General features: G+C 42.7%; 1 protein-coding gene across 7 annotated transcripts; it reads right to left on the bottom strand.

Annotated features, from left to right (window-relative positions):
* Nucleotides 1-38,052: 38,052 nt before the first annotated feature.
* Nucleotides 38,053-128,828, bottom strand: kat7b (K(lysine) acetyltransferase 7b). Of its 7 annotated transcripts, none has more exons than XM_072487134.1 (16): nucleotides 128,648-128,828; nucleotides 112,880-112,942; nucleotides 101,625-101,772; nucleotides 97,830-98,006; nucleotides 92,948-93,187; nucleotides 89,572-89,654; nucleotides 87,652-87,741; nucleotides 82,279-82,377; nucleotides 79,160-79,270; nucleotides 77,216-77,407; nucleotides 69,177-69,266; nucleotides 60,939-61,079; nucleotides 46,753-46,846; nucleotides 41,661-41,807; nucleotides 40,354-40,460; nucleotides 38,053-39,773 (listed from the first exon to the last, which is right to left on the bottom strand). In XM_072487134.1, exons 2-16 carry the CDS (start codon nucleotides 112,901-112,903, stop codon nucleotides 39,672-39,674), a joined length of 1,845 nt encoding a protein of 614 aa, XP_072343235.1. In that variant the 5' UTR covers nucleotides 112,904-112,942; nucleotides 128,648-128,828; the 3' UTR covers nucleotides 38,053-39,671. The 7 variants fall into 7 exon arrangements, with proteins under 7 accessions (XP_072343235.1, XP_072343233.1, XP_072343236.1 ...); XM_072487132.1 differs by lacking the exon at nucleotides 128,648-128,828 and adding an exon at nucleotides 128,208-128,359; XM_072487135.1 differs by lacking the exons at nucleotides 112,880-112,942; nucleotides 128,648-128,828 and adding an exon at nucleotides 128,208-128,363.
* Between the last annotated feature and the right edge of the window lie 15,351 nt (nucleotides 128,829-144,179).

The following is a 144,179-nucleotide window of genomic DNA, read 5'->3' as shown; positions in this document are numbered from 1 at the left end:
GCATACTTATATTCTAATCAATTTATAAATAGCAAATAAAGTTTTGTTTAAAAGAAGATGGAAAATAATGCTTTCATTTTGGGAGGGGTGTTAAATTCTGAACTACTGGCAAACAAATCTTTCATATATCTGTAAGTGTACAGGCATAGCAGCTCCTGCACTCTGCAACAATCACAAGATAACGAGACGGAAAGGAATGACATCTTAATGTGAATTGAATACATCGGTGATGTTTGGCTCTAGCTCAGAAGTAAAACAGTCTGGTAATGATGTTGATAACAGTTGCTAATGATTTCAGGCCTGTACCCTTACGGTGTATGAATTATGATAACATTCTGGTTTTGCAGATAGATAACAAACGGATGAACATCATGATGATTCTGGCAAGTAAAGTCCAGATACTAGCAAACATCTAGTAACAACCGTTCCTGTGACCCACATCTTTGCTCATTGCAAAGAGGTTACAGTACATAAACCTCAATGACGACTATTTCCAAAGCAATGTTACATTTTAAGGCCCGGATTTTGCGGTTAGCGACAAAAGGGCAGCATTTGTGGCTTATAGAGCTCCAGTAATGGTACTTGAATTGAATTTAGAGATTACAGATCTAATTAATAGATAGGGGTATAGATACTTGCGCCTGTTACTTAATGCAGTACTGGAAAGTCTCCTGGAGGTATCATTGGCAGAAAAAATCTTTAAATAATTTATCATTTTGTTGACAGGATTCACCCTTTCAATGTGAATGAGTGACTGGAGCTGGAGTATTGTGCAGGAGTGACTGGAGCTGGAGTATTGTGCAGGAGTGACTGGAGCTGGAGTATTGTGCAGGAGTGACTGGAGCTGGAGTATTATGCAGAAGTGACTGGAGCTGGAGTATTGTGCAGAAGTGACTGGAGCTGGAGTATTGTGCAGAAGTGACTGGAGCTGGAGTATTGTGCAGGAGTGACTGGAGCTGGAGTATTGTGCAGGAGTGACTGGAGCTGGAGTATTGTGCAGGAGTGACTGGAGCTGGAGAACTATCCAGGGACAAGCAAGAAGCATTTTCTATAGATATGTTCAGCACATTTAAGAATGTTTTATCAGGTGGTCCTTTAGTCTTCCATGAAATCATGTTGTTAAACCTGTAACATGCCAAGCTACTTCTACACTTGACTGAAATTCTGTTCATCAGTTCCTGATCTTCAATTGATGTTTTGTTTCCTGTATGTCAAGTAAATCTCAATTCAAGAATTATAGATAGGAATTAGGAGCAGAAGTAGGCAATTCCGCCCTTCGAGCCGGCAAACTCCTGCACTTATTTGGTTTAAAGTCAGATCTGTTAACTCTAAATTTTAGTCAAACAATCCGAATCTGGATTCGCGTTCCTTCAACTCAACCCAATATCCAAATTTGGACTAGAGTTCCTTCAATGCTCCCAATTCCAAATCTAGACAGGAGTTAATTCAACATACCTCAGATCAAAATCTGGACTAGAGTTCCTTCAGCTCACTACAGATTCAAATCCAGACTAGAATTCATTCAACTCACACTATGTTGAATTCTGGACTGGAGTTCCTACAACTAATCCCAAATCCAAATCTGCACTCGAGTTTGTTCTATGATTCTACTTCATTCAACTCACTCCTATTTCAAAATCTGAACTAGAGTTCCTACAACTCACTCCTATTGCGAAATCTGGACTAGAGTCCCTTCAAATCACCCCAAGTCCAAATGTGGATGAGAGTTCATTCAACTCATCCCTATATCAAAATTGTTGGGCGGGTTTCTCCGTCCCGCCAGCCCTGTTTTCAAGCGCAGTTCACTCCCGCCGGCAGCGGGATCCTCCATTCTGGCAGCCGGCCAATGGAGTTTCCCATTGTGGCCATCCCATGCCGTCGGGAAAACCGCGGGCATGTGTGCGCTGCCGGTGAAGCGGAGGATCCTGCCAAGGAGAATCCCACAGGTTATATTTCTTTGCTGCCACAAAGTGAAACGGTATGGACGAGCCCACACGGTGGATTCTTGTAAAACATAATGGGAGGTTTATTAAGGATGTTGCTCATGCAATCAAAGATTGTGTCCTGCCCAAAGCCTGTGCAAACACTCTGCTGACATCACTACACATCACATGATGCAATGTAATCCCCCGCTTTACTTCATTAGCGTAAAATGATTAACATTTACACAACAGATCCACTTATGAATTATTTCTATACATAGATACAATTCAATAAGACAGTCTCTGTGGTGGACATCTATTCCATTTTGGTCGAATTTGGCATTCAGTCACTTGTGTACTTGAGACCTCAAAATTATCCTCATTCATGTCTGTAGAAGGAACTTCTTGAATAGTTATTCCAGTGTCTGTCACTGTAGGCATTGAAAAGTCCTCAGAAACACAATCTGACCTCAAGTCTTCATGTGTTTTAAGATTTAAGGTCTGGATTTCTCCTATGAATGTCTGACAGCTTTCCTTTCTGGACCAAATGCATCACCTTCCTCATAACTGGATCGGTTCTTGTATATCTTTGAACTTGAGATGAAGTCAGAGGTACATTATCCATGAGAGAGAAATACAAATATATTGACGAAATGTCCTTCAGGGTCATGCTTGGCTTGTAACAGCAATCGTGACAAAGCGTCAACATTTGCATGCTGCCTTGACCTGCGACATTGGATATCGTAAGTGTGTGCCAACAATATCAATGATCCTTTTTGCAATGTACTGGCTGCCAAAGAAAGTATACCTTTTTACAGCCCAAAGATTGTCGTCGAGGGTTGATGATCTGTCAAAAGAGTAAAATTGCACTCATAAAGGTAACGGTGGAACCTTCTTTCACTGAAATGATGCTCAAAACTGCTTTTTCTAGCAGAGTGTAATTCATTTCTGTGCCAGTAAGAGTGAAGCAAATGCTATCTGCCGTTCCTCTCCTGAAGGCATAATACGTGAGATAACTGCACCAACTCTGAGGCAGAGCAAGCAAGTTACTTTGGGTTAAAATGAACCAACAGCTCAGACTTCTATAAAGCTTCTTTCTCTTCATTGTACTCATTTTCTCATTCTTCTGACAGTGCCATGACTGTTTGACACATTGCAAAACATGCAAAGACTTCATTTGTGTTCTTAAATTCAGCACAAATTAACCATAATAAGTGATCAATCCTAAAAACAACCTTAAATGTGTCACATTTTGAGGGCGTGGTGCTTTTAAGATTGCTGATACCTTCATTGGCTCCTTGTGTAAACCATCTTTGTCGATGATATGACCAAGGTAATGTACAGATGACTTTAAAAAGTTGCACTTTTCCTTTTTAACTCTTTAAACACTTTGGGGTAAGTTCCAAATTCTCCAAGTGTTCCTGTTCACTTGAACCGGTGATGAGAATGTCATCTAAATAACATTGCACTCCATTCAACCCACTGAGAATTTGACCCATGGATCTTTGAAAAAGAGCAAGTGCAGATGTTATTCTAAAAGCAAATCTTCCATAATGAAAAACAGCTTTGTGGCACAGTGGCTAGCACTACTGTCTCACAGCGCCAGAAACAAGGGTTCGCTTCTGGCCTTGGGTAACTGTCTGTGTGGAGTTTGTACATTCTCCTGGTGTCTACGTGGGTTTCCTTCGGGTGTTCCGGTTTCCTCCCACAGTCCAAAGATGTGCAGGTTAGGTGGATTGGCCATGCTAAATTGCCCCTTAGTTTCCAAAGGTTAGGTGGAGTTACAAGGATGGGGGCGGGTGAGTGGGCCTAGGTTAGGGTGCTCTTTCAGATGGTCGGTGCAGATTCGATGGGCTGAATGGCCTTCTTCTGCACTGTAGGTAATCTATTCTATGATCTGTGCATCACAATGGTAAGTAGTGACTGTGATTTGGCAGCCTTATTCAACTACAGATATGCCTGTGAAAGATCAATTTTACTGAATTTCTGCCCTCTAGAAAGTCCAACAAACAAGTTTTCAATCATCAGCAGTGGATAATGATCTGCGCACAATACTGTGTTAATAGTGGTTTTATAATCTCCGCAAATTCAAACTGAGCCATTGCATTTTAATACAGAAACTATTGGTGTTGCCCAATCACTTGTGGCAACAGGTTCAATAACTCCCGTTTGTACTAGTCTGTCTAGTTCTTCTTCAACTTTTGGCCTGATGGCGTATGGTACAGTTCTAGCTTTGAGACATTGATTGTGCTGTCTGGCTTTATTTTTAGGTATATCTCAACTCCAGCCATAGAGCCTAGTGAATCTTCGAATACCTTCTCATCCTTGTTCAGAAGGCGTTGCAAGTTGCTCTTTGAATCCACCAGTTGATTAACTGCTTCCCAGTTAAGCCTAATTTTAGTCAACCATGCTTTGCCAAATAGAGCAGAGAAATTTCCACAGACAACATGAAAATGCAACTTTGCTGCCTATCCATTTGCTTCTACTTTCACCACAATGCATTCTTTTATGGGTAGAACCGTTTTAATGTACACCCTTAGGTTCGCATTTGATGGTTTCAAAGGCAGATACTGCAGCTTTTGATGAATTGTCTCAGATATCAATGATACTGCTGCACCCGTATCCAGTCCCATTTTAATTTCATGACTGTCACGTTTAGGAAATGCCCAAATATGTCGTTAATTACCTGGCATTCACAAAACCCCTAGCTTTAACTCCTGCAGTAACTTAGTTATGTTGGGCGGGATTCTCCATTGGTGGGATCCTCCGCTTTGCCGCCAGTGCACTCACGCCCGCGGATTTCCCGACAGCAATGGGGTGGCCACAATGCAAAACCCCATTGGCCGGCTGCCAGGACAGAGGATCTCGCTGCCGGCGGGGGGGGGGGGGGGGGGGGGGAGTGCTGCGCCAGTAAACAAAGTCTCGCGGGATGGAGAATCCCGCCAATTGTCTTTTGAGTGATCTTGAGCTACAGCCACTAATTGATAGACACAAATACATTGTTTCACTGTATTTTTCTTTTTTGCACCTTCTTGGTGTAGAGGTTTTCTGAGACCAACATGCCATGGTAATGTGGCCCTCTTCCCACAGTTCTTGCATGTATTCATTTCACTCCAGCATTCCCGCATTGAGTGTCCAACCTGTGTACAACGGTGACATGGTTGCACCTTCATAACCTTGTTCCTTGAGATATCCATTTTGTGGACCTTTGCTCAAGTCCCTATCTGTGAATCTTCTCTTGTTGCTAGCTCCATCGATGTGGTAACTTCCACAGCAGCTTTTAGAGTTAAATCTCTTACAGTAAGCAGCTTCAACAGAATAGATTCACTGCAGACCCAGAAACCAACTCTCTCAAAGAGTATCATCAAGTGTTGCACCAAATCAGGCTGTTTAAGCACACTGGGCTAAATCGCTGGCTTTTAAAGCAGACCAAGGCAGGCCAGCAGCACGGTTTGATTCCCATACCAGCCTCCCCGAACAGGCGCCGGAATGTGGCGACTAGGGGCTTTTCACAGTAACTTCATTGAAGCCGACTCGTGACAATAAGCAAATTTCAAATGTACAATATTTAGCTAATCTTCTGTAGCCACCTGGGTTGGCCACTTCCCGACTTAAAATGGAGGTCCGCAAAGACTACAGGGAAATTCAGCCAACACAGGCAAAAACCTAGCAAGTGCAAAGTCTCCTGTGTATTAGAACTTGCAGAAGCCCAGACAGCACAGAAACTCACAGCCATCTGCATACTAATGAGCGATCCCCGGGAACAATTGAAACATTTAAGGTGAATAAGGCAAAGCCAGACTCCTCGGCGCCAGCAGGAGCCAAGACAAAGGACGGCCAACGGACACTCAGGGACCGCCCAGCGATAAGGGAACAGCTCCAGTACTGGAGAAATCAATCCAATCCGATCGGAACGTAGTCCAATCACTTGGAACCAGATACGGGGTCCGCCCCAAACGGCGTGAAGCCCCTGGGGACTATAAAGTAGAGCCCTCAAGTTCAAATCGGTCTTCTTGGCAGGGTCACTCAGCAATTCAAATCAACCCTTGACAGTGAACTGCCTAGCAGCCGCAACAACCAAGTAAGTCTCCAGTCAACGCTCGCTACGAGACAGGCGCTCCTAGCTACCAGTCCATACCAGCTTTTGAATCCTGCAGACTCAGAATCGAATGAAAGGCCATTTATTCCCCTGACCTGGTGGGCCAGTTCCGAAGCTAAGTATAGGCCTATAGTTTTAGAGATAGTCTAGTAAGTAGAGTTTATGCATGAGTAGTGATTGACTGTGTATAATAAATGTGTTTTGATTTGAATCTTACTAATTGGTGTGTTGAGTTATTAATCAGTACTTGAACTTGAACCTTGTGGCGGTATCATAAAGATACCTGGCGATTCTAGAACAAAGGTTATAGAAACAGAGCAAATTTAGTAAAGACCCAACGGGCAACGAATTAAGAGCCAACCAAAGTTAGCAACACTTCTTAAAGTTGCTATTCCTGACTATGCCAGTGAAACAGAAATCTTTTTGCAATCAATAACAGTCTAGGAAAGAAATAGCCCTCTAAGATTTTCATTAATTCAATGCAGGACATACTTCTTGGTTTTTCTCAGTGAACTAAATCCTGTAGCAACATAAACGTTTTACACCCTACTGAGATGAGAAATGTTGTGACCTTTAGGTACATCAGCATCTGATTTTCTCGAAGAAATAATTAAAATCTTTCCTTACATGAGTTTCAAGCATAACAATCCACATCAAATCCATCTATGGTGCCTGTTTTTCCCACCATTTTTGGATTCCAGCTCCTAGGGCTTACACTACAACTAATTTCTTCCGATCCAATTTTTATGGAAAGTATCACACAAACAATACTCTTTTGCAAGCAACTTGAAATTATTCTCCGTTTTGCATGCCCGTAATTTGACATCCCCCCCCCCCCATTGAATAGTGGCCAATGTAGAGTCATCAGACTTAAAAATCCCCGCCTCCTGTGCAGCCCATTCAGTTTTCAACGCAAGAAGATTTTCCCTGACTGTCAGTCTTGTTCCATACAGTTGCAGTCATTTTTTAAAAAAACCTTCAGCAATGGCAGTGCTTCACCCGCCATCTGTGTGTTTGTGTGAGTCCGGAGCCAAGAATCTTCCAATGCATCCGGTGCCATCTCCACGGTTTAGTCCACTAATTTATTCCAGTGATTTTTCTGCCTCAGTCCTCATCGCCAGTTTTCTCCTCTGTTATATTTCTTTGTTGCTGCAAAGAAAAAGGGAATGGTGGTGCCTGCACTCTGGGTTCTTGTAAAACACGATGGGACGTCTATTAAGAGGTGTTGCTCATACATTCAGGATGGTGATCTGCACACACAAACACTCTGCTGATGTCACTACACATCATATGAAACCAGCAAGAATGTATTCTCTGATACATAACAGAAATCTAGACTAGAACCTCACCAACTCACTCCTATATTGAAATCAGGACTACAGTTCCTTCAACTCACTCCAAGTGCAAATCTGGACTAGACGTCCTTCAACTCACCCCGTATCTAAACCTGGAGTTCATTCAAAGCACCCCACATCTGGACTAGAGTTCATCCAACTCACCCCAAGTCCAAATCTGGACTAAAGCTCCTTGAACTAATCCCGATATCCAAATCTGGACTGGAGTTCCTTAAACTCGCTCCTCCTATAACGAAATCTGGATTAGAGCTCCTTAAACTCACTCCTATATCCAAATCGGGACTCGGATTCCTTCAACATGCCCGACACACTACTGTCTCCGACACATCGGTAAACTTTACTGCCACCTGTAATATTCGTGATGTATATTTTGATCAGGAGATATCCAGATCCTGACACAGTACTATTCCAGTGAGTTTATGCAAGTGTCTATTCGGATTTGATCCACTCCACTCCGAATAATTGGGAGTAAACTCGGTCCGAAATCCCGAAGTCCTGTTTCCACCAGTCGGTGAATTCCACATTCGATTTTAACAAAGCAGTTGTTCAGGAAAAAAATAACAACGATATGTGTGCGTGCTATGAAGATGAGGAGGAAATTGGAACACGTTGCTCCCTCCAGCCCCCCCCCCCCCCCCCCCCCAATAATAAAGCAACAATATCGTTGGCTTTGTAGTTTTTGAAATTGATTAAATGAATCAGTGCATCTGAGGCAAATATCCAGATATTGGAATCTCTGAAGAAAAACACTTGCCCCCTAATCTAATTGTATTGACTCCCAGCAGCCAATACTTTACAATCTCGATAGGGAGCGGGGGTATTTTACAAAGAGAAGTTAGATACTTTCACCCTTTAAATAGGGGGACTTGAAACATCCAAGTGGCTGTCTCAAAAGGCTTACAGCTTGTCCTGAAATGGGATGATGAGCGGGGCTATCGAAAGAGGGAAGGGGCGAGTCTTTCATGGTCTGTGTTGTGACCCGGGGGGCCGGGGGGGGGGGGGGGGGGTCTGTGATTTCTGTCTTTCTTTTCCTCTATTCTCTTATCCTTTTCCTTTGTGCCCCTCTTGACGTCAGGGCTCCATCCATCCCATTGAGCCTGTTCGGAGGGAGGGTGTGCACAGGGTCCGCTCCTCATTAAATAACACGCGCCCGGAGACATCTCCCACACCGAATCAGTGTGATTTGCAAAGGACAGGCGGGTGATTCATTCGCTTCCGATGGAAGCAGAAGGAGGGCTTTAGCCCCGCAGATCACGTTGGGATTGGGTATAAATGAGTCCCGGGCGTTCAGAGACGTCAGAAGGAATCCAAAGAGCCGAGTGAAACTGACTAAAAGGTTGTGAGAGTAACTTTTTGAGTCTGTTCTGTAGGATAAGAGATCTGCTCTGTTTCTCTCTCTGTCTCCCCCTCTCTCCCTCTCTCTGTCGTTTCCGTTGAGTTAAGCCTTTCTTTTAATTTTACAAGACGAATTAATACCATAGATTCCGCGATTGCTCCTGTGTCACACTTCTTCCCCTCCACTGCCAATAGGAAATCGGAACTCCGAAGTTGTCCGTTCACCTCTCCAGAATGGAAAGCCTTAAAGTGGTCCTCCTGCTCAGCCTCGTGCTTGTACATGTTTGCTGTGAGGACGAGCCGTCGCCAGCTTTAGAGGGAGGCTCCTGGAACATGGACAGCGAGAACTGGCAGGTAAAAAATACCTTTTAACTCGGTCCAATATTCTCAACAGCTTTGTTTTTTAAAAAATCTTTCAGCCTGTGTCTGGGACTTGCCAAACCCCCATCAAGGTAAAGAGGGAGAGAGAGGAAGAGGGGAAAAATAGTTGGAAAAAGGAGGATGTCAGGAAAGCCTGTGCATGTTGCAGTGGTGAAGGGGAAGGTGAGGCAGGCAGGGGGACACGGATGGAGTGAGATCAAGTGAGAGAAGGAGTTGAAGCTGGGCAAGGGATTACAATAATATTAGGAATACACGAAAAAAGTGTGGATTGGGGGAGGGAATCGACGTCCCCATTTCAAACCAGCCGAATTCCGACTTCAGCAACTCCCATCCCCACCCATCCCGGACATTTTTCTGGAGTGTTAACAAGCCTCGTGTGAAGACATCGTAGTTAATATCTGCCTGTGGATGCTGCCAGGTCGCCCTGTGTGTGATACTTTCCCCCCTTTGATCCACTTCCACCTCTCACTCGCTCCAAAACATTTCACAGTGAACCGAGGTGACAAGTTGGTAAGTAAAATCCGGCGTCGCTTAATTTCCAGTTTCCTCGAATAGTGTTTGAAAAGAAAATAGAATGACCCTTGAGGCGACTGATATCACCCGTTTCAGTGAGTTAAACGCCAAACCCAACAGTTTGGGTAGGAAGGCGCCAGTCGTGATTTACTTTGGAAGAGGGAAGAAAAATTAGACCAAAACACAAAGTCTATCTATCAGCTTAATAAACGCTGTCCCCTTTAGTCTCACCTCTGATGCCAATGACAGTGGCGTTCAGTCTGAGCCCAGGCTGAAGCCACTCAGCTTTGACAAAGAGTCATTGGACTCGAAACGTTAGCTCTTTTCTCTCCCTACAGATGCTGCCAGACCTGCTGAGATTTTCCAGCATTTCCTCTTTGGTTTCTGACGCCACTTAGCTTGTGTTTCCTCCCGCTCAAGCCCATGTTACTCCCAGTTTTGTCAGGAATCTAAACATGACTTCAATGGGCTCCCTTTTACTACTCTAGGGTTAGGTGACAGTCTATTTAATATATAAAGCTACAATATGTAGCAGTGATTTACTAAACTGTATTTTAATCAACTATTTTCTATTAAAATCATGTAAAACTATTAAACTGCTATATATATATAATCTCATCTATTTGTTTCTCTCACATTTCTGATTCACCAGATGTCAATCCATCAAGTTTTTTTTTTGCTTCCATCGTACACTTCGAACCACTTACTCCTCCACTGCACTCAAACGTTCATCCAAATGAGATCTGTCAAGAAAGCTCTTCTTTATTTAAAATATTGAGAAAAGAAATAGCATTTACTTTTCTTTCTCTATCTTTAGGATGATTTGCCTGAAGACAACAAAATCATGCAGCAGTTTGCCCGCCTTGTAAAAAGAGCAAAATTTGATAAGTTCTATGGTTTAATGGGTAAACGTGCATCTGGTAAGAGATTGTACCGATCATAATGTGTGTCCTTGCCCATTTGTAAGGGGTTTCATTTACCATCCATACTGTGTGTCCTGTTTGATTAGTGACTGCACCTTCTGTCATGTGTCTACCTGTTCTTGCAGTCACCCATTGATGTGATAATGTCCCTTGAACGTTGTCTCCATCATTTTGTCAGAGATTTGTTGAACCTTGCATAGTTTTGTCCTCTACGAAGCGGCAATACAATCTGTTTTTCAAAATGAATGCAATCTTCATAATACCTATTCAATTTACCCCACTTTTTAGAATGTAAGATTGTGAAAAGTCTGTGTTTATAACTTACACCACTGTCTAAAACCAAACATTTTTGTTAATGCTTGCTTAACTGCTCTTCATAGAATCCCTATAGTGCAGAAGGAGGCCATTCGGCCCATCGAGTCTGCACCGCCCCTTGGAAACAGCACCCTACCTAGGCTCATGCACCCACCCTATCTCCATAACCGAGTAACCCCACTTAACCTTTTGGATACTGAGGAACAATTTAGCATGGCCAATTCACCTAATCTGCACATCTTTGGACTGTGGGAGGAAACTGGAGCACCCGGAGGAAACTCAAGCAGGCAGGAGGAGAAAGTGCAAATTCCATGCAGTCAGTCACCTGAAGCTGGAATTGAAGCCGGGTCCCTGGCATTGTGTGGCAGCAGTGCTAACCACTGTGCCACCCCTTGTACGCAGATTTTCCCTCCCACTTTAATTCTTTTAATGCAACTTATTTTGACTGATAAATTATTCCATATATCTGTTCCACTTCGTAGTTAAGCTTGCTCATGATTTTTTTCACTGATTAAAAAACGGGTTAACAGGATAGGGGGAACAGGTGGGAGATGGATTTGAGACCACGATGAGATCAGCCATGATCTGATTAAATGGCAGAGCAGGCTAGTAGGGCTAAATTGCCTTCTTCTACTCGTAATTCCTATGTTCCTAATCACAGCATCAATATATTCATTCCTTGGTGAAATGTGATTGATTTTTCTCAGGGGTTCAACATTTAGATTAAGAACATAATTGCCATTTGGCCAATACGTCCAATACGGATTCTGATTTGGGCTCTGCATAATCACTGCAGTCAATGATTATGTCTGAACATTTATTATTCCTATCTTTTGTTTACACTATAATATATGCCCCACCAGACCTAAATTGATTTCAAACCTACCTTCACATTTGGACATGAATCTCCCTGAGCCTGTTCATTTATAATATCATGTACTGCCAGCAATTAATTTACTGTCTTTCTCAATTGTTTTTCATTCGTTGTTAGTGCAGATATAGGGCGGCACGGTGGAGCAGTGGTTGGCACTGCTGCCTACGGCGCTGAGGACCCAGGTTCAACCCCGGGTCACTGTCTGTGTGGAATTTGCACATTCTCCCTGAGTCTGTGTGGGTTTTACCCCCACAATCCAAAGATGTGCAGGTTAGGTGGATTGGCCATGCTAAATTGCCCCTTAATTGGAAACAAATAATTGGGTTCTCTAAATTTATTTTTAAAAAGTTATTGAAGATTTAATCTCTATCTGAAGTGTTATTTTTAATATTTCTCTTTTCCCTTCTAGCCTAATTGGATATACGGATGATAGATTTCAATATATGTGTTTTAGATTTATTTCACTCTGAACCAAATTTTCTACAATGCTGCTATGTAGTGCAAAGTCTGAAAATGTATTATAGTTAGTAAATGGAGAATTTGGCATAAGGTTCTGATGAACAATATGCCAAGTGGTAATTGTTCAGTATGATGTGTTGTCAACAACATCTAACGATACATTAATCTAATATATAATATCTATAATATTAATGCATTGCTTATACATTATATATTTTGTCTACAGAAAATTGTAAAACTAGTTTTAATTCATTAGCATGCAGTGCTCATTTTTTCTATCGTCAAATTGTTTTTTTTTTCCAAAGATGCATTAACTCGACACTGTTTTGAACTTCTTGCTATTTTTATAAATGTTTTTCAAAGAAATTTGAACATTAATTTTAAGAAACTATCATGTTGGAGACTTGGTCCAGTTAAATGCATTAACAATGATAATACGTAAACTCAACTCAATACTGATTCTCTGATACAATATTAGGAATTTTTAAAATTGGAATAAAAGGATTTCATTTTTAAAAATTGAACTAAAAGCTTAACAGTGCTCTTTCCACTCAAAAAAAATAACATTTTAAGTAAAATAAAAAATATATAATTATTTTTATTTGCACTGATTAAGAGATTAATAAGAAAGTGAATGGAAACAAATAGAGTAACATGGACAGCACGGCAGCACAAGTGGCTAGCATTGTGGCTTCACAGCGCCAAGGTCCCAGGTTCGATTCCCCACTGGGACACTGTGCGGAGTCTGCGCGTTTTCCCCCTGTCTGCGTGGGTTTCCTCCAGGTGCTCCGGTTTCCTCCCTCAGTCCAAAGACGTGCAGGTTAGGTGGATTGGCCATGCTAAATTGCCCTTAGTGTCCAAAAAGGTTAGGAGGCGTTATTAGGTTACGGGGATAGGGTGGAAGTGAGGGCTTAAGTGGGTCGGTGCAGACTCGATGGGCCGAATGGCCTCCTTCTGCACTGTATGTTCTATGTTATTTCTAATGATTGCTGTGAGAGTACCTGATACATTTGATCCAGAAAGGCCTTAGATTCCGTTCCTCATCCGTGATTGTAAACTGTTCAGACACGTCAATGTAAACTCTTCTTGTGGATGAATGGCTAGAATTAGATGAGTCTTACCTTTGATTATCATCATTGCTGAACATCCCACTGCCTCTTACTGTCCAAGCTCATACCTGAGGAATGAACAGTTGGATGAGTTACCAGGAAGCGATCTGCACCCATGAATCTATCATGTAGACGTTATTACCCTTAAGAGAGGACAAGCAAGGAATGAAAAAACACAGAACATAAACAATTAAGACTGGTATTCATTTGGACTTTCTTGTTATCATTTTCCAGGTCCAACACAAGCAGGTATCGTTGGTCGTAAAAGTAAGTCTATCTGAATGATCACATTCATGTGTCAGTGTTTGCTCTTTCATTTGAGGTCTGTTAGTAGGAATTAGAAAATGCCACATTGGAATTTCAAATCGCTAGACAGCCAATTCAGATCATTAATTAAATATCAAACATTTCCAGTTTGGAGCAGCTCTGCATAACTTAGGAATTGATCTGGTTAACTTTGGAAATTCAATGCAAATTTAATACCAATCATTTCAGATTGGATACAGGAATAAGTGCCCGGCATGTGTTGTATAGATGCTGTCTACTATTTGTACTTGTGCTACCATACTTGTTTGAGATCCACGAGTACCAATATATTCCTCAACAAAATACTTGTAATTTCTTAATACCAGCTTCCATTCCTATGATCATTAGGTTTACTCTACAGCATTTTAGAAATGCATTTTTCAATAGTGGTTTGGAGATTTGGAGGAGATTGCAAGGGGGAAGGGCAAAAAACACAAAGGGAAGTAAACATGATCATGAGAAGTTTAGATTTGAGGCATTGGGGCTTTGGAGTCAATGTACATCTGTGAAGTCAGGGCTGATGGACAAGTGGCACATGGTGCAAAATTGGATAAGGGGAGCAGGATTTTGGCTGATTTATAGTTTAAGAATGTTAAGGATTTGAAACGATTAGAAGTGTTCATTTGGGAGTGAACATAAGCATGAATGTAGGTTTAAATGGCAGGTGGGAAATGTGTGTGATGGTAATAATAATAATTGCTTATTGTCACATGTAAGCTTCAATGAAGTTACCGTGAAAAGCCCCTAGTCGCCACATTCCGGCGCCTGTTCGGGGAGGCCGGTACAGGAATTGAACCCGCGCTGCTGGCCTAGTTCTACATTACAAATATGGATATGGAAGCTAAACTCCAGATCAAATAGGAAATTGTGCGTTGTGGAAGACTAGATGTCAGACAAGCATTCTAACAACAGAGATCAGGAGAGGATCAAAAGAGGTATAGCTGGGTGTCAATGGCATAGGAAAAGGAGCAGATCCCACATCTTGCAGGTGATTTGTTAAGGGTAAATCTTAAATAAATTTCTTAAGTAAGAAAGACAAAGGAGCTTGAGAAACTTCGGAAGTAATTCTTGCGATAACAGGAAGATAAACCATGGTTAGAAATGTTCTGGCTGCAATCAGATAAGTTAGAGATATCAAACAAAGGCAGTCCCACTAAGATGAACAACGAGGAATGGTGTTAAAAGAGAAGAACGTGCTTGATCATGTCAAATGTCTCAGTGAAGTTCAAGTGCACAAGGTGGAGTAATGGACCACATTTATAGTAAGAATGAACTTTAATAAGAGCCATTGCCAAGCTGTGGATAGGGTGTATACTTAATTGAATGGAATAAAATAGGGAGTTGCAGAAAGATAGGTATGAATTTGATGCGTGGCTTTCGAGGTGGAAGGGAGTTTTGAGATTGAGTGGTAGTTTGAAAAATTAATATTTATTTTGAATCGGGTGGGGTTGATCATGGCAGTTTGGAAAGAACAGGAGATACATAGAAACATGTATAGAAAATAGAAGAAAGAGGAGGACATTCGGCCCATCAAACCTTCACCATCATCAAGGGGCTGGTTTAGCACATTGGGCTAAATCGCTGACTTTTCAAGCAGACCAAGGCAGGCCAGCAGCATGTTTCAATTCCCGTACCAGCTGCCCCGAATAGGTGCCGGAATATGGCGACGAGGGAATTTTCACAGTAACTTCATTTGAATCCAATTTGTGACAATAAGCGATTTTCATTTTTTCATTTCAAGTTCAATACCCTGATCCCACCTTCCTCCCATATCCCTTTATCCTCAAGAGCTATATCTAATTCCTTCTTGAAATTACACAATGTTTTGGCCTCAACTACTTTCTGTGGTAATGAATTCGACAGATTCACCACTCTCTGGGTGAAGAAATTTCACCTCACCTCAGTTCTAAAAGGTTTATCGTTTATCCTCAAACTATGACTCCTAGTTCTGGACTCCCCCACCATCAGGAACATTCTTTCTGAATCTACCCTGTCTAATCCTGATAGAATTTTATATGTTTCTATGAGATCCCCTCTCACTCTTCTAAACTCCAATGAATGTAATCCTAACTGACTTAGTCTCTCTTCATAGACAGTCCCACCATCCCAGGAATCAGTCTGGTAAACATTCACTGCACCCTCTCCATAGCAAGAACATCCTTCCTCAGATAAGAACACCAAAACTGCACACAATTGAACCTGAGAAGGAACCATTCAATAATCCAATATAAAGGAAACTTAAGTATGGTTGTGTGATTTTACACAACATGTGGACTTCCTCCGGGTGCTCCAGTTTTCTCCCACAGTCCAAAGATGTGCAGATTAGGTGGATTGTCCACGATAAATACACAGGGTTACGGGGATAAGACAGAGGAGTGAAGTGTTCTTTCGGAGGGTCGGTGCAGACTCGATGATTGAATGGTCTCCTCCTGCACTATCGGGATTCTATGTACAATGCTATCATTCCTTCTGAATCAAATCTTCTGAATTTGAATAGATAGCATTCAGTGCACAATATTGCAAAATTGACTAATTTCCCCATTTGTGCCCAGTATTTGGGGTTGCATGGTGACAGAGTGGTTAGCATTGCTGCCTCACAGCGCCATGGACCCGCGTACAATTCCAACCTCGGGTGGACTGTCTGTGTGGAGTTTGCACATTCTCCCCCTTTCTGCGTGGGTTTCCTTCGGCTGCTTCAGTTTCCTCCCACAGTCCAAAGGTCTGCAGGTTAGGTGAATTAGCCATGATAAAAAAAAATTGCCCCTTAGTGTCAAGGGATGTACAGGTGAGGTGGGAGTTATGGGGGTAGAGTGGGGGAATGGGCCTGAATGGTGTGCTCTTTCAGGGGGTTGCTGAAGACTCGATGGGTCGATTGGCCTCCTTCTGCACAGTATAGATTCTGTAAGTAAGAACTTACTAGCTCTTACTAAAGCTAATTAAAGGCTTCAATGGGGTGTCAGTGCCAGTGACTCCCAAACAGAAAGTGCTATTAGAGATCCCATGGTAAAGGTGGCAGACTCGCTCAGGTTAGCCATTGGGAAAAACCTGCATATAAGTAACTTAAAGGTAAATTAATTGTCTAGGAATTAGAAATGAAAGGCACAAATAGGTTGTTCATTTTTCCTACAGAAATGATTAATAATGTTAAAGTGTGCATTTGACATAGAAGCAAACCATTTAACATACACTGCAAGAGAAAAAGCACATTTGATAAGGTCCATGCATGAGTGAGTTGCAACTGCCTGTGGGAGAAATGGGAGTGTTAGACTGAACGGTTCCTCATTTTGCGACAACTTAAGCAACGTGTGGGTATTTATTTGAAGAAAATGTTGTATTGGAGCATGGCACTGTGCCACAGCACATTGAAGTTGTAATGTGATGTGCTGTATAGCAATAGCAAGACAAGGGTACACAGCTATAGTTTCCCACTCGGTGAGTTCTTAATATTTAATGGAAGAAATACCAGTGATTCAAATTTGATCTCAAATCTTTTAATATTTGAATAAAGAACATTGGGAGAAGGATGTTGGGCGGGATTCTCCGGTCCCCCCGTGTGTTTCTCGCCCGCACGCCGTTCGCTGGCAGCGGGATTCTATCCTCTCGTCGCTCGTCAATGGAATCCCCATTGAAACCACCCCATGCCAGTGATGCCCGCGGCCGGGGGTGCACTGCCAGTGGGAAAAGAGAATCCGGATGGCTGGATAATTCCAGCTGTTGTTATTTTGTCCTTTCACCTGTGAGACTAGGGTTTGAACCCAGTCCCCAATTCAATTGAATAAAGGTTACTTATTGCTGTGAACTTTCAGGATTCCAAATGATTTGTGCTCAAGAAGTTTACTTGTATGTCACATCTTTAGCCCACAGCACATAAGTTAGCATTAATTGCCAATTGCATTTGAAGAAGGTTTTTGGAAATAAAGTAAAATTGTTAGGAAAGAGCAATACGACCTATTCTTCTCATCTACATATGCTTGCCCTGGAAGAACTTGATGCTGGCACAGTGTGCTTGAAATGGGAATGTGCGCCTCCATCTGACATTGACATATTATGAATCTGTCATTGAATAAGTGGTGTTCTTGTCAGTCCTATTGTATGCGCCATTTGTGTGTGCAACAGACTTATTCGCTACAAAAAATCCAAAGGCCATGAGATTTTGATAAAAATATAAATTTATACATGACTGTTTTTAGGATTATAATAGAAAGTGTGTTAACCAGATATTAGCATTTACCAAAACACTTCTTAAAAAGATCTCCTTGAAACTGATGGGTGGAAATGTAGCACTGGGAACAGGTTTTTAGGTAACTCATGTGGAGTTCTAACCAGTGCATATATAAATGTAATATACAGCTATGAATAAACATGTGAACCTCCTTTATGGAGCATTTGTCTTGCAATACTTCTACTGTCAACAATCGTGACTTGGAGAGTACCTTATAATGTGGCACTGCTGTCCCGGAGATGCTGAAATACATGTGAATAATTTTTATTTCTCATGTACCTCTGGAGTAACTGCAGCAGGGCAACATTATAAATGTTGGATGCCTAGCCCCCCCATGCTTACCAACTGTGCAATTCTCCAGCAACCTAAGCAACTGTAACTCAGGTATCAGGAAATAGCCAAGGCTGCATCCTAATATGAATCACATCTGGAGTTGGTTCTCTATTACTACAGGTATCCTGTATGGTAAATCAAGTGACTCATACCACTCAAGGGTGGTAGAGGCAGGTTGCCTCACACCCTTTAAAAAGTACCTGGATGAGCACTTGGCACGTCATAACATTCAAGGCTATGGGCCAAGTGTGGGAAAATGGTAGGTGGGTCAGGTGTTTTTCATGCGCTGGTGCTGACTCGATGGGCTGAAGGGCCTCTTCTGCACTATTATTCTGTGATCTGCGATACAGCAACTGGAGCTACCCACATTACAGAACATCTTCTGCTGGAGCAGTCTAGTAATATAAATGCAATATTAATTGTCCCCCTTTTTAATCTTCACATAGAGTTTATTTATGTCACAAAGTGCTTGAGGGTTTAATTGTATACAGGCATAGTCTTCATAATTAAAAATGAGTCAAAAGCAATACAGTTCCAAAAGGCAGAAGTAGTTACCAACTACATGTTACTAACAATGCATGACTTGCTTAATTTGATTGTAGTTCCTTCACTTTCCCCAAAGGTCTTACTCTGCATTTGCTCCTGCATTCAAATATTTATTAGTTCTAACAGGCTCACAGTAACAACAAAAGCACCCCTATTAGAAAGGAGTTCAGTCAATACTAAATTCCTGTAAATTACAAATTTATCATTTAAAATCAAGTGTTAATGCAATGCAAATGCATATTGGGAAACCTTTAAAGAGAGTGAATTCCATCATAGATATCTGGGGCTCTTTTCTAATTAGTTCACTAAGGCATGTAAACTGGAACTTATGGGGTTGGTGATTGTCTGGAGGGAGTTCTGGCAACAACAAAAATGAAATGAGTAAATTTTAATGAATGTTGTGAAGCAGACTTTCTTGTCATGTTATGTAACAGGACCGAACATTATATTTCACAGGATAAAAAAAGTGCAAATTCATAAAAGGTAAAGTGGATGGTGGGAGGGCGGGGGCGGGGACTGCATTTCTGAAATTGGATGAAGAAACATTGTTGACACAGAAACATTCCCCACCATCAACATCCCTAAATTTGATCAACACGAAAAGAAAGTGATATATAATAGTTAGCTCTTTCACAAAATGTACTCAACTACTGGAAGAGCAGCAACGTAGATATGTAGACATGGCTTCAATTCACACTCTTGATTTTCTTTTTCGTTTTTCGCAAAGGACAAAAGGGAGAAATGTTCGTTGGCCTTATGGGACGACGGTCTTCAAGTGCTGGTATGTTACACCATTTCTGATCTTGGTCTGTTCCTCCTTTCTGCACTCTTAATATTGTGGGTACATAGCAGGCCACAGTCAATCAAATCAACTTTGGATTTATCATTTTCCGACATGAATTATTTGTGCAGCTTTTCAGCTCTAATCATTTTTCAATAAATTAGTTTGAGGAAAAGGCAATAAATGTTGATCCAGTCAGAGAAGTCCACATTCCTTGAATTAATTTTTTAAAATCTGCATCATCATTCTTTGAAGCATTTTAATAATTTTTGGCTCATTTTAATTGTTCATTCAGGGAGAAAGCTTCCACTTAGTAGATTAGGGACGACAGGGTGGCACAGTGGTTAACACTGCTGCCTCACAGTCAGGTGCCAGTGTTCAGTTCCGGCCCTGGGTGACTGTCTGGGTGGAGTTGGCACGTTTGCCCTGTGTCTGCGTGGGTTCCCTCCGGGTGCTCTGGTTTCCTCCCACAGTCCAAAGATGTGCAGGTTAGGTGGATTGGCCATTCTAAATTGCCCCTTAGTGTCCAAAAAGGTTAGGTGGGGTTATGGAAAAGGGCTGGGGCATGGGCCAGGGGGGGGAGCTCCTTCCGAGTGTTGGTGCAGACTCGATGGGCCTCTTTCTTCACTGTTGGGGTTCTATGATTGATTGCCAGGCCACACTCACCAGATCCAGGTAAAGAACGGAGGGGCGGCACGTTGGTACATTGGTTAGCACTGCTGCCTCACAGTGCCAGGGACCCAGGTTCAATTCTGACCTCTGTCTGTGGAGAGTTTGTACGTTCTTCCCATGTCTGCGTGGGTTTCCTCTGGGTGCTCCGGTTTCCTCCCACCATCCAAAGATGTGCAAGTTAGATGGATTGGCCATGTTAAATTGCCCCTTAATGTCCAGGGTTGTGTAGTTAGGTTCTGGATTACGGCGATAGGGCAGGGTGGACAGTGAAGTGCAAATGGTTAGAGTGCTCATTCAAAGGTGGAGACTCGATTGGCCAAATGGCCTCTTTCGGCACTGAAAAAATGAAAATCGCTTATTGTCACAAGTAGGCTTCAAATGAAGTTACTGTGAAAAGCCCCTAGTTGCCACATTCTGGCGCCTGTTCGGGGAGGATGGTACAGGAATTGAACCCGCGCTGCTGGCCTTGGTCTGCTTTACAAGCCAGCTATTTAGCCCACTGTGCTAAATCAACTCGCCTTAAGCTGTAGGGAGTCAATGAGATGGACAGTATAACCCTTTTTAGTCCATTTCCCACATCTGCCTTAAACTGAAAAGAACACAGCTTTCCTTCGCCACAATCAGTTGTTTCTTTCCATTTTGTTCACCACTATGAATATTATCAATGCCACAATGTGACTGTGTTAGCGTGGTCTCGCCAACAATGAACTGGATCGAGACATTCCAAATTAATTTTACTTGCAGCATTTAGAGCTGTCAAACACAAGATAATTGTCAAAAGGATGCCGGTGCTCTACTGCATTCGGATTTGAATCCTACCGTTACGTCAGGAGCTCCACCTCTGGATGGAGTGGAGAAACACTAGGCTGCTCCTTTTAATGTTTTCCTGCTGCTCTTCTCAGCTGCCCCTCACCAGATTCACTCTTTCTCCGACCTCTGGTTCTGTACTGGAAGAGTTACTGAAAGTGCTCTAAATTCCCTAAAATTTTACTTTTATTTTATAGAGCAGAGGTACTCACAAATCCCACTCACCAATCAGGGAAAAGAGACGGATCACCTCCTTCCTTTTTCACCTAACTCTGTGTTTCACCAAGCTCCAGCTACACTCTAATGCAACATGGCAGCACAAAGGAGCCCTTTTATGGTACTGGTTTAGCACAGGGCTAAATCGTTGGCTTTGAAAGCAGACCAGGGCAGGCCAGCCTCCCGTACCAGATGAAAGAAAATGAATGTGTCAATGAAGAAGCTTCCTTTTATTAGATAAATAGGAAAGAACTGATTTCAGTAATTTCATACTCAAAGGCTTGGTTACATAGAAGAGAAATATTTCACAAAGATCAAGTATAGCACAGCCAGTTGTGACGGTTACAGGCAGGGATGAGAGAGCTGAAAACCTTATCTCCTTTCGCTTATAGTCCCTAATCCGTGCGCTTTTGAAAATAAAGATTGGCACTAGGTGCTGCTATGTTGCATTAGAGTGCAGCTGGAGTTTGGTGAAACAGGGAGTCTCAAGAGGTAAGCTAGTTAATTAAACAACTGGCTTCATCCAGTTTCAGAAGCTTTGGATTTGTGGCCATAAAAGAAGGGCTCCTTCAATGCTGCCTTGCCTACACTGAGTGCTGCCTTGTTGCATGGGAGTGTAGCTGGAGTTTGGTGAAACAGGGAGTCTCAAGGGGTTTTCAGGAATAATTTAGTATAATTTAAGGGCTAATTTCAATTTAATTTTCAATCTAAAGCCTAGTTTGTTCTTTAATTTAGCAATTAAATAAAAGTTTAGCTTTTGACTCGGTGAAATTTAATTGCAGCGTTAAAACAGGAGTTTACAGGCTCTCAACTGAAGCTATTTAATGAGACAACTGGTTTAATCCAGTTTCAGAAGCTTTGAATTAAGGGCCAGAAAATGAAATGAAAATGAAAATCGCTTATTGTCACAAGTAGGCTTCAAATGAAGTTAGTGAAAAGCCCCTAGTCGCCATATTCCAGCACCTGTTCAGGGAGGCTGGCCTGCCCTGGTCTGCTTTCAAAGCCAGCGATTTAGCCCTGTGCTAAACCAGCCCCATAAAAGAAGGGCTCCTTTGTGCTGCCATGTTGCATTAGAGTGTAGCTGGAGCTTGGTGAAACACAGAGTTAGGTGAAAAAGGAAGGAGGTGATCCGTCTCTTTTCCCTGATTGGTGAGTGGGATTTGTGAGTACCTCTGCTCTATAAAATAAAAGTAAAATTTTAGGGAATTTAGAGCACTTTCAGTAACTCTTCCAGTACAGAACCAGAGGTCAGAGAAAGAGTGAATCTGGTGAGAGGCAGCTGTGAGGGGCAGCTGAGAAGAGCAGCAGGAAAACATTAAAAGGAGCAGCCTAGTGTTTCTCCACTCCATCCAGAGGTGGAGCTCCTGACGTAACGCTAGGATTCAAAGGTGAACGCAGTGCAAGTGGAAACTATTGAATGGGTGAGTACAGACGGTGAGTATTTATACTACTATCATTGCTTATATTTTGTAATGTCTTTATTCTGTGGTTTCTACTTTGGAAGGGCTATATTGTGTTTTAACAGGGTGAAGGGATGAAGGGCCCAAAAGTAATTGATATTATTCAACTTTAAGAGTCCTTTAAAGAATTAATCCAAAGGGGCAAGTCATGGTAAGAGAGCTCAAAGCTGTGGTTTACTACCCCTATTCTTTGTGAGAAGCTGGGCATTTTTCCAGTCCCCTGAGCCAGCATGTGTGCAGGAAGTGTCACCTGCTGCAGCTCCTGGAAGCCATGGTCTTGGAGCTGGAGCAGTAGCTGGGACACTGGGGAGAATCAGTGAAGCAGAGAGTATTGTAGAACACAGCACGTATAGGGAGGTGGTCACACCCAGGCTACGTGTCCCCAGGCAGGAAGGGAATGGGTGGCCACCAGGAAGGCAGTGCAGAAATCTCCTATGGCTATTTCCCTGCAAAACAGATGTAATGCTTTGGATACTGTTGAGGGGAATGTCCTCTCAGTAAAATGCAAGGACAGACAATTTCATTGCACCATGGTTGGGGTGGCACAGGGGAGGAGAAAAAGTGCACAAATGCAAAAGTTGTAGGGGAGTCAATTGTAAGGGAAATAGATAGGCATTTCTGTGGCTGCAAATGAGACTCCAGGATGGTATGTTGCCGGGTCAAGAATGTCTTTGAGCGGCAACAGGATATTCTTGAGGGGAAGGGTGAACAGCCAGTGGTCACGATACACATGGGTACCAATGGCATAGGTTTTAAAAAAAAAAAAGAGATGAGGCCCTAAAAGCTGAATATAGGGAGTGACGAAAAAGTTGAAAAGTAGGACCTCAAAGGTAGTGACTCAGGATTACTACCATTGCCACGTACTAGTCAGAGTAGAAATAACAGGATATATTGGATGAACATGTGGCTGGAAAGATAGTTGGGGGTGAGGGTGGAGGGGACTCTCAGTAAGGAAGAAAGATTCTAACAGAGGGATAAACCAAGCATAGCTAAGTAAGGAAGTTAAGGAGAGTGTCCAGTTGAAAGAAAAAACACATAATTGAGGGCAAGGAATATAAAAACTGACAATAAGAATTTTAAAAAATATATAAAAAGAGGTCAAAGTGAACATAGGCCTCTTAGAAAATGAATCTGGGGAGATAGTTATGGGGAATGCAGCGGCGTTAAAAGGATATTTTGCATCAGTCTTACAGTGGAAGATAATTCGAACCTGACATTAATACTAAAAAAATACGGGGGAGGAATTAAATACAATCACCATTACTAAATAAATAGTATTAGACAAACTAACGGGGCTAAAGCAGATAATTCCTGATGGCTTGCATCCTAGGATCCAGGAGTTTTTTTAAGGAAGTCTCAACCAGAATGGACAGAGGGGAACCAGTAGATGTGTTGTATTTGAACTTCAGAAGGCGTTCGCCAAGATACCTCACAAAAGATTAAATCATAAGATAAGAACCCCTGGTGTTGGGGGTGGTATATTGGCATGGATAGAGAATTGGTTGACGGACAGGAAATTGCTAGTGGGAATAAGGGATTCTTATTCAGGTTGGCAATCAGTGGAGTTACACAGGGATCAGTGCTGGGACTGTAACTGTTTACAATATATATTAATGACTTGGAGGAAGGAAGCAAATGTACTGTAGCCAAATTTGCAGACGACACAAAAATAGGTGAAAAGGCAAGTTACGAGGGGGATACAAACCGTTTGGCAAAGTTATATTGATAGGTTAAGTAAGTGGGCAAAAAGTTGGCAAATGGAATATAATGTGGGAAAATGTGAAGTAGTTTGCTTTGGAAGGGAGTGAAAAACTGCAGGAAGTTGCAACACAAAGGGACTTTGTGCTAGCATATAGGTGCAACAGGTAGTCAGGAAGCCTAATGGAATGTTGGCCCTCATTTCAACGGGGTTGGAGTTTAAGTGTTGGGAAGTCTTGCTACAACTGTACAAGGTGCTGGTCCTGGTGAAATCACATCTGGAGTACTGTGAGCAGCTTTGGTCCTCTTATTTAAGGAAAGATTGGAGGTGGGTCAGAGAAGGTTTAATAGGATGATTCCCGGTATGGAAGGATTATCTTATGAGCAAAGGTTAAACAGGTTGGGATTATATTAATTGGAATTTAGATGAATGAGTAATGATCTCATTGAATTCTTAAGGGGCTTGACAGAGTAAATGCTGAATGAATATTCCCCTCATGGGTGAATCTAGGACCAGAGGGCACTGTCTCAGACAGAAGGGTGCCAATTTAAGATTGAGATGAGGATGATTTTTTTTCTCTAAGAGGGGTGCGAGTCTTTGGAACTCCTTGCCACAGAGTGCTGTGGGGGCAGAGTTCTTGTACACATTTACGTTGGATATAGACAGATTCTCGATCAAGGGTATGGGGAAATGGCAGCAATGTGGACATGAGAAATGTCAGGATCAGCCATGATCCTGTTGAATGGTGGAGCAGGCCCGAGGGGCTTAATAGCCTACTGCTGTTCCTATTTCTTATTATCTTATGTTTCTCAACCGCTGAGTATGGGTTAAAGTTTAAATAATCAGAAGCAAGCTTTGGTGGGTTTAAATAAAGAGGATTATATATATCGGAGTGGGGTGGGGAGGTGGGCCTGGGTCAGTGCAGACTCGATAGACCAAATGTCCTCCTTCTGCACTGTAGGGATTCGATGAACAAACCCAGTTTCTCAAATTTTTCCTTGTGTCCATAATTCCTCATTCTTGATATCATTCTAGTAAATCTCCTCTGCACTCTCTCTAGGACTTCTAACATCCTTCCTTAAATAAGGTGCCCAGAACTGAACACAACATTCCAAATGAGGTCTGACCAATGATTTGTAGAGGTGTATCATTGCTTCCTTACTTTGATACTCTAGGCCTCTATTTATAAACCCAAGGGTCCTATAAGTCTTCTTTACACTGTCTCAACTTGCCTGACCACCTTCAGAGAATTAAGCAGTTGAACTCCAAGGTCCCTCTGCTCCTGTACTCCCCTCAAGGTTGTATCATTGAGCCTGTATTGTCCCCCATGTTTCTTCTCCTAAAATGCATTACCTCACATTTCTCTACATGGAATGTGAAATTTCTCTGCCTGAATCATGAATTGATTCCTTTGGTATTCTTACCAGGAAGTCAAGTTTCTGTTCTGGTGCACTTTTGGAAAAGAATGAATAGATTTGGGGGGGGGGGGGGGGGGGGGGGACTTTTGGGTAAACCATAAACAATAGTAGGTATAAATTGCACAACTAGGTTCCATCTAGGTATTCCCATTCAAGGGGGAAGTCCCCACCCATGTTTATTCAATAATGAACTTCCATTTTAACCACCGTGCTAGTCACCACTTTAAATAAGAGAGAAGTTACAGAAGAGAGAAGTTACAGAAAATTATATGTTGCATATCATCCATGTTTAAGGTTATGAATAGGATATGCCTTCACTGGGCATGACATAAGGTAAGTATCCTGTACCCCAACACAAGCTGAGGAGCTCTTGCTTCTGCACTAATACCACATTAAATATTCTGCCTCCAGGTTATTCATGGTTACTTAGGCTGTTGCCAATTAGAAATAGATTGTCCAAACTTATTTCAGATATTGGAAGTATCTGTGGTCCAGATTTGAGGCCAAGTTACACTGATGTAAGGCCAATGGCTGATCAATTATGCTGTCCAGTTCTCCAGCAGCGATTATATTGCAGAGAAAACCAATGAAGTGTCCATCTCATTTGATGGCACCTCCATTTTGCCAATGCTTACGAGCAAAGTTCACTTCAGAATCTTTAAGGGTCCTTGACCCAGTGTTTGCTGAAGGAAAAGAGTGGCATGGTGGCACTGTGGTTAGCACTGCTGCCTCACAACACCAGGGACCCGGGTTGAATTCTGAAACCTTGTGTGGAGTTTGCAAGTTCACCCCGTGTCTGCATGTGGTTCCTCCAGGTGCTCAGGTTTCTTCCCAGTCTAAAGATGTGCAGGTTAGGTGAGTTTGCCATTCTACATTGCCCTTAGCATCCAAATATGTGCAGGTTAGGTGGGGTTACGGGGATAGGTGGGGGAGTGAGCCTAGATAGGGTGCTCTTTCAGAGGGTCGGTGAAGACCCGTTGGGCCAAATGACCTCCTTCTGCACTGTAGGGTTTCTATGGATTCTATGGAAAATGGCATGGGCGTAAGCTGCTACAATGTGCTAGAGAGGAAAAAGAATCATTTTGGGAAAAAAGTACTAACCTTAATTGTTTATTTGTGAGCAAAGTCTTCCAATTTCACCTGATTAAGGATGAGATGCAGCAAAGTCTGGAGATGTATTGAATTTTTTACCCTTTTTTTCCAGAGGCACCACCTGAATGGGAAAGGATCCAATACTACGGTCGAAGGCGCAAATAAAATAGTGCAAAACCATCTGAATGTCCCCTACACCCTTCCATCAGGAAGGAGATTTTTTTTTTTTGCTAATAACCAGTAAATCAAAATTCCTTGGAATTGACCAACCATAAACACTGATGCGAAACACCCACTTTAAAAAATATCTTGTATAATTTGTCAAAGCTGTTCAGTATTTTAATCTCTTCATGCAGAATCTTTTCAGTTAAGGTTCACAATGACATGGGAATCCAAATCAGAAAATGATTATAAATGCAAGTAATCTATAATGCCTCAGATGACGCATAGGTACCATGTCCATGTAATCAAGAATAGCATTGGATGATAAACGTACATTGGAAATTTGCTTGCATCGAAAAAAAACTGGAAAGTCACATTGCTGGCAATGAATTGGGGATCTGTGGTATGAAGTGTACTATTAATTTTATTCATTTGGTTCGTATTGATTTCATTTTAAAACTTAAGTGCTAAAATAGGACCTCATTTAAATTCGACATGTGCTTTGACAATATTTATGCAGCTATCTATAGCCAGCTGCAAATACCACTGCAGTCTGAGGGGGTTAAAAACTCAATGCACAAATGTAAATTCAATTTTAAAATAATATCACTTTTAAAATCCACACATCAAATGAAAGCGGATGGTGCATCAATCATATCACAAGATCCAAGCACTTAACGTTTGCTATTTCATTCAGTTGGCTGTTATACAAGAGAAAATAATGCATTGGTTCATTTTTCTTGTCCAGTTTTATGGTGTGTGACCTACAATTTTTTTAAACTGCAAGGGCAGCAACTATCCAGATTATTAACAGAACATTTATTTTCTGTGTCTGATTTAAATTGATGATTTAGTTATGTGTCTGTTCTAATGGATCAATAAACAACTACGCATCTGTAAAGTGTTAACCTGGGTCTGTACTGTTCTCTTTTTAACGTCGCACCAGTGGGATTTTGTGAAGAGAACAAGCAATAGACATGGAACATCTTACAATTGAAAATCTACACTATTATTCAAAAAATAGGGCTTGACATTCCTCCCACTGCTATTCTCTAAAAGATGTGGCAGTACTGTGCTTCTCCAACAGTCGCATGAACAAATCTGAACGAGTGGTTGAGCATACCTAACTGGAAAATTTATTGAAACAAATCATGTGCTGATTCAGCTGATCACAGCCGTAGGGATGGTAAAATTGCCCTCAGCACCGCTGCATTAGGGAGAGAACAATTGACTGTGTAGCTAGCCATGGGCTGCAGTGGGTGTATGGCGATATTGGGGTGAGAATAGGCTTGTGCTCGAGTGTGGTCAAATAGCCTGTTGAGAATCAATTGTCAAGGCTGAAAAATGTGTAATTGCCATGGGGTTCCAGTTACCAGCAGGTAACCAATGTCCGTAGAGCAAGAAGTCAATTACTTCAGAAGGCGTGAGGAGTAAATGGGCAAGAAAAAAAAAAGTGTCTTTTAGGCATAACCTGAATGGAGGCTTTCCACTTAAATAAACTCCCTTGCGCTCAAATAAACTTTCTTTTAATAGAAACTGCAAATGAAGCATTCAAGATATACAATGCATTTTGGGAATAAAATGTCCTGTTCAGTTTCTTTTGATGATTGCTATTAGTCTTGAACAACCAGGCCTTTAACAAACCCAATTCTGATAAATCTTACCCAATTTTCCAGGGAAAACAGTGTCAGTCAATATACATATTGACCATTGAATCCGGGGCACGGCAAACCACAGAGCTCAATTCTCACTGTCTCAGCATAAGGAATAAAAGCTATAATGAACCCATCAAAAGAGGAAAATTGAAGACGACAAATAATTGTTCAGTTTTGCAAGACGTTATTCAATTGTGGTGCTTGACTGAAGCTAATTTGAGAATTTGAAATGATAAGACTTGTTATCTGGGTATAAATAGGATATCTCTGTGAAAATACTTGAAAAGAGATTGATTATTGCAGATGAGCATCAGAGAGAGCCCGGACTGAAATCTGGGTCAATGCTGCAAGACACATTGTAGTGCAGCTGTCTGCATTGTCCAGAACTTTATTACTGGCTCATAAGTGCAGCTTTACCGAGGCATCTTTCAGTTGGTTAGAATTAACTACAGAATACAGTTGTACATGAAAATATCAGCACAGTTTAATTGTGTAATGGTTAATTACCCATCATCAGCGTTCAATATACAAATTGAAAATGAACTGTCCACATCAGCTGCCACATCACAGAGCACAAAGACTTGTAAATTTGTCCTGAAAGTGAAAATATAGAAAGCGCACGTTTTAAGTTTATCTTGTTGATCATACTCCAGGTGCTCTTTTTATTCACATTTTTAGCACTCCTCAGTAGTGTCTCTATTTAGCTTGGCTTTCTACAGAATTATGAACCTTACGTTTGAATCATATTAGTTTAGCTCAGTTGGATGGACGATTGTTTGTGATTCAAAGCAAGGCCAGCGGCATAGGTTCAATCCCCATACCGACTGAGGTTATTCATGAAGGCCCCGCCTTCTCAACCTTGCCCCTTGCCTGAGGTGTGGTGACCCTCAGGTTAAATCATCACCAGTCAGCGCTCCCTGTCAAAGGGGAAAGCATCATGTTGCCAGGTTAGGCAAGTACACTAGCTTATTAGATAAGATTAGGTGGTGTTATGGGGATAAGGTGGGGGATTGAGCCTTATAAGGTGGGTGTTCTTTTGGAGGGTCGGTGCAGACTCAATGGGCCGAATGGCCTCCTTTTGCCCTGTAGCGATTCCATGATTCTAGGAATCGCTAAGTATTAGTTTACCATCAGATGATCTCCCAGTTATAGAGGTTTACAGCATGGAAACAGGCCCGTCAGCCCAAATTGTCCATGCCGCCAAGTTTTTAACCACTAAGCTAGTCCCAATTACCCGCATTTGGTCCATATCCCTCTATACCCATCTTACATATAACCATCTAAATGCTTGTTAAAAGACAAAATTGTACCTGCCTCTATTACTGCCTCTGGCAGCTCATTCCAGACACACACCACCGTGTGTGAAAATATTGCCCCTCTAGACCCTTTTGTATCCCTCCCCTCACCTTAAAACTATGCCCTCAAGTTTTAGCTTTGGGAAAAGATGTTGACTATCTGCTTTATCTATGCCCCTCAATATTTTGTAGACCTCTATAAAGGTGGCACGGTAACACAGTGGTTAGCACTGTTACTTCACAGCGCCAGGGTCCCAGGTTTGATTCCCGCTTGGGTCACTGTCTGTGCAGAGTCTGCACGTTCTTCCCATTTTTGCATGGGTTTCCTCCGGGTGCTCTGGATTCCTCCCACAAATCCTAAAAGACATACTTGTTAGGTAAATTGGACATTCTGATTTCTCCCTCTGTGCACCCGAACAGGCGCCGGAGTGTGGTGACTAGGGGATTTTTATAGTAACTTCATTGCAGTGTTAATGTAAGCTTACTTGCGACAATAATAAAGATTTAAAAATATCACCTCTAAGCCTCCTACACTCCAGGGAAAAAAGTCCCAGTCTATCCAGCCTCTCCTTATAACTCAAACCATCAAGTCCCGGTATCATCCTAGTAAATCTTTTCTGCATTCCTTTCTAGTTTAACAATATCCTTTCCATAATAAGGTGACGAGACCTGTACACAGTATTCCAAATGTGGCCGTACTAATGTCTTATACAACTTCTGCAAGACGTCCCATCTCCTGTATTCAATGTTCTGACTATGAAACCAAGCATGCCGAATGCCTTCTTCACCATCTTGTCCACCTGTGACTCTACTTTCTTTTAAAAAAATTTAGAGTACCCAATTCATTTTTCCAATTAAGGGCCAATTTAGTGTAGCCAATCCACCTATCCTGCATTTTGGGTTGTAGGGGCGTAACCCACTCAAACACAGGGAGAATGTGCAAACTTCACACAGACAATGACCCAGAGCCGGGAGTGACTCCACTTTCAAGAAGCCAGGAGCCTGTACTCCTGGATCTCTTTTTTCTATAGCTCTCCCCAACACCCTACTATTAACAGAGTAGGTCCTGTCCCGATTCGATCTACCAAAATGCATCACCTCACATTTAACTAAATTAAACTCCATCTGCCATTCATAGGCCCACTGGCCCAATTGATCAAGATCCTATTGCAATCCAAGATAACCTTCTTCACTGTCCACTATGCCACCAATCTTCGTGTCATCTGCAAACTTACTAATCATGTCTCAATTCTCATCCAAATCATTAATATAAATAACAAGTAACAGTGGACCCAGCATTGATCCCCGAGGCACAGCGCTGGTCACAAGCCTCAAGTTTGAAACTTTTATCTTCTGTCGTCAAGTCAATTTTGTATCCAATTGGCTACCTAACCCTGGATCCTATGAGATTTAACCTTGCACAATAATCTGCCATCCAGTACCTTGTCACAGGCCTTGCTAAAATCCATGTAGACGTCAACTGCACTGCCCTCATCTACCTTCTTGGTTACCCCTTCAAAAAACTCAATCAAATTTGTGAGATATGATTATCCACTCACATGATCTGCTTGATTCTCTTACTAAATAGTTTTATACAAAGAAGTACCCAACAATTCTGTTGACATGACGCACTTGTAAAACTATGAAATACAAATCAGTTTGATTTAATGCATTTTGTTTGTCAAAGCAGAACTACCACTCAGAATCGCAAAACAACTATTTAGCAGCGCAATTGTCTCAGCGTGAAAATGTCTTGCCTATAATTTAAAGAACTGTGTCCATCATTCTATCAATTTCATCACCATTGAATCATTTTGCTTAAACTGTCAGCAGCAGTTACCATGAGTAAAGGAATAATATATTTCATAGATTGTTGAAAGCCACCTTGAAATACCAAATTGTCCTGAATTGTTTTAACTTCCCATTATTTAACACCGAGAAAAACCCAGCACGTGAAACAAACTTGGATTTTCAGCGCATTAATTTCTGAATTTAGTAAAATGTAGAAAGCTGAAAGAGTAATTTCCTGCAGTTTTATACCGATTATGGTGAGTCATCTGACTTAACATTTTTAAGGCAAGGGTTAAGATCATAAAGACTTTTGATTTCATCTTTAAATTATTTTATGGGGGAAAGGCAATTCGAACATCACAGGAGTAGCATGGCTGCACAACTTCCCAGGCACAAAGACTAATCAAGCTCTCGAATGTCTGGAAAGGTGGGGAGAGAGTGGGTGAACAGGTAGAAGCCTGAAAATCCTAGAGGGACCGTCGGTAGCGGTGTTCCCGGTGAGGAGGGAAATCCAGCGTCGGGGAGAAGAAAGGATCAGTGCCAGGCACCAATTCATTTCTGATGCTCCAACCCCCCCACTCCCAGTTGGTGACAGGATAAAGGTTTGTGTCCCAAGCCAGCGTAGCAGGCCGGGCACCATATTTTCCGGGCCCGCGTAATTCGCCTTTCCCCTTTGCCGAATCACATGGGCGAGAATTACTACAGGCATGGACAAGCATGGCCCTGATGTGGTGGACCTTGAGGTCTCCCAAGGGGGTAACGCCTTAAGCACGTTTCCCCCAAAGATTCATCCGAGGGCCCTCAGTTCAAGGGCAATCAGGGATGGGCAAGAAATGTTGGCTCAGCTAGCTACGCCCATATCCCGTGAATGAATTTTTTTTTAAAATGCATCCTGAGAAGGGCAGCCACAGAGTAATTTCCATCTTCTGCAGTCTTGTTTTGATCTTTCATCATAAGACTACTGCACCTGACAGTAACGTGCTCTATTTAAGGTGAGTGATGCCTGTTACTGGCCAAATGAAAAACAGGTCTGTCACTTCAATCTCATTTCAGAGCCCTAACAAATGTGATTGCAGCTTATGAGCTCTTTTGACTGGTAGATTACACAAATGAAAAGACAACGTAAAGATAAAGTATCATTCAACTGACTTCCAGATATCAGTCCTGAATTTATCTTTTCTTAGTTTCAACCTGTGACCATGTTGCATTTTGAATTTAATTTCCTGGTTTAATGTTTTCCATACCATTTACAATTTTGTACACTTCAACAGATTAATCTTTCAGATGTCCCTTTTCAAGCGTAATGAGTCTTAATTTTTTCTCATAATCCTCTTGGTTAGTTGCAATAAGGTTAAAAGGGATCCCTTCCCCCACATATATCTTTTCCGAGTTCAATTGCATTTCTTTGTTTAGTGGGTGCCAATTTAATCAGGTTTTCTTGGGTTAAAGAGTATATTAGTTACTAAAAACCTGAGAAAAAATAACATTAGATACACACTGATCATAAATGAGAAGTTGAGTCCAAATAAAAGTTTAAAAGTGTATACACAATCAGTCCTTGCCTTGTCCATGATGGTGCTAAGTTGCGGCCGTTAAACTGGGTGACTCTGGTAGAGCTCAGTTGGGCAGTTTAGCAGGTAGTTTGGAGACATTGGATTATGCACGGTGTCTGAAAAGCTGCCCTATTTCCATTAGATTATGGCGGTTGCTGAGCCTTACCCCCTTTCAGGTGCAACATCCCACGTTCTCTCAGAACTAGTCAACAAAATTCACATAAGAAATTCCAGAAAATGGTCACTGCACATCATCAGCCATTTTTTGTTCAGTGTCTTTGCTTGTATCGCTTTTAAAAACACGTCTTCTTAAAAAGTTCAATATGGCTGTAAGTAATTCAGGGCTGTAATCCACTATTGTGCTAATATCTAATTATAATAGTCACTTATGACAAAGCATTCCATTTTCCAATCACCCCTTTCATGGAAAACATTCTTCCAACTTTAAATTTTTTCTATATTTCTGCTTAAACAGTAATCCCCAGTAAAGAGATTAAAAAGTCAAGGGGAAATATTTAATCGATTATCCTCGTTTTTAAAAATTTTATTTTGGTCTTCGTTTAACCTTAGTTGCTCAGCAAGAAAAGCCACAATATTTTGATCACCTTTTTTATAACTAGAAGCACTTTTCAATCATTTGTTGGTTTTCCAGCTGCTGTCTTTCCAAATTGAGTTTGGGTGGTTTTTAAATCTGTCGGCAGTGCAGCAATATTATTGTGGACAAATTAAAGAAAAAATAATTTAGAGTACCCAATTCTTTTTTCCCCCCAATTATGGGACAATTTAGCATGGCTAATTGACCTACCCTGCACATCTTTTTGGGTTGTGGGGGTGAGACCCATGCAGACATGGGGAGAATGTGTAAACTCCACACGGACAGTGACCCAGGGCAAGGATCAAACCCGGTTCTTCTGCACCGTGAGGCAGCAGTGCTAACCACCCTATTGGTGGGCAAATCTACTATTGTCCTAATATTTAATTGATAAATTATTGCAACACAAGTTCTAATGTAGTATGGATATTGTTAACCTGTTTATGAAAAATATAACCTAACTTGATGTTATGAATTTGGTAATGTTCAGTGCAAACTACTACTTAGCTCCTAAAATATGTACCCATTAGCCAATTTATCATCCTTACCCAAGATGTACCCTAATCCTAATAGCATCCAGCTGAGTGTCAGCGTGGCTCTGTTGGTAGCACTTTTGCTCAAGTCACAAGGTCCTGGATTAAAGTTCCACTCCAGGGTATGATCACAAAAATCAAGTCTGCCACTCCACTGCGGGAGTGCTGCAGAGCTGGAGATGCCATCTTTCAGATGAGATGTTAAACCAAAGCCCATCTGTCTGCTCAGTGAATGTAAAAGATTCCACGGCAGTATCAAAGAACTGGGAAATTATCCCCGGTGTCCTGGTTAATATTTATCCTTCAATAGCATTACAGGATAACAAATTATCCAGTCATTATCACTTCTCTGTTTGAGGGAGGACTTCATTGGCTGTAAAGCACTTTGGGATGTACTGTGGCAGTGAAAACTGCCATATGAATGCAAGTTCTTCTTTCTTAATCAATAGACTTTCATGTGATTAACACTTCTTACCACAGTCCACCTTGGATATGACTTATTCAAAGTCACGAATCATAGAATTTACAGTGCAAAAGTTGGTGAAGCCGTCTGAAATCAGTGACTACTGTAAATTTATTACAGACAATAAAATTTATATCTGATAAAAAATTCCTTTATTTTACACAAGATTTTTAGCAAACAAATAAACTTCCAATGCCCAAGTATGGTTTGTCACACTTCCTAATATTGGTACCACATTGGCTAATTTCAAATTTTCTGGTAACTCTTTATTCAGTGCTCCCGAAATGGTAATCTATGCTTCATAATTCGCTTCACTGGTCCCCTTGGGCACTCTGGGAAAATTAGGATTTAACACTTTATATATGGGATAATTAGGTCTAACATTGAAATTTACTGTTCTTTTGAACTCTAGCCAATCTAGGATTTCTATTTCAGTTACATCCATCATTTTTTTCCTGGGATAACACTGAACGTTGTTCAGGTTTTACATGAGAATACTTGGTAGAAATAGTTCTTCAATATTTTTTGAAGATCACTTTGAGTTTGTCACCCGTTTTAAGTCAATTAGTAACATATGGTTCGGACCTCACAGTGCTCGTGTTTAAAATACTGAACGCTTTTTTAAAAAAAAAACTGATGTATTTTGTATATCCAGCCTTGTTTTTCTCATTTTCTCTGCTTTTTTTCTGGGGTCTGTCACCTGATCACCATTTTGGTGTTTTGCATGTTTTCATATTAATCCAAATAAACCTCATTCTGTTGCTTACTTTGGTTGGCTCTTCAATTCGTTGCCCGTTGGGTCTTTACTGAATTTGCTCTGTTTCTATAACCTGTGCTCTAGCGTGGCCAGGTATCTTTATACCGCCACGAGGTTCAAGTTCAAGTACTGATCAATAACTCAACACACCAATTAGTAAGATTCAAATCAAAACACATTTATTATACACAGTAAATCAGTACTCATACATAAACTCTACTTTCCAGACTATTCTCTATCACTAAAAGGCCTATACTTGGCTTCGGAACTGGCCCACCAGGTCAGGGGAACAAATGGCCTTTCGTTCGATCTCGAGTCTGCAGGATTCAAAAGCTGGTATGGGCTGGTAGCTAGGAGCGCCTATCTCGTTGCGTGCGTTGACTGGAGACTTACTTGGTTGATGCGGCAGCTTAGGCAGTTCACTCTCAAGGGTTGATTAGAGTTGCTGAGTGACCCTGCCAAGAAGAACGATTTGAACTTAGGGACTCTATTTTATAGTCCCCAGGGGCTTCCCGCCCCTTTGGGCGGACCCCATACCTGATTCCAAGTGATTGGACTACGTCCCGATCACTTGGATCGATTTCTCCAATACTGGAGTCGTTCCCTGATCGCTGGGCGGTCCCTAGGTGTCCGTTGGCCTTCCTTTGTCTTGGCTCCTGCTGGCGCCGAGGAGTCTAGCTTGGCCTTACTCACCTTAAATGTTTTGATTGTTCCTGGGGGTCTCTCATTAGTATGCAGATGGCTGTGAGTTTCAGTGCTGTCTGGGCTTTTGCAAGTTCTAATACACAGGATTTCTGCACTTGCTAGTTTTTGCCTGTGTTGGCCGAATTTCCCTGCAGCCTTTGCGGACCTCCATTTTAAGTCGGGAAGTGGCCAACCCAGGTGGCTACAATTCGCTTTACTCCCTGCAGGATTTAGAGGGTTTAAACATTTTTTTTTAAAGATGTTACTATATTTAGGGACATGCCACTTCACCCACTGGCAGAAAATCATATACTGGAATAAACAACATTTTGGTTCTAAACCACCGTCTCAACAATATCATTATCTTAGATGAACTTTGGAAAAATAGAAGCACAGATAAGGCTTCTTGGCTCCATCATAAGAATTCCATTTTTATACAGAAACACCACAACCAGCAATTCAGATTGGAAGTATAAAGTAACAGTATGCTAATTCAGAATTGAATATAATGATAATCTTTATTGTCACAAGTAGGCTTACATTAACACTGCAATTAAGTTACTGTGAAAAGCCACTAGTCACCACATTCCGGTGCCTGTTCGGGTACACAGGGGGAGAATTCAGAATGTCCAAATTACCTAACAGCATGTCTTTCAGGACTTGTGAGAGGAAACCGGAGGACCCAAAGGAAACCCACTCAGACACAGGGAGACTCCACACACAGTGACCCAAGCCGGGAATCGAACCTGGGACCCTCACGCTGTGAAGCAACAGTACTAACGACTGTGATACTGTGCCGCCCTATTCGGTTCACACCATCTGATCCAGTTCCACCTCATCAACTTATCTAAAAGAACAATAAATACAATAGTCAAACGAGTGTGGCCCTTCAGTAATTTACTAAAGTGATCAACCATGGCACTTGTATTTTAATCAAATTTTCACAATGCCAAGCTAAGTTTACTAGAAGAAAAACCAGTGGACATACCAGCCACTGTACACATCACTGGATAACTTTTTTCTTAAATGACAAGGTATTCCACTCGGCCAAGTAATCTTGTGCCAAATATCCCCATTCAAAAACCTTTGTTCCTCTAGCATCAAGTTACCATTTATGCTCTGCTCAATCTATTCCATATCAAAAAAGTGATACCTTCAATTTCTTTAAGCACCTGCGTCCTTTGGTAGAATGTTACTTTACTCCCTTCCAAAACACCGGAAACATTCACAGGTTGGATTGTGCCTTTAAAAAAAATTTCTCCGCATTTTTAAAAATCCTGGTTAGTGTTAATTAGGGGCTGGTTTAGCACAGGGCTAAATCGCTGGCTTTGAAAGCAGACCAAGGCAGGCCAGCAGCAGGGTTCAATTCCTGTACCAGCCTCCCTGAACAGGCGCCAGAATGTGGCGACTAGGGGCTTTTCACAGTAACTTCATTTGAAGCCTACTTGTGACAATAAGCGATTTTCATTTCATTTCATTTTTTTCTGTCTTATCAAGTAATTACAACATTTCCTGCAAGTGAGGAACAGAATAGAAATGCAAACTGTAAAACTTACAAAGAATAACCTAAGGGAGAAATAAGCCACTCTTTCATGTATTAGATATATGACTCGATCTGATGAAAGCTGACAAAATAGCAAATCTCTTTTAGAATAACAAGTCCTTTAAATTTGGAGGGTCTCTTCAAAGTACATCACCTGGGATACTAAAAAAATCATTCATGACAACTATTGAAAACACACTGTACAACATGCTTTATTCATAAGCAAGTACAGAAGGCATTACATCACATTTGGTACAACAAGTAATTAAGCAATGTTCATCAATTCTAACATTGGCACAGCAATGTCAGGCTGACAAAGTGTGTACCCGGTTCAATTCTGAAGGGTAAAACATGTACCCTTTTACTCAGACCAAACAGTTTACACAGCCAACCTTTTGTTTAGTGCTATGTTTAGCTGCCAGTGACATAAAAAGGTGTTACGACACCATGTGACAACTGTACGTACTACAATACCAAATACAGCTCAACTCTCCAGCTGATGTCTTTAGAAGAGTAAATGGGCCTATTTTATAGAAATCTTGAGAACCATTCAACAACTTCACCAACACAACCTGTTTTGTCTGTATCATAAATTTTCCAATATAAAGCTCCCGGTATATAACATGCATCTTCTCCCATTTAGACCAAGATTCATTTTTACTACTTAGGACCGTCTAGATCTGTGTAAAATATGCATCTTGAATTTGGGGTGGGGGTTGTAGGGTGCGTACCAAACACAATATGTTTGTTCGAATAAATCAGGACAATAGTATATGTATATCGCACAGATTTTTTATTTACAATGGTCAAGTTTTCATATTTCATTACCTCCCATGAAGTATCACTTACATTATCACATCAGTTGCCTAATGACTTCACAAAACAGTCGAATTATCTTGTGGTTCAAGAGCTTCAAAGACAAAGTTAAGCCTTGTTAAGCTGTGATTTTAATATTATGTGATATAGCAAGATAATTTTCAGGGAAGTCAGGAAATACTCCTTATATTTACCATCATCGATAAGACTTCCATTGTACGAACCATCTCATGAAAAATAAATGGTATTTAACAATTCTTTAATGAGTAGCCTTTATATAAACTTGAATGGAATTTACAATATATTAGCTCAAGAAGTCTATCATATTGATGTAACTAGCAGGAGCTTATAGACTGCCACGAGTTGAACGCTGTGGCTTCAGCTTCCCTTGTGGTTTTCCAGCCATTTGTAAAGGGTACACATTTATAAAAGCCATGATGCTTGAAAACTGCTTAAGGACTGCAACAGCTGCAAAGCATACAACGTTTAGCACAGGAGATGAGTTGGGAACATTCCTACCTAAATAAGTCTTTTAAAAACTTAACACGACTTAACAAGCAAATTCTCTCTTAAAAATCCAAATTGGGCTTCTGCCTCTATACCTGTTCATCTTTGATGTAGAAAATCTACTTGCCCTTTTGCATTTGCTAAGAACAAAGTTGAACATTAAAGAAAAAATATATACCAGCCATTAAACAAACAAAATAGAAAATGTAACTGGCAACTTGTGAAAGTTTATATTCCAGGTTGTGCAACTATAATTTTCAAGCCCAATTGTCTCTCCCAAGAGCATGTATCAAGCTGCTTTGTTGGAAATGCTACCACAAACAACAAATGGAATAAAAGCACAACATTATATTTGCTGGGGTAGTACACTTTACTATGTCCTCTGCAGGACATATAGTGGTAAGGACTATAACGTAAGGCTAAAGATTCACTATGGGATCTTCTGTTTTGTGTACATGAGCTGTAGATGGAAACATTGGGCAACTAAGTTCCTTTTGGCGGTGTCCATTTCAAACAGCTGGAGTCTATGGTTTTGTTCCCATTCGTTCGTTTTGCTTCTTTGGCCAGCCATTCATCTATTAGATCCTGAAGAGAAACAGAAAAAGGAGTTGTTTAAAAGTTTAGAGTAAATGTAGCAATAAATATACCCAGCATGCCAAATAACTGACAAAATTGCCAAAGAAACATTACAATTTAAGAATGCAGATTAGCCATTTATAATTTAACAAACCTATATTTATGTAATACAGTTACCTGACTCAAACTTAATCTCACACGTGTGCCAGGCAGGTTTCTGAGTCAGAAAGTTATGAGTTGAAACCCGACTCCAGAGACTTGATCATATTAATATAGGTTAATATGTTAATGCAGTACTGTGGTGCAATGTCATGAGGCACCATTTTTTAGATGAGGCATTAAACTTGGGTCCCATTAGTTTCATCAAGTTGGTGTAAAACTTCTCATGGCACTACCTGCAGAAGACCAGGAACATTCACTTGGCTCCCTGGTCAACATGTGTCACTCAAGAAATACCAGCTAAACGTACGTCTCCCAGCTGTCTTTTGGACCTTGTGTGCAAATTGTCTGTCTACGCTAGGATACTTTCTAGTGTAAGAGAGATATGAAAAGGGTATAAACATACCCTACCCTATCAAACTTAAATTACCTGTCGTTTTAAAACCAAGTGTTTTCCCTTCCAGTATTTCAGCATCTGTAATGCCTGAAGAGTGCTGACAATGTCCACAGGATTAACTGCAGTTTCTTGACTTATTTCTGCAGAAACAAAAATGCCTGTTTGATACTTTGTGTAATACTGGTACAATGTTACAAAAAAGGTTACTCTGATTAACAAATGTCCACGTACAAAGCTTCTGAATCACAAAGTAGTGTAGATGGTAATTTCAGTGTCAGCTCCTGAAAGAAAATGCTACCCTAATGATATCTGACACCACCTGAAAGAGTTTCACACTGCTTCGAGTCAGAATTAGACTGGGATTCGACTCACTACTTTGCACTGCCAGTTCTGCCGAACTTGCAATGTGAATTTACCTCGAATATAGTGGAGTAGAATAAATCTGTGAAACGAATTAAAACCTGGTACCTGTATTCACATACTTCTATTATAGTTATAGTTCAGCGGTATTGTTTTAACACCGTGAAAGGTCCCCGGGTGAGTCCCTCACCGGGTTTTTGTCGAGTTTACAGAAATTTGTGAAATTCTGCGGTGTGGCATTGCCCTATCTGAAAGGATACGCGACGGCTTGGTTTACGGCATTAACAATGCGGCCTCTCAGAAGAAACTGCTAGCCAAACCTTCCCTGACACGGTAGCATGCCATTAAGACTGTGTTGACCCAGGAAAGTGCAGAGCAAGAGGTGCAGGAGACAGGGGATGGAGGTGAATGCCCGAGGACATGCCCCCTTGTGCCAAGGGGCCCCTTGAGAATGCACTACTATTTTACACATGCACTATTTTACACATGCACTGAAATATCTAATCTCACTGTACCCAAAAAATGCTTGAAAAATGGTGCATTCATATTTTAGACTTTCCAACAGAGACATATACTTCTGTATGCTAAAGGAAATTTATAGTATAAGTATCTGGCCTTATAAAACTTGCAGCTAGAGAACTACAATTGATTGCATCGCTGCTGGGCTGGGCTGGGATGGTGCAGGTGGTGGGGGAAGGCAATGCATTAGATAGCTAGCAAACCATTTTATTTAATAGCTTTGGCAAGAGCAGACCACAACACAGCCAGGAGACACCTTACGCAGTATGTTACAAATAATTAATGGCAAATTTTAAAGTGTTCGGAGTGAAACTGGTCTGTTTCCATTAGCATTAAGCAATCAAAGGAATCAGGAGAAAAATAATTTAAATGGCTGCAAAATATTTCCAAACAAAAACAAAAGGACCGAGACCAAAGATATTATATGAATTATTAAACTCCATGTGTCAATCCCTTTTCACCTTTGATCGAAATTTCCTTGCCCTGAAAGTTGTGCAAATACCGTAGCAGCACTTCTTTCCAATAGCTGCGGTAGCTGATAAGCCCCAGGTCAGACAGGGGACGTTCCGGCGACCCAACCTTTTCTTCTACTTTGGAGAGTAAATAGCCTTTTACAAGAAAACAAAAAGTTTTACAAAAATTAATTAATTGAGTGAACTTTTCAAGTTCATAGCAATGATTGTTAGGATCCTGTTAGGGATCGGTAAAGTTTAAAGAGATTTGATTACCCAACAGAATTAACCAGAAGACCACAAGGTTTCATATTTTTCAACAAAATAAATGTTGTGTATCCAAAAGTATTAAACAAATGGGTTACTTTAAAAATAAAGGGTCACCCATTTAAACCAGAGATGAGACAATTTTTTTTCACTCAAAGGGTCATGAGACTTTTGTACTCTCTTCCTGAAAAGCTGGTGGAATCAGAGACTTTGAATATTTTTATGGCTGAGGTTGAAATGAAAATCGCTTGTCACGAGTACGCTTCAATGAAGTTACTGTTAAAAGCCCCTAGTCGCCACATTCCGGCGCCTGTTCGGGGAGACTGGTACGGGAATTGAACCGTGCTGCTGGCCTGCCTTGGTCTGCTTTAAAAGCCAGCGATTTAGCCCAGTGAGCTAAACCAGCCCCTGGTTGTTGAATGCTTGATAAGCAAGGGGATGATAGGTCACCGGGGGTAGGTGGGTTCCTATCAGATCAGCAATGATTTTATTAAATGCGAAGCAGGCTTGAGGGGCTGAAAGGCCTATATTTCCTCCTTGCCCATATGTCAGCATGAATGTAAGCACTCCATTCTATTGTTTATGAAGACGTATGCTATATACTCAGTTCTACTTTCTAATTCTCCCCAAGAGTTCCTTTATCTTACAAAATCTGTAAGATTCAGTCATTTTTCCTTGCACCAACTCTCCAGTGTTTCAGCTATTCACGAAGAAGGTACAATATTTCATGGGGGTCCTTCTATTAGCTTTTAGCTAAGCAATCGGCAGTTTCTTTACAGACTGCACGACTCTGAATTCTACAGCTCCAGCACAGCCTCGCTGCATCTCCCATATATTGGCTTAAAACATCCATGGTTTCAGATTGAAACCATACAAGCGGGTTTTGGAAACCAAACTGATTACTTCCAGAACGCCAAAGCAACAAGGTTGTTAAGTGCCTTTTATTGAGGCAAGTACAAAGGATGTCGGAATGGACGCGGCTCTATAAATGGAACTTAAAGAGGTGGTTTAGGAAGCCAGGGAGGATCTTAAGAGGTGGGGTACAATGCAGTTGATGCTGGCGGGGGGGTTCCAAGTGGTGAAAATTATTGTGCTGAGGTTCTGGTTTATTTTTCAGGATCTCCCAATCTTTATACTAAATGCCCTTTTTTAAAAAATATACATTTGACACAATTATTTTGGACTTTGTATGGGCGGGGGAGGTGCTGAGGGTTGGGAGGGCCCTGCGACAGAGGCAGAAGGGGGTTTGGCGTTCCGAACCTGTTTCATTACTATTGGGCGGCGAATGTGGATAAGGTGCAGCGATGGTGGAAGGAGAAAGGGTAGAGTTAGGATGGAGCAGGAATCTTGTAAGAGGTCTAGTTTGAGGGCAATGGTGACGGCAGCTTAGCCAATGGATCCCGAGTAGGTATTCAGGGAGCCCAGTGTTGCAGTCCACGGTGAAGAAATAGAATCAGTTGAGGAGGCATTTTAGGGTGGAATGCCGGGGGGGGGGGGGGGGGGGGGGGGAGGAGGATGATAGTGTATACAGGAGGTGGAGGAAAGTGGGCCTGGCCAAGGTGAGGGATCTGTATTTGGAGGAAGGGTTCGCCAGTCTGGAGGAGCTAAGGGAGAGGGTAGAGTTGCCAAGGGGGAGTGAGTTCAGTTATCTCCAGGTTAGGGACTTTGCACAAAAAGTCTGGAGGGAGTTCCCTAGGTTGCTGGGATCCACCCTGCGGGAGCAACTGCTGCTTCCGGATGTGGAAGGGGAGGGACAAATTGGGGATATACACAAGTGGCTGGGGGGGGCAGGGAGGTGAGCTGGTGGTGAAGTTCAAGGAGAAATGGGAAGTGGAGATCAATTGGAGAGTATGGAGTGAGGCACTGCGTAGGGTAAACGGGACCTCCTCCTGTGCAAGGATGAGCCTCATACAGTTTAAGGTGGTGCACAGGGTACATATGACTCGGGCGAGAGTAAGTTGGTTCTTTCAAGGGGTAGCAGATGAGTGTCAGTGGTGTGGGTGGGAGCCAGCAAATCACACGTACATGTTTTGGGGTTGTGAAAAATTGGGAAGATTCTGGGTGGGAGTGTTCGCAGTCTTAGCCAGGATAGTGGAGGAGGACCCGGGCCCCTTGATGGCGATATTTGGGGTTTCAAAGAAGCCGGTGCTCATGGAGAGGAGGAAGGCCAATGTCATGGCCTTCGCCTCTCTGATTGCACAGCGGTGAATTTTACTGGAGTGGCAGGCAGCATTGCCACTGGGGGTAGTGGCTTGGTTGGGTGACCTGTACGACTTCCTGAGGCTAGAGACGATAAAATATGTGTTATGGGGCTCTGCAGAGGGATTTGAGAAAAAGTGGGGGATGTTTGTGACCATCTTTGAGGAGTTGTTCATCGTAGGGGAGGGGAGGTGGGGGGGGGGGGGGGGGGAGAAAGAGAGTGAAAAAGGGGAAACAGTTTGTAGACTGTATAATTGATTGCTGGGAAGTGTGTTCCCCAGGGTGTTTGTGCTGATACCTGTTCTTCTGTTAGCTTCCCTGAACAAAGCTTCCAGGTATTTTCCCCTTTCCAACTTTGTCTTGTACTCAATACCATCTCCCAATTGCAGGCTGCTTCATGGATGATTGATCTAGCATGTACTCTGTGCTTTTGTTCTCAACTTCCAAGAAGTTACACAAGACTGAAAGCTGACAGCTGCTATTCCAAACATCAGACATATTTTCCTGTTGGCTTTGCCCTGAATTCACAGAAATAAACTCAAACATATGTTCCAGCCATCTCTATGAAAATGTGACACACAGCCTATTCCCAGGTAGAAATGTAAATTAACTACCTTTTAATTCCGAAGATTTTCTTAATTCTGGAAAATCACATTAATAACAAATCCTTTATGTAAATACCTGCACACATGTCTCACGCTATTTAGCAAAGTAAGAACACCTACTGTTTATGACTGTCACCCTTTACTCTAACCTTATCCAGTAAACACAAGTTATCTTTCAAATTGCAATTATCTTCAGTCGGTGTGATTTGCCAGCCTCAAGTTGTCTACCAATGAGTATTTCCCCACTGAACTTACATTTTAAAATTCAATTTCTAAAACTAAAAAGCTATACCTCCGAAACATACGAACCACCACATTAGGCATCCGTAAGATACAGTAATTATTTGTCAATTCACATTTCAAAGATCAGTAAGGTTTGAAGGCCCACATTAGCAGCAAGATGTGCAAGCTTATTAGAAGCAAACCTTCCCCAATAACATGGATAATGCACATTTATGGGGTTTCTGACGATTCAAAGGCTGATGCACAGTTTCTCTTAAGAAAGAATGAAGTATCAGACGGTCAGTTTCTGAGGAACGTAACTGACCTGATCATCCCACAAATCCTCAAAATCACAATCAAGAAAGGGTCAGGTAGCTCAAGTGACCCCAAAATCCTGCATTAGTTGTAAGGAATAATCAAGTCCAGAATGTGCAAACCTTTTCCCCTTCTACAAAGCTTCAACTAACAATCCTCTGCAATATGCATGTGTGTCAAGTGGCATTTACCACCTAACCAGTAGTCACTATAATTATGCAAACAGAAATGTATGAAATATCCCATATGACCAGTGCAAACTGACTTGTAAACTTAACCTGTAAACATGTTCAGACTTCTCTTTGTGCTAAATACAGTTTGAATTAAACATTAGAAGGCGCTCGATTTTACCATGTATGGTGACGTTTCTCATTCTTAATACACAAATACATCTTAACCACTTCAATATGTTGTTAATGGTAGGTAACCAGGTATTCCTGATGATCTTCCACTCACACCAATTCTGAGCAAAGACATTCTTTGGTAAATTGTGAGAAATTGAGAAAAAAGATTGGACAAAAAGTTATTGGCACAAACTAGTAAAACAAATATTCAAGGAAAGAATACCTCTAGCTTTATACAGAAATTTCTAAAGTAAAATAAAGGGTCCTGAGAATTCCAGTGATCATGCTTCGTGCTATGGAACAGGGATGAAGCAGTTTAAAAATATCAGCACAGATGAAGGAGGCTACTTGGTCCATGTAGCTCTTGCTTACATAGAATTTATCACAGTACTCAGCTGCTTATTGAAGAGTCCAGAACCTTTGTTTCAGTAACTGGACCTGAATGCTGCATTCAAGGTACAGTCTTGCCAGAGTGTTACCCAGTTTCAGCAAGGTGGCCTCTTATCAGTCTCAAATTTCTTTCATTCTCTTCTGAGACCAATTTCATAATGTTCATGATGTCGTGCACAATGTTAATCCAGTGTTACATTTTGCACTAATCTGCCAGAAATCCTCCTACATGTAAATTCTATATTCTTCTGTGGCTCCTTGGCCACTTCACAGAATCAAGCTCTTCCTTCATTACTTATCTATGCATTTGACCAACTTGTAATACATTTCTACATCTAATTTATTATACAAACGTTCAGGCTTAGCACAATACTTTAACTCAAAATGACACAAGTTATTATTGAACGGTAACCCATAGAATCCATGGTAATCCACAGTGCAGAAAGAGGCCATTCGGCCCATCAAAGAGTTAAAACTCAAATTCTGCAGAACTACAAATGCTCTAAATATACTCAAAGCAATTAAGCATTTGATATGCTGGAATAAAAACAGAAGATGTTGGAAACACTCAGCAGGTTAGGCAGTGTGTGTGGAGAGAACAGAGTTAACATTTCTGGCCAATGGTCAGATGTTCTGGAAGATCTTCTGCATCAAACCAGGCATCTGCAAATGAGGCATTAAGCAACACAATCACATTTATACAGTTCAATATCTGACAATAAAACCCCAAAGTCACTACCATGACCCTTCAATACTTACTGAAGTCAATTAGCATTTTCCCAAATCCTTGTCTCATATACTGTGGCATTGTCAAAATGCATGATACGTTATAGTTGAGGAATGAATTCTTCTCCTGAAATAAAAATTAATCACTTGTTATATACAAGACCATTGCTCAAGTTCAAAGCAGTATTCTTCAATCCTCAACCCTTTAACAAAACTATTAATATGAATGCCTCACTGAATTTGATGATGAGGCCTCATGTTGACAGTTTTTGCCTGCACCAATCTCAACCAGATGCATGGTAATCACAAGTCTTTCTTTTGACAGTCCAGCACAGTGATTATAGTCTGCCATTTTCTAGGAGTGTATTGTTTCTAAACTACCTTCATTCTTACTAGTTAACTAATATTAGAAATGCATCATCCTAATCAACTAGCTACTGTTGTTTATAGTAATCACATCCAGCACAAAAACAAATGAAGCCCCATCAGCCAGGATCATAATAATTAAGGGAACGAGATTCTGGCACCTGTACTGAAGGCCTCAACTGTCGTTTAATGTTATAAAAGTGTGGCCTGCAGAAGGTCCTCAACAAGGGGAGGCAATGGCCTTGTCAGAGTGTTACCCAGTTTCGTCACTGGACTAGTAATTCAGAGACCCACGGTAATGCTCTGGGGACCCAGGTTTGAATCCCACCATTGCAGGTGATGAAATCTGAATTCCATAAAATAAATCTGGAATTAAAAGTCTAATGGTGACCATGGAACCATTGTTGATTGTCGTAAAAATCCATCTGGTTCACCAATGTCCTTTAGTGAAGGAAATCGGTCGTCCTTGCGGGGTCTGGCCTACATGTGACCCCAGGCCAACAGCAATTGGTTGACCCTTAAATGCCCTCTGAAATGACCTAGCAAACCACTCCGTTAAAGGGCAATTAGGGGCTGGCTGAGCTAGCGACACCCACATCGCCTGAACAAACAAAAAAGAAGAGTAGGGACTGATTGCGTGAGCAGGCTTCACTATAATCTTGCATTTATATAGTGTCTTTAAAATACAAAAACACGGTTTCACAGAAATGTAACCAGACAAATATTGGCACCGAATATAAGAGAGAGGTGGGGCTCAGTGTACGGAGAGAACTCAAAATTTCAGGGCCTATGGGCTTTAAGCCATGCCCTTTCATGGGGAGGCAAGAGAATGAGGGATGCACAGGCTAAAAGTTGGAGGGTGCGTTCTTGGAAGATTGTAGGGTTAGGAGAGTTTAAAGAAATAAGGATTTGCACATGAAAATTAGAATTTTGAAATCAAGGCACAGGTGGACCAGAAACTAATGTACATAAGCAAGCCCTGGGGTAATGAGCAGGCAGGGCTAGGCATATATTTGGATACGAGGAGGAGAGTTTTGGATAACCTCTTTATTTTGAAGGGCACAAGATGGGAGGCAACAAAACCATGGATGAGTGTTTCTGTAGGAGGAAATGAGGCTGGTTAGGAGATGAATAATGTGTTGGAGGTGGAAAGAAGCAGTCTTTCTGATGGAGTTAGAAATTGACTGAGGGAGTCAGAAGCTCCTTTCAGGGTTAAATAGGACACAGTGGTTATGTAGCTAGAGACAGTGGCCAATGGAACAACACAATTGTTGGGAAGAGAATAGATTTAGTGAAATCCAAAAGATAATTACAGCTTTTCCAGAACTGGATGTCTGACAAGCAGTCCAACAAAACGGAGACAATGGAGAGGTCAAGATAAGCAAGGTAATACTATGTGTCATCTACGTCCATTGCATAATGTGGAACCGGACATCGAGTCTTCTAATGTCGCTGAAGTTGATGAAAACTAAAAGGTCGGCAAAGGAAGATCCTTGGGGGATTTCAGACGTAATGGTGGGAAGATAATCCATTGCAGGAGATATCTGGTTGCAACTGGAAAGCTAAGAGTGGAGTCAGACAACAGCTGTCCCACTCAGCTGAATAAGAGGAGTGGCAGTGGAGGAGGATGGTTTACAATGCTGAGGGCTGCAGAAAGACTGAGAAGGGTAAAGAGAAGCAGTCACAAAGGATGTAATTTGTTATTTTGGTTTGTGCTGTGGTAGAAGTGGACTTGATTGAGAATTTCAAACATGCATGTTGTGAGAAAGATATGCCTGGATATGAGGGGGGGGAAAACACATTCAAGGACTTTGGGGTTTATCTCGGAATGCTAGGATAATCCTGGAGTTAGCAACATCCTCTGGCAAGAAAACCCTGTCACACTGCAGTGAATTAAGTGGGTTGCAAGCATCTTGTATTATTCTCTCGTGAATAGATGTTGGCAATACCAGTAAAGTTCATGTATTGCCCATACTCGTTGCCATGTGATAATGGCAGACTCTCCACTCAAACCACCGCAGTCCTTGATTTTGACTCATTTTGAAGGAACAGGCATATATGTCCACCCTAGGATAGGTGTCATATCTTGAAACTAATGGTATTTTCATGAACTAATCGATCTTGTTCAGACTGGAGTCCAGTTACTAGTGGTGTACCACAAGGATCTGTTTTGGGGCCACTGCTGTTTGTCATTTTTATAAATGACCTGGAGGAGGGCGTAGAAGGATGGGTGAGTAAATTTGCAGATGACACAAAGTCGGTGGAGTTGTGGACAGTGCGGAAGGATGTTACAAATTACAGAGGGACATAGATAGGCTGCAGCGCTGGGCTGAGAGGTGCCAAATGGAGTTTAATGCAGAAAAGTGGGAGGTGATTCATTTTGGAAGGAATAACAGGAAGACAGAGTACTGGGCTAATGGTAAGATTCTTGGCAGTGTGGATGAGCAGAGACCTCGGTGTCCATGTACTTAGATCCCGGAAAGTTGCCACCCAGGTTGAGAGGGTTGTTAAGAAGGCGTACGGTGTGTTAGCTTTTATTGGTAGAGGGATTGAGTTTCGGAGCCATGAGATCATGTTGCAGCTGTACAAAACTCTGGTGCGGCCACATTTGGAGTATTGCGTGCAATCCTGGTCACAGCATTATAGGAAGGATGTGGAAGCATTGGAAAAGGTGCAGAGGAGATTTACCAGAATGTTGCCTGGTCTGGAGGGAAGATCTTATGAGGAAAGGCGGAGGGATTTGAGGCTGTTTTCGTTAGAGAGAAGAAGGTTAAAGGTGACTTAAATGAGGCATACAAGATGATCAGAGGATTGGATAGGGTGGACAGTGAGAGCTTTTTTCCTTGGATGGTGATGTCTTGCACGAGGGGACATAGCTTTAAATTGAGGGGTGATAGATATAGGACAGATGTCAGAGGTAGGTTCTTTACTCAGAGAGTAGTAAGGGCGTGGAATGCCCTGCCTGCATTAGTAGTGGACTCGCCAACACTAAGGGCATTCAAATGGTCATTGGATAGACATATGGACGATAAAGGAATAGTGTAGATAGGCTTTAGAGTGGTTTCACAGGTCGGCGCAACATCGAGGGCCGAAGGGCCTGTACTGCGCTGTTATGTTCTATGTTCTTGCTCTCAATGGTAGAGATCCTAGGATAGTTGAGTGTTTAAGGTGAGTTGCTACAACGTAAATAATATAACCAAAGTGCACCTCAGTGGTGGAGGAAGTGGATATTGAATCCACTGGAAGAATGCCAAACCAGCAGATTGCTTCATCCTAAATGAGCTTTGAGTGTCATTGCAGCTGCTGAAATCCCGACAAATGATCAATATTCATCACACTCCTGACTTCAACCTTGTAGATGAAGTTGTTGTTCTGAGGTGAGCCACCCAAGACAAAGTGCTAAGCCTGTGCAGGATATTAATATGGCTAACCCAAGGTTACCCAAAAAATGCTGATGATGGAGGGTGCAAGTATATCAGTTCCATTGAAGGTTAGGGCAACAGGCTATGTGTAACTTGGAGATGATCGTATCTTAGGTAACATTAATGTTATCTGTCACTTTTCATTACAGATTTGGAGGCCGTTGCAGTCTTCCTGATTCAACTGTCACCTGTTTGGCAGTGGCAATTTCTGGCAGGATGGTAATAGCACAAAAGATTGCATAGGTTCTAATTAGCATGGCTTAAACTGAGAACCACTTACGTTCGTCCACATAAATCCTCCTGACAAATATTCAGAGAAAGGATGACAAGACACAACCCACAAATATCAAAAGTTAGATTCCTAAAATTGTGCAAAGACTCAAATTCCAATACAGGATTTCATAAGCTTATAAACTCTAGATCCAACTAACTGGCATATCAACTACTTACTCAGCGGCTTGGCCAAGTTGAACGGCCCATCGAGCAAATTCCTTGCAATTAATCTGTAGCTTTGTTAAGGATGGGGGTCGGTTAGCTCAGTTGGCTGCACAGTTGGTTTGTGATGTGGAGTGACACCAACGCCACGGGTTCAATTCCCGTAATGGCTGAGGCTATTCTCAATCTTGCCATTTGCCTGCGGCTTGGTGACCCTCAAGTTAACTCACCACCAGTCAGCTCCCAAAAGGGAGAGCAGCCTATGGCCCTCTGGGACTGTGGCAACATTTTTGCTCCCAAAAGGGAGAGCAGCCTATGCCCTCTGGGACTGTGGCAACATTTTTGTTGTGTTAAGGATGGGAATCTGTGGAAATTTCCGAGGAGCTTAAGAATAATACAGATATAGCATGTTGCAAAGGAACCTAGAATACGGTAAAAATACTTTCTCACCCAAAAATTCAAAAGAGGCTGGAACCAATTCAGCACTTTACACCATGCTCGAAACCTAATTATATAGTGGACACTAAGAATTGACAAGGCAGCTACTTTTTAAAAGAACATATTTATAAGACAACACAAAATGAGGTGGAAACTGGATGAAATACATAATTAATAAGAGACTACAACTGAATTCCTATCTGATAGCTCAATAACAATGATGGGGTTGCATTCAAGTAGCTGGGCTGTCCTTCTATGAAGTATAGTTGATGCAACTAAGTAGTACATTTCATGTTACCCATATTTCACATCAAAGAAAAGTAGCCTCTTGTATAGTGCTGTTCAAACTGTGAGCCTGCCAGATGGAGCGTCAATGAATGCAAAAGCCTGACATCAGCCTTCTTGTTTATCAAAGCAAGTTTCAATCTTGCAAACAAATCCTGCCACTGTCTTTCATTTGGGCATCAGTGTCACTTAGCGACACAGCAACATTTTGCTTCCTTTTTCAAGAGTTTCTAAATTCCAAAGTCAGCATTACAGCAAGAACTAATAAGAAATACTCATCTCAACTCTTTAGTATATTTATCTAACCAGGAGTCAAGTGGAACCTGAGCAACCAAGATTTGCATTTGTGTCATGTGAGAGTACCTTTAAGAATTGGGGGTTGACTTCCAATGGCAATCGCAAACGGAACGGCCGCAGCAAAGACGCTCCCGTACAGCCACAAAATCACGGCTTTTTTGTGTGTGTGTGTGGGGGGGTTTTAAAAAAAAAAAAAAAAAAAAAAAAATTCCTTAGGCCCCGCGAATTCGGCCCTGCCCAGGCGCCAAAGCTCCGTTCCACAGAGCTGGAGAGGGAGAGGAAAAGAAAATGAAAAGACTGGTCCCGGTGAGCTGCACGTGGAGGAGTGGGGAATCGCTCAGAAACAGCCTGAAAGTCGGAGCACGGAGAGGATCACAAGGACAAAATAAGAATTTTTAAATTCAACCTTCCTTGTTCCTCTCCTGCAAATTTTTTTTTTTAAAAAAAAAAAGAAAAACTTTTTTAAAGGGGGAAAAAAAAAAACTTTCAAAAAAAAAAAATCCTTCATATAAAAAAAATTGTTTTTAAAAGGAAGGCACAGACAGAAATATGCCTCCAAATAATAAATTGAGGGGACGGCGAGATGTAAGAAGGAACAGCAGTGAAGGCGAAGGAAAAAAGCAGGAGCTGCGGCCGCGCAGGCAGACGACCCCACGAGGCGAGGCGGAGGTTCAGGTGAACCAGGAAGCGGAAAAGCTGGCGAGCCGAGCAGCGGAGCAGGAACAAGACGCGTCAGGGGGAGGAATGGAGAAGCGTGTTGAAAACGGAAATAAATGCCATAAAGGAGGAGATAAACATCATGAGGGAGGCACTTAGGACGGAGCTCCACACAGTGATGAAGGAGATGCTGGCGGAGACAACAGAAAAAATGCAGCGAACCATCAACGGCCTGGAAAGGAAGGTGGAGCTGCAGGAGAAAACTATTCAGGAGTTGGAGAGGGCCGCCTCGGACCAGAGCGACAGGATGTTAACTCAGGAAACAGAGGTGAAAAGGCTGGTAACGACTCAGGGAAGTCCAAGAGGGAAAGTGGAGGACCAGGAAAATAGGTCCAGACGGCAGAATGTTAAAATAGTGGGTCTGCCAAAGGGGATGGAGGGCAGAGATCCAACAGGCTACATCACCCAAATGCTGGGCAAGCTAGTGGGAAGGGAGAAGTTTCCAAACCCCCCAGAAATCGACAGGGCGCACAGGTCGCTCCGACCCAGGTTCAAAGCTGGGGAGCTGCCCAGAGCGATTATCGTGAAGTGGGCCCAGCAGACGAAAGCGAGCACGTGGGAAGGGAAGACCATAAGGGTGTACCAGGACAGTGGGGCGGACCTGGCCAAAAGAAGGGCTGAATTTAACAGAACCAAATCAGCACTCTACAAAGGTAATGTGAAATTTGGGATGTTATTCCCAGCCAAACTCTGGGTAACATTTGAGGGGAAGGAGCTGTTTTTTAACACCCCAGCGGCACTGGAGGAGTTCATTAGAGCAAACAAACTGGGGGAGGGACAGCCACAACAGCCATCATGAAAGCGATGGGGATGGAAAAGAAAGGAAGAATTGGAACAAAGAGCAGCGGGCAGACAGCAAACAGAGATAATAAGATCATGAACTGTACACACGTGTTTGGTGCACTGTGCGGGACTGTGCTGACTCGTTCCCGGGCTCGGTCCACCTCTCAATGCAATGGGGGGGGGGGGGGGGGGGGGGGGGGGGGAGCGAAGAAAGGTGAATGAGGGTGAAAACGGCGGACAGGAGGGCGAGACAAGGGCTAGCAAAAGGAAGGTAAAACAGGACCAGAACAGGGCAAGTGCTGGGAGGGGGGCCACCATGCTAGCGAGGAGGGCTAACACGGGAGGGCAGGAAGAAAGGAGGGCCGCGGCGCGCTTCTCAGGGGAGAGGGAGCGCCTGGTACAAAGAGAAGGGGGGGCAGGGCAGAAGGGGGGGGGGGGGACAGAGGAACAGGGACTGGGGGGGGGGGGGGGGAAAGAGAGGAATGGGGGGGGGGGGGGGAGAAGAGCGCAAAACAAGAGAAGCAAAGGGAAGGATGAGGTAGATAAGCAGCACGAACACAGGCCTCAGCAGGCATGGAGCAGGGCGAGGAAGCAAGATGATGCCACAAACAGCCACTCGGGAGGGCTTCAGGATGAAGGGAGGCCCTGGAGTGCAGGGGCACAGCCACGTGGCATACACACAGCTGGCGGCCATGGTGGGTGCCCCCTGGACAAAAGGAAACCCCGGAGCCCGACCTCATGGTGAGAGCTGTGACCGTGGCCATTTTGTACGGCCCCCTAACGAAGGGAAACCCCAGAGGGCAGGGGCGCATCCACCAGGTAAGTATGTGTGACCCCGCTGGACCGGGGGGGGTCAAAAAAACCCCATCAGGATTGTTACCTGGAACGTAAGGGGACTCAACGGCCTGGTCAAAAGATCCAGAGTCTTCACCCACCCAAGAAGCCTGAAAGCAGACATAATCTACCTACAAGAGACGCACTTGAGGGAGAACGACCGACGGCTGGTAAGGAAGGGCTGGGTGGGACAGACATGCCACTCATGCTACGGGACGAGGGGAGTAGCAATATTAATTAGTAAGAGGACGAGGTTTACGGAAACCAAGACAGTTACGTACCCAGGGGGACGGTACATCATGGTCAGCGGTGTCCTGGGAGGGGCACCGGTCGTGCTGGCAAATGTGTACGCTCCCAACTGGGACGACACAGAATTTCATAAAGAAGACCATGGCAGAAATCCCTGACCTTGACACACACCGACTGATCATGGGGGGAGACTTCAACTGTGTACAGGACCCACTGACCGACCGATCAAACCCCAGAGCAGGGGAAAAGACTGGCATGGCTAGGGGACTAGGAGCATTTATGGAGCAGGTGGGGGCGGTGGACCCATGGAGGTTCCTGCACCCGGGAGAGAAGGAATTTTCATACTTCTCACAACTACACAAGGTATACACCCGTATCAACTTCTTTGCAGTGGGGAAATCAGTGCTTCCAGGGATCACGGGAACGGAGTACTCCGCGATCGTTATCTCTGAACACGCTCCACACTATATGGATGAGGTTGGAGACAGGCCGTGCCCAGCGTCCCAGAGGCTGGACATGGACCTCCTGGCCGACAAGGCCTTCTGTCAGAAAACATCGCGGGCCATAGGTGACTACGTGAGTAACAACCAAAACGGGGAGGTCTCACCCTCCACGTTCTGGGAGGCACCGAAGGCCGTGATTAGAGGAGAGATCATAGCCTACAAGGCAAGCAGAGATAGGGAAGAGAGGGTGGCCAGGCAACAACTGGTGGACTCCATCCTGGAAGTCGACAGAAAATACTCCGAGGCCCCGACCTTAGGGCTGCTGGCAGAGAGGAAAAAGCTGCAAATGGACTTTAACCTGCTATCCACTAGGAAAGCAGTGTACCAATTCCGTCAGACAAGGGGGAACTTCTACGAACACAGAGACAAGGCTGGCCGCCTATTGGCTCACCAGCTGAGAAAGCAGGCAGCCACACGGGAAATAGCGCAAGTAAAGAATAGCAGAGGCAGACTGGTAACAGAACCAAAGGAGGTCAATCGGGCATTTGAGACCTTCTACCGGGGACTGTACAACTCCGAGCCCCCCAACAGGGACGCGGGGATGAAACTGTTCCTAGACGGACTGGAATTACCAGTTGTGGGGGAAGACAGACGGGCGGAGCTGGAAGCACCAATAGATCTGGGAGAAATCATGGAGAGCATCAGCTCCATGCAGGCGGGGAAGGCACCGGAACCCGATGGCTTCCCAGCGGACTTCTACAAAAAATGTGCACCAGTCCTGGCCCCACACCTAAGGGACATGTTCACGGACTCACTGGCAAGGGGCACCCTGCCCCCAACGCTAGCGCATGCCACAATTTCACTGATACCCAAAAAAGAGAAAGATCTGACGGAATGCGGATCATACAGACCCATTTCACTGCTGAACGTGGATGTGAAAATACTCGCAAAGGTCCTGGCCAAAGACTGGAGGGCGGTGTACCATAGGTGGTCGCAGAGGACCAAACCGGCTTTGTCAAGGGTAGGCAGCTCACAGCAAACATCAGGCGGCTGCTGAACGTAATAATGACCCCCTCTGGGGAGAGAACACCAGAGGTGATCGTCTCCCTGGACGCAGAAAAGGCCTTCGACAGAGTCGAATGGAAATACTTCCGAGGTACTGGAACGGTTTGGGCTAGGAGCGGGGTTCGCCGCCTGGGTGAGGCTCTTGTACAATGCTCCCAAAGCGAGCGTCCGAACTAACACCACCAGCTCTAAATATTTCCAGCTGCAGAGAGGAACAAGACAGGGCTGCCCCCTGTCCCCACTCTTGTTCGTGCTAGCCATCGATCCCCTGGCGATAGCCCTGCGGTACGCGAAAAGCTGGAAGGGAATCCGGAGAGGAGACAGAGAGCACAGAGTCTCACTCTATGCAGGTGACCTGCTGCTCTATGTCTCGAAGCCACAGGAGGGACTGAAGGCAATACTGCAAATGATGAAAGAGTTTGAAACCTTCTTGGGCTACAAACTTAACTTGGGCAAAAGGGAGGCATTCCCAGTGAACCCAAACCGGGGGGGGGGGGGGGGGGGGGGGGGAGAGAGAGAGAGAGAGAGAGAGAGGGAGGGAGGGAGGGAGGGAGGAAGGCAACGGCAGAAAGAGTGAGGGGATGGGTACAAGAACCTGACATAGATTGGGTCCAAATGGAGGAGGCATACTGTAAAGGAACGACCCTCAGGGCCCTGGCTACAGCAGCACTCCCATCCCCCTCAACAAGATACACACCAAGCCCAGCGGTAGCGGCCACGCGGAGGACATGGACCCAGCTCAGACAATACTTCGGGATAATTAAAATGTCCCCCATGGCCCCCATCTGCGGCAATCACAGATTCCCTCCAGCCATGCTAGATACCACCTTCAAAAGATGGAGGCGGGACGGGGCACATTGACGGTCGGAACTTCTACGTAGGGCACAGACTGGCGACACTAGACGAACTGACGAGGAAGTGGAGGCTAGCAAAAGGACAGAAAATGAGACACCTCCAAATAAAATACTTCCTCTGCAAAGAGACAGTGGGGTACCCTGGGGCCCCAGAAAGCACACTACTAGAAGACCTGATAGGCACAAGCAACGAGAAGGGGGGCTATGTGGGAAAATATACGGACAGCTACTGGACAGAACCCGGACTCCACTGGACAAAACCAGACAAAAATGGGAGACGAACTGGGGACAGAGGTAGGATGGGGACTCTGGAGCGAAGCACGGAGCAGGGTGGACTCCACCACCTTCTGCGCAAGGCTAAGCCTAATGCAGCTCAAAGTAGTGCACAGAGCGCACCTGACCAGAACCCGAATGAGCAGGTTCTTCCCGGAGGACAAATGTGAGCGGTGCCAGAGGGACCCGGCCAACTACACCCACATGTTTTGGGCTTGCCCCAAGCTTGCTGGGTTCTGGACAGCCTTCTCCGAAAAAGAAAAGCACTAAACCTCTGTATAATAAAGGAAATTAGCGCAGGCGAGAAAAATGTGATATGTGTATATATATATATATATATGTAATATCACACAACTGTTTATAAATATGAGAAATGCCAATAAAAAGATTTTTGAAAAAAGAATTGGGTGTTTAAGAAATCTACCTTTAAGAAATGGGTGTTCATCAGTGATGTCAGAGTGTGGGTGGAGCTGCGCTGTCTGTAAGCTTTTTACTTCCGTTTTAGGCTGTTTGCTGCAGGGTGTGTTTTAGTTTTGTTTTTAGTGTTGGAGCTGAACCCAGACCAAGCAGGTGTACTGCTGTTCTCTCTGCCACCAAAAGACTATCTCTTGATCATTTGGTGAATTCAGAATTATAAAGGAACCTATCTGGAGATCTGTTAAATGTTATGTTTTTTGTAAGTCTTCTGGATGTTAAAAGGACAGCGTAAGCATTACTTAGTGTTGTACTCTTTGGGGGTTATATTTGAATTAATGATTGCTAAGATGTTCACTATGTTTTAAAAAGGTCAACTTGAGTTCATAGAATAAACATTGTTTTGCTTTAAAAAATACTTTTCCATTTCTGCTGTACCACACCTGTAGAGTGGGCCGTGTGCTCCCCATACCACAATCTATTAAAAGTTGAGAGTCAAGTGAACTCCATGATACACTTTGGGGTTCTCTAAACCCTGGCCCATAACAATTTGGTACACTGTCGAATGGATCAGGTTTTCACGATACAAGTAGGTATTGCTTTCACAGTTATGTTTCTGCACTAACAACCCAGTTTCTGCACTAACAACCCAACTAAAATCCTACCATGGCAATTTAAGAAGATAGACTTCTTTGTTCTTGAAAGATCTGGCAATAATCTGGGAATAAAAGATTGTTATCAGTGAAACTGCGATCTTGAAGCTATTTGACTATTGCAAGGATCCAAAATGTTTATTAATTATCTTGAAGAATGGACACTTCTGATCTTACCCAGTCTAGCCTACATACGACTCCAATCCCACAACATGGATAACTCAACTGTCCTATGAGCAAGACACACAGTTGTACCAAACTGCCAGACAAAAATAAAAAAGAACAGAGAGTGGGAAATAATGCTGCACCTACACCCCGAGAATGACTTTTAAAATTTCTCATATCTGTTCTCTTATCAGTTACTGACTAATCTTCATGGACCCAGATTTATTTGAAATAAGTTACAGACAGATTAGATAAAACTTTCAGGATGCTCAAAATAACTACATGTCTTATGAGCCTAATGGTTTTATGCCCATTCTTTAGTGGATGTGAAGTTTTTTTAAAGATTTCAATGGTGCAATAAATCAAGATTTTTGTTGTACTGATGACAGGATAAAACTGATACTTCTGGAATTGCTCAGAATACAAGTCTAGTGGCTTGAGGCATAATTGATAACAGGCCACCAATTATTTCCCAGATGGCTCGAATAACTATGTAGAATTCATTCATGTATAATACATACTCAATTTACATAAGGTCTCCTGGGTTAAATATGCTCTGCATGAATCTTAAGTATGGATCGGAGATCCCTGTATACAGTCAACTGATTCTCGTGTTGATAAACACAAAAATATTTGACAGCAGCTCATCTCTGAATGAGGTTAGGAAGGCTCATTAACTAAATTAAATTCCCAAGTCAATCTTCTTTTGAGGGTTTGGCAGTTACTTCAAGTGTTTATGAATTCTATAGTGAAGCTACAAAACCGAAACAGTAATTGAATATCGTAAAATGTCTCCCTTGGTAAATAAACCTCTTGTATTAAGATGCCTTATTTTCCAAATTGCAAAAAGCATTTTTTCATGATTTATTACAAAAGCTGGACTAAGTCACAGTGGATAAACAAAATGAGTTTGTTGATTAGTTAGAGCAATCTTAGCGGTTCAGTTTTTCCACATAAATAACTATCCTGCACATATCTATGTATGAACATAAGCTGGATATTTGCTGCCGCCTCAATGTCCGATACAAAATAAACTAATTCAGGATGTTTTCAATGCAAAATTCAACCACTTACGAGTATACCTAATAATCGTAATGTCCATAAAGAGAAAGAAAATAAAAAGCTGGCAATTATTATTGAAGCTTAATCTGCAGCTTAATGTCTCAATTGAAAGACTGAAGAGAGGCAGATCATAAAAATACATTGGCCAATCTTTGTTGGAACCAGGCATCTCATGATGTGCTCAGTGGTTCAACATCTTCCCACAACCATCAGCTTGAAAAATCCTTGCACCACAAAATGCTGGGAATTTTGCGCTCATAACGATGAGCTCAATAATGGTAATAAATAAGGCAGTACGGTGGTGCACTGGTTAGCACTGCTGCCTACGGCGCTGAGGACCCAGGTTCAATCCCGGCCCTGGGGCACTGTCTCAGTGGAGTTTGCACATTCTCCCAGTGTCTGCGTGGGTTCCACCCCCACAATCCAAAGATGTGCAGGTTAGGTGGATTGGACACGTTAAATTGCCCCTTAATTGGGACAAGAAGAAATTGGGTACTCTAAATTTAAAAAATAAATAAAGGCAATAAATAACAAGTAACAGTCTAATTAACAGTTTAACCAATTAAATTTAAGGACTGAAAAAGAATCAGATGAATGAGTGTGATTGACGTATAATCAAATCAAGATCAGAAAAATAAGAGAGAGAAAGTAAGACTGGATTGAGCGGCGATAGAATGGAAAAAGTGAAAATTCAAAAATGTAAAACTTTAAAAATCTCAACAATATGCAGGAATGAAATGGCAGTTGAAACTGCTTCCTTTCTTGGTCAAAAAGGAGGAGTGGCATTGCAGGAACATATACCCTGCCTTTAAAAGAGCCGTTATGCTGTTAATTACGAACCCATATTTTCTAGTGAGCTTAGATGTTTCATTAGCTCAAACAGCAATTCCTGACACTCACGGGGAGATTGACGGAGTTCTTGGGAGGCTACTGCTAAGCAGTGCAAATTGTGCAATAATTTGTGGCAATTCATAACTCACGGTATTGCTTCCGAACCACAAACATTGAACTATTTGCATATCAATTAATAAGAGTATACATTAAACTTGCAGTTATTTTCCCAGCAAATACAAGCCCATTATTTGCCAGGTGTCTTGTCAATAATTGATGTTCAGTCTATGATTCAAATACACCATATGCATTGCATCTTTTTTCTGTAAATACATTCATAATGAGGGGAGGATAACTTAAGGAATCAAAAAAAAAAAAATAATTTGTTTAAGGGGTGCTGTGGCGCAATGGATAGCATTGCTGCCTCACGGCGCCGAGGTCCCAGGTTCGCTCCCGGCTCTGGGTCACTGTCCTTGTGGAGTTTGCACATTCTCCCCGTGTTTGCATGGGTTTCGCCCCACAACCCAAAGATGTGCAGGCGAAGCGGATTGGCCATGCTAAATTGCCCCTTAATTGGAAAAAATTAATTGGGTACACTAAATTTAGAAAAAAAACAACTTCTACAGCCTTTACCTTGGAGAAATATCCAACAAGATGACACCCTGTGTTATCAGCTTCTGTCATCACATAAAACAAGAACGGTTCTACATCATAATATAATGTCTTGTGGTCCAAAAATAACTTAGCCAAAAGGCACAGGTTTTGGCAGTAAATCTGGAACAAAAAGAGGGGGAAAAAAATCAGTCGGCGGTTCCATTTAAAAGAAACAAAGCAGATAAAAAAAATTAATGCTTTCTTCAGAGACAGGATTACACATTTTTGGCATCTGCTTTTCTTCTCCTTTTTCATAAACCATGCTAAGACAACATTCCACGGGCACTAGCATGGCTTTAGCATACCCTTGCAGCCTTTCTTCAACGGAGCCAAGACTGTCTGTTCAGCAGTTGAGGGTACACATGCAGATAAAAAAGGGTACACGTACAGATGCAACAGAGATCATCATAAATAAGGCTGGTTTTCCCCTCAGTCAGAGGTACAGAGACCAAGTACATCGCCTCTAGTGCCATTACTTCTAAAATCAGTGCAGTCAAAATAGACCAAACCTGGAATCTTCTATTTTGAGCATAGTCTGTGCCTACTTGACTATTAGTGGGAAAGGAAATCTCCTGTCTTCCTCATTGGCTGGTTACCTCATTCAGGGGTCTAACAAGAACAAAAAGGTCAGTATCCTTTTTTACCAAGTCCAGGACCAGGTCAAGGAAGACTTGACATTCTTTCTTGCAGGAGAAACAAGTCTTAAGTTCAACTTCTGCAATATTGCAATTCTGCCTTCCTCAAATAGTTTAGGATCAAAATGATTTTTTTCTGGCAGTCTTGAATTGAAGCATTCACTGGCAAGAAATCCTTTGCCACAACTCTGATGCTCAAGCTATTACTTGGTTTCTGGCCCAGCACAATGAAGAAATAGGACAAAAGTTCTCAAACCTGAGAAAGGTGGGTGAAAGAGAGAGTTGAATTCTATTTAGCTATGTATCACATGAAGGTTGGAAACTCGGATTTCTGCCTTTATTTCAACTGATTTTTAGGACAATCAGATGCAAGTCAAACCAAAAAGGCAGTTCATCATCTATGTCCCTGGAATGATCTCACATACAGATTCTCTTCCAAGGATGCACTGAAAATCACTATCTGTTGGTGAATTCCCATGGTTTTCAAAAGATGCATTATTGGCATCCCACTGGAGTTGACGAAGCAGGTGCAATATGGATTCTCTTTTTCATTGGCATTTGAGAACAACAACAACTGTGATGTGTGAACATAATTATTGAAGAAACAAGATTCAGCTAAATTAATAGATGAGCCATTATTTCCAGTTATCTCATTGCTCACATCAGTTTGCAACCAATATAAGCATTTCCACTCTTAGGATTAGTTTACTGGACTTCCGGTTGCGGCAGGGATGAGCTAGCCGCACGTTTCGGCGGCTCCAGCTCCGACGGAACTTCGGGCTCTTTTAAGAGCCCCAATGGGGACTTGGATGGCCGTAAAACCCGGTGCGAGGCGCGAGGGAAGGGAGTCCCCCCGAAAGACGGAGGGAAAAACCGGCGGCGGCGGCCCGAAGAATCTGCAGCCAGAAGATCAGAGAGAGAAAGAGAGAGAGAGGGAGTGAAACAAAATGGCGGCAGAGAAACCACAGGTGACATGGGGGCCTGAGCAGGATGAGGTGGTGAGACGGTGCATGGACCTGCTGAAGAAGGAGGTAATGACCCCGTTGTTACAGGCAATTGAGGGGCTTAAGGAGACTTTAAAGGCCCAGGAGACAGAACCTTGCGTGGTGGAGCAGAAGGTGTCAGGTATTGAGGACGAGGTCCTGGGCCTGGCGGTCAAGACTCAGACGCACGAGGCACTTCATAAAAAGTGTGCTGACAGGATTGAGGCCCTTGAAAATGGAGCGCGAAGGAAGAACCTTAGGATACTAGGTCTCCCGGAGGGTATGGAATTGGTGGGCTGTGGAGCGTACGCAAGTAAGATGCTGAGCTCACTGATGGGTGCTGAGGCCCCTACGGGCCCCTTGGAGGTGGAGTGGGCAAATCGGATCCCGGCGAGAAGACCAAAAGCGGGAGAACCACCGAGGGCGATAATCATGCGATTCTACCGCCTTAAGGACAGAGAAGAGGTCCTGAGATGGGCCAAAAAGGTGCGGAGTAGCAGATGGGAAAATGCGGTGGTAAGGATCTACCAGGATTGGAGTGCGGAGGTGGCGAGAAGGAGGGCGAGCTTCAACCGAGCCAAAGAGGTTTTGCACAAAAGGAAGGTGAAGTTTGGGATGCTGCAGCCGGCAAGACTATGGGTCACGCATCAGGAGAGACACTATTATTTCGAGACGGCGGAGGAAGCATGGTCCTTCATCAATGAAGAGAAACTGGACCAGAACTGAGGGACTGATGCTGCAGGGAACTGTTATTGTTGTTATTATTGTTTTTGTTAATGGGATGGTGAAAGTTAAGTGAGAAGTAAATAGGGAAGGGGGGGGGGGGACACTGGGGAAATGTGGGCGCCGGTGAGGGGGGAGAGGCGGGACATAGTCAGAGAATGGGGAAGGAGAGGGGGAGGGGAAAGGGAACTGCGCCATAAGAGGCGGGACAGGTAAAGGGATGTTCCCGCGCCAGAAAGAATAAGGCGGGAAAACAGGCGCAAGGCGGATGGGAGTTCCCTCACACCGGGGGGCCGAGGAGCGAGCAGGAGTAGCCGGGGTCAGTTGAAGTCAGTTGACTTACGGAAGTGATATGGGGGGAGCAATCAAGCTAGATAGGGATCTGGGGGGGGGGGGGGGGACGACAACTGGGTTGCTGCTGCGGAAATCCAAAAGGAAATGGCTAAAGAGAAGGTGGTCGGGGGCGGAATGCGACGCTGGGGGAGCGAGCGGGAGCGCGGAGGCGGGATATGGGACTGGCCTAGAGAAGGTAATGGCTAGTCGACACGGGAGGGGGGCAGGTAGCCCCCCAGTGAGGCTGATCACGTGGAACGTGAGAGGCCTGAATGGGCCGATAAAAAGGGCCCGAGCGCTCGCGCATTTGAAAGGACTAAGGGCAGACGTGGTTATGCTCCAAGAGACGCACCTAAAGGTGGCGGACCAAGTTAGGCTAAGGAAAGGATGGGTGGGACAGGTGTTCCACTCAGGACTGGACGCAAAGAACAGAGGGGTGGCCATTTTGGTGGGGAAACGGGTAGCATTTGAAGCAAAGAACATCGTAGCAGATAGTGGAGGTAGATATGTAATGGTGGTTAGGCTGGAGGGAATGGAGGTCGTGTTGGTTAATGTGTATGCCCCAAATTGGGACGATGCGGGGTTCATGAGACGGATGCTGGGGCATATTCCGGACCTGGAGGGAGGAAATTTGATTTTAGGAGGGGACTTCAATACGGTGCTGGACCCGGGGCTAGATAGATCCAGCTCAAGGACTGGAAGAAGGCCGGCAGCGGCCAAGGTACTTAAGGGGTTTATGGACCAAATGGGGGGAGTGGATCCATGGTGATTTCTTAGACCCAGGGCTAGGGAGTATTCCTTCTCCTCCCACGTCCATAAAGTGTACTCCCGGATAGATTTTTTTGTTCTAGGAAGGTCGTTGATCTCTAGGGTGGAAGAAGCTGAATACTCAGCCATAGCGGTTTCGGATCATGCCCCACATTGGGTGGACCTGGAAGTAGGAGAGGACAGGGAGCAGAGAACACTCTGGCGATTAGGTGTGGGACTGATGGCGGATGAGGGAGTGTGTGCAAGAGTGAGGGGGTGTATCGATAGATACCTGGAGGTCAATGACGACGGCGAGGTCCCTGTGGGAGTGGTCAGGGAAGCACTAAAAGCGGTGGTCAGAGGAGAGCTGATTTCTATTGGGGCCCACAAAAGGAAAACAGAGGCCAAGGAAAGGGATAGATTACTGGGGGAAATTTTAAGGGTGGACAGGGAATTTGCAGAGACCCCGGAGAAGGAGCTGTACAGGGAGAGGAGACGACTCCATACCGAGTTTGACCTTCTGACCACCAGAAAGGTGGAGGTACTGTGGAGGAAGGCACAGGGGAGGAGGTATGAATATGGGGAAAAGGCTAGTCGCCTGTTGGCGCACCAACTGCGAAAGAGGGCAGCAGCGAGGGAGATAGGAGGAATTAGGGATGAAAGGGGAGACACCGTGCGAAGGGCAGGAAAGATAAATGAGATGTTTAAGACCTTTTATGAAGAACTGTATAGGTCTCAGCCCCCAGAGGGAGAGGAGGGGTTGCGGCAGTTCCTGGACCAGTTGAGGTTCCCGAAAGTGGAGGAGCAGGCGGTGGCAGGCCTGGGGGCGCCGATTGAGGTGGACGAGGTTATTAAGGGACTGGGAAGCATGCAAGCAGGGAAGGCCCCGGGGCAGACGGGTTCCCGGTGGAATTCTACAGAAAATATGTGGACTTGTTGGCCCCGTTGTTGGCGAGGACGTTCAATGAGGCCAGGGAAGGGGGGACACTACCCCCAACAATGTCGGAGGCGACGATATCGCTAATTTTGAAGAGGGACAAAGATCCGATGCAGTGTGGGTCCTATAGACCTATTTCACTATTGAACGTGGACGCCAAACTGCTAGCAAAGGTGCTGGCATCGAGGATAGAGGACTGTGTCCCAGGGGTGGTGCACGAAGACCAGACAGGGTTCGTAAAAGGGAGACAATTGAATGTTAACGTGCAACGGCTATTAGGGGTGATAATGATGCCCTCAGTGGAGGGGGAGGCAGAGATAGTGGCGGCAATGGACGCAGAGAAGGCATTTGATAGGGTGGAGTGGGAGTATTTATGGGAAATGTTAAGGAGGTTTGGGTTTGGGAACGGATTTATTCGCTGGGTTGGACTACTTTATGGGGCACCAACGGCAAGCGTAGTTACAGGTCGACATAGATCAGAGTATTTCCGATTATATAGGGGAACAAGACAGGGATGCCCGCTGTCTCCATTGTTGTTTGCGCTGGCAATTGAACCTCTGGCCATGGCGCTGAGAGACTCCAGGAAATGGAGAGGGGTGATTAGAGGGGGAGAAGAACACCGAGTCTCGTTATACGCGGATGACCTATTGCTATACGTGTCGGACCCAGCGGGGGGGGGGGGGGATGATAGAGGTTATGCGAATCTTGAGGAGGTTCGGGGAATTTTCGGGGTATAGGTTAAACATGGGGAAGAGTGAATTATATGTGATACATCCAGGGGACAAGAGTAGAGAGATAGAAGGCTTACCGCTAAGGAAAGTGGAAAGAAACTTCCGATACTTGGGGATTCAGATCGCTAGGAGCTGGGGAACCTTGCACAGACTTAATCTGACACGGCTGGTAGAACAAATGGAGGAGGACTTTAAGAGGTGAGACATGCAGCCTTTAATCGCTGGCGGGCAGGGTGCAGGCAATTAAGATGATGGTCCTCCCGAGGTTCTTATTTGTATTTCAATGTCTCCCTATTTTAATCACCAGGACCTTTTTTAATAAAATAGATAGGAGCATTACGAGCTTTGTGTGGGCAGGGAAAGTTCCGAGAGTAAGGAGGGGGTTCCTGCAGCGCAGTAGGGACAGAGGAGGACTGGCACTACCGAACTTGGGAGATTATTATTGGGCCGCCAATGTGGCAATGATACGTAGATGGATGATGGAGGGTGAGGGAGCGGCGTGGAAAAGGCTGGAGAGAAGGTCCTGTAAAGGGACGAGTCTAGAGGCGCTGGTGACGACGCCGCTACCGTTCTCACCGAAAAAGTACACCACGAACCCGGTGGTGGCGGCAACACTGAACATATGGGGACAGTGGAGGCGACAGAGAGGGGTGCGGGGAGCCCTGGAGTCATATCAGGAACAACCATAGGTTCGCCCCAGGAAGAATGGATGGAGGATTTCAGAGCTGGTACCAGTTGGGAATTAGGAAGGTGGGAGATTTATTCATAGATGGGACTTTTGCGAGCTTGGGAGCACTGGAGGAAAAGTATAAGTTACCCGGGGGGAATTTCTTGAGATATATGCAGGTGAGGGCGTTTACTGGACAACAGGTGAGGGAATTTCTGCGGCTCCCGACACAGGGGATACAGGACAGGGTGCTTTCAGGGGTGTGGGTCGGAGAGGGCAAGGTGTCAGAGATTTATAGAGAGATGAGGGAAGAGGGGGAGGAGTCGGTGGGCGAACTAAAAAGAAAGTGGGAAGAAGAATTAGGGGAGGAGATAGAGGAGGGTATGTGGGCTGATGCCCTAAGCAGGGTAAATTCCTCTTCCTCATGCGCCAGGCTTAGCCTGATTCAATTTAAGGTGCTACATAGAGCACACATAACGGGGGCAAGATTGAGCAGGTTCTTTGGAGTGGAGGACAAATGTGGGAGGTGTGGCGGGAGCCCGGCAAACCATGCACATATGTTTTGGGCGTGCCCGGCACTGGAAGGGTATTGGAAGGGAGTGACGGGAGTGATTTCGCAGGTGGTGAAGGCCCGGGTCAAACCAGGCTGGGGGTTAGCTCTATTTGGAGTTGCGGAAGAGCCGGGAGTGCAGGAGGCGAAAGAGGCCGATGTCGTGGCCTTTGCGTCCCTCGTAGCCCGGCGCAGGATCCTACTCATGTGGAAGGATGCGAAACTCCCCGGACTGGAGGCCTGGGTAAACGATATGGCGGGGTTTATTAAACTGGAGCAGATAAAGTTTGCCCTTAGAGGATCGGCTCAAGGGTTCACCAGGCGGTGGCAGCCATTTCTCGACTACCTAGGGGAACGTTAGAGGGAAGACGGATGACCAGCAGCAGCAACCCAGGGGGGAGGGGAGGCAGTTGAGTATAGGTCAATAGAGTACGAGGTTTTGTTACTTGTATATTATTACTACTATTATTATTATTGTTAAAAAGTTAAAAAATTTCTGTTTTGTTACTGTTATCGTTTCGCTTGTTTTGTAAGCGGGAAAAATGTTGCTCAGGGAAAAAAATTTCAATAAAATATATATATTTTTTTAAAAAGGATTAGTTTACTGCAGGAAGGGGGAAAGGGCAGAAAGGAAGACATGGAAGAAAAGGAAGGGATCAAAGTAAAAAGAAAAAGGAACTAAATTGTAATTTATCATGAAATGAATTTGTTTGAAACACAATGGCTTCAAGCATGGTGCCCTTTCTATGTACAGTCACATTTCAAAAGCAGCAATGAGATCAATGATGAGTTAATTTATGTTTTTTGTGTGGTGGTGCTTGAAGAAGGAATATAAACCAACACTAGAGCTATGAGTTTCTTTCAGTGTCCACTTTAGACACTGGAATAGGCAGCCAGGGCTTAGCTCAACATTTTAACAGAAGGTTGTAACCTTTCTCAAGACAGCATTTCCTGGGTATTGCATTGCTCAAGATTTGATACCATAATCTTCTAACCCAAAGGAGAAAATGCTATCTCTGAGCAACCTGATACATGCTAATGTTCAAATTTAAAACTGTAGCATTTTATACAAAGAGCATGTGCAATATTTGCAATTGCTGGAATGTAACCAATATTTTGATAACTTCAAAAACAACTGAGTTTCACTCTCACTGCTTATGGCACTTCAAAAATCTTCCTTGGAAGTCTCACACCATAGGTACAACTAAAGGTTAACTTCCATTTATTCTCATATTACCATCACAAATAACAATACGCTCTGGAATCTCAAGCAAAGCATAAACATAGATGAAAATTGTAGCATCCCAAACACTGAGGAAATATATTTCTGCTTTGAAACTTTAAAAAACTATTACCTCGATGCTCTGAAATAATTACAGTAAGAAGTTTTACAACACCAGGTTAAAGTCCAACGGGTTTGTTTCGATGTCACTAGCTTTCGGAGCGCTGCTCCTTCCTCAGGTGAATGAAGAGGTATGTTCCAGAAACATATATATACACAGATTCAAAGATGCCAGACAATGCTTGGAATGCGTGTAAGCCTGTGATGCCTTGGACAGCACTGAGCCAGTGCCAGCCGCCCGCCTTGATTTTTGGGGGGGGGGGGGGGGGGGGGGGGAGGTCATTAAAACTCCGGATGCAACAATGGGGAGCCCAATGAACACTGAAGACCCGGTCTCGAGCAAGATAAAGCAACTGGAAACGTGTAGCCTGTACCTGGACACCGACAGCCTCAAATAATTAAGCATTTGAAGAACAGGAACAGTAAAATATTTGTTATACTATGCAGACAAATTGTTTGGATTAGAAACATTTAGCGTGGAATTTCCACAAAGCTTTTAATCAATTCATAACACAAGAAATGCATATTATTGGTCCACATGATTAGCTTTTATTTAAAACAAAAAGTACCTTATTTTTCTTCCCATCCACCTCAAATACTGATATATTTCCTTTTCTATAGATTTCATCTCCTGGGGGATGCTTCCATACACATTTTGCCTAGTACGGAAATTGAAGAACAACCGAGTTTACACAATAAATAAATGTAAAATTTCTAGACTTTGGATTGAAAATTACATTGATTTTGTGTTTTAACATGAGTTGTAGAACAAGAGCTTGAAATTCTGTATGTTGGAGCTCTGAATCTTACTTTCAAATTTGATAGTGAAATTTTGAGACACAGCACATAACTTTCCCAAACATAATGAAATAAACTACCCACGATTTCACCATCAATAACACAAAATTGCAACACTCATGTATACATTGCATAGAACATCAAATCAATACACCTGCAAGCAGTAAATTCTCACATTAAGACACTGGCAATCTTTCCAAGCTGATTGCATCATCATGGGTCCTTGATTGATTGCCACTTTTCTAGCTACACTCTGTAATTGATGCTTCTGCTCTGGTTATATTGTGATGCCCAACTTTTCTTAACAGTCTTGCTGCTCTTTTGCAATATTTAAATTATCTTTGATTGGACTGCTGCCCTTCCCCCATTTTTGCTTTGATTGAAAGACTTCAATCTTGTGCTGAGCCTGTGTCTGGATATTGATTCAACTGATTTTCTAGCTTTAGTTGGCACAACAGGGAAGATACAACATGGGCTAGGTAGCTGCGAGGGTTGGGGACTAGTAACCCAGGGCCACAAGCATGATGTGAGTCAGCGTAGGGTGAACTAGGCCGCAGTAGGCCCTCTTTACATTGGGAATGGGGGCGGGGGAAAGAGTGATATGCACCTGCGTATGATCATGCACAGACTGTGCAAATGTTTCACAGAAAAGCATAGTTTCCAATTGTCTTGAAATCAAGGTCCAGGCATGTCGAGAGCGCATACTGGTTGCCGTGCAATGACCACCCCATGTTAAAATAAAAATCATGCACATGTGTCGTTCACTCATCGAATTGAAGTTTATGCTTGGTACCAGCACTTTCATGGGCAACTACAAGAGTGGCAGATGGAAGCGCTACACTGCCATCATCGCTTGAGAACACGGGTGCTTTGATATTGACACTGCCGCCATTAAGACCATAATACATGGGAGCAGAATTAGGCCACTCGGCCCATCGAGTGTGCACCGCCATTCAATCATGGCTAATATTTTTCTCATCTCCATTCTCCTGCCTTATCCCCATAATCCCTGATCCCCTTATTAATCAAGAACTTATCTATCTTAAAGACACTTAGGTATTTGGCCTCCACAGCCTTCTGCGGCAAAGAGTTCCACAGATTCACCACCCTCTGACTGAAGAAATTCCTCCTCATCTGTTTTAAAGGATCGCCCCTTTAGTTTGAGATTGTGTCCTCTGCTTCTAGTTTTTCCTACAAGTGGAAATATCCTCTCCACGTCCACTCTATCCATGCCATCCCTATCCTGTAAGTTTCAATAAGATCCCCCCTCATCCTTCTAAACTCCAACAAGTAGAGACCCAGAGTCCTCCTCCGTTCCTCATACGACAAGCTCTTCAGTCCAGGGATCATTCTGGTGAACCTCCTCTGGACCCTTTCAATGGCCAGTACATCCTTCCTTAGATACGGGGCCCAAAACTGCTCACAATACTCCAAATGGGGTCTGACCAGAGCCTTATATAGCCTCAGAAGTACATCCCTGGTCTTGTATTCTAGTCCTCTCAATATGAATGCTAACATTGCATTTGCCTTCCTAACTGCCGACTGAACCTGCACGTTAACCTTGAGAGTGGTGAACAAGGGCTCCCAAGTACTTTTGTGCTTCTGATTTCCTAAGCATCTCCCCATTTAGAAAAGAGTCTATGCCTCCATTTCTCTTTCCAAAGTGCATAACCACACACTTTTCCACATTGTATCCCATCTGTCATTTCTTTGCCCACTCTCCTAGCCTGTCCAAGTCCTTCTGCAGCACGCCTGCTTCCTCAATACTACCTGTCCCTCTACAGATCTTTGTATCATCTGCAAACTTAGCAACAGTGCCTTCAGTTCCTTCTTCCAGATCATTCATGTATATTGTGAAAAGTTGCGGTATCAGCACCGACCCACGAGGCACACCACTAGTCACTGGTTGCCATCCTGAAAAAGACCCCTTTATCCCCACTCTCTGCCTTCTGTCAGTCAGCCAATCCTCTATCCATGCCAGGATCTTACCATTAACACCATGGGCTCTTAACTTACTTAAGTCTCCTATAAGGAACCTTGTCAAAGGCCTTCTGTAAATCTAAAAAAATCAAGTCCACTGGTTCTCCTTTGTCTAACTTGGTTGTTACTTCTTCAAAGAACTCCAACAGATTTGTCAGACATGACCTCCCCTTGACGAAGCCGTGCTGACTCAGTCTTATATTATCACTTCCAAGTACTCCGCGATATCATCTTTAATAATGAACTCTAAAATCTTACCAATGACTGAAGTCAGGCTAACCGGCCTATAATTTCCCATCTTCTGCCTCCCTCCCTTCTTAAACAGCGGTGTTACATTTGCCACTTTCCAGTCCTCTGGGACCTTCCTGCCTCCAGTGATTCCTGAAAATCACCACTAATGCCTCCACAATCTCCTCAGCTATTTTTTAGAAACCTAGGGTGTAGTCCATCCGGTCCATGTGAGTTATCCACCTTCAGACCTTTCAGTTTCCCCAGAACCGTCTCCTTAAATGAGACAATGTGTAAGCGATGGTCAAATGAAGGAGCAAGGCAACGGATACACCTTTTTATGGAAGTACCTTCCATGAAAAGAACACTGCTTCCACAGGTGAGCTTCACCAAAGATCTGTTGCCGCAGAGGTTCCCATTTTGGATATACAAGCCCCTCATTACTGCCCAGTTCACCTCAACCAGGAATCAGCATGCCACTGTCATCAGTGCATACACTCCTAGACTGAAGGCAACAGACAAAGCCAAGGAAAGATTCAACACCAACCTCTAGCAATCCCTAGCTTGAGCCCCAGAAATAGCCAAACTGATCCTCCTTGGATATTTCAATGCCAGTATCAGGAAGGATGCACATCTCTGGAAGGATATGATGGGCAAGGAGCGAGCAGGGATAACCCAAAGGAGATATCCTCTTGACAAAATTACCTTGCCATAATCAGTCCTCTGTTCTGCTTGTGACACAAGTACAAGATCAAGGCAACACCTAAGATCCAAATACTGGCACCTTCTTGAATAAACTGTTCAAGGACTACAGATGTCCACATCAACATGTTATGGCAGGTACTGACAACTGCTGGATCACTGCCTTATTCAACCTACCATCCACATCAGCCTGGCCCTCAAACAATGAGGCAACAGAAGCCTTTTCTTTGAAGAGTACAAATATCCCACCAAGGCAGCCCTTCTCAGTCAGAGTCTCACTGTCAACCACTCAGCCTCCAGGAGCTACAGCAGAACATAGGAAACAGAAGTAGGCCATTCGGCCAGTTGAGACTGCTCCACCATTCAAACAGATCATGGCTGAGTATCTCCTGAAACCATTTTCCCTTATATCGATCTCTGATTTTAACATATTCAATGATTGAGCTTATACAGTCATCTGGGGCAGAGATTTCCAAAGAATCCACTCTCCAAGTGAAGGAATCCTTCCTCATCTCAGTCTTAAATGGCCTGCCCCTTATTCTGAGACTGTCGCCTGGTTGCAGACTCACCAGCCAGGAGAACATTCTATCTACAGCTACCATGTCACGCCCTGTGAAGGATTTTGCAAGTTTTAATCAGATTGCCTCTCATTCTTCAAAATTCGAAGAGAATACAGGCCCCCTCTCCTTAATCTCGCCTCACAAGACAATCCCGCCATCCCAGGGATTAGCTCGAAGAACCTCCATTTCACTCCCACTACCCTAAGTATACCCGTCCTTAGGTAAGGAGATCAAAACTATACGGTCTTATGAAGGTTCTATCCAATCGCTTTCATGCCTGGACTGAAATCCCCTTGTGATAAAGACCAGTGTATCTATACTGCTTGGTCAACCCTAAAGTCTACCATGATGAGCACCTGTGAGGAGGTCCTTAGCATCTCCACCAGGAAACGTTATGACTGCTTCCACGAATATGACCAAGATATACAGGACCTAATCGAGTGTAGGCACAAAGCTTTCACAGGCTCGAAACTTCATCACATCACAAGGGAAAAGCAGCAGGGCAGTGCAATGGTTAGCACTGTTGCCTCACGGCGCTGAGGACCCGGGTTCAATCCTAGACACTGTGTGGAGTTTGCACATTCTCCCCATGTCTGTGTGGATCTCATCCCCGCCATCCAAAGATGTGCAGGGTAGATGGATTGGCCACACTAAATTGCCCGTTAAATCGAAAAAAATTAAGAGAAAAGCAGCAGTCCTACAGGCAGCTGAAGGCAGTGGTACACATCAAACCAGTGACTCAAATGATGAGTAGAAAGAGAATGGGAGACCCGATAACTCGGAAACACCAATGGCACGTGCAGTTTCATTAGCACTGTCAAGACGATCTATAAGCTCATGCACTCAAGGACCCAACCCGCTCAGAGCTCATCAAAGACAGGGAGGCAGTCAGTGCTCACTGGAAAAAACACTTTAAAGAACTTCTTAACCGAGATTCTGTATTTAACTTGAACGTCCTTCACTCCATTCCTCAATACTGCACAGCACAATCTTGGCACCAACCCAGTCTGCAACAAAGTCAAAAAAGCCATCCAACAGCTGAAAAACAATGAAGTCCCTGGAGCAGATGAAAACCCTGCCAGAATTCTGTGACATAACAGACAAACACTCATGGGATGGCTGCACAATTTCATATTCCTCATCTGGGAAGTGGAGTGCATGACAGGTGATTTCAACGATGTTGAGATTATGACGTTATTCAAGAAGGGAGACAAGTCCAATTATGGGAAACACCGATGAGCCTCCCTCTTGTCTGCTGCAGGGAAATCATTGCAGGGATCCTCCTCACAGGTCATTCGTATATCTGGCACCAGACCCAAAGCAACTGCTCTACTTAGATCTCGGGCAGCGCAGCTGACTTCCACAGGACAACAGAAATGCTCCAGAGATGTCCTCAAAGCATACATAAAAGAAGTCAAACATCTCTCGGGACACCCTGGCTTGTGACTGACCAGAATGGAAAAGGTCCGTTCACAAAGCCCTGACTTCATTGAGAGGCTTAGTCAGTAGCATGCAGAGGTGAATTTGACTTGGAAAACCACCCAACAACTCATCTACCTGACTCTCCAAGCTCTACATGTGGCACAGTCTGCATATCTCGCATTGGACTTAACAACCAGCTCTGAAGCCACCAAGTCAGAATGGAAGAAACTCATCCTTGATCCTGAGGGATTGCATAAGCTGACTCCTTAATTATATCATTACAAGCATTGGCAAAACACAAAATATTATTTCACAGCTTGCTTACGGGCACATTTCAAGAGCTAAATTTTAAGACTCCCTTGACTGTTGCCCAAATAGATAGGTAGTGCCCTAAAAACACAAACAAGACATACTAAATGATGGCCAGACCATGCCATAGCAGCGGAGGCTCTGCAGTTTGTGACACTTGATTGATATGACTCATTTTCAAAAATAAATGCACCCGAGCATATTTCCACAATTTCTCTTAGGAATTAATTAATATCAATACTAATTTCTATTAGCAACCAATCAAAAAATAACATTCACAACTGAATAATTACACACTATATACAGCTAGACAAGGTTAAAAAATATAGTTTGTAATATAGATTAAAAATTTACAATATTCCATCTTGTGCTAATTGTTTTCGAACCAATGTTAATCTTTCATTTCAGTCATTTTTATACCCAACCGACAATAAATGTTAAATACAAGGCTGGATTCTCCATTCCCGAGTCCAAGTGCTGATGCCAACAGAGGATCCGCGGAGTACCACGACAGAAAAATGGGGACCAGACCCGCACCGATTACGCTACCGGTGAAGGGCTAGCACCGGCGCCGTGTGGAACACCAGCAGAACACATGGAAAATGGTGCAGGAATCGCCGAGTCCGCGATTGACACTCGCAGGGCTGAAGCTGCAGCCGTGCTTAAACTAGAAACCCCCACACACTGATTGCAGCTGAAAAGATGGAACAGGTTGTGCTGGAGCTCCCATAAAGCTTTTGGGTCGGCTGGGGCGGTGGTCACCTATACGACCCAGGGAACCAGGTTTTTGGCGGGCTGTCAGCGGCATACACAGCCGCATGGTTGCCCTGCCGGCTGTGGTAATGGTGTTGCGTACCCATCCACCCCAACCTCACAGCCCATCTCCTGGCCAACCCCCACTACTCTCCCCAGCTCGGCATAAGCCCCCGGCCAGCGGCACGACTGTCGGCGAAGTATGGTGGTGCAGGACACTGTACATATGCCCTCTCAGCAGCCACTACGCCAGGTTCATGATTGTTGAGAGCACACGTGCACCACCCGTTCCCATACCAGCCTCCCCGAACAGGCGTCGGAATGTGGCGACTAGAGGCTTTTCACAGTAACTTCATTTGAAGCCTACTTGTGACAATAAGCGATTTTCATTTCATTTTTCATTTCACACCGTCGGGAACTTGGCCCATCGGAGGTGGAGCATCGCGGGTGGGTTCATTAATGAGATGCGAACGGGGTTTCAACTACGCGCGCCATGCGTCGCAATGCCGTAGTGTCAGAGGAGGTGGAGCATCGGGATTCGCTGTCAAACCGACGCCTGCCGTGGTTTCAGCATCGGGGGCTATTCTCCGCCCGATCGCACGTCCCGATTTCGGCGTTTGGCAACGGAGAATCCGGCCCAGAATTTATCTACCAAATTGAAAAGCAGTTCTAAGCAGTCAAAATTACAGATATTGTTGGAAAAAACTGGAGAAGATACAACATAGATAACATTATACTTTTTCTCTGATTAACTATTTGACCAATGATATTAATTCCTGATTAATGGTTAAATAGAATTATTATAGAATTTACAGTGCAGAAGGAGGCCACTCGGCCCAACGAGTCTGCACCGGCCCTTGGAAAGAGCACCCTACCCAAGGCCAACACCTCCACCCTATCCCCATAACCCAGTAACCCCACCCAACACTAAGGGCAATTTTGGACACTAAGGGCAATTTAGCATGGTCAATCCACCTAACCTGCACATCTTTGGACTGTGGGAGGAAACCGGAGCACCTGGAGGAAACCCACGCACACACAGGGAGGATGTGCAGACTCCGCACAGACAGTGACCCAAGCCGGAATCGAACCTGGGACCCTGGAGCTGTGAAGCAATTGTGCTATCCACAATGCTACCGTGCTGCCCTTAAGACAGAAATCTTTCAGAAATTAAATCCTAAGAAAGTTGTTTTGTGACATGCAGTTTGTCAATTCAATTCTGCTAACTGCAGGTTTAGATTATCTGGTTGAAACAGCATGCACATTGCTCATTTGGCCAGGAATTCCAGAGGAGGTCTGTTTGTTTGTCTATCTGTTAGGACAGATGACTGCAAGCAATTAACAATTGAGGTATTCAAAAATTTCCATCAGACAAACAAATTGATACACGTAACTGGTTAAAAGGTCTGATGCTTTCAGCCGAAAAGAAAGACTGAATCTGTGTCTCAGGTCGGTAATTTACTGCTGTTCAGTTGAGCACCTTGATGTGAACAGCTGCCACTATATTCCTTGGGCAATTCTGTTCAGCTTGAAAAAGAATCTAACCAGCATGCACACAGGATGCCATAGAAAATGTTTAACTTCCATACTTTACAAGCTGTCACTTAAATTCATATATGATAATCGATATATACAATAACTGTTAAAACAATTTGTGAGCATAAAGTAATATTGAATTGCTAATAGAAATTAATTTTTCATTCCATGTTCCATTGCAATGTTATTCCCATGTAGTGTACAGTTCCAGAATTTTAAATCACTACCTTGTCTCTTACAAAGCACGCTGCACTGTTTAATTATCATTAAATTAAATCTAAGTCAATTTAATTATTTGTTTTTGCTGACAAATAACTTACCATATGCCTGCGAAGGATGGTCTGACTTTTCATATATTTGAGACAGAATTCACACATGTACAGCCTCCCTAGGCGAGCATACTCTTCAGGATATGGAGAATGGTACCAGGTATCCAACTCATATCGACCAAACACTATGGTCTTAATCATGTTGCTGCCTTCTGTAATTTGGCCTTGTAACCTTAACTTCTCCTAGAGTAAAGAAAGAAAATTGACGCTGTATTTCAAGTACGGCCCAATCTGTGGTCACAGTACCTGACATGTTAGTCTCACATTTTATGGGAATAGGAACAATTATAATTACAAGTTCTACTGTAATATATGCTTTCAGTGTGCTACACCAGAGAATAGAAGGAAACAACTTTGCATTCACAATTTTGATTTCTTTCCTGAAGGCAGAAAAAAAAGCTGTACTCAACCAGTTGGAGTGTAAAAGAAATTACAGTAGCAAATGCTATTATTCAGTTCTAGAATCAAAGAATTTTTTTTTAAAATGTGCATTTTGTTCATGAATTTTTCCATCAACGCTGCCACCTAGTGTCAGTATCAAGTGCTCAAAGTTACAGGGTAAAAGCTTTAATGCCTGGTTCTAAACCTCTCAATGCAGCACTGTGTGTTTTACGGATTCCCCATCACATTTTCTTTTGGATTCTCAGCATTACTAATTTAATGCTAACCTGGCATTGAATTACGGTCATCCGTGGTTAGCGGAAACTGGTTTGAAACTGTTTAAACTCATTTTACAGGATATTCTTGCAGGCAACAGAGGATAATGTCAGTCAGCCATGGCTGGATTTATATCATGGTCTCAAGGTGAAAAAATACCCATTGTGGCACTCATGATCTAAAACTTAAAGAATTAAAGTTAATATTAACATCTGTTTTTTCTTTGATGTTGGTGATCAAACCCAATCATGTGAGGAAACAAAGTTAGCACCATCAGGCATTCAATCTTCAACCCAGATATCCTAGTAATCACATGCAACATAATTATGGAAATGATTCCCTTTCTCAGTTTATTGTTTGTCTATAAATTTAGAGCACACAATTATTTTTTCCAATTAAGGGGCAGTTTAGCATGGCCAATCCACCTACCCTCCACATCTTTGGGTTGTGGGGTGAGACCCACGCAGACACGAGAAGAATGTGCAAACTACACACGGACAGTAACCCGGGGCCCCGATCGAACGCAGGGCCTCAGCTCCGTGAGGCAGCAGTGCTAACCAGTGCACCACCGTGCCGCCCCTCTCTTTCTCAGTTTAGACTCAGTAGCTCTTACAAGTTATTTTTCTCAGTAACATCAATACTAATTATTTCAACAAAAACAATTTTTCAAATCAACAGAAAAGATAAAAATCTTAAAGAATATTGCTACACTCTACTGTGCGGTGACCAATTTCCCCCCATAGAAAATTAGAGGCAACAATTCCTTTGTTTTTCAGCAATTTCTCTTGTTAAATTTTCAACAAAAACCATTAACGTTTAGATCTGAAGAATCTGAAACGGTTTAAGTCATTGATCAGAGTTTAAAACGCAAAACTAATTTTAAGTACGACAAATAGACTGTAAATTTCAAACTAGAAAGCGATTGTGTAAAGATACAACCTCCATGACACCATTCTTATAAGAACATAAGAACTAGGAGCAGGAGTAGGCCATCTGGCCCCTCGAGCCTGCTCCACCATTCAATGAGATCATGGCTGATCTTTTGTGGACTCAGCTCCACTTTCCGGCCCGAACACCATAACCCTTAATCCCTTTATTCTTCAAAATACTATCTATTCTATTATTTATTGATAGGTAATATTTTTTGGATTTCTGGATGGATAATTAAGTGAAATGGAATTGAATATGAATGCATATTATTGAACACCATTTTTACATCCACAACAATCTTTCTACTTTAACAGTGCCATGGATAAAGCACATGATAAACTGACATACCAGATCCTCGGAGGCTCGTGCTTGAGCTTTCCGGAATAATTCCAAGTCAAAATCAGATGTAAGGTTGTCCAAGAGTGGCTCTCTCGTGCTTCCGTGTATCTGTCTGTGCTCCTGTGGGTTTAAGAACCACACAAATATTCCACGCATAATTAACAGTCATCAAAACGGGTACAATATTAATATTTAAGTAGTATAAATAGCTGAATTCTGAAACGCTACAAAGTTTCAGCAAAGCATCTTTGATACACCGATAAATATAGTCTAAACAATATGCTCCACAACCAAGGTTGTTAAGTTAATAATTAAGTTGACACTGCCAATGTTACGCAATTTTGTTTTATATACATGAGAACCAGAATTCGGAGTAGTAGATTTTATTAGGCAAGAGTATTCAGGGATATAGAATCAAGGCAGATGAATCAAAATGACTTCATGATTTACCCGAATAGCAGAACAGACTTACAAAGTTAAACGGCCTATGTTCTTACTCACAAACGGGCTTCCTTAAGTTTTGATAGATATATTCGTTCGAAAGAATTTGAAGACCGGCCATGTCACAAATATCCATACATATGAAAATTTTGCAGTAGCAAATTTACCACCATACTTGGGATACTGATTGCTCATGCACAAACAGAACAAAAGCAGCTGATTAAACATGCTTTTCAGCTATTTTGCTCAGTTTAATTTGGAGTTCCCCACCCCTTTCAGTCATTTAATGTTTTTATAGGTCTAGGTACGTGAACAAATCCATTATTCTTGGAAAATGAATGAACAGCTGCAGATAGATGTTTATTATATTGTGCCTATTTGTGTTCTCCTCATAGCTTGCATTTCCACCGAGCTTTGCATCGTCATCAGACTTGGATGCATCACCTTCTGTCTCTTTGCCTAAATCATTAATATAGATTGTGACTCTTTGCCTGAATCATTAATATAGATTGTAAGTAGCTGATCCTTGCTTGCCAACTTAAAAATGCCCTAGTTACCTCTATCTGTTTCCTGCCTGTTTTTAAAAAATAAATGTCGAGGGTAGGTGGATTGGCAGCACGGTAGCATTGTGGATAGCACAAATGCTTCACAGCTCCAGGGTCCCAGGTTCGATTCCAGCTTGGGTCACTGTCTGTGCGGAGTCTGCACATCCTCCCCGTGTGTGCGTGGGTTTCCTCCGGGTGCTCCGGTTTCCTCCCACAGTCCAAAGATGTGCGGGTTAGGTGGGTTGGCCATGATAAATTGCCCTTAGTGTCCAAAATTGCCCTTAGTGTTGGGTGGGGTTACTGGGTTATGGGGATAGGATGGACGTGTGGACCTTGGGTAGGGTGCTCTTTCCAAGAGCCGGTGCAGACTCGATGGGCCAAATGGCCTCCTTCTGCACTGTAAATTCTATGATTCTATACCCAATTCATTTTTTCCAATTAAGGGCAATTTAGCGTGGCCAATTCATCTCCCCTGTACATATTTTGGGTTGTGGGGGCGAAACCCACGCAAACACGGGGAATGTGCAAACTCCATATGGACAGTGATCCGGAGCCGGGATAGAACCTGGGACCTCGGTGCCGTGAGGCAGCAGTACTAACCACTGCGCCACTGTGATGCCCTCTTGTTTCCTGCCTGTGAACCAATCATTTGTCTATGCCAACATAGCCTCAAAACTCAAAATTCTGAAATCTCCCTCAGTAATGCCGAGCAGGTGCCGGATATGTGGTATCTGGGGCTTTTCACAGTAACTTCACTGCAGTATTAATGTAAGCCTACTTGTGACAATTAAAGATTATAAAAAATGCTAAAGTAAATTCTTCAAACAAGATTTCCATTTTGTAAAACCATGTTGACGTGCTCTAATTATATTATGCTTTCTAAGTGCATTAAGTCTTCCTTAATAATGGCTTATTTTCCTACCAGTATTTGTTAAGCGTATATCTTTAAACCAGCCAACTGGATCAACAATCAAGTACATAAAATCATCCAAACTTATAAAGAAAGAACTTCTTGCCTTGAACTTCTTAGTAGTTGGAATTACAAATCAGGGAAACCTTTTTAGAATGTTTTCCAATTCAAGTCAAAAAGTAGTGTAATAGGGAAGGGAAAAAGAAACAGGGGATGAGATAGATATGTTCAAAAATGGCTTTGTGTAAAAATAAATGTGTTTATTTTGTAATATTTCACCTTAAAAAGCACTTGAGTAGCTTTATTATTGCAATCTTACTGTTTATTTCAGTAAAATGTATGAGCAGGATACTTGGGAAGAAAGGAATAACTTGTCCATGCAGCCTCAACTTACCCAGGACTGCAAATTAGCTGAAGCTCAATACACCAAAAATCTGTTCTTTATATTCACATTTGATCTAAATTTGATAGCTGACTTTTATTTTTTCGCGCCACCAAAGAACTTAGTAAATGAAACGTAGCCTGGTTGGCATCATTATGATTATGCCAACACTAATCAAGTTCAAAAATAAACACACGTCACACTGGTTCCATGGTTAGTAATGTTCAGGAAATGCTTGTACGAAATTGCAGCCATGACCTGTTGGGGCAGCACGGTAGCATTGTGGATAGCACAATTGCTTCACAGCTCCAGGGTCCCAGGTTCGATTCCGGCTTAGGTCACTGTCTGTGCAAAGTCTGCACATCCTCCCCGTGTGTGCGTGGGTTTCCTCCGGGTGCTCCGGTTTCCACCCACAGTCCAGAGATCTGCAGGTTAGGTGGAATAGCCATGGAAAATTGCCCTTAGTGTTGGGTGGGGTTACGGGGATAGGGTGGAGGTGTTGACCTTGGGTAGGGTGCTCTTTCCAAGAGCCGATGCAGACTCGATAGGCCGAATGGCCTCCTTCTGCACTGTATATTCTATGATAAGAATTGTGAGGATAAAGATGTATTATCTGTTCTACACTGCAGATTTTCTGGTCTAAATGGAAGAGAGCCATGAGGAAATATTTGGAAATTGACAGATTGTAAGCATAGTGCTATAATTAAGGTAGCCGCTGTGATCGCTCTGGCTAGGATTAATGTCACAGTATCTACATTTTGTACAAGATGATCTTCACCCCAGCAAGAAATAGATTCAGCTATCACCTGAAGAAATAAAATCTGTCAGGCAACTTTTACAGAAATCTTACCATATATTTTTCTTTTTGCTCTTTGGTCAATCCCGAATTCCTTTTCTTTCGAAGTTCTGTCACCTTTTCCTTGTATCTCAACTGTTTCTCTGTTGGAGCCTGAAAATATGAGGTACATTTTAGTGCATTCCTTATCCAACTAGTCTAAAATTACCAAAAATAAAAATTTACAGTGCGCATGTTACTGGAGACATGGAAAATAGGAGTAGGCCATTTGGTCCCTCATGCCTGATCCACCATTTAATATGATCATGGCTGATCCTATGCCTCAATGCCACACTCCCACTCTCTCCCCATACTCTTGATGCCTCTCGTGTCTAGAAATCTATTTCCTTCTTAAATATATTCAGTGACTTGGCCTCCACAGCCTTCCCTGGTACACAATTCCACAGGTTCACCACCCTGTACAAAACTTTCTCACCTCAGTCCTGAACCTCTTATCCCATATCGTGAGACTGTGATCACTTGTTCAAGATCCCCTTCCCATTCCTCCAGCCAGGAGGACCATCATCCCTGTATCCAGTCTGTCTAGTCCTGTCAGAATCTTACACTATTGGAAAAAATGAACCTGTTGAACCTTGCACAGGTAATTTGAGAAAAAACTGCGAGCACAAGGAAAAAGCGCAGCCATTCAACTTAACTGTCTTATGTCCTTCCTGCAATAAAGCTTCAAATACCCAACAACTGTTTTTTAGTTCTTTGATTTAATACGCTATTTAGTTTGCAAATACATCTTCCAATCTAATTTCCAATTTTTCCCCTTCCTTGAGACAATGGTCTACCTTATCACAAATTTCTCTTTTGCTAATTTTCTTTATCTTTGCTGCGAAAATAAACTTGATTCTGAACTGTCTCAATTTGCAATGTGTAAACTAGGACATTGCAACAGCCTAGACCATTTACGAACAAATCCAATTGGTAAACAGGAACTGCTGAATGTTACTAATTACTGTTTAGCTTCATGCAAACTGAAGTAAATTGGAAATTGAATCCTTCCTAATGAAACTGGAAGTAGACTGAAAATTCTATAAAATTTTGGTAGAACAAAATTTTCCTGTTCTTCAAATAGTACATGGGATCTTTTAAACCCACCTGCAGTGCAGAAAGAGCCTTAGTTTAACCCAAAAAGATTGCACCGACAGTGAATCAGTCCCTCAGCTCTCCATTGAAGTGGCGCCTTATAAGATGTGCTCAAGTCTCTGGACTGGGATTGAACCAACAACCTTCTGTTTTGGAGACAAAAATGCTACCAACTAAACCAAGTCTGACACAATGTCACCTGCTGCGGTCTGTAAACTTATTTAAAACAATGATCCCCCAAGATCAAGTCCCTGCATTGTTGCAATAGTTTGAACAGTCACAAATACACATGCCAACTGTTCAAGATTTCAGCTTATTGCTGCACCCTCTACTGGCAGGCATGGAAGATTATAGCAACTAATACAAACTCAAGGCCATTGTTCGATGATCCACAAGAAATATTTTCTTCCAATCCTAACTCAAACCAATGGAATTTTTAAACTTAAAACGAATGCTGGTTTTTCTCCACTTGCCCACTGAACTTCATGTTACACACTTTCCTTTGATTTCTATGTGGAAGGACAGTTTATAATTTTATTTTGTTCTTTCTTCATTCCTCCAACCCCCACCCCACCCTCAGACAAAGGGCTAGAAAGTCTTTAGATTAACGGTAACATTCAAAACACCGAGCGGGATTTTTCAGCCCGAAACCGAAGAGCATCACAGGGAAATTTAGAGAACTATTATCAAAGACTCTCCAAATTTTCCTGTCCCATCTACAATGATAGCCACCAGTGTCAGAGCTGCAAAATCCTGGCCATTGACATGTGTGTTTCTTTAATGATGGTTGATATCCCTTTTACTTCTAGCATTTGCTGTTTTATTCCCTATATGTTAACCTGACATGTGAAGACCGGAGCTTCTCTTTAGATTTAAAATATCAAATCTAATCATTAGATCTTTAGTTCCATTTAACTAAATTTAAATTTGTTTTATTTTAAAAACATCAAGTGATTGCAACATTATAATTGTATTGTTCTGGTCAGCGGTGCTGCAAGGTTAATTCTGCATTGCCTAACTGTACTGTGACAGCATTACTCCACCTTTAATTTCCCTATTCATTCAATTTGCAAACAGCTTTTAGTCTTATTTATCAAAAATTACTACATCCTGATGATCCTCAAGTTCCTGCAAAGTTTTCAAATTTACCACCACTTAAAAACTGATTTACTTTACTACTCCGTTCTCCACTTCACTGAAAATAACCCATCACCCCGATTGAATTCTCGTGTAACTAATGTGTAAACATGAGGTCAGCTCGATATCCATGAGTAAATCATACTTCCAAAGCTAAATAAACCCCAAGTTATATCAAAATATAGCTATACATCCAGGTTTAATTTTTTACATGATATGCATCCTCACATTAAGAAATGTCCATCTTTGTGCTTTCCTAATTACCCTCAAAGATTGTCAGGAAAGGAATTAACATGTAGCCAAAGCTTTGCGCATTTGCAACAACCCATGAGCAGTTGCTATGACTTCTACTGACGGAACATGACCTCTTTGATAAGCCATTTTCATTGTAACTCCTTCTCCTATCAGCTTAATATACATTTGTGTGAGCCTCCCTGACCCACTGGCTGCAAGCCCCACTGACAGGTACCACCCATTCAACATATTATCTCCTCTCAATCTGCTCTCTAAGCGGGATGCATTTCCAATTCTCATGTCAATCTCAAATCAATTTAATTTCCCCCCACATTTAGGTGACCATTAGCAGCTCCACTGGCTCCAATTCACAATACACTCCTTGTTGGAAGTAACCCCAATAAAATAATCTTCTTGTCCACCATAAACACCAACCTTGCCCATTGGATTGGCTTTATTTCCCTTCACCCAACCGTTGGCTGGACTATGTTTCAATCCATCCCCCTATGTCAACTTAATTTCCTGTTCCTCGGTATCTGCAGCCTTTCCCTCCATTGATCCATTTATATCAATATTCACTCCTTGTTGAATAGATTTTCCATCATTAGCAACCTCCCTTCTCCCCCTTTTCACCCCTCTCCTCTCTCCCCCTCTTTTCCCAGGTTCGCCCCCACTTATACTCTTCATTGGTTCAATCTGTGCACCTTCCAACCCATCCCCTTGAACCCTTGACCCTCTCCTGTCCTCTTTGGCCCCAAACGTTCAATCCATCCCTGCTCGTTCATCCTTTTCTTATCTGGCCACCTTGTTTTCCTTCTTTATCCTCTTCTTCATCCCCATCTCACTCACCTTCTCTTCTCTCCCACCCTTACCTCCTCCTGGAATCATCCACAAAGCAATCAACTAAGGATGGCAGGTTTTGTTCCCTCAAGAACATCAGTGAACCATTTGGGGTTTTATGTGAGACAAAACACGATGCTAACTTTAAATCGACAGTCGGAGCTTAGGGCCTCTGCACATGCGCTGGCCGGGAAGTGGCCATATATGTGCAGTTTGGCTTTCTCGTGTTCCCGTTTTCTGCGTGTGCGTCAGCCAGAGAATGGTCACCCATGTGGAGTTAGTGGTTTCTCTCATCTTCAGGCCGGAAACCAGCCCTGCACCCATGTGCAGTTTGTTTCTTTAGTTCTTTAGGTGAGAACCGGCCAAAGTGACCTGAAGAGGAATGCCTCAAGAGGTATCTCATGGAGCAGGAGATGGGAGGGAGACAGGGGAGAAAAGTTCCAAATAAAGACGATCTTAAACTAAGGAAAAGGGCAGAAACAGGCTCCAGTAGAACTCCCATATAACGGAGAAGGGCAGAGATCAGAAACAAATACCGTCAAGTAAAGATGAGAAAAAAGCACAGAGCAATAAGCTTTGAATTAAAGAGCGCGCTGTGGGAGCAAACGTGAAGCAAATTGGGCTCGAGAGAAGTCTGAAGATCCAAGAGAGTAGGTGAAGATTGATGACTTGTAAAGGCAAAGATACCCTTTTTGGATAAGTGGTGTTCTGTTTGACACCGTCAAAGACGAAAGTGTGCTTGGAAGGCGAAGTTTGAGTGTACGCAGATTTCCAGAGGAAAGGAATCTCAGGTGAGATCGAAACCCTAGAGGTGCATCCTGGCTGAGGATGTCTCAGTGGAAGCGACATTCAAAGATAATTCTACGGCAAGCTCTTCAATTGCGGAGATTGGAAACACTCAACGGAGATTCAGTGATACGTGGTGGCTCACAGTGTAATAAGCATCTGGATGGGTTGTTCAGCAATCCATAAAATCTGCTATGGTCACACCTGTCATTTACTTTGGAGAGTATAAGATAGATATAATATATTGTTATATCTTTCCGAATTTGTATGCATCTGCAAAAAGATATCTGCATAGAAGGAATAGTAAATATTTGAATCATTTTATTGTGTTTGTATTGAGATATCTCTATCCTGTGTGTCTGGTGTAATATAGCTCATTTATCTTGTTTAATAAATGTTTCATATTTTTTTTAAAAAAAGTTTAGAGTACCCAATTCATTTTTTCCAATTAAGGGACAATTTAGCATGGCTAATCCACCTACCCTGCACAGCTTTGGGTCGCGGGGATGAAACCCAAGCAAACACGGGAGAATGTGCAAACTCCACACGGTCAGTGACCCAGGGCCCGGATCGAACCTGGGACCTCTGCGCCGTGAGGCAGCAGTGCTAACCACTGTGGCACCGTGCTGCCTAAATGTTTCGTTCATCAGTAGATTCCTGTGAATTTGTTCAGTAATTTAACTGCACGGTTTAAAAATACTGTTAAAGATCTATCAAGCCTGGTTTCATGTTGGAATCTGACTTGTCCAGTATTGTCAGCTGCAATTGCAACATATGACAATATAACAGCTTCAGGGTCACTTTTACTTTACAAATAATTTTGCTGAATTTGGGGATTTGAATAATTCTCTGAATTATTCGTCCAGTACTCCAGTAACGTTAAATTTAATTGGTTAAGGGACAGCATGGTGGCGCAATGGTTAGCATTGCTGCCTCACGGCGCCGAGGTCCCAGATTCGATCCCGGCTCTCGGTCACTGTCCGTGTGGAGTTTGCACATTCTCCCCGTGTTTGCGTGGGTTTCTCCCCCACAACCCAATGATGTGCAAGGTAGGTGGATTGGCCATGCTAATTGCCCCTTAATTGAAAAAATGAATTGGGTACTCTAAATTTATTGAAATTTTTTTATAAATTGGTTATGCATCTCACTACTATTTGTGGAACCGTGCTGAGAGCAAATTGGCTACTTAACAGCACTGGCCTGAAAAAATAATTGTCTGTCCTTAAGAAGTGAAAGACACAATGTAAATGCAGTTCTTTCTTAATATTTCCAATTGTTGCGATAATTTGAACTTGCCTGATGCCTGGTTGCATGTCTGTTGTTTTCGTCTTGTCTCTGTGATAATGCTCTGTCATCAATCTGTCTTTCACGTTGCTGAGCTCTAACCTGCAAAGGACCGCCAGAAAATTAGCAGTTAACCTCTACAAATCCCAGAAACAACCAGATTAATGTAAGTGCAGCAAGTTGGGCATAAGGCCGAGTAACTGGTATCTAAATATTTTATCAAACAGCCTGAATCAGAATTAATATCAGCAAACTTTAATAGGATTTTAGATCTCAACTCTTCTTTAATTACTGAAGCTCAATGATTTTTTTTAAATGAAGCCCATTCAGATTCTGCTGGACACAAACATACACAGCACAGAAAAGGGCCATGCAGCTACTCTGTGAACTTAGATCTACATGTTCATCTATAACAAACATCTTCATTTTTCTCCCTTCACCACCTCCACACTGTTGACTGAGTTAGAAAGGTTGAACTACGGAACAGTTCGGAGAAACTAAAGTAAAATTATTGATATTATATTAATTTGATTAGCTTCCCTGTGCCAGGCCCAAACCATTACTGGTTTCTCCAATTGTGCTTCCAGTTCTCTCATTTAAGAAGTCAGACTTTGGACAGTACTGGTAGTGGTTCTCCCAGCTCTGGAAAGGTGGATTCCAAAAGTGTTAGTGTAGATTTAGTTATGTTTCTATCATTGATTCAAAAGCAGCGTTATAAATCTGGCTGAACAGTTGATGTTTATCATGTGAACATACACCTGAAAGATTATTCTAGCACACAACTCTTTATCAACAGCTATTTAAGCATCAAGAACTTTTTATTTAGCACTCATGACCTTGCATAACATGGATAATTTGGCACAAGTGCAAGCATGAACTCTCAAATCATTTTATGGCACAGTGCATGGGCACCACAATAAGTTATTTAAGATTTTATTGTAGAGCAAGAGAAAAATATGTATGACTGAAATGAGGTCCATAATTTTTCAGCTATTCATCATTGTGTGCTCTGTCTGAAGGGCAGGTCCTTGGTTCATTGCAGATGCTTCATCCCGAGCCCTTCGTATTTTTCTTTAAATTAGTGGTGGTTTGCCTTTGGGAGATGTTGTGGCACCCCTGCCTCTGAGCCAGAAGCTCCAGCTTCGAGTTCCACTCCAGGACTTGATGGTCAAGGAAAGTCTGTCCATAATGTGGTTCAACAGGTTGATTATAAACCTGCAAATCCTTCCAAATACATCTACTGCAGGCAGTTAAGAGTAGCACAGTCTCGTGGTCAGCCATGCTTGATGTGGATAGACGCCCTTCAGGTTATAGCCTCTGCCAACAAATTAGCAACCTGTTCCAGGAAAACTAATCATGGAAACAGACACAAACGTTTTCTTTGCCTGCCTTATGTGTCACTAGATGAAGAAAAGGCTCAAAGTCTACGGTTTGCCAATGCCCTCCCCTCTCAGCAGCAGGGTGAAGAAGCACGTCCCAAGTCTATCATCACCAGAACAGGAATTGAACCCGCACTGTCGGTGTTATTCTGAACCACATACTAACCATCTAGCCAGCTGAACTAACTAGCCACCAGTTTCAGCATATGCATATGTAAACAATACACAATAAAATCAATTTTGGAAGAAATGCCACTGTTTCACGCTTACTGGTCACCATGGCTTCAAACTAGACTTTACTGATATGTGTTTAAAACCCATCATTTTAATTGCGCTAACCACAAAATAATGGCATGTACAATCACAAGGCAATCTCAAAACTAGCAGCAGAGGGTGAAAGAGGTTTTTTATGTGAAATGTTGGGCAAGGTGGTTACAATAATTAACTTCCCAATACCTGCCTCCCACATCTAACAAAAAAGGAGGTTAAGAGTAATCTGAAGTAGAGTCGATATCTGGATATGTTTCAAAATATAATGTAGAGTCTACATTACCTTACATTCGTCTGCAGAGAGATTATGGTACAATGGGCAGCCAGATATGGAAAAGTGCCTTTCATGTTTCCCAGTCAAATGACCTATGTTTAACCAGATAAGATAATCACATGATAAACAAGACTATATCTCAAAACATATTGCAGAATTTCTTTACCCATGTGGTCAATTTTGGATCCATTTTTAAATAAAAAAGTGTATAAGCATTCCAATTCCAGAAGTAATCATTTTGCTTCCGTTTCCCCATTTAGGACATACTGCACATACATTGTTACTGTGCAGCATGACCACTCATGAAAGCAAGTGTCGCCAAGAAGTGTACAAAATAAAAAATGCTGGGAAACTCAGCAGGTCAAGCAACATCCAAGGAAAGAGAAACAGAATTAACATATCAAGTCCATTATGACTCTTTTACATGTTCCGAAGAGTCATATTGGACTCGAAATGGTAACTCTAATTCCCTCTCCATAGATGCTGCCAGAACGTATGGAGTCTTTCCACCACCTTGTTTTTATTTCAGATCGCCAGCATCCGCAGTACTTAGCTTTTCTCTAAAATAAAAAAAAAAGGCTAATCTCCTTGATTAAGTCACATCAAACATTCGGCTGAACCAAATTCACGCAGCCAACTTCAGTCTAGGATGACTTGCATACTGCGCATAAAAAACTATTTGCAGGCTGAGTTCTCGAGGAATCGCAGCATAGAGAATTTGGAGACCAAAACTAACGTATTAACTTTGAACTGTAGCAATGCAGCATTAGAGAAAATGCTGGAAAATCTCGGTAGGTCTGGCAGCATCTGTAGGGAGAGAAAAGAGCTAATGTTTCGAGTCCGATGACTCTTCGTCAAAGCTGAGATTTTCCAGCATTTTTTCTTGTTTCAGATTCCAGCATCCGCAGTAATATGCTTTTATATTAATGCAACATTAGATATTTATATAATCACGAACAATCTTTTTCTGCTTTAAATGTCATTAAACGCATCAGTTTCTCTTCCGTAGGCAGTCTTTTCCAAAAATTTTTGTGGTTCTAATTCCGCCCCCCCCCCCCCCCCCCCCCACCGTGAGTTGGTAATAAATTAGAGCCCCCACCACAAGATTTGAGCGCATAATCCAGTCTGACAACTTGTGTGGAAATACTACATTGCTGAAGATTCCCCCTTTTGGAAAAGATGTTAAATCAAAGCCCTTATCTGTTTGTTCAGGTGACTGTAAAAGATCCAATGAGAATTGAAAAGTAAGGGAATTTGCCAGGTTTCCTTGCTAATATTTATCACTCAACTAATATCAATAAAACCAAATAACTGACCATTTCTCTCCTGATCGTTTGTGGGACATTGTGGAATTAAGGTTAAGCGTGGAATTTTCTGACATTACAACAGCAAGTACATTTCAAAAGTATAACTTGTTTGCAAAGTACTTTGGGATGTCCCAAGGCCAATGCAAGGTCATTCTTGCACTGCAGAACTATTTCTAATTCTAGAATGCCAATTTTTGGTAAAATGAAAATCACACAATTCAGTTCTCCCCTGCAACTATACATCTGTGTTATCTTGTTCCAAAAACACACTTTTGTTGAAAATATAAACAGCTCTATAGAAACCAACATCTAATGAAACGAGAAATATGTGCTGCTAAAAATCCACTAGGTGTCAGCATAGACATCAATATAGATTCTCCAGCTAGAGAACACACAAAAATCAAAAGGAAACCACAAAATGCTCATTAAAATTGTATCCATCCCAAACCCGTTGTTCACTGCCATGATAATCTCCCTAAATTTCTATTTTTTTAAAAAAGCATCACCATATCTCACTCCACGTTTTGTATGTGAATTTTCTTTATATTTGAAATACAGGCCTATGTACTTTTACTGACCAATGGTGAATTCCTAGAGTTCTTAATGTGGCCCATTCTCATGAAGAACTTCTCCTAAGAGGGCTGAGAAGATTTTTTAAAATTGAAAAATAAATCAAACATGGCTATTCGCATTGGTTCCCCTACAGCAGAATTGCCAGAAATATTGGGGCAGCTCCTAGTGCTCTCGAGAATTGGACTTGATGAGGAAGGTGTAGAAGAGTATGGTTTAAAAAGTGCTGGAAACAAAATTTTATGGTTAAATGCAGCAATTCATTTTATTTTCTCTCCAAGCTGATTATGCCAAAAAGGAACTCATAGTAATATCAGTGGTGTGAATATTGAACAAAACAAACATCATTTTGATGACGTTCCTGGTTTACTATTTGGGGGGAAACACACTAATAGAAACCAATGTTCAGTAACAGCCACTTTCCTTTGATTTACTTTTAACTGTGTACGTACGGCCTTATTTTGGTCCTAGATAAAAGGATGCTTATGTAACCAGGCACAAACTCTCATAGGGCAGCATGGTAGCACAGTGATTAGCACAGTTGCTTCACAGTTCCAGGGTCCCAGGTTCGATTCCTGGCTTGGGTCACTGTCTGTGCGGAGTCTGCACGTTCTCCCCGTGTCTGCGTGGGTTTCTTCCGGGTGCTCCAGTTTCCTCCCACAGTCCAAAGATGTGTAGGTTAGGTGGATTGGCCATGCTAAATTGCCCTTAGAGACCAAAAGGGTTAGCTGGGGTTACTGGGATAGGCTGGAAGTATGGGTTTAGGTTGGGTGCTCTTTCCATGGCCAGTGCAGACTTGATGAGCCGAATGCCCTCCTTCTACACTGTACATTCTATGTGATGCCTACTTTCAATTACCTTATAATTGGGGAAGGAGACAGCAAATTATGTACACTTTCTAATTACTCGTTCATCCCAGGTCTTTGTGTTAGAAAGATCTTCTATTGAACGATAGAGTATTTTCAACTTATTTCCTTTGTCGTCCAACTGGAAACAAATCATGTAAACACTAAATTCTCCCTAATCTTCTGGATCAAGCAGTAGTATGCTTTAACAGTTCACACAAGGAGCATGAGCATAGTTCTTACTAGCACCATCTGGAAACAGGGAGAAAGCAGAGACATAAATTTCTAATGCACCTTTCAAGGAGGGGATGGGGTGGGGAGATGGCAAAGAAGGCACAAGGCAGTGATGCAGATCGCAGAGTGAGAACTGAGATATCACCTCCTCCCCAAAGATGGAAAAGAGTAACTTTGGACCGTGGTTGTCTGCTGACACAAAGAGCAACAGCAGTAAAGTTTTGTAAGCAGGTCACATGCCTCCTGTCCAGGTCAGGGAATAGTGCTCAAGAAAACCCAAAGAAAAAGTGAAATCTATCAAAATGGTAGTCTATTGACTGAATATCTGTAATCCAGTTGTTCTCTTCCTACGGTTTTCTAGAAAGTACATTAGTCTATTGACTCGACGATATTCTTCAAATGCTCAGCAAGCATAGACGCATGTCCTACCTAATGAATTGCAACCCGGAGTGGGGCACTTCATATTGAAATTATAACTTTCGTGAAAACGGCGGCGCTTGGGCCTGTGTGAGAGGTCACTTCCAGAGTCTTTCATTGAAGCATCTTTGGCTATGCTCTCATCATGCGATGCATTTGGACTAGAAATGTCAATGTCAGATTCCGAGGATGGAGCATTGCCTGTTGGAGTACGTGGAGGAGACTCATCATGATCGACTGCAGTTTTAGTATCTGAAAGCAGACAGAGAAAAATGGCACAAATTTGTCATAGTGAACTTGTTCAACACATGCCCACATGCCCAATACAACTTGCTGATAGTATACAGGATCTAAAAAATACCTAGTTTTGAAACATTCATGTTGTAGGCACCTTGCATTTCATAATAATAAAACAAAATAAATGCAGTGAATAGGTAATATTATACTTGGGGTTTAAAAGTCATAAGGAAAATAGGATGGGAGGTAACCAGTTGCATGGTTTGGTAAAAGAGCAGGAGATGGAGTTAAGCATGAATTTCATGACAGGAGAGGTAGAGGAGGAGAAAAATGTGCCGAGCATCAACAGCAACTTCTACTTATAAAGCACCTTGTACATAATAAAGCATGCTATGGCACATCACAAGATTATGAAATAAAGTATGACACCGAGCCACTTAAGGAGATATTAGGTCAGATGACCAAAACACTGTCAAACAAGTAGGTTTTAAGAAGCGTCTCAAAAGAGGAAAGTGAGGTAGAGAGGCAGAGAAATGTAGGGAGAATTCCAGAGCTTGGGCCTGAGGCAACTGAAGAGACACTAATGGCAAGTCGATTATAATTGGAAATGGAGACGAGAACCAGTTTTGCAGTGCAAAGATAAAAGAAGGAGAAAATTAAGAAAAGTTTTAATAACGAGAATTCTGTGGCAGGAAATTACATATGAAATAAATACATACACATGCATATTTATATGCCAGGAACTGGGGTTTTGCTGGTAATCCATGCAGGAAGATCTGCAACAGCATCCCAAATTAAAGGAACATTATTCACCTGTCGTGAAAGATTCAGTTTAGCACAATCAAGAATTAGGGTGAGCAGACATGTTTGGTGAGAAAAAAATCATGCAAGTGTTGGAAGACATATAAAAAATGTATTTGAAGCAGACTGAGTAAGTTGTTTGTTCTATTTTTAAAAAGTCAAATACACATTCAGCCACAAAACTTTGACAAGACTGGAGAGGCTGAGAGCATGGAATCATAGAATTTAAAGTGCAGAAGGAGACCATTCGGCCCATCGAGTCTGCACCGGCCCTTGGAAAGAGCACAATACTCAAGCCCACATCTCCACCCTATTCCCGTAACCCAGTAAATCCACCTAACCTTTTTGGGGCACTTGAGGGCAATTTAGCATAGCCAATCCACCTAACCCGCACATCTTTGGACTGTGGGAGAAACCGGATCACCCGGAGGAAACCCACGCAGACACGGGGAGAACATGCAGACTCCACACAGAGAGTGACCCAGACCGGGAATCGAACCTGGCACCCTAGAGCTGTGAAGCAACTGTGCTAACCACTGTGCTACCCTGCTGCCCTTAAACAATGGTTCCATGGTCATCATTATACTTGTAATTCTAGATTTTTTTATTGAATTCAAATTTCATCATCTGCCATGGCGGGATTCAAACCCAGGACCCCATATTGCCCTGTAATGGTGGTATACAATTTGAAAAAAGTTGATGAATTTAAAGTTGATATGTCATTATAGGTGGATATAGTGATGTGTGAAATAGGTTGCAATTAAAAAGCGAAAAAAGAGAAACAGTAACAAACCAATAGAAAAGGTTAGATAAAACACAATGTAAAGGAGAGATTGAGCAACCCGAGAAGGAAATAATCATCACAAACAGAGCTTTGTTGGAGTGCTATATAAGGCTCTTGGGATAATCAAGCCAGTGCTGGATGATTCATCAAAAATATTCAAGAACAAAAGTTCCAGAGGAATACTACAAAACCAAGTCAGCCAATAAAATGACTCTTTTAAAAAATGTATTCATTCATGGGACACGAGCATCGCTGGCTAGACCAGCATTTATTGTCCTGGAGAAGGATGGGCTATCAAAAAAAAAAAAAATGGTAAACAGATTGCAGTAATTGAAGAGTTGACAACTGTTTAAAGGCAGTAGGAAAGTAAAAGGAATATTTCTTCCACATAGGCCAGGATGACAATTTGTTCAAGAAAGAGGAAAGCAGATTTAGGATAGTGCATATACCAATAGTAAGCTCAGAGATATGCATTTTTAAGAATGACAGTAGGAAAACTATGAAGACCAGAAACCTTGCAGTTCAGAGAGTGAAAAATTCAACTTCCTAACTTGTTATCTACCAAAGGTAGAACAATGGAACAAGATTTTCTTTAGACGAAGAATGCCAATATTTTGAGAGAAGTGCTCCAAATACGCCAGTGTTTCTCAATGGGAAAGGTGGAACGAAGAAATCACAAAAGTTACAAGAGACAGCTTGGCAAAAGATCAGAAGTGGGTCACGAATTATGACAACAATATGACCTGAAAAAAATCAATCAGCCACTTTATTTAACAGTATAAAATGGCAGTTACGTCTCACTTAATTCAAATGGTAAAATGTATCTTCATGTTTAAAAATAATAATGAACACATTCACACATCAAAAGGTCATCTTACTGGACTTAAAAATAGATCATTCCTGGCCATTCTCTACTGCATTTCAATCTTTCCAGTATTTTGTTGATAGGCTGCCTTGTTGCATATTTTCCAATAACTATTTGCTGCCTATGCAGATCTATTCTTTCTTTGCTATTCACAACAGAAAGAGAAGCACCTGCCAGACCTTTAGCCAAGCACCCAAGGCCACAACTGTTCAGCATAATGCTGTGTGGCATTTATTGATTATCTACATAATCTAATGAATTGTTTGATATTGAGTTTATAAGGAACCAACTTCAAGTCTAACTCAGCATCATAATTACCTAACATCTTAGATCCTGTTCCAAACAAAAAAATGCAAGGCTATCCAATCCTTTAAACATTTAAAGTATTTTTTCCCCAATCGTTTCTGTAGAAAATAGACCATGAATCTTAAATCAGAAAACATTCTCCACTGGTATGTATGTAGCTTTTATATTTCAAGTGACCTTGCAGTCTCTACAAGTGCCACCATTTATTCATTGCTGTAGAACCATTTTGCTTAATTACTTCATCTACCCTTAAGAAATAGATAACCAACTGAAAATTGTTTTGACTTTTTAAGCATGCCTGAAGCATGTGCAGTTTACTTTTGTACCACTACAATGCCAAAGCAAGTAAACAAAATACAGGAATTTCGTAAGCCTGGCTGCACCAGTTGCTTAAATGATGCTCGACAATCGGTGCAACTTCAGCACTGACATAACATGTTCAAGTAAACTCTATATGGAGCAAATGAGATGATCCAAGACAAATATGGTTACCATGGTTTTGTAAGCCTCTTTGTGCAACAAAAGCACATGGTAAATGCATGCTGTCAGCAGAACAATAAACTGTACAAACAAGCTTCACTGAAAGCATAGAACAATTTTAAACACTTCCTTTACAAGCACAGAGAAACTTAAGACAAATTCTAAGTTGGCAGATGCACCAAATAGAATCCAAAATTGAATTTAGTAGTAGCAGAATTGTTGATTTTTTCCAATAGAAATTGCAGCACAGAAAGGAAGGCTGAAAATCTGCCTTTATTGGAATGATTAAAAGTAACAAGACAACTTTTTAAACAACAAGCCTGGGCTGCTGAGAAAACCATAGGATTTCCAATCCACCCAGTTTTTTAAAATTTACCCATAGCATGAACATATTATATCGGAAAAAGGTGGTACACAGAGACAATGGGTCCATAGACTAACTGTTCTGACCAAATATATTTACAATATTTTTTTAAATAACTGGGGTGCATGATAAATATTCCAAACCAAAAGTAAAAACTTATTTCCCTTCATGTCCTGACAAATCCTGCAATCATTTACTCGGTTTGAATAAATCACGAGCCTCTCCATATTACTTTTTCCCACCCTCCCCCAGTCAGCAAAACAACAATCACAATGGAACATCCTCATTTGCATTTTGATTAGAAAATAACCAAGAAAATGAAGGAGTCCATCAATGTTGCTTCAGCAACAAGATTCCTTTTATGACTGCTGTGTTGGATTAGTTAGCTGTTCAGCCTGGTAATTGGGGCTTAAATTTTTTTAGTGCATGACAGCGTCCCAGGAGTAAAAGCTGCACAAAAACGGAAGAGAGAAAAGTAAAGAGAAAAAGGAGGCTGAAAATTAGAAGAGGAGAATGAAAAAATGCCTGAAGGATTATATTAGATTAAAAGTAATTCACAAGTACCAACATTGAACAACAGAAAATATGAAACAGAATCTGAAAAACTAGCAGGTAAATGTGGCACGCTATTTGACATAAAACTTTTGTATTAAAAACACAGGAACTCTATGCAAATTACTATATAATCCACAGAACCCCTACAGTGCAGGTGGCCGCCATTCGGACAATCAGGTCTGCACCGACGCACTGAAAGAGCACTCTACCTCGGCCCACACCCCCACCCTAACCCTGCACATTTATCATGGCTAATTCACCTAACCTGCACATCTTCGGACTGTGGGAGGAAACTGGAGCATCCGGAGGAAATTCAGGCAGACAAGGGGAGCACTGGCAAAGTCACCCAAAGCTGGAATTGAACCGGATCCCTGGTGCTCTGGACAGCAGTGCTAACCACTGTGCCACCATGCTGTCCATACTAAAGGTTGCTGCTCCACATATGTTTAAACATAAATCAACAACATGACATGATCAGTTGAAAATGTGTCTCTGGTCTTACCTTTGTCTGACAATTCAACTGCATGCTCTGTTTCTGATCCAGAGGACCGAGTCTGCCGCAGTGGGTATTTCTTAGGAGTGACTGGGGTTGTCTGCTGCTGGCTACGTGTTACTCTTCTCGTAGCATAGGCCGGTTCATCTGAGGCATATGATGGTATCTGGCGTACTGGACTAGAATCTGCATAAGGTTTGTTAAGACAAAGTCAGGTCCACAACATTTTAGACTGACAGAAATAAAATGCAGCTAGCTCTTACAAATTAAATTAATAATGGAGGGAGATATTTTAGTGCCGAGCCTGCATTTTCATGTTTTTGTTCTTAAATAAACATCTTGCAAAATTTTTAACTGCTGTTTATAATTAACGAGAAATTTTACATGAAACAGGCTACAAGCCGAACTAAATAGACCGGTACAGCAACTTGAAATTCAAATCAGGTCCATCAATTAAAAAAGTAGGTTTAAAGTACAAGACATTACATCGGTCAGCATATGCAGATAAATATAGTCAAAGTATTTAGGTATTTCTAATTAATCCAGCATCACTGCCAAACCATGCATCATCATCAACTCTAGTTAACTTTGGGACCAATAGGTTGCAGAGGGTGTTCAAAGCGGAGAAGTTTAAAACATGATTCATTTTATCTGAGGACTTCCTGTCTTAGTTGTAGTCTGGTTACTGAATGATACTGCATCTTTCGTGGTTGGGAAAAGGTCCATCTAAAAACAAATACCCTGCACAGTATATGTCAACCATCACTGATGCCCATCCAATTAATCCTGTACAGTGAAGTTCAAGCTTTTGTTTCATAAAAACACAAAAAATATGAGAAGCAGTAGACCATACAGCTTTGCAAGACTACTTCACCATTCAATATGATTGTGGCTGATTATCATCCCCAACTCCATTTCCCTGCATAATCCCGAATCCCTGAGAGACCAGAATTGATCAATTGCATGTTTGAATACATTCAACAAGGGAACATCCACAACTCTTGGGTAGGGAATTCCATAGATTCACAACCCTCGGACTTAGAAATTTCTCCTCACCTCTGTCCTAAATGATTGACCCCTTGGCCTGAAACTGTGCCCAGAGTTCGAGATTCCCTAGCCAGGGGAAAGACAAACCCCTTCAAAATCTTGAGACAAACCGGTCATTCTACACTCAAGGGGACAGGACAATATTAATCAGACTTTCATAGATAACCATCTCATCACAGAAACCAATTTAGTGAACCTATACTGCATCACTTCCAAAGCAAACATGCCCTTCCTTAAATATGGAGGCCAAATCTGTGCACAGTACTCCAGGTATGTTCTCACAAAAGCCCGATACAATTGCAGCAAGAATTGCTTGTTCTTGTACTCCAGTCCCCTTACAATAAAGGCCAACGTGTAATTTATTTCCTGATTGCTTGCTGTACCTGCATGCTAATTTCCTCACGCGAGGGCCCAATGTCTCTCTGAACATTAACATACACACTTTTAAAAAAATAAATTAGCTTTTTTATTCTCAATACCAAAGTGAACTTTATACTTGTCCACATTATACTTACTCCCTTGCTATCTTGCTGCCTACTCAACTTATTTTATACATAGATTATTTAAAATGACGTTATATGTGGTTCTATTATTTGTTACACCCCAGCTTTTATGACAAATGATGGATATTCAACATTAAGACATTTGTTTTTAGCTTGGCCTTTAAAAAAAAAACATTTATTTGCAGACAATTTACACGAAGTGCCTGTTACAAATTTATACTGACAATTAAGGGCAGCTAAAGGATATTTTTAAATTACAGGGTATTTTCTTCTCTTATCTTCTTCTTGATATGGAGATGCCGGCATTGGACTGGGGTGCGCACAGTAAAAAGTCCTACAACACCAGATTAAAGTCCAACAGGTTTGTTTGGAATCACTAGCTTTCATAGCATAGCTCCTTCATCCTTGAATCAAGTACAGTTTATTGTGCAACAGGCTGTCACTGGTATCTCAACCACCAAATGACCATTATTCATCAGCCAACCTGCTCAGTGAATTCAATAGACTTGTGAACTGCAGCAAACATGCCCACTTTCACAAACTGATCACGAGAGATGTGATTTCTCAGCCAAATCTAGCCTAATTGTTTTGCAAAAAGGCTGAAATTTAAGATTTTTCTGTGCTAACACTTTCACAGGGAGTTAGGGTCAGGTCTAAGTTGCTGACGCTCTGTTAATCAGCAAACTAGTTACAAAGAACTCCAAATTTCCGCTGGCTTTGTTTTAAAAGAGGTGAACATTCCACCTCGGAAAGGTTGCAGACACTGAGCTGGGGGAAGGGTTTTTTTTTTTGGGGGGGGGGGGGGGGGGGGAAAGAGTAAAGAGGGTTACTATTGACTCTTTTCATATCTGTTTTGCCTCAGGTACCGGATACTGTAAAAACCCTAGGGTATTAACCTACAATTCTAGCTAAATTATCAAATTTCTGCTGCCCCTTCCACTCCACTAACACCAAGTTTATTGTTTTTCATTGCAGTTTTCATGTAAGCCTACTGTGACAATAACGACTATAAGATTATTATTATATTGATGGCTCCTGATTTAGCCCTTAGTTTTCTCCACCCTCTCTGCTTTTTTTCATAGAGAAATTCCTAAAACACTATTTTCTACAGTACCATACAAATCCAAACCTGTTTATTTCAAGAACTTAATCGCCTACTTATCAGCAACTGTTCTGCATTCTTCAATTTGAAGCACTGTGAACTGTGTCCTAGCACAAACAGTACTGCAGAATTGGAAATAGTTTATTAGCACAAGAGCAGTGCAACCATACCCTCTCTGAGTAGCTATTATTCTACATGGGCATATCTATTGGTTAAACTACTTCAAGTTATTTCAAAATGAAAATAATGATTAAAACTGATCATTGAAACTGATATTTGAAACATTTACAATTCAAGTGGGGAAATTATATATCGCGACACATCACATGTTGCAATTCTGCGAGACATGCTGGATGGACCAAAATTCTTTACTTGACAGTTGATATTCATATGCTCAAGTAATTAAAATTTGAAAGTAATAATAGTTACTCCACTCTCTATAAATGTACTTTGAAATGTTATCGCATTAAACTGGAACATGTGGGTTCGGTTTCATCCAATCAGTAGACAGGTGCTTCTCAATAGTAATGTATGGGAGGGCATCTTTTTTAATACGTGGGGATAACAGGTAGGATATTTTAAAAAGATCTGTAGAAGGGCTTTGAAAGTTCTGACCGGTTATAGATTAAATAAGTCACTAATGGGGTTTATAAATCAATCTATATCGATATAGGTTTAAAAAGTAGAAACTCATGATTTTTATACCAGATTTCTCAGAGTTTTAGAGGTGGATTTGGCATTATTGCTACAAATGACATCACAATCATATCCCTATCTGTCATCAACACAAGCACTCAGCACACATCATCAGATCGTCATCTGGGGCAAAAACAAGGGTTTCCCTTATTAAGGTTGTTGAGGTCAATTGTTTCACCCCACCACTAAACCAACTGCAACCAGCAAACTAAGCTAAAATCACATCTAGGAACTTTTTGATAAATGTGGTTTAGCTACTCATCGGCTGAACAAGTAATTTGGAGATGTTACAAGGTTCTTCAACTTCACCTGACAAAGGAAATGTTATATTAATTCTGCATAATCTTTTTGACTGTCGAAGAAACTGCCAATCATTCTTTTAGACAAACCTTTAGCAGACATTAAATCTAACTAAACTGTCCTTCTACAATCAAATAACTTTTAATTTCCTTTTACCTTGAGAACTCTGGCTGTTTCGTAATGAAGATCTGGTTAATCTGGTAGATCTCCGCGGTTGTCCATCACTCTCTGAGCTATCTGTATGGTCCAGATCAGCAGAGAAGTCAGAATCTTCTGTGCCCTCAGAGCTGCTGCCTGCCTGACGCTGAAACAGAACGCACAAAGGATCAACTGCTTAAAAATAATACTGCGCTCTTAAAACACATCTGTCCTCAATAGTTCGCTTTTAGAAGGGGAAGGGTTGATACGATCACTATGTTCTATTTAATTAATAACCTGATGCAAATAAGTTAGTGCGAGATTCCTTTGCCTCTGTTGCCACGGTGAAATTCAGCTCAAGGTAATGGGACAAAGTTTCCTTCCCTACTCACTCTTGAAACTTACATTAAATTAATTTGGCTACTCTCAACTTAATGCCTCCTGGGAATAGGTACAGAGCACAGAACTGCAATACTTTGACCCAAATTGGCAAATTCTACTCAAAGGGTCCAAACAATAATGAGAAAGAGAAAAGTTCATAGTAGCAAAGCATGGTGTGGCATTTTGTTAATAGAAAGATGTGATTGGAGAAGAGCAGAATTGGTTTTATTATATATTTAGCCAATACCACACTTGACCCAAAGGAGGTCTTGTGGTACAGTGGGTAGTGTCCCGACCTCTGAACCAGAGTTTCTGGGGTCGAGTCCCATCCCAGGACTTGATATGGTCAACAGGTTAAATATCAACCTGCAAAATCCTTCCAACACACCAATGACAGGCAATAAGAGCAGGAGAAACTCTGGGTCAGCCAAGCTTGGTGTGGTATGGCACCCCTCAAGGCACAAGCTTCTGGCGACAGGTTAACAAACTTTCCCAGGTAAAACTAGCTATGGAATCAGATGAAAGTCTGCTTAGTGTACCAGCAGGTATGGGAAGAGACGCTTGATCCAATACTGAAAGCTGACAGTGGATTATTAAAAATAACAATTCTGTCGCCTTTTGCAGACTAGACAAACATATTCCCATCAATAACAATCCTTTATCCTATTTCTTGAACCCTCTTCAGTCTTTAGCATAGTCAACCACCCTTCCTCACATTGCCTCCTCTCTTTCTCCAGCTCAGTAGAACTGTCCTTGTTTGGTCCTACTCATCTATCCAATTGCAGCATGTCCAGCAAGGGCTTACCTTCCCAATCTTGGATGATTACCTCTGGTATTCCACCCTAAAGATCAGTCCTTGATCACGTCCTACTCCTCATTAACATGCTATCCCTTGACAACATCACCCATAGGCAGGGGGTCAGCTTTCAATGTATACTGACAATAATCTAGCTCTACCTCTCTGGACCCCTCGAATGTCTCTGGCGCTGCATGGTGTGCCTAGCATCAGTATTTACTTCTGATGCTATTTATTTCACCTCCCACGGACCCAGTCTAGCAGCTGTGCCGTTTAGGACTCGGCCAACTTGGTAGTAGTGGTGCCTCGGAATTACTTGTAGTGATGGACATTGATGTCTTCCACCCAGAGTATATTCTACGCCATTGTCAACCTCAGTGCCTCGTACAAATTGGGGGTGGAGTGGGGTGGGGGCGGGAAGAAGAGAAAGAGCGGGCTTCCTTGCACATGTTTGGCCTGAAGTTGACGATGAGGTCTCCCAGTGCAACTCCCTCCCGACTGTGTACTATTGTGCTGCCACCTCTGCTGGGTCGGTCTGGTGGAACAGGACATACCCAAGGATGGCAATGATGGTGTCTGGGACATTGTCTGCAAGGTATGATTCCGTGAGTACAACGTCAGGCTGTCGCTTGACTACAGTTCTTCCAATTTTGGCACAAGCCACCATTTGTTAGTACGGTAGACTTACTGACAGGGCTGGGTTTGCCGTTGCCTAAGTCGACACCAGGTGGTCCATCTGGTTTCAATCCTTATAAGCAGTTTGATACAACTGAATGGTTTGCGAGGTCATATCAGAGGGCAGAAAGTCAACCACATTGCGATGGGTCTGGGGTCATATGTAGGAGAGACCAGGAAATATTTCCTTCTCCAAATGATATTTGTGAATCAGATGGGTTTTAATGACAATCAACAATGGTTTAATGGTCATTATTAGACTTTTAATTCCAGATTTTGTTGAATTCAGCTTCTACCAACTGTCGTGATAGGATTCGAATGCGAGTGCCCTAGCATTACCCAGAGTCTGGATTTCTGGTCCAGTGAAAATACCACGAGGAGCCATCTTGGTCTTTCTTTGATCCTTTTTAAAATTCACCTCTTTAACTTAAACTTTTAGTTGTCCCTCCTAATATCTGCTTGCTTAATTTGAATTTGATCTTTGCTTGAATACGCAGTCAAGTGCCTCTAGGAGATTTTCAACATTAAAAGTGCCATATAAATCAAGGTTGTTCTAATTGTCTACAAAAGTCTAGATGTTGTCAGTGCTGCCAACTATCCTACTTATGTAACACTTGCTCCCATGTTTCTCGTTTTGATTTTAAAAATCACATCTCCACCGAATCACTACGGGACCTCGTCACATTAATACCAAGTCAAGACTGCACAATGAATAAAAACTGAATCCTGTTGGCATTGTTTAACATTTGTCGCCACCAGTCATTAAGTGCATCACTACCGCCCTACTGCACCCACTTTAGAGCGGACTGGAGAGTTACACAGACATTTTCCAATCATAGATCTAATGTAACAATTCATAATGTGGTTATAGTCAGCCTGGTAAACTTGGGCCATCAGGTACAGAAATCCTTTATTGATAATACAAATATACAATCGACTGAGAAAAGCTACCCTGCAAAGTGGTCACTTCTCAGCTGCCTTAAACGAATAATTATAAAATAGAAAATCTAGCAATAAGTTCTCACTTAAGAAAAAAATAGTAAATTTTAAGATGTCTCCATTGCTCCCCCAATGCGTCTCAATGTTTTTCTAGTGACCAGCTGACCCACACAGGTCCCATGTGCAAGAGTTAGCTACCATCAGGCAGGCAGCAGTAGGACATTTTGGCCCCAAGGACCATTGGATTAGAGAGAGAAAAAAAAAAAGGGGGGGGGGGGGGGGGGGGAAACAGGCAGAAAAAGTCCAAACTCCTGCTCCCCATCTAGTTTGTTCAAGGACACGATCACCCGTCAGCCATTTTTTGCATAACCTGCTTAGAATATTAAAGGATGCATGCGAATGATGACAGATTGGATATGGCCCAAGAAGCATCCAGTGCCAGCAGTACAAATGCACAGTTAAAAGTATGGTTCTGGAAAGAAACGTAATATAAGAAAACTTACATGAAAGGATAAAGGTTTCTCCCTTCAGAATATATACGAGCTAAGAATCGTAGAAGCCTTGATAAACTTGACAGTCAACATAGCCAAGCAGTGCAGAGCACTATCAGACCATGCCCTTAATATTGCAAAGAAACAAAGAAGACGTTCAAGCTTTAGAGACAAAGCAGAGAAAAGCCACAAAGCTGATCACTGCTGTGAGAAATATGAATTATGAGAAAGATGGTCTCAAGGGGTCTCAAAGGTAATCATATACTGATATACAAGGCTGTTAACGACATGGAAAAATAAGTCCAAAATATTATTTCAATGAAATTATAGCAAAATAAAGGCACTTTATAAAAAAGGGTAATTTGGGGACTTATCAGGAAATTGCTCTTTACATAACATGGTCCATGTATGGAACAGACTTCCATACAAAGCACTGGAAATGAAACCTGAAATTACTTAAACAATTGGGAGGCACAATACTTTAGTATGGAAGGATGAATTAAATGTGCGAAATATTCTTCCTTACCCATAATTATCCTGAAACCTAAGTGACTATTTAGTAGAGTATAATTCCTCTTTTAGCTACCAAGAATATGGATGGGGCAATGGGGAGTTCCATGAGGCTACATAAATTAAGAGGGATGGAGAATATATATTCCAACTAGTTAATACATAAGTGAATCTGGAACATAAAGTGACTTTTTGTATCACCAGAATTATCCTTCAGATTTGATTCATTCTTTAAACATTGTGGAAGTGCTCGTAACGACCAAATATTAAGAAAACCATGTGATCGAGAAAACTATGAACGTTTTCTGATGCGAAAAACAAATTCCAGAAAAAAGATTTCAGTTTCTTAGCCTTCTTTTCAAAACAGTTTTTAATCAATAGTTTTCTAACAACTGGCTGCAGACATGACATTTGAGCGTATATGGTAGTTACACTGTGGAGGCAAATTGAAATGTTTATGACAAAGGCTTACACTGAAATAATTAGTAAAGCAGCCTAAAATAGTCAGCAGGTTCAATGTTTTGTGCGTTTATGTTTCGCCACCCCAAAATTCTCCTCTTCTAATTACTCAACAGGGATTATTGCATAGAGGCAATTTAAATCAAGAGACTGAAGAAGAAATAGAGTAAAGGGATAGTCTTACTGGATGAGCCACTTTCAAAGTATATTGTAGAATAAAGTCAATAAAATCTAAACAAAGTATTTGTGATATACAGAACCAGAACAGCAAAAGGCAGTTTACTTCTAATAAGTGTAACGAAGAAAGATCATAAGAAATAGAAGGAGGTTATTCGGCCTCTCAAACCTGCTCTCCCATTCAATAATTTGACTGTGGTTTTAACTAGTCTCCTGCCTGCCCCTATAACCTTGACTCCCTCGTTAATCGAAAATCTGTCCGTCTCAGACTTGGATATATTGAATAACCCAGCCACCCCCACTGTTGAAGAGAATTCTAAAATCTAACTTAAGCTCTGAAAGAAAAAACCCTCCTTATCTCAGTCTTAGAATCATAGAATTTACAGTGCAGGAGACGGCCATTCGGCCTGTCGAGGCTGCACCGACTCTTGGGAGAGAGCACTAAACCCACATCTCCACACTATCCCCATAACCCAGTAACCCCACCTAATCTTTTTGAACACTAAGGGCAATTTAGCATGGCCAATCCACCTAACCTGCACATCTTTGGCCTGTGGGAGGAAATCGGAGCACCCGGAGGAAACCCACGCAGACACGGGGAGACCGTGCAGACTCTGCACATACAGTGACCCAAGCCGGGAATCAAACCTGGGACCCTGGAGCTGTGAAGCAACAGTACTAACCACTGTGCTACCATCTTAAACGGGAGACCATTTATTTTTAAGTTGTTCCCCCTAGTTCTACATTCCTCCAGGAGGAAAATATTCTTCCTGCATCTATTTTGTCAAGTCCCCTCAGTATCTTATGTTTCAATAAGATCACCTCTCAACCGTCTAAATTTCCAGCTCAAACTTTCCTCAGAAAACAACCCCTTCATCCCAGGAATCAATCAAGCGAGCCTTCTATGGATTCTCTGAACTGCCTCCAATGCAATTAAGTAAGGGAAGTCTTGTGATGGAGTGGTAGCAGCCCGGTCTCTGAGCCAGAAGCTCTGTGATTGAGCCCCAGTGGCCAAGAAAAGTGAATTCATAACGCGGCCAAACAGGTTGAGCATCAGCCTGTAAATCCTTCCACAACATCAATGGCTGGCAATCAGAGCAGTAGAGATTCCTGGTCACCCATGTTTGAGATGGAGTGGCACCCCTCAAGCTATGTTAATTGTGAACTTGAGATGAAAACAAAATAACAGACAAGTCACAAGACTAGCATGGGTCTAGAGGAATAATACTGTGATTTGCACAGTAACAAGATTAGAAGGTGTCTCGAGACACTGTGATGCAAATGGTCATATCAGAAATACTGTTTACCAGAGATCAGTGGGGCGATACAAATGATAACTTCTAAAGGCAAGGAATTTGAGGGAATGTAACCAGCCAAATCCACAAGGTGGGATATCAAAGGCACTGAACAGTATAACTGCTAGCGGCCTCATTGGAGAAGCAGGCTAGTTCTCTGTCCAACAGTCAGCCAGGTCTGTTCCATTTATGATCCAAGCCACAAAGGCTTGTTCCATCTAACATTTACAGCCAAGGCTTTTAAAAGAGGCGGTTTTGTGCCTTCGCTGAACTAGGAAGAGATTTTCCCAGACTTGGTCATCTTAGCAGTATTGTATGGTAACTATTAGATAGATTTAACTGATAGTTAGTAAATTGGAGGTTGATTAGAAAAGAGGTGTCTCAGTGAGTTCAGGGAATGTGGCTACACTTCGGGAACAAGAGGCAACTTTAGATAAAATGGTCTGCTTAGTTATTAATATACTTAAGTGTCATAGTGTAAATTTGTCTTTTGTCATGTGTTGTTTTCTTCTTTTACCTTAATAAACATTCTTTATTAATTGTTTACACAATGACCGGTCTGATTCCTCTCTCTGTTGTACCTGGTTCCTCACATTATTCCAAACAATAATACACCATTAAGAACCAATGCTTCAAGTTATCCTTCGGGGTATTGAGACACTCGCAGGTAACATCAGCAAGCTTCTTACCAGTCCTCTTCGTAACTAGCTTCCCTGCCCATCTTTGTGGCATCAGAAGATTTAGCTACCATATACTCAGTCCCTTCATCCAAGTCATTAATATAGATTGTAAATAGTGTTTTAAATAAATTTAGAGTACCCAATTCATTTTTTCCAATTAAGGGGCAACTTAGCGTGGCCAATCCACCTACCCTGCACATCTTTTGGGTTGTGGGGGCAAAACCCACGCAAACACGGTGAAAATGTGCAAACTCCACACGGACAGTGAACCAGAGCCTGGATCGAACCGGGGACCTCGGCAACGTGAGACAGCAGTGCGAACCACTGCGCTGCCCAGATTGTAAATAGTTGAGGCCCCAGCACTTAGCCAATGTGTCGCTTCACTAGTTATAACTTGCCAACCCATTTATTCTGACTCCCTGCTAGCTAACCAATCCTCTATACATGCTAATAATCCTATCTCCAACACTATTAGCTCTCATCTATTGTAGTAATCTTTTATGTAGCACCTTATCAAAAACCTTTTTGAAATCCAAATACATCACATTTACTTGTTGCCCATTATCCTTGCTGCTTATTACTTCTGCAAAACTTGAATAAATTAGCCAAACACTATATCCTTTTCAAAAAAACAATGCATCTTGATTGAATTATAATTTTCTAAACAACCTATTACTTCCTTCATAATGGATTCCCCCTTAAGTAAGGAGGCCAAAAGAGTTTACAGTAATCCAGATATGGTCTCAACTAAGGCCCTGTACAGCTGCAGAAACACTTTCCTACTTTTATACTCCATTCCCCTTGATTTAAAGGCTAGCATTCCTTTTGCCTTCCCAATCAGGACAGATGTTAAACTAACTGGCCTATAGTTTCTGTCTACTTCATTTCTTGAAGAGACGTGTTACATTTGCAGTGTTCCGATCTGCTGGGCCTTTCCAGAAACCGAGAATTTAGGAAGATTACAACCGATGCATTTACTATGTCTGCAACCAATTATTTTTAGACCCCAAGATACAAATCATCAGGTGCTTGGGACTTATCCCAGTACTTTTTCTCTCGCAATCTCCTTTCCCTCTTACTTTGTGCCTTTTTCGGTGAGGACTGATACAAAGTACATGCTTCCGTTATTTCTTCATTTCCATTATTAATTTCCCAGTCTCGCCCTCTTAAGGGCCAATGCTCACTTTACTACTCTTTTCCTTCTTATATACCTGTACTAACACTTACCATCTGGTTTTATATTTTTAGCTATCTTTCTCTCTTACTCTATGTTTTTAAGTCTCTAAAATATGATCATTCTCCTGACCTGTCACTAACCTACATAGTATTGTACACATTTTCTTTCAATTTGATACTATTCTTAACTTGCTTGGGTAGTCGGATGTTGCATCCTTCTCATTGTGTCTTTCTCGCTCAACAGAACATACTTTGTTGAGCAATAAAATATCCCCTTACTGCAATGTAAAACTGCAATATTTTATCATGGATTCCCCAAAAGAGGGGCATAGCATTTAAGCATAGACTGCGATATAGAACAGAAGGGAAAGATAATGAGCAAGTGAATCTTTTTTAAGAGTGGAAATTTGAGGAGCTAAATGTGCAGTGGATATGACGACCATTTCAGCTCCTCTGCTCATTAGTTAAATTTCTCCTTTACTACCTAAATGCATCTGAGCCATAAAGTCGGTGGTGCAATTCACTCAAGAGTGTCCAACAGGCAACATAATCTAATTAAAACTGGAGGAACAATCAAAAGGATAGATAGATCATTCATAAAAAACAAGAAAATCAAAGGAGAAAGACATTTATAAGCATGACAAAAGAAAAGTATGGCAAAAATAAAAGTGGGGAAGTGATGAATGTAGGAATTTCAGATATAGTGTTGTGTATTTGGTGCAGGAAGGGTTTAAAAATCCTGGTTTGCAAGACAGCTAGGCATGTTGGAAGAAGAACTACAATTAAAGCATTGTAAAAGTTTGAGCTAATGGATTTTTGTTTGGATTAAGAGAGTTCCCTTGGAGTATTTAATTGGAGACCTGTGTACAGTTAGAGAGATGATGTAAACTAATGGAAGGTGCTAGAATACCAGGCATTTTAGCAGAGAATGTTCAGTTGGGAGCTGAAAGAGAAACTATGAAGGCAGTTTCTGAAGACTTCAGCTGGAGATCCTGCATTGTTCTGACAGGATCAGGTATTTTCATTAAAGCAGTCAAAAGATCTCTCTTTCTCAAAGTGGAGTATCCAGCCATCTTTGTACAGCAGGTAGTCCTGAGTGCTAACTGTATTCAAACCTGTATTGGAATCGGAGATGGTTCTGTTGTTTAAATGGAAATAAAGAAAGCAGTTAGAGGTTGTGTCATTATTTAAGGGATAATTGTAAGCTGTTTTAGATATTTTAATACTGTGTTAAGTTTGTTTAAATATACCATATCTCTATTTTGTGTGAAATCACTCCTAGAGCAATCATCACAGATTACAAAATTAAAACAATATATTGGGGGTTCTATCCAGTATCCTAGCCACTTTTGAGGTCTGGTCTGGGATAGTAATAGGAAATAAATAAATGGGAAGATTATGTGGTTTAGCACTGCTTCAGAAGATACTGCATAGAAATGACTATGGCTGCACTATCCCTATAACCTTCTAACACAGTGCCCTATTACCGCAAAGAATACTGTTCTCCCCTCCACAACAGAAAGTATATTTAACTTTCCACACATCAAACTCACGTCAGAGCTGGCACACTGCCAAACAGTGCCTCTATTCCTCTAAACAAACAGTTTAGAAACTGTAGCTCAACTGTGTTCTCATCTCTACGACTTCTTGCTCCACAGCTGCAGCACTTTTTCCATTAACCTATCAGAACTTTTTACATGAGACAACTTTTGTTTACAACATGAGACTGAAATACTCACAACCAGCATATTGATGGCATATTTGCAAAACTTTATACTAAAATACAACATCCTGCTAAACAAATCCAGGCTGTTCCAATTGGTTAGAATTAAACAAAATAGAAGCAACTTTATTTTGATTCTGTTCTGAAGAGGCTGGCTTGGATCATAACAATCATAACAACAGAAATTCAAGAGTGCAATTGTATTGTTTGAAAATCGATAGAGGATGCACTTAAACAGTTGGCAGTCACCCAGTCTGGATGCGATGCATCCTACGTTCCTGAGGGAAGCAAGGGTGGAAAAACAGACTCTAGATTTCAAATCCTTCTTTGTTACAGCATTAGGGTAATGCCAGAGGACTGCAAGGTTGCAAATGTTACACCTCTGTTCATATAAACTGGGCAACTATACGGCAGTCAGCCTAATGTTCATGGCAGAATAACTATTAGAGAACATAACGTGATGCAAAATTGCTATTTGGAAGAATTGAATTAAATGATAGAAAACAGTTTTGTTGAAGGCAAATTATTGCCAATCTTGATAAAGCTCCTTGTTATGTAATGGAGAGGGCTCTAAAGGTAGTGTAGTTCATGCTCCACATATGGACTTTCATTAACAACGTAATGAAGTTACTGTAAAAATCCCTTAGTCGCCACACTCTGGTGCCTGTTCGGGTACACTGAGGGAGAATTCAGAATTCACCTAACAAGCATGTCTTTCGGGACTTGTGGGAGGAAACTGGAGCACCCGGGGGAAACCACGCAGCCACAGGGAGAATGTGCAGACTCCGCACAGTGACCCAAGCCAGGAATCGAACCGGGGACCCTGCCACTGTGAAACAACTGTGAAATAACAGTACACTGTGCTACCGTGCCGCCAGTTTCAATAAGGTGTCACATAATAGGTGTTATTAATATTGAAGTCTGTGGAATTAAAAGGATAGGAATAGCATGGAATCGGAATTCACTAAGAGACAGGACGCAGAGAATAGTGGTGAATGGTTGTTTATCAGACTGGCAGAAGTATACAGTAGTGCCCTCAAGGTTCCATGTTGGGGCCACACTTTCGAATGGGTGTCAAAATTATACTTCTGTGAGCTCTATTTTGTTCAACTGGTAGAGTAAAAATCAATCAGCTGGCTTTTGATAAAACATTTTTGCAGTATATGAAATTTTTGTAATGTACAAGAGATTCAATTGTAAATTTCAAAGGGATTTGGATATATACTGGACAAGTTTTTAAAGATTAGCGCAAAGGGAAAGAACAAGGTTGACTAACTGGTTAGTTCGTACAAATATGGTGGGCCAAATGGCCTTCCTTCTGTGCTCAGATTCAATGATCTTATGAAAATAACTGCAGAAGATGTACTCACACCAAGATATTAAACCAGAAATGCAATGGAGTAAACAATGTGATATGGAGCACATACAAGAATTGAAAATGGACATTTCATAAAACAATGAATACACTAAGAACAATTTGCACATTTGATTACTAGTCCAGAGACATTTATTCTATTATTTAGTCAACTGATAAGATAATCCTAAACAAGAATACATCCTCTTCAGCTGAATTTTTCAATGTATTTTATTCTTTTTTTTTAAATTTAGAGTACCCAATTATTTTTTATCCAATTAAGGGGCCATTTAGTGTGGCCAATCCACCTAACCTGCACATCTTTGGGTTGTGGGGGTGAAACCCACGCAGACATGGGGAGAATGTGCAATCTCCACATGGACAGTGACCCAGGGCCAGGATTCGAACCCGGGTCCTCAACGGTGCAGTCCCAGTGCTAACCACTGCACCACATGCCACCCTAATGTATTTTATTCTGACAAGAATTAATAATTGTTAAAGAGTACTGTAATTTTAGGAATAGCTCTATTTCCAAATCATGGTTGAATTTTTTAAAATGAAATTCATTGCATTATTAAACCTTCCCTCTTCTACATAGATACACACAGCGTCCATACCTGCCTTCTTCGATCACTGTCCATTTACACACTAGGCTCCACTTCACCTTGTTAGGATGCTTCCTGAGGGAACACAATCGGCAACAGTGTAAACATGCCCCATTTATTCTTTGGTTCCTATTTGCTGCATGAACACATAAATGAGTATTGCTTCCTTAGGGGTCATTAGATCAAGATTAATAAGGTGAGGAGAATAGATTGTGTTCGAATAGACTGCTTATTCCAAGTATTTACGTGAGGGTCGATCAGGGATAACAACTATAACTTGTATACAAGTCAGGTGTATACAAGCTGGATGTCAGGTGGTGTTTTCTTTGCCAGAGAATTGTGAGCCTCCAAAGTCTTCTTGCTTGTCTGGTGGACAGCAATTCATTGGATTGATTCAAATGAAAGCAAGACCTGCTTCTGACTGGGGCAGAGATTACATAGAACATAGAACAATACAGCGCAGTACAGGCCCTTCGGCCCACGATGTTGCACCGAAACAAAAGCCATCTAACCTACACTATGCCATTATCATCCATATGTTTATCCAATAAACTTTTAAATGCCCTCAATGTTGGCGAGTTCACTACTGTAGCAGGTAGGGCATTCCACGGCCTCACTACTCTTTGCGTAAAGAACCGACCTCTGACCTCTGTCCTATATCTATTACCCCTCAGTTTAAAGTTATGTCCCCTCGTGCCAGCCATATCCATCCACGGGAGAAGGCTCTCACTGTCCACCCTATCCAACCCCCTGATCATTTTGTATGCCTCTATTAAGTCTCCTCTTAACCTTCTTCTCTCCAACGAAAACAACCTCAAGTCCATCAGCCTTTCCTCATAAGATTTTCCCTCCATACCAGGCAACATCCTGGTAAATCTCCTCTGCACCCGCTCCAAAGCCTCCACGTCCTTCCTATAATGCGGTGACCAGAACTGTACGCAATACTCCAAATGCGGCCGTACCAGAGTTCTGTACAGCTGCAACATGACCTCCCGACTCCGGAACTCAATCCCTCTACCAATAAAGGCCAACACTCCATAGGCCTTCTTCACAACCCTATCAACCTGGGTGGCAACTTTCAGGGATCTATGTACATGGACACCTAGATCCCTCTGCTCATCCACACTTTCAAGAACTTTACCATTAGCCAAATATTCCGCATTCCTGTTATTCCTTCCAAAGTGAATCACCTCACACTTCTCTACATTAAACTCCATTTGCCACCTCTCAGCCAGCTCTGCAGCTTATCTATATCCCTCTGTAACCTGCTACATCCTTCCACACTATCGACAACACCACCGACTTTAGTATCGTCTGCAAATTTACTCACCCACCCTTCTGCGCCTTCCTCTAGGTCATTGATAAAAATGACAAACAGCAACGGCCCCAGAACAGATCCTTGTGGTACTCCACTTGTGACTGTACTCCATTCTGAACATTTCCCATCAACCACCACCCTCTGTCTTCTTTCAGCTAGCCAATTTCTGATCCACATCTCTAAATCACCCTCAATCCCCAGCCTCCGTATTTTTTGCAATAGCCTACCGTGGGGAACCTTATCAAACGCTTTGCTGAAATCCATATACACATCAACTGCTCTACCCTCGTCTACCTGTTCAGTCACCTTCTCAAAGAACTCAATAAGGTTTGTGAGGCATGACCTACCCTTCACAAAGCCATGCTGACTATCCCTGATCATATTATTCCTATCTAGATGATTATAAATCTTGTCTCTTATAATCCCCTCCAAGACTTTACCCAGTACAGACGTGAGGCTCACCGGTCTATAGTTGCCGGGGTTGTCTCTGCTCCCCTTTTTGAACAAAGGGACCACATTTGCTGTCCTCCAGTCCTCTGGCACTATTCCTGTAACCAATGATGACATAAAAATCAAAGCCAAAGGTCCAGCAATCTCTTCCCTGGCCTCCCAGAGAATCCTAGGATAAATCCCATCAGGTCCCGGGGACTTATCTATTTTCAGCCTGTCCAGAATTGCCAACACCTCTTCCCTACGTACCTCAATGCCATCTATTCTATTAGCCTGGGGCTCAGCATTCTCCTCCACAACATTATCTTTTTCCTGAGTGAATACTGACAAAAAATATTCATTTAGTATCTCGCCTATCTCTTCAGACTCCACACACGATTTCCCATCCCTGTCCTTGACTGGTCCTACTCTTTCCCTAGTCATTCGCTTATTCCTGACATACCTATAGAAAGCTTTTGGGTTTTCCTTGATCCTTCCTGCCAAATACTTCTCATGTCCCCTCCTTGCTCGTCTTAGCTCTCTCTTTAGATCCTTCCTCGCTACCTTGTAACTATCCATCGCCCCAACCGAAACTTCACACTTCATCTTCACATAGGCCTCCTTTTTCCTCTTAACAAGAGATTCCACTTCCTTGGTAAACCACGGTTCCCTCGCTCGACGCCTTCCTCCCTGTCTGACCGGTACATACTTATCAAGAACACGCAGTAGCTGATCCTTGAACAAGCCCCACTTATCCAGTGTGCCCAACACTTGCAGCCTACTTCTCCACCTTATCCCCCCCAAGTCACGTCTAATGGCATCATAATTGCCCTTCCCCCAGCTATAACTCTTGCCCTGCGGTGTATACTTATCCCTTTCCATCATTAACTAAAACGTCACCGAATTGTGGTCACTGTCCCCAAAGTGCTCTCCTACCTCCAAATCCAACACCTGGCCTGGTTCATTACCCAAAACCAAATCCAACGTGGCCTCGCCTCTTGTTGGTCTGTCAACATATTGTTTCAGGAAACCCTCCTGCACACACTGTACAAAAAACGACCCATCTATTGTACTCGAACTATATCTTTTCCAGTCAATATTTGGAAAGTTAAAGTCTCCCATAATAACTACCCTGTTACTTTCGCTCATATCCAGAATCATCTTCGCCATCCTTTCCTCTACATCCCTAGAACTATTAGGAGGCCTATAAAAAACTCCCAACAGGGTGACCTCTCCTTTCCTGTTTCTAACTTCAGCCCATACTACCTCGGAAGAAGAGTCCCCATCTAGCATCCTCTCCGCCACCGTAATACTGCTCTTGACTAGCAGCGCCACACCTCCCCCTCTTTTGCCTCCTTCTCTGAGCTTACTAAAACACCTAAACCTCGGAACCTGCAACATCCATTCCTGTCCCTGCTCTATCCATGGTTTTTTTCCCAGTATGACACTATCTCCCTGTCGGGTTACTTTAACATAACATTAAAACTACCTCCCTTCCTGCAACACAAGGCAAAATCATACGCTAAAACTAAATACGAACACCATCATTAAGTTACAAACTTCGACACCAAAGTTCACAAAGAACTGGACACAAAGTAAACACAAGAAAGGTTCAATAACAGCATTCTATTTCGGATATTAATGCATTATACCATTTGAAAATACCACATACCAACCTCCTTCAAATTGATTATTGTTGATGGTGTTGCAGTATGACCTTGTGTAACAGACACCCTTAATTAATCAGTCTAGGATATAAAGTTATTAAAATGCAATCTATTGCAAAACTGCATTTAAATGTCAACAAAAATATTCAGCATAATTTCTGAACAAAGGGTGGCTGCAAATGTTGTGCACAACAGTTACTGTGGCAACTCACATTATGGTGGTAATGGCATTGCTTAAAAACACTGACTGCCCTTTGCGTGACTTCAGAAGGCATGTGAATAAAATTTACATAAATCAGAACGGCCTGCAATACATTCCCAAATCTTTGACTGAAGAGCTTATTTATCGGCCACTGCAATTTGAAACGTGCCGTAGCTTTGAAATCGCCGCAACTTTGAAGCTACACATACATGAACAAAATCAGAAATGACAAAAAAACACATTAAAAAAATTATCAAAAAACCTTGTTTTCAGGTAACCACCATTATCAAGAAACTAAAAGTACTTTGTACCTACAGTACAGCAAATCTAACTTTAAAGCTTTACAATTACTTTCTTACATTACATTAGATTTTACACTCCAAACAAACAAATCACCTCTCTACTAGGGTCAGATACAGCAAAGCACAGAATATAGTACTAATGTCTCCCCTAATAATATAATAATCTTTATTATTGTTACAAGCAGGCTTACATTAACACTGCAATGACGTTACTGTGAAAACCCCTAGTCACCCACTCCGACGCTTGATCGGGTACAGAGGGAGAATTCAGAATGTCCAGTTCACCTAACAAGCATGTCTTTTGGGACTTGTGGGAGGAAACCGGAGAGGAAGCCCACACAGACACGGGGCGACTGCACAAACAGCGACCCAAGCCGGGAATTGAACCTGGCACCCTGGCGCTGTGAAGCAACAGTGATAATCACTGTTTTACCGTGCTGCCCTACATAATCTCACTAGCAGCTGTAAACAAACTGCAACTGACATACTCTCAGCCAATTTAAATTACAAACAGCATTCTTTCATATTTTTCCCTCCTAAAGATATTTCTAGCAGTTTAACTAACAACAGCTGATTAATTATTAACATATCCTGCGTAAAACATTCTCTAAATACAATTGGAACTTCTGAACACAGCTCCAAATACTATTATTGCATGCTCGAATTACAGATACCAAGTAGAGTGAAAAAGATTTTTAGGCAACCATGGTCATACTGTATCCTTCTATTCGTGCTTGCATGTGCCCAAGAATTGTTATTCTTCAGATCTCCCTATACAGTCCCATCATTTTGTCTTGCAAATTCTACCTGGTACCCATTCCAATACGAAGTGTGCAAAACTGGACAAACATTTTAATTTTCTTATTCCAGCAGGTTTGATTTCGACATGGAAGTCAATCCTGGTCATAATTTTGTGCTGCTCACTTTGCCCTTCCTACATCCAAGTTTATCAAAAACACTGCCTGTATCAAAAAATAATTTGATTATTCAAAAGCAAGCAGTTTTAAAACTGAAGCCATTTGCATACATCACAGAAATTAATCTCGGTATGCCCAAGATGGCATGCAGGTACAATTTACTATTAGTTATTTATCCAAGGAAACTATTACAAACGTTACATAACAGTTTCGTATGATATACTCTTGCATTTACTAAGTGTTTACTTCATGCCTTTAAATAATTTTCAAATACAACAGTTGTTTGAGTCTGTAAACTCGGATTAATTTAATATGCACATTTTCAGGGCAGCATGGTGGCACAGTGGGTAGCACTGCTGCCTCACGGCACCGAGGTTCCAGGTTCGATCCCGGCTCTGGGTCACTGTCCGTGTGGAGTTTGCACATTCTCCCCGTGTTTACATGGGTTTCGCCCCCAAAGCCCAAAGATGTGCAGGGTAGGTGGATTGGCCACGCTAAATTGCCCCATAATTGGAAAAAAATGAATTTAGCACTCTAAATTTAAAAACATAATATGCACATTTTCCAAAATAATTGACAGCAAAGTGAGTCGAGCAAGGTGGCACAGTAGCAAGCACTGTTGCTTCACAGTGCCAGGGATCCGGGTTCGATTCCCGGCTTGGATCACTGTGCGGAATTTGCACATTCTCCCCATGTCTGCGTGTGTTTCCTCCGGGTGTTCTGGTTTCCCCACAAGTCAGAAACACATGCTTGTCAGTTGAATTGGACATTGTGAATTCTCCCTCTGTGTACCCGAACAGGCGCCATAGCGTGGCGACTAGGGGATTTTCACTATATGACATTATATGACACTACAATAAGTAACCTCATTGCAGTGTTAACGTAAGCCTACTTGTGACACTAGTAAAGATTATTATTAGTAAATGTAATATATTTTAATGCAAGGAACCCGAGGAATAAAGCAGATTAGCTGAGGGCATAGATAGGCACATGGGAGAATTATATCATAGCCATGACCGAGACTTGGCTGAAAGATAGGCAGGATTGGCAGCTGTTCGGGGAGTCAAGGGAGGAGATATCAGGGGCACTGCTAGTAATTTTCAAATCCTCTGGCCACGGGTGAGATGCCAGGGAACTGCTAAGATTGGCCCAATGTTAAAAAAGAGAGATGGGGACAGACCAGGAAATTATTGGCCAGTCAGTCTAGCCTTGGTGGTCGGGAAGCTACCAGAAAGAATTCGGAGGGACAGAATATATCTGCACTTGGATAGACCTGGATTAACCAGTCAGTCAACATGGAGTTGTTAAGAGACGGTTGTGTTTGACAAATTTAATCAATATTTTTGAGGAGGTAACCAAGAGTGTTGATGAGGGTATTGTATTTGATATGGTCTATAGCAAGGCTTTTGATAAGGTCCCTCATGGCAGTCTGGTGGAGAAAGTAAGGGCCCATGAGATCCAGGGCAAAGTGGTACAATGGTTCCAAAACTGGCTTAGGGGTAGGAAGCAGAGTAACGTTTGTGACTGGAGTCTGTTTCCAGGGGGGTTCCACAGAGCTCAGTGTTGGGGTCCTTGCTATTTGTGGTGTACATTAATGATTGGACTTAAATGTAGGGGGTACGATCAAGAGTTAACGGATGACATGAAAATTGGTAGGGTGGCAAATAGGGAGGATGACAGCCATAGACTTCAGGAGTATAGTAATGGACTGGTCAGATGGGCAGAACAGTGGCAAATGGAATTCAACCTGGAAAAGTGTGAGGTAATGCATTTGGGGAGGGCTAACATTGCAAAGGATTACATTATGAGTGCTAGGACTCTGGAATACATTGAAGATCAGAGCGACTTTGCAGTGCATATCTACAGATCCCTGATGGTGGCAGGACAGGTCAATAAAGTGATTAAGGCACCTGAAAGGATCTTGCCTTTATTAGCAGAGGCATAGAATATAAAAGCAGGGGTGGGGCCATGCTGGAACAGTTTAAAAAGTTGGTTAGGCCAAACTGGTGAACTGCATGCAGTTCTCGTCACCATATTATTGGAAGGATGTGATTGCACTGGAAAGGGTGCAAAGGGATTTCACCGTGATGCTGCTTGGGCTGGAGGACCAGAGCTACAGGGAAAGATGACCCCCAGGGTCACAAAGTCTGAGGCATTAAAATGAGGTTTGAGTTACACCAGGAAAAAGTTTGGGCAGCATTGCATTTGAAAAAAAATGGAAGTCTCACATTTTGCAGGTTAGTCTTTTCTAACGATCTCAACATTATTTCTGAACACTAAACTGTGGATTTAATGCCTTTTAATTTTTCATTTTACGGCACAAACATATGCAGATATATACGTAACTGTAAAGTTAGAATGTAATCTGGTGCCTTGCAACCGTTACTGAATGATTGTAATATGAAACATATGCCTGGATTTCTATTTTACACCCCATCTTCCTTGTATAAACAAACACACAGGTGCTATGCAACAAAAATTTGGTATCCCAGCAACGTAGCTGTTGCCAAGGCAATGTAGACGCTACACGTAATAACTGAGGTTTACCTTCCAATTGACAGCCATCTATGCAGTCTTATCATTCAAGAGACAACTTGATGTGTTTCTACTGCAAGCACCAAAGTAGCATAAATGGGACACCATTTCTCTGGAAATATACAAATTTATTCACATAAATTGTAAACCTAATCCAGTTGTATTAGGGTCACAATTTGCTCCGCATATTTTGTAATTTGATAGTCTGCGTGGAATACAATTACATTTCTACAGAATTCATAGGAGTAGCTATTTCCCATTGCTTTCCAGAGCGAATATAATGGGGAGCATCAGCAGAAGACACAAAACCTACTTAAAGAGGATCTTTAAAACAATTGTAAAATGTGAAAGTTGCATTGTGGAAATCACATTATTAATGGATTTTCAGGAAACATGGGAAGAGTGGTGGAAATGCTGGTGGTCAGTGGTACAGCATGTAGACAATGAAATCAAAATAGCAGAACCAGAGAATGCAGACAATGATGCATTGATAGAGGGTATCAAGGACATGGAGAAACAAACTCATAAAGGAATTTGAAGGTGAGCACTAGCACCTCAAATATAATTATTTGGGTCAGAGGAACAGTGGAGTCTGTTGAGGACAAGGCTCTTTTGGATACAACCCCAGTAACAGATGAAGATATGGAATGTAGGTCTCTGGATGATTGATTTGCGAATGGGGAGGCTAATAAGGAGAACACTGGAAAATCTCAGCCATGTGCTGGTAAAAGCTTTGATAAGGGGTTCAGTGGCAGGCAGAGGGGTGGGAGCGAACATGAGAAATGTTGCAGATGTGAAAGAAAGATGTGAAAAGAAACTACGCTTTGTTAAAGCAGTATGCATATATTTCCCCTTCCTGGAACTGTGAAAGCCATAATCCAGAGAATTAACAATACATATCTAGGCTCAGAAAAGCCAAGACTAACAATTGTGACCATAAAAATGCCTGGGGCAAAAGAAGAAAAATAGCTTCTACAAATCAAGTAGGGAGAACAATGAAGGTGCTATTAGATGAATACAGAAAGGTGCAGATAAATGTTAAATGGGAGATCAAGGAACAAAGAGGAACATGGGAGTAAGGTAGGACTGCACGCAGGTAAATTCCAAATTACTTCTTCCTTCAGTATTCATGAGAAGGCCCAAACAAGCAACACAACCTGCTTAATAGCACATCTTGAGAATGAATGCAAAATTGGTAGATGAGAAGAAGGTAGAAGTTATTTGTTAGCGGAATTATGTCAGGGCTGAGGGGGTCAGGAGTAAGTGCCCCAGAGAAGCCCTGGCACTGCGACCATTCCCAGTTCGTACAATGAACTCGGACACTCAAGGTGAAAACAGATCAGGAATGTAGATGGCCAGGCAGCACGGTGGCGGTGGTTAGCACTGCTGCCTCACGGTGCCGGGTCACTGTCCATGTGGAGTTTGCATATTCTCCCCATGTCTCCGTGGGTCTCACCCCCACAACCCAAAGATGTGCAGGGTGGATTGGCCACGCTAAATTGCCCCTTATTTGGAAACATATTTTAAAAAAGGAATGTGGATGGCCTAGGTCTCCGTTCATAAAGCTTATCCTATATGTTTTCTAAGTATTTGCTCAACGTGTCCTATCTTCTTCTACATGCTCTCTCAACTTGTCATGCCTTCTTCAACAATTTCTATATATATTCCCCAAGGTTCGCTCACTCAACCAAGTTAGTTAAACACAATTTCCTCTCACCAAATCCGTGCTGTTTTGTTCTTAAATCAGAATTTAGGCAAGTAATTTTGCCCCAAATAATCGTTTCTAAAAACTTGTGCACCACAAAAGGTTAAACTGACTGGCCTGTAATTGCTGGGTTTATCATACACCCACTTCTGAACAGTGGTGCAACATTTATATTTTACTTGTTCTCTGGCGGCGGCACCTCTACATCCAAGGAGGATTGGAAATTTAAGGCAAGTGACTCCACAATTTGTACTCTTATTTCTCCGTGTCCTTGGATGCAGCTCATCTGGTCCTGGTCATATGGAGAAGCATAAAACAATACATATAAACTGACTGGCATACGTAGTCCAAAAATAGATAAAAACTGAACAAGATTGATTGGTTACAATAGCATGGGGTTTCTGCTATTCAGCACAACCTATCTGAAATCAGCCAGTAGTGCAAAAGATAAAGGAATTTCAAGAGCAAAGTATTTAAGTGCAAAGAGGTTGCACAATATTTTTCATTAGTTAAAAACATAACACTAGAAGCCAACCCCAGCCACAAAACTGGGCAAATAAATAGGCTAAAATGAATGATCTTTGCCAATTTCTCTAATTAAGTCATCAAGAATGCTCATATAATCCAGCATATTTTTAGATGCAAAAAAAACTAGCAGCAGTTATGAAAGCTTTCAACTTATTTTTAAATTAATATCTGACTGTCAATTAAACTAGCAAATAGAATTCATAGAATTCCTACAGTACAGAAGGCCATTTGGTCCAATGGGTCTGCACCGACCCTTTAAAAAAAACACCCTATCTAAGCCCACTCCCCACCCTATCCCAACAACCCCAGCTAACCTGCACACCTTTGGACATAAGGGGCAATTTAGCATGGTCAATCCAGCTAACCTGCACATGTTTGGACTGTTGGAGAAAACAAGAGCACCTGGAGGAAAACCACACAGACATGGGGAGAATGTACAAACTCCACACAGCCACCCAAAGTCAGAATCGCTATGAGGCAGCAGTGCTAACCATTGTGCCACCGTGCTTCCTCATATTCTTTATTAAAAGCTATTTATAATTGGGTTAGTCACAGGAGGTGGACCAGGCACTGAATAAAAATGCTGGATTTCCAGCTATTTTGACCAAGCTGCAACATGCATCACTCTTAAAAATGAACATCCTTAATGTTTTTTAAAATTCTGTTAAAGGCTATCCAATTGAGTTGCTTCATGACAGTTTTTATGCAAATGAAATGAAAATCGCTTATTGTCACAAGTAGGCTTCAAATTAAGCCCCTAGTCGCCACATTCCGGCGCCTGTTCGGGGAGGCTGGCACGGGAATTGAACCGTGCTGCTGGCCTGCCTTTGGCTGCTTTCAAAGCCAGCGATTTAGCCCTGTGCTAAACCAGCTCCTGTTATATTTGGTGATGTGCAAAATATGTTTGCTCACCAACACAAACAATGAAAAGCACTCCTGAAAACTATGGCAACTTATACCAGGATTGCCAATTACACTCATAGCAGAAATTCATGGTCAATGTGCCTAAGTGACTACACAGCATCAATCAAAACAGCAGACTACAAGTCAGAAGACCTGATGCTCAAACTATGCATTTCACGAGTCAGCGTACACCTCGAGTTTTGTGTTAATCAAAGCACAAAACAGATGTCCAAATTTCAGTATTAGGCTGATCAAAGACTTGAAATAAGAGTAAGCATGGAGAAACTTGACCTTTTCACTCTGTTACCTCCAGACTTAATTATTCCAATGGTCTCTAATTCCCACTCTCCAAAAACTTTAGTTCATCTACAACTCTGCCATCTATACCTTATCCAAGGCTGTCTTTTTCATCAAATCTTTTTCACCTCTACGCGTCCCCCCATCATCTTAAAGTGGAACTCCTCATCCACATATTTAGTCTCTATGTGTTCTTGCCTTCTCTATTTCTGTAACCACCTATATCTTGTTTCTCTGACTCTGGCCTTTTTTGATCGACATCACTTTTGCCTTACCATTGGCAGTCATGCTTTCACATGTCAAGAGCCGATGCTCAGAAATTGTGTCCCTGACTCCATCTGCCTCTCCAACCCCCTCCCTTCCTCCTTTAATATTCAGCTTCAAAATCTATCTCTGTAATCATCTTTTTTGTCACCCTTTATAATAGCTCCTTCTTTACAGAGACGTACATTTCTACCTTGATTCTGCCTCTGTGAATTGCATGGGATGATTTTCTGAATTATAGGCACTACATAACTGCAGGATATTGTTTTGAAAAGGAAGAAGCTGAGATGATTTATTACAAAAAAACTCCAGGATAATAAACAGACGAAATTTGAAATATTGCTTCAAATTAAATTGGATCTGTAAAGATTTAATCACCTGCTAATGCTCGCATTCCAAGCATTGTCTGGCATCTTTGAATCTGTCTGTATATATGTTTCTGGAACATACCTCTTCATTCACCCGAGGAAGGAGCAGCGCTCCGAAAGCTAGTGACATCGAAACAAACCTGTTGGACTTTAACCTGGTGTTGTAAAACTTCTTACTGTGCTCAAACTAAATTGTGAGAGGAGGGCCAGGCTCAAACTAATGAAAGGCAAAGTTGAGGCTGAAGATATGTTTTCCAGAAGGGGTGGCCAATACATGGAAGGGATTTCGGAGTAGAAAGGTTGGGACAGAATCCCTCAAATCGTTTAAAAGATTAGAAACTGCTTTAAGGGAAGAAGTGTCTTTTTTGATAATGAACTAAGTTGAGTCAAATAGCCTTTGTGTCTATTTTATGGCACAAATTATATTAAGAAGGCATAATCTGGGATGACAAGAATGTCAGTGTCAAGGCAACAGAGGTATCATGGAAAACAAGGAGGGACAATGAGTCATGGTTACAGTAATGATAGATGGTTGTAGTTTGAGTGGTTTCTATCCTGGTGACAGGGTGAGAGCTTGATCTTGCAAATGATCCACACAGAATTGATAGATGCATTACCACAATAGTCTATTAGCATGTCATTTTGTTTTCATCACTCAATTATGATTGCTGAAAGTGCCAAGGGGCCTGACAGTTCCAATATTATTTGATTTTCACAGTAACTTCATTGCAGTGTTAATGTAAGCCTACTTGTGACACTAATAAAGATTATTTCAGAGTCATTTAACCCCAAAGACTGCCACTAGTTTCCATTAGACAAATTACAAGCAAATTTTTCCAGCCTTGAAACTTATCATACAATTCTTTGAGAATGAGCAGCACAATTCATGACAAAATGAATTGCAATGTCACTAATTCCCTGCTGCACTAAGCAAGTGCTGCACCGTCCAAGGTGCCACCTTTCGGGTGAGACCTTAAACCAGGCCCCATTTGCTTTCAAAGAGAAGAGTTATCCTGGTATTCTGGCCAATATTCATCCCCCACCCAATATCACAGAAGATGGATTATCATATTGCTATTCATCAAAACGTACTGTGCTCAAATATGGCTGCCATACTTGCTCCATTACGATAGTCACTTCACAATTACTTGATTAGCTGTAAACACTTTTGGACATCCTGAGGTTGTGAAAGATGTGAAATATAATCCAATTCTATATTTTTAATCGTCTTCACCACAGCATGAACATTCATAACATTAAATGGCAGTCTCATGAATTAAGATGAGAAGTCTATCTTTCAACATAACAACATAGGTCAAAGGAAAGCACATTTAAGGACAAGAATTCAAAATAATTAGCATATGCAAAAGACTGTTGATTCTGGAAATCAAACAAGAGAACAAATACTTTAAAATACTGAGCAAGTAAGGTAAGCATACGGGGAGGAATCAGACAAGGCCTCTTCTTCAGCACTTTATCGATACTGTCTGCTGAGCTGCTCAGTGTTGTGGTGATCTGTTTTTCTGTTATACGAACTAGAAGCAAGTGTCGGCCACTCAGCCCCTCGAACCTGCTCCACCACAAGATCATGGCTGATCTGATTGTAACCTCAATTCCACATTCTCGCCTAGCCCCAACAACTTATCACCCTCTCGCTTATCAAGATTCTATCTACTTTTGCCTTAAAAATATCCAAAGACTCTGCTTCCACTGCCTTTGCAGAAAATGTTCCAAAGACATTCGACCCTCAGATAAAAAAACAAATTCTCATCTGTCTTAGACCAGAAGACATAGGAGCAGAATTATGCCTTTCGGTCCATCAAGTCTGTTCCACCATTCCATCATGGTTGACCAGGAAGAAGTCGATCTAACCAAGTTCACACGGCTCATTTACAGTTGTTAAAGTGAACGTTCTATATTCCTGCCGAGAATCTGATTTTTGGCCTCCTGCCAAATCTTGCTCCAATACCTACCCCGATCTTGGCGGACCAAAAGATTTGGTCCAATGTCTCTGATGATGTCACATCCCATCAGTACTGCACTGATACTTCAGTGCTGAAGCCCTGGAGTGAAACTGGAAACTGTAACCACCTTATTCAGAGATCAGAGCACTAACAACTGCCCCAGAGATCCATATTGTTTGAAAGGAGGGCGTCATGGTGGTTAGCACTGCTGCCTCACAGCACCAGGGACTCGGGTTCAAGTGCAACCTTGGGTGACTGTGTGGGGTTTACACATTCTCCCCATGTCTGCGTGGGTTTCCTCCGGGTGCTCGGGTTTCTCCCCATGGTCCAAACACGTGCAGGTTAACAATAATAATAATCTTTATTAGTGTCACAAGTAGGCTTACATTAACATTGCAATGAAGTTACTGTGAAATGCCCCTAGTCGCCACACTATGGGCCTGTTTGGGTACACCGAGGGAGAATTCAGAATGTCCAATTCACCTAACAAGCACGTCTTTTGGGACTTGTGGGAGCAAACCAGAGCACCCGGAGGAAACCTACGCAGACACGTGGAGAACATGCAGACTCCACACAGACAGTGGCCCAAGCCGGGAATTGAACCCGGATTCCTGGCACTGTGAAGCAACAGCGCTAACTGGTGTGCTATCATACCACCCCTAGGTTAGGTGGATTTTCCATGATAAATTGCCCCTTAACGTTCAACGGTTAGGTGGGGTCACATGATTTCAGGGGAAGTGGCCCTAAGTGGGATGCTCTTTCAGAGTGTCTCCTTCTGCACTGTAGGGATTCTATGTTTCTCATCCCCACTCTCGTGCCTTCTCCCCATAACCCCTGATTAATCTTAAATGGGTGACCCCTTATTTTTAAATAATGACACCTAGTTCTATGTTCTTGCTCAAGAGCAAACGTCTTTTCCACATTCACCCTGTTAAGACCCCCAGAAGTCATCGCATACTCTCCTAAACACCAGTGAATACAAATCTAGCTTGTCCAACCTTTCCTCATAAGACAAACCACCCATTCCAGGTAATAGTCTAGTAAACCTCCTCTGAACTGCATTCCTTATAGGACACCGTACACCAGATGTGGTCTCACCAATGCCCTCTATACCTGAAGCATAACCTCCATACTTTCGCTTTCAATTCCCCCACCACTATAAACAGTATGTTTTTGGCTTTCCTAATTATTTGCCGTACCTGCATACATTCACACACTAGGCCACCCAGATCCCTCATGTTAAATGAAACCGAGTGGGATGAGCAATGCAGAAAATTGCTCCATCACTGACACCTTTATTTGCAAAGCAGAATCGTTGAGGTGCCACTCCCAAGTCAAAACAACAGTGCGGGGAGGGTGCAGCTTAAAGCAAATCTAGAGTAAAATGAGTTACTCGCAGCATAGACACGTGCACGGAACCTTCTAATTCAACTGCAAATGTGACGATAACCCAGACCACAGGAATCAACACGCATCACAGCGGAGGTTGCAGAAGACCTCGTTCGGATGTAAAAGGTGCCCCGGGTCGGTAAATCTGCAAACCGGCTCTTTTTCCCCTTGTGGGGTTATTTACCGGACACACGGCCTCAACCCTGACAACGTTGGTTTGGACCACCCCACCACCACCACCCACCCCCATGGCTGGAGCGTTCGCAGGCCCATCGCGAGGCAGCGGCTTCTCGTACTTTCCACGGGACGGGCGGAGGGGGAATGAAGGTCCCTTCCACTCGCACCTCCCCTCCCGTAACCCACCCCCCGGGCACAGCCGCGCCAGGCCGGTCAGGCGGCGCAGCGGGGATAATCGAAGCTGAACGGTCATCTTTACCCGAGATTTGAGGCGGCGGGACAGAGAGAGAGAGAGAGAGAGAGAAATAAAACAAACCCACTCGGGGTGGGGGCGAGAGATTGTAACAGAGCCGCGGGCCCAAGGGCGACGCTCACCTTCCTCCGCAGCATTATCCAGCCGGCTCGGAAAGCCGCCGCTCGCTCTGCCCGGGAACCGGCGGCGCCAAACTCGCAAAACACAATCGGCAGCCACTCGCGCGCCGTTGGCCGTTGTTGTCTTCCGCCGCTTCCGGCGCGAGCGCGCGCAGCACCGGAAGTCGAGCCCCAGCCTTGGCGTTCCGCCCGGTAAATATCCCCCCCCCACCCCCCCATTCGCACACCGCGTTTCCAGCCTTCAGTTCCGCTCCCTAGCGGCCGGCAGACTGCCACTGAAGACCAGAAACCCAATGCCACCGGGACGTGGAGTTCAAAAAGAGAATACTGCGGGTGGCACTCAGCAGGCAGAGGAGCTGGAGTCGGCCACCTGACCCCCTCGAGCCTGCTCCGCCATTCAATAAGATCAGGGTTGATCTTTTGGGGGACCCAGCTCCACTTACCCGCCCGCTCGCCATAACCCCTAATTCTTTTACTGTTCAGGCCGGTCTCGCATCAAAAGCTCCCCTTGGCGGTATCCAAGATCGCACCAAGTCGTGTTCGCCGAGGAGTCCTGTGCTCATTGACCTACACCAGAAATGGCTTGGTTTCTCTGTTTTTTGCTTTCACATCTCTTCGTGGCCTCGCCTCCCCCATCCCATCTCTGTAATGCTCCTTACGCCCTTCCTGGGGAGGTGGTGGTGCAGTGCAATTGTCATCGGACCAGAGGGCAGCACGGTAGCACAGTGGTTACGTGGTTGCTTCACAGCTCCAGGGTCCCAGGTTCGATTCCCGGCTGGTTACAGTGTGGAGTCTGCACGTTCTGCGTGGGTTTCCTCCCACAATCCAAAGATGTGCAGGTTAGGTGGATTGGCCATGCTAAATTGCCCTTAGTGTCCAAAACGATTGTCGGTGGGGTTACGGGGCTAGGGTGGAGATGTGGGCTTAGTGCTCTTTCCAGGGGTCATTGCATACTCGATGGGCCGAATGGCACTGTAAAATTCTATGAAATCTATGACCCAGGGTGGGGACCTGGGTTCACACTCCACCACGGCAGATGGTGAAATTTCCATTCAACAACAATTTGGAATTAAAAGTCGAAGGATGACCATGAAACCATTAGGATTTTTTTTGTCATTAAGGACCCATTCCGTTCATTAATGTCCTTCAGGGAAAGAATTTTGCTGTCCTTACCTGGCCTGGCCTGCACTCCAGGTCCACAGCAATGTGGTTGACTCTTAAATGCCCTCTGAAGTGGCCCAGAAAGCCCATTCAGTTCAAGGATAATTAGGGATGGGCAATAAATGCTGATCAAGCCAGCGGTGCCTACCTCTCCTGAAGAAGTTTTAAAAGAAACCTGCGCTCTGCCAATTCTCGTCTCTTGTGCGTCCCCAAATGTAATCACCATTGGCAGCCAAGCCTCCAATTATTGCGTCCTGAGTGCTGGAATTCTTCACCTCTCCACTTCGCTCTCTTAAAAATTTGGTTAAGGCAGCATGGTGGCGCAGTGGTTAGCATTGCTGCCTCACAGAGCCGATGTCCCAGGTTCGATCTGGCTCTGGGTCACTGTCCGTGTGGAGTTTGCACATTCTTCCCGGGTTTGCATGGGTTTTGCCCCCAAAACCCAAAGATGTGCGGGTAGGTGGATTGGTCACGCTAAATTGCCCCTTAATTAGAAAAATGACTTGGGTACTCTAGATTTATAAAGAAAAATATTCTTTAAAACAGATTTCTCTGACCAAACTTTGTTAACCTGTCCTAACCAATGACTCACTGTCAAATTTTATTTGCCTATACTCTTGTGAAGTGCTCTGGATATTTTACGATGTAAATATACAAATAATATAGGTTACTATATGAAATGAAATGAAATGAAAATCGCTTATTGTCACAAGTAGGCTTCAAATGAAGTTACTGTGAAAAGCCCCTAGTCGCCACATTCCGGCGGCGCCTGTTCGGGGAGGCTGGTACGGGATATAAATGCAAATAGTTATTCCTATTGTAGGGTAATGACAGCAAAAATCATTTCATAGATGGAAATTAAGATCGGTAGAAAAACCCTGTTCCCCCTCTTTTATCTACTAGACTTGGAGAATAAACTGAAATAACAGATTAAATATTTTCATAGCAAGTTTTTTTGGAAGGTGGCTATCCTCTTGGTTTTGGCCTTTTTACTTGCTGTGATTAGTTTATTGTGCAGCAGTGGTGGACTTATTTAATAGTTACTTATAGCTCCCAAAAGATGTATGAAACTTCCTTCCAGGAGCAGTAAATTTCTGGAAAAAAATCCAATATCTAAATGCAGGTTGATCTAACAAATTGGACTTTGACCGCCACCTGCTGGTCCTAAGGATAAATGCAAGGTATCATTTTTTAACATGGATTTGTTTTCAAGTTGACAAATGGAAAGTTAGTTAAGGAGTGTAAATTCATTTTAGTCAATTGATTTAAATTTACAACCAACATCACTGAAAACAGGTAATCTGCTCATTATTCCATTGCTGTTTGTGGGAGCTTGCTATTCACTAATTGACTGCATATTTCTGACATTGCAACAGTATTTCATTTGCTGGAAATCTTCAAAAGTATTTCATTTGCTGGAAATCGCCAAGGGGTATCCTAAGTTTGTGCACGACATAAATGTCAGACTTTTCGAACACAACATTTAGAAGTGGTCTATATCCAGAATTCTACTCACAGGAAAATATTCCAAACACACTGGAGGAATGTAGGGAAATTGGAGAAGAAATTACCCAGGCTGATATTGTGCATTTCTGACAGACGGATATAGGATTTATTGACAAATGTTTGAAAGCAAGTAACCCAACAGAGGACTTTTCAATGAGAAAAATGGAACTGGCATAAAACCTGATTCCAAGTTGAATTTTGTTTAAAGCAGCATTATATCATACAAGTACAAATCAGTAAAGGTACATTGAATTCAACGATGCTGTTATGCTGCCACTTTCAAATCGACGGAATAATGTAAAAGGATCAGTTACCTCCAGAGACTACAGACTGCTCGCAAGTTCTCCTGGATCCCATTTCACTTGAATGATTTGAAGCGTGTGCAATGTAACTCTAGTCTACGGCTACATGTTTACTGCTGCTTCAATATGAAGTGGTTTGGAATACACATCAATACAAACATGGCAGAGTAACTCAGAAAAGTACAAAGCATACCAAAGCTACTTCAGCCTTAGAAAAACACAGGTGTTGGCACCAGATACCTGGGTCTCACACACAAAGTACATTTAAAAAATCCTTTCTAAGGCATCAGTGGCAAGGCCAATGTTTTATTTTGCCCGTTTTTAGTTGTCTAAGGGAAGTTAGTGGTGGGCCAATTTTGAAATTCCCATCGCTCGTTTCAAATCCCTTCATCCCCAAATGAAATCTGGAAGCATTGTGGACTGTGAGGAGGATAGTATTGATCTTTAAAGGGACATAGGTAGTGGAATGGGCGGATGGTGGCAGTTGAAGTTCAATGCTGAGAAATGCAAAGTGATTCACTTTGGAAGAAAGAACATGGAGAGACAAAGGAGGAGCAAAGGGGTCTGGGAGTATAGATGCATAAGTCACTGAGGATGGCAGGACAGGTTGAGAGAGCAGTCAAGAAAGCATACAATACCCCAGGCTTTATTAATAGGAGCATAGAGTACAAGAGCAAGGTTATGTTGAACTTGTTTAAGACACTAGTTCAGCCTCTGCTGGAGTATTGCATCTAATTCTGGGTGCCTCACTTTAGAAAGGATGTGAAGCTTTGGTGGGGAGTGTAGAAAATATTCACGAGGATGGTTCCAGGTATGAGGAACTTCAGTTATGAAGTTAGATTGGGACTGTTAGATAAGGCCGAGAGAAGATACTAACCACTGTGCCATCTTGCAGCTCTGAAGGGGGGATAGCCTTTGATGACAGGGGGATAGAGATGAGCTGATCAGCTAGGCTGATCAGTGGCAAATGGAATTCAATCTGGGTAATTGTGAGGTGATGCACTTGGGCAGGACAAACAAGGCAAGGTAATACATGATAAATGGCAGGACACTGGTGTGGTAGACACCACTGGTGGTATATTGTATGTATTACGGTACTGCCCGTATATAACAGGTACAACGGTAAATCCCTGCCTGCTGGCTCTGCCCAGAAGGCGGCGTATAAAAGTGTATGCTCTCCTGCGCTGATTCCATTCTGGTTCCAGCTGCGGGAGGCACAACACTTTGTGCAATAAAGCCTCGATTGTTTCACCATTCTCGTCTCGTGGTAATTGACGGTACATCAAATTATTGCACAAGACTTTAAAAGATGGATCTCCTAATCAAGCCTGATCGCCTGCAGCTGAGCCCTGACGCAGCCAACGCCACGTCTACCTTCGACCACAGGCTAGCCTGCTTCAAAGGCTACCTCAGAGCAGCCACTGAAGAATCCTCGGACTCGCAGAAGCTCCAAGTCCTCTACTCGCTGGTGAGCCCTGAAATATTCCCCCTCATCCGGGATGTGCCCACCTACTCAAAAGCGATGACGCTCCTCAAGGGACATTACGTTAAACCGATGAACCAAGTGTACGCCAGGCATCTCCTGGCCACGAGACGGCAACTCCCCAGGGAGACTCTGGATGATTTCTTGCGGGCCCTACAGATCCACGTACGTACGTTCGCCAGCGACTACTGGAAGGGAGTTAGCTCGATCTTGCGGATACGAGGCAGCTTGCAAATTCACTAGAAGTGGCCTCCCGTAACCTGGGGTCCTACCCCCGACCGCGCGGCACCCTCGTGGCCACACCAGCTGCCGACTCCAGCTCACCGCAAGCCTGCGTCGCAGCCAGCCAGGCAGCCAGCCAACTCTGGGGAGCCCCAAGTGTTATTTTTGTGGACAAAGCAAGCACCCAAGGCAGCGTGGCCCAGCGCAGAGCGGCGACCTGCAACGGGTGTGGGAAGAAAGGACACTTTGTTTCTGTTTGCCAGGCCTGGTCGGTCGCCGCTGTTTTCTAGGCCCGGCATTTTTACACTCGCCACGTGCGACCCAGGGGCGCTGCCATCTTCCCCACCGCAAGCCACGTGCGGCCCATGGGCGCCGCCATCTTTGATGCCGCCCACCAGCGCGAGATGGACTGAATGGTTGACCAGTACGGGCTGCGGGCCACCTTCCCGTACCTAGATAACGTCACCATCTGCGGCCACGATCAGCAGGACCATGACGCAAATCTCCAAAAATTCCTCCATACCGCCAAACTCCTTAACCTCACATACAACAAGGAGAAATGCGTGTTCCGCACCAACTGCTTAGTCATCCTTGGCTACGTAGTGGAAAATGGAGTCCTAGGGCCCGACCCCAATGCATGCACCCCCTCCTGGAACTCCCTCTCCCCCACTGCCCCAAGGCCCTTGAAATGATGCCTGGAGTTTTTTTCGTATTATGCCCAGTGGGTCCGTAATTATGCGGGCAAGGCCCGCCCATTCATCAAGTCCACAGTTTTTCCCCTGACGGCTGAGGCCCGCCAGGCCTTCAACCACATCAAGGCGGACATCGCCAAGGCCACAATGCACGCGGTCGACATGTCTCTTCCCATTCAGGTGGAGAGCGATGCATCGGATGTGGCTCTGGCTGCCACCCTCAACCAGGCGGGCAGACCCGTGGCCTTTTCCCGCACCCTCCATGCCTCCGAAATTCGGCACTCCTCTGTCGAAAAGGAGGCCTAAGCCATTGTGGAAGCTATGCGACATTGGAGGCATTACCTGGCCGGCACGAGATTCACTCTCCTCACTGACCAACTGTCGGTTGCCTTCATGTTTAATAATGCACAGCGGGGAACGATCAAAAATGACAAGATCTTGAGGTGGAGGATCGAGCTCTCCACCTATAATTATTAGATCTTGTATCGCCCGGGGAGCTCAACGAGCTCCTGATGCCCTATCCCGCGGTACATGTGCCAGCGGACAAGTGGACCGACTCAGGGCTCTCCACTATGACCTCTGCCATCCGGGGGTCACCCGGTTCTTCCATTTTGTCAAGGCCCGCAACCTGCCCTACTCCATTGAGGAGGTCAGGACCGTCACCAGAGACTGCCAAGTCTGCGCAGAGTGCAAGCCGCACTTATACCGGCCAGATAGAGCGCATCTGGTGAACGCCTCCCGCCACTTTGAACGCCTCAGCATGGACTTCAAAGGGCCCCTCCCCTCCACCGACCGCAACATGTACTTCCTCAACGTAATTGACGAGTACTCCTGTTTCCCTTTCGCCATCATGTACCCCGAGATGACTTCTGCCACCTTAATCAAATCCATGCACAGCATCTGCACTCTGTTCAGTTTCCCCACCTACATCCACAGCGATCGGGGATCCTCTTTCATGAGCGATGAGCTGTGTCAGTTCCTGCTCAGCAAGGGCATCGCCACGAGCAGGACGACCAGCTACAACCCCCAGGGAAACGGGCAGGTGGAAAGGGAGAACGGGACGGTCTGGAAGGCCGTCCTGCTGGCCCTGTGGTCTAAAACTCTCCCGGTCTCCCGCTGGCAGGAGGTCCTCCCCGACGCGCTCCACTCCATCCGGTCGCTCCTGTGCACCGCCACTAATGAGACCCCTCACAAACATGTGTTTGCCTTCCCCAGGAAGTCCACCTCCGGGGTCTCGCTCCCAACATGGCTGACAGTTCCTGGACCCATCCTCCTCCGGAAGCATGTGCGGAGCCATAAATCGGGCCCCTTGGTCGAGAAAGTCCACCTCCTACATGCAAACTCGCAGTACGTCTACGTGGCACACCCCGACAGGCAGCAAGACATAGTCTCCCTCCGGGACCTGGCACCCGCTGGGTCCCCACCCACGACCCCCGACCTGACAACGTCTCCCACCCCCCCCCCACCCCCCCCTAGTTGCCTCATTCACCCTGGCACCACCCACCCTCCCACCAGCGAACCTCACCGCAGCCCCCACCCCAGCGGGAACCGTCCTCCCACTGGATTCACTGAGGGGTGACAAAGACGAGGACAACGCGCTCCCGGAGTCACAGGTGACCACGTCAGCGCCCACATCACCACCAGGACTGAGGCGATCGCGGCGGAGGGTCAAAGCGCCCGACAGACTTAATTTGTAATGTTTTTGTCACCCCCGCCGGACTTTTTTTTAACAGGAGTGAATGTGGTAGACACCACTAGTGGTATATTGTATGTATTACGGCACTGCCCATATATTACAGGTACGACGGTAAATCCCTGCCTGCTGGCTCCCCCCAGCAAGCGGCGTATAAAAGTGTATGCTCTCCTGCGCTGATTCCATTCTGGTTCCAACTGCGGGAGGCACAACATCGTGTGCAACAAAGCCTCGATTGTTTCACCATTCTCGTCTCGTAATTGACGGTACATCACCTGGGAAGCACCAAGGATCAGAGGGAACTTGGTGTGCACATGCACTGGTCCCTTACGGTAGCAGGGCAGAAAGATACAATGGTTAAGAAGGCATATGGTATACTTGCCTGTATTACCTGAGGCATTTAGTTTAAGAGCAGGATGGTTATGCTGGAACTGTATAAAATGTTGGTTTGGCCATAGCTGGAGTATTTTGTGCAGTTCTGGAATCCACATTATAGGAGGGATATGATAGCAGTGGAAAGGGTGCAGAGGAGATTTAACCAGGATATTGCCTGGATGGAGCGTATTAGCTATGAAGAGAAATTGGATAGACTGGGATTGTTTTCCTTGGAGCAGAGGAGACTGAGGGGGGATATGTATAAAATTATGAGGAGCAAAGATAGAGTAGACAGGAACAATTTTCCCCCTTGGTGGAGGGGTCAATGACCAGGGGGAGTAGATTTTAAAGTAGAAGGCAGGAAGTTTAAAGGGGATGGGAGGAAAAACACTTTCACCCAGAGGGCATTGGGAGTCTGGAACTCGCTGGCTGAAAGGGTGATGAAGGTAGAGATCCTCATAATATTTAAGATGTGCATTTGCGATGCCAAGGCATACAAGGCTATGGGCCAAGTGCTGGAAAATGGGATTAGAATACTTAGGTGGTTGTTATTTGACTGGCACTGATGCAATGGGCCGAAGGGCCTTTTCTGTGCTGTAGACCTCTATGACTATAACATGAGCCTCAAACATCTTTACATAAAATATTACTAAAAGCCTACCATTTGATGTGCAATTCTAATTTGCAAACCTTATTTCCTATTGCCATTCTTTTTGCTCACACTTGATGTCAATGTTTACCATTGTAAATTGCTGTGTATAAAGATAAGAGCAACCAGGAAATTATAGACCTGTCAGTCTAACATTTATTGTGGCGAAGATATTAGAATCTATTACTAAGGATAGAAGGACTGAACAATTAAAGAAATTTGTATGGACTAGATAAAGCCAACATGGATGTATAAATGACAGGGCATGTTGAATGAACCTAATAGAACTTTAGGAGGAAATTACTAAAGCAGTGGATTATGGATGTAGTTTACTTGAATTTCCTGGACAAGGTTCCGCAGGATCAATCGTTAGCTAAAATTAAAGCCTGTAGAATTGAAGACATATTATTTGCCTAGTTGAGAGATTGGTTCAGGCAGCAGAGAGCAGGGATAATGTTTTTACACTCAAATTAGAAGGCAGTAACTAGTAATGTCCCACAAAGATCTGTGCTGGGACCTCAACTTTTCACATTATTTATTAATGACCAGATGACACCACTAAAAGCTATATATCCAAGTTTGCAAATGACATAGATAGATGGCACAGCAAATTGTGTGTCAGGAACATAAAATTACAAAGCGACACTGATTAAGTGAGCAGGCATATTAATTTCATCATGGATAAATGTGATGCCATCCATTTTCGGATTTAAAAAAAGATTTAAATATCTTTTAAAATTGTGGAAATCTAGAAACAGATGTTTTGGGCCCCATGTGCACAGTGTAGTGGTCATGTACAAAAATAATCAAAATGGCTAATAGAATGTTAACCTGGTGATCTAGAGGATCAGTATATAAAGGGGAGGCCATTTTCTAGCAGTTATAAATATTTTATGATTTTGAAGGAACTATTTTGATAGATGGAGAGAAAGTTGAGAGTCTAGAATAGGGGGATATAATCTTAGGATCAGAGTTAAGGCCATTCAGAAAACATGGTGAGAAATAACTCTTCAGACAAAGCGTGCGGTATGGTAACTCAATTAATTTTGAATCTGAGGTTGAATAGATTTTTGCAGACCAAGGGTATTAAAAGACATGGAGCCAAGGCAGGTGGATGAAGTTAGAGTCGCTCATAATCATATTAAGTGGCAAAACAGGCTCAAGGGGCTGAATATGCTACTGCTATCGGAAATACAACCACTTCTGATAAACTGAAAAGCACAAACAGTTCTATCTTTTGATGTGATTTAATATCTTAAAATATATCGAGCTTCCTAAAAAGCTTTAAGTTTAATTGGATAGTGTGGGCATTATTTCAACAGCTATTTTTAGATTAAAATTTTTTGATTACTTGTTTACAAAACGACTATAATCTCCCGTCTCAATTTTGCCATGTCAACTATCACGATGTAGCTGCAGTTTCTGGCCACTAGGTGACTCTTTAGAATGTATTTTTAAGTCTCTTTCAACTCCATCTCAGTCTTGTATATAAAAAAACATCAATTGAATGTGGACAAAATGAAGGCAAGTTATTAGAAAATAAAAAAACATATAAGGATTTTTTAAAAACTCACTTCAGAAATTTATGCCCACTCTTTGTGTAAAGTCACCATAGTCACAGATTACCATAGGCTGCTTTCCCCTTTGAGGCAGAGAGCTGATTTGAGGCAGAGAGCTGACTGGTGGTGATTTAACCTGAGGGTCACAGCACCTCAGGCGAGGGGGCAAGGTTGAGAAGGCGTTCATGAATGACCTCAGCCGGCACAGGAATTGAAACAAAAACAGAAAATACTGGACAATCTCAGCAGATCTGACAGCATCTGTGGAGAGAAAGGGGAGATAACGTTTCGAGTCTGGATGACTCTTTGTCAAAGAGACAGGAATTGAACCTGTGCTCTGTATCACAAGCCAGCTGTCTAGCCAAGTGAGCTAAACCGACGCCCCTATAGAACTTCTTTCATCAAAAGGAGCACATTTGAATGAATTAATAAATAATAATCTTTCTTAATAATCTTTATTATTGTCACAAGTAGGCTTACATTAACACTGCAATGAAGTTACTGTGAAAAACTCCAGTCGCCACATTCCAGCACTTGTTCGGGTACACAGAGGGAGAATTTAGAATGTCCAATTCACCTAACAAGCACGTTTTTCGGGACTTGTGGGAGGAAACCGCAGCACCCGGAGGAAACCCACGCAGACACAAGGAGAGCGTGCAGACTCCGCACAGACAGTGACCCAAGCCGGGAATCAAACCTGGGACCCTGGCGCTGTGGAGCAACAGTGCTAACCACTGCTACCGTGCCGGCCCTACATTCCTACAAATTAATGGTTATGAGTTATTTACTGCACAAGAACAGACCACTCAACCCAACAGGACCATTCTAGGATTTATGCTCCTCATGGTCGTCCTCTCACCCATTTTATCTATCCCCATCAACATATCCTTCTATTCCCTTCTTTCCGTGTGTGATTATCTAGCTTTCCTTCAAATGCATTGATGCTATTCACTTCAACTACTCATTGTGATGGTTCTACATTTGAACGATTCCCTTCCTTAATGGATTTATTAGTGACTATTTTTATGTATGACCCCTAATTCTGGTCTTCCACACCTACCCGCTGAAATTATTTCTTGAGCGTACAGAACTCTATCAGTTTACTTTTGCAGATAAAAGGGGCAGATCCTGTTCAACCTCAGTTCTGTTACCATCCCAGCAAATCATTTTGGCACCTTTCATAGTGCCTCGATATTCCTTCCATAATATGGAGGCCTAAACTGTTTGCAGTAAAGCACTCCTCAAGTGTGGTCTGACAGAGACTTTACAGGTTCAACATTGCTTATCTGATTTTCAATTCTTCCCCTTTAGAAATAAACCCAGTCTACCGATGTCCTTATTAACTGACGTGGCCACAATTAGTGATTTGTGTGTCTGTACCCCCTAGATCCCACATTTGCTCGAAACGATTAAGCAATCTAGGTCTTAAAAAGACAATCCCCTCTAAATTCCTCTGACAAAGGTCACGCCGGAAGGTGCTGCCTTCATTTGCACTTCCCAACACAACGGTCTGTAAATGGTACAACCCATTTCGCAAAGTGCTTCCTCTCAGCCATTCCTAAACTGATTTTTTTTATGCATCTTGCTGCAAATATACTTAAGTTAGAAATGGGAACTGTCACCTCCGTCCTCTCACCCTTTTTATCCATCCCCACCAACATATCCTTCTATCCCTGTGTGCTTATCTAGCCTTCCTTCAAAGCTGGCGCTGGCACTACCCCTGTACAGACAACTCTGCAGGGGCAGCTCCCCTCTGGTAATAAACAAAAGGAAGGAGTGCGTGACTCAAGAATCATTTGTCAAACTTCTGAGTGATTGTGTAAATGCGATAAAAGGCTAAACAAATAAACTCGGGAGTTTAGGTCCGTAATTTCCTGCATGTACCGGTCGCTGGAGGCGAGAGGGTTTTGAACTGCTCCAAGTGGAGCGAGAAGTGACCGCAGATCAGGTGTGTGTTTAAAGTAAAGGAGAGTCGGGAGGGGGTCGTGTTCAATTGTGGCGGCAGATCGTGAATGAAACAGGGGAGAGTAAACAGTGGGATGAGGGGAGTTCTTGTCAATGTTCACTTGGACATGTTCACAGTCTGAATAGGCCCATTGTTAAAAGGTGAGCATTGACAAAAACCGTTCGGATTAATTTAGGAAACAAGTTAACATGAAGTAAATTAAATTTATTTCGCTCCCAAGATAACGAGTTTGTATTTACTGGGTGGGGGTATGGTTTAAATGAGAGAATTTGCAAGTCGACAATCATGTGCCCTTCCTGGTCTAGCCCAGTGTAAGGTGTTTTTAGCGAGACCTCGTTTTCTAGCCGACTTCTCATTGTTAACAGCTGAACAGCTGTTGTTTGGGTTTCTTAGATCACTATTTCTCTTTATTCTGACTCATGTCTGCCTCTGCCCCCTCCTCCATCTCATATAATCTGGAAATATACTGGCTGGCGCTTTGTGTCCCCCCGGGGTCTTGTGTGGGAAGAGGTTTCAGCCGTTAAATAAAACGACAGTTCAGTCAATATTCACCTTTTAACAATGGGTTATTCAGGCACTTTTGTTCTTGGTCTATTGGTTGTTAATGGACCAGGACGAGCGAAAGGGAAGTGATCAGTGGGGTGTTCGGCAGCTGAAGGAAATCCTATTTACCAGCACAACGGAATTAATTTGAAGGGAGGAGGAGAGAATTAATGTCTGCAGCTAAAATTATTCTTTAATGGGGATGAATATACCCTCCTTCATTCAGTGAAGGGAGAGCCCACCTCTCCCCGCCCCTCGCTCACTGGCATGGTATTGCATCCACTGCTTGTTAAAATTGGGATAAACTGACGACGTTGGAAATCTGAAAATTAACAGACCACAAGGCTCCATCTGAAAGGGGAAAACTTGCATTCAGATAGCACCTCCCCATCCTCAGGCATTCACCGACAATTTCCGAACAACAGGGGTTCACCTCAGCTACTGCCCCCCGCCTCCTTTCCAAATAAGCACAAAAGTCTAAGGCTGGCAAGTCCAGTGCAGTTCTACAGGAACTTCGGAGGGGCTTTTTTTTTTCAAATAAAGTGGTCGACCCAGGCCCTGTCCACCCTCTAGGGTGGATGTCGTTCAACTTGTTCAGAGCAAAGCAGAGGGATTCTTCCCAGGGGCTTGGCCAAATTCAATCCCCCAACCAACAGTTTTTAAAAAACAGGTTCAAAAACAGAAAATACTGGTCTGACAGCATCTGTGGAGAGAGAAGGGAGCTAACGTTTTGAGTCTGGATGACCAGGCGATGGAGAGTGAACATTTCTTAGTCTGCTCCAATCAACAAGGATCCTCATTATCACATTAACTTTTTCACAAAATATAAATGGACAGCAGAAATAGCACTTCAAAAAAATTAAAACTTGCCAAGGAGTAAGAAGCCGTTCGAATATGATCAGGTAAACAAGTGTGACAATGAGATGAGTCAGGACCGAGTCAAGGACAGAGGAATTGGAGAGACCAGGAAACAAAGTCTTCTGATGTGAATTTATATTTATTTGGCAGTGTTATCACAATGAAACAACCCAAGGTGCTTCACAGGAGCATCATAAAACAAAGCGTAACACCGAGACACATGGAGCGATAGGTCAGATTACCAAAAATTTAGTCAATAAAATGGCCTTCAAGGAGGCGAGAGAGGTAAAGAGGCAGTGAGGGGTTTTGATGCTAATCAGGGCCTGAAGGCACAAATGCCAGTGGTGCAATTATTTAAATAAGGATGCAGGAGTGGCCACAATTAGAAGAGCACAAATGAGGATTGGTGGGGTTGGAGGAAATAACAGAGACTGGGAGGGCAAGGCCATGGAGGGATTGAAAACAATGATGGAAATGTTGAAAAACAAGATGTTGCCTGGCTGGGAGCCAATGTAGGTGAGCCAGCGTGGTCTGAGCGGGAGGAAACCAGAGCACCCAGAGGAAACCCACGCAGACTCGGGTTGCGAACTTAGTTGCCACATTCCGGAGCCTGTTTGGGTGCACTGAGGGAGAATTCAGGATGTCCAATTCACCTAACAAGCACGTCTTTCAGGACTTGTGGGAGGAAACCAGAGCACCCGGAGGAAATCCATGCGTACCCGGGGAGAACGTGCAGACTCCGCACAGACAGTGACCCAAGCCGGGTATCGAACCCGGGTCCCTGGCGCTGTGAAGCAACAGTGCTTATCACTGTGCTACCGTGCAGCCTTGCCAGGCAAAGGGTTGGAGTCAGCTAGCTAATAAACAGATTCTGCAGCCGGGATGTAAAATAATAGTTTCAGTCTTTGCAGTCTTTGACTTGAGGAAATTTCCTCTCTTCCAGTGTTGGATATCGATAAGTGGTCTGAGAACTTAACAACAGTGGAGGGATCAAAAAAGGAGGTAGACTGGGTGTCACCAGGGTAGCTGTGAAAACTAGAACTACTTTTCACTGATGCACTGAGGGCCAGCATGCAAATGCTAAATAGGAAGAGGGATAAGGCTAAATAACCAGGTATAAATTAGATGGTCAGAAATATTTAGAAATTGATTCTGCAAATGGTGTTTTTTGATAATGAGCGGATTATAAGATTCTGATGTTCGGAAAGCTGAATCTTGGAAAGTTATTAAGCTTGATCTACCTCCACACTCATACTTCCTTCTGCCCCCAACAAAACAATATTACAGCAACAACTTGCAATATATATGATATGGTCCAAATTTCAGAAGCGTTATCAAATAAAATTCAACACCATGTCACATAAAAGCTTGGTCAAAGAGACAGGTTTTGACGAATGTCTTAAAGGACGCTAGAGAGGTTTCAGGAGGGAATTTGGAAGCATGGTTATCATCAAGTAATGTAGTGGGCTTCGGTTAAAGAGGTTAAAGGCACGTAGGCACCATTCTAGCCTCCAAAGGACAAGTATTTGATGGAATATTTGGTATACGCTGGCACACCTCCTGTTCCACAGGAACAAACAGAATATTGGCATAGGCTACTGGTCATGGTGGAAAAAACATAGTGATAAAATATTTATAGAACAGAAACAAGGCATTCAGCTCAACAAGTTCATGCCCCACATGGGCTTTTCCCATCTTCAACCACCCCCATCAACATGCCAGGGGTGGCACAGTGGTTAGCACTGCTGCCTCAAAGCGGTAGGGACCCATGGTCAATTCCGACCTTGGTCACTGTCTGTGTGGAGTTTGTACGTTCTCCCAAAGTCTGCGTGGGTTTCCTTTGGATGCTCCGGTTTCCTCCCACAGTCCAAAGATGTACAGTGTAGGTGGATTGGCCGTGTTAAATTGACCCTTAGTGTCCAGGTATGTGCAGGTTAGATTATGGGTTGTGAGGGCAGGGCAGGGTGGGTATGAGTCGAGTGCTCATTCGAAGGTTCGGTGCAGACCCGATGGGCCAAATGGCCTCCTTCTGCACTGTAGGGTTTCTATGATCTCTAATTCCTTCCTCCTTTATTTGTTTGGCTTCCCCATAAATGGGTTTATGTTATTTATCTCAACTACTCCTTGTCGTGGTAGTAAGTTCCATATTTTAGCTACTTAACTTTTGTAGATTCCCAGTCTGAGTGAGCTATTATTATTGGCTAAGCAGTAGAAGCTCTGGAACTAGGTTCACTGCCCTGACAATGGGGAGGAGTAAAGAATCTGTTCAGGTATCCCTTCCTGATTGCTCCCTGCTGTAAAGTGTGTGGACCTCTCATAAGAACAGGCTCAGCCATTCCTGTGTAGTCATTTAGCCTTCTGGCACTGTTTACAGTTATGCACAACGCGTGACCTGTGGCACGATGGGCTTAGCTTGATGGGCCATTTGGTGATTTAGGGTGTACTTCTGTACTTGGTATGGAGATACCTAATGATTCAATCCAGACAGACAGCACACTGTTGTATTATTGCAACATAGTTGTGATGCATATTAAAACAAACTTAATTGTACAACTTAGGAGTCGGTCAGCAACCTGACTCTTGATCATATCAAGGCAAGAAGAGTGAAAATATTTTGAGGAAGTGGTATCACTTGAAGTTTGCACTGAATCACAGGATCTTTATGGTGCAAAAGGAGGCCACTCGGTCCATGGGGTCGGCATGGCTCTCTGATAGAGCATTCTGTCTGCTCCCATATCCCATTAACTTTGCACATTCTTTCTTTTCAGATAGCCATCCAATTCCCTTTTGAATAAGCAAGATACTGGGGGTGCTGGAATCTGAAACAAGAGCAGAGGACACTGAAAAAACTCAGCAGGTCTGGAAGTATCTGTCAGGAGAGAAAAAATATTAATGTTTCCAGTCATAGAGGGAGACTCATTCTCCCTCCTTTCAGTTCTGACATAGAGTTTTTGACTCAAACATGA

This window comes from Scyliorhinus torazame, chromosome 21, assembly GCF_047496885.1.
Source record: "Scyliorhinus torazame isolate Kashiwa2021f chromosome 21, sScyTor2.1, whole genome shotgun sequence".
NCBI classification, from domain to species: domain Eukaryota; kingdom Metazoa; phylum Chordata; class Chondrichthyes; order Carcharhiniformes; family Scyliorhinidae; genus Scyliorhinus; species Scyliorhinus torazame.
The sequence above is the reverse complement of the archived record's forward strand: the minus strand, read 5'-3'. Positions and strand labels throughout refer to the sequence as shown.

Excerpts from the sequence above, each read along its gene's own strand:
- kat7b (XM_072487134.1), bottom strand. The coding sequence starts at position 112,903 with ATGGACAGTGATCGAAGAAGGCAG. Across the intron at positions 93,188-97,829 it reads AGTTGAATTGTCAGACAAAG|ATACTAAAACTGCAGTCGAT; the intron begins GTAAGACCAGAG and ends GTCTGCTTTCAG. Across the intron at positions 46,847-60,938 it reads TTGTTGGATATTTCTCCAAG|GAGAAGAATTCATTCCTCAA; the intron begins GTAAAGGCTGTA and ends TTTTTATTTCAG.